The sequence below is a fragment of the Odocoileus virginianus genome, chromosome 4, assembly GCF_023699985.2.
Source record: "Odocoileus virginianus isolate 20LAN1187 ecotype Illinois chromosome 4, Ovbor_1.2, whole genome shotgun sequence".
NCBI classification, from domain to species: domain Eukaryota; kingdom Metazoa; phylum Chordata; class Mammalia; order Artiodactyla; family Cervidae; genus Odocoileus; species Odocoileus virginianus.
The window spans coordinates 23,142,080-23,253,668 of record NC_069677.1 but is presented as its reverse complement, the minus strand read 5'-3'; the positions used below and the strand labels follow the sequence as shown (position 1 = coordinate 23,253,668).

Genomic DNA, 111,589 nt, shown 5'->3' with positions numbered 1-111,589 from the left:
CCCATCCTCACAGGTTCTGCTGGGCTCCGGCCACAAGATTAAAAGTGGGAAAGGCACTTTGGACAGTCCTAGGCAGATAGTCAGTGCTCAACAATTATTATTGAGAAAGATCCCTGCCCTCACCCGCTTTGGGCTTCCCTGGTGGCTCAGATGATAAAGCGTCTGCCTGCAATGTGGGAGATCCAGGTTCGAGCCCTGGGTCTGGAAGATCCCTTGGAGAAGGGAATGGCAACCTACTCCAGCATTCTTATCTGGAGAATTCCATGGACAGAGGAGGCTGGCGGGCTGCAGTCCATGGGGCTGCAGAGTTGGACATGACTGAGTGACTAACACTCACCTTCTTCATATAGCACTCTGAGTTCTGAGGTACCTATGGGGTACTCTGAGTCACGCCCTAACCTGCTATGCACTGCCATGCCTCCTGGAGTGCAGACTCATCTGGCTCTCCCCACCGTCTGCCCGAAGTCTGGTTCCTGCTGCCATCTCCCTTTCTCCACCACTAGATGGCAGGACGAGCCTAGCATCTAGCATGGGAAAGGGTCCCTGCAATCTCATCCAAGCTGGCTTCTTCACCAGCGTCCATTCTCCAGCCCAGGGGACACTTCCAACGCTGATGTCCCACCAAACTGCACAAGGGACAGAGATGATTCCCCGAAAGGAATTCGGGGCACTGTAAACTGAAGTGTCGATTGGGCCAAACACTGTGCACTCTCCAAAGCAGCTGTTCCCTGGCAAGAGTCAGCTCCTGGAGTCCTCGCAGAAGTCAGCAGGAAGGCAAGAGCATAGACTTTAAAACACCCCAGAGTATAAGCTGTTAGACTATTTCTGAAGGGCTGTTCAGTTAATGATTGCAAGAGGACTAAAAATGTGCACACCCTTTGACTTTGCAATGCTTCTAGGAAACTATTTTAGGTAAATAAACACAAATACAGATAACAATTAAATTTCCAGGATTTTATATGAAACTGTTGCTCATGAGTGGAAAAATGGAAATAAGCTAAATGTTCAGGATTAAAGGAATGGATAATTTAATTATTGAATAGTTTTACAGTTCCCTTAAATTTTAAATTCTTAAAAGCTAGAACTTGTAAATAATTTTACTGGAAAAAAATTATGTTTCAAGTGAAAAACGTTGGACTTCCCTGGTGGCCCAGTGGTTAAGACTCTGCTTCTAATGCAGGGAGTCCCGGGTTTGATCCCTTTTTGGCAAATTAAGATCCCATATCTGCACAGTGTGGCAAAAAAAGAAAATATTGTATGTAAAATAATGTTATACCTAGCTTAATTCCAGTTGTGTAAAGTATGCAAGTATATAGTAAAATATCAAGAGGAAAATCACCAGCACATTAAAAGTGGTTTTCATTGAACAGTGAGATTTTGGTTGGTTTCTACTTTCTCCTTTTAAGTTTTCCCTTTTTTCCAGGTTTCTGTAATTAAAATATGTTAATTAGACATTAAAATTTTATGTAAAAAAGTTCCTTTTAAAGTTTAACAAATATCATAGATGATCTTAATTCTTCCTTATGTTATGACAACTATAATAATTGTTATTTACTATATACTAGCCACTATGATAGGAGCTGTATGAACATTCTTGCACTAAATCTTTACACAAACCCTATAAACAAGATTATCTTCTCATTTCACAGATAAAGAAACATATTTTGAAGAGATTAGGTAATTTTTCCAAAGTCACACATTACTAGGTGGTAGAGCCAGGATTTAAATTCAGGTTTGTATGTATGCAAAGTCTGTGAGCTGTCCTGCATATCAGGACTTTGATCAATGCAATTCTCAACTTAAGAAAGAACTGGGTCATCGAATTCATTCAGAATTTAGTTGTTTGGAATTTGGGGCGTATTTTTCTCTTAGAAATACTGTCAATGCTAACTCGCAACACTATATAAAGACCAACCTCCAAAACTAGTGAAACCACATTTACTCATTTACTGTGAAACCACAACTTTTGATAAGGTGTTTCTTGCTAACCCTTTCTCCCAGATGTACAAGCAAGTGAGTATTGAAACTAATATTGGGGTGAGGACGAGGCAGTACTTGGGGATGTCATGAAAAGGCTATCTCAAACTGTATGTGTGAAATAAGAGAAAGCAGACTCAAGTGTTGACCCAGGGTACAGCAAAAGCCATGAGGTCTGAATGGCTGACTGTGTGAAGGCATCCAGGATAGGAGGGGTGGGCCTAAGGGACAAAGCCCAGCCTAGAAACCTGGGAACCCTCAGGAGGGCTGGCTGCGTCAAATCCAAACGTTTCCTGGAGCCAGGCAGGTAAATTTATGAAGCAGCCAGATGTAACACAATAAAGGACACTGGAAAGCACAGCAGTGAGAGCCTGGGTGACCCAACTACAGGGGTTTAGAATAGAATTTAGGGGAAACACAATGCCACCAAGCATCATCGCTTCAACTGTCCCTAACATGATGGTTTTCTGACTTTAGGGTTTAATAGCTGAATCTTCCTATTTTGTAGAAGGAGCAAGGTACCTGGTGAGGTTGTAAGGACAGGGCATGAGAGGAAGGAGCAAGAACAAGACTCTGGCGTCCCCGCTTTGTCAATGGGGAAAATGTCAAAGGCAAGGGCTGTGGGGGTCGGGGAGGAGCTTGTTGGCAGCTACTGCTCCTGTTTGCATGTCATTACAAATGAAGCTTTCTCTCATTGCTTCCAGCAAAATTTGGCCATGTGGGAAGAGAAAGAAGAAAGGAATTAACGTTTGTTGAGAACCACACAGTTTCATAATCATCATCTCATTTTAGTCTTTTTATCTCCTTGAAAAGTTGGTGTATGTGGCAAAGTCTAGCTAGATGTTTACCAAACTTGTTTCCTCATCTTCCTGGGCACGCAGCTGGACCTCATTTCTAAGTGTTCTTTGCAATTCATTGCAGTGATAGATAGATGCTAGCCTGCAAGTGGATGGGATGTGGTGTGTTTCCAGGCCCAGCAGAAAACCTTCCACTGGCCTTAGTCCTACATTGTCTCCCACCTACCTTTGGATGGACATCTACAAGGCTGGTGACCTTGAAAGCCATGCTTAGAAAACAGTGAAGACAGATAAAGAAAGGATGCAGGCACCTATCTCCTCTCTTGGAGGAGAGCAGCCCAGAGACCAGGAAAACCTGTTGTGGACTTTATGAGCATCAGAAATCAGTTTAAAGTTAGAGACAATGAACTCTGTGTGTGTGTGTGTTTTTATCACAGCCACTAGTGTTGCTTTAACCAATACAGCATTTTAAACACCCATTTTACAGAGAAGTAAAATAAAGGTCAGAAAAGTCAACTAATTTGCCTAAGGTCACAAACTGAAAATGAAAGAAGTTGAACCCAGGTTTATCCTGTTCCTGAGCCCAGGCTCTTTCTATAAAAACATATTGCTTCCAAGGGAACCGATAAATGCCGCAGTCATAATTTGTGATTTCATATCTTATTTTAACCAGCACACCCACCCCCCAAATCTGATGGGTGCCTCCAAAATGCAAGCGAGTGGGAAGAAATCATGTATGACTCACCAAGATCTCATTCTACCATCAAGTTGCAGAGGGGGCAAGGCACAGGCAGCTCCCAGGTCTTTCTCCTGAGAGCCAGGCCAGCGGCTGGCAGAGCAGCGTGGGGCCTGACAATCCCCGGGAGGTTTTTCCATTCTCAGTAGCGTTCTTGCTTGGTCCTCTTGTTCATTAACATCTGTGTCCCCTCCAATTTGGGCTCTGGCTTGAACTCTGTGAACTGCTCAAAGAGGCTCTTGCTACCTCTTTGTTCAGACGGACAATGGTTGCAGTAACAAAGAGGAAAATCAGATGCAGGTGAAAGTTTATTTTTAACGTTTCCGAGGCCAAATGGGGATTTCACATGAAAATCAGAGCCCTCACTTCCGCCTGCTTTCTCTGAAAGTGGCTGGGGTGCTTTGGACTGGCCAGGACTCCAACATGCTTGGATCTTTTCCAAGCAAGTGCACCATGGATGAGGTAGATGGTTCAGTTTTTCTGGGGCCTTCATTTGGCCAGAAATAGACATTTTGTTTGAAGATGGTGTTCAGCTTTGGCTGGCAGAATGTGATAAGCCTAGGAAAGCAGGCATGCTGCTCTGGCCACCCAAATACGTGAGGTTTCTTTACATATTAGTCAAGTCAGACTGAAGCCTGAAAAAAATGTGTAGTAAAGTGAAAATTCTTGGAAATCACTTGATGAAAAGCTCCCTTGGGAGTGGGCCTCTAACTCATCCCTCCTCTGTGGCTCCTCTAGAGGTCTGCAGGGAGCAGAGGCTGGGAGGCTCCTAGGGGGAAACGCAGAAGGCCATCAGAAGTAGGTCTTCAGGCACACCTGCATTGTGCGAAGAACTTGACGTTGCTGCCTCCTCCTGTCATCTCGGGTGGTAACAGTCATTGTCAGCTGTGCTTGAGCAATGAGGAGACTGGCTCTGAGAGGTGATGATGAGGCAGCCCGTAGCTGCAGAGCACACCTAGGATTACATGACTCCAAACTCACACGCCTTTGGTCAATTGTCTACAGCAAAGGAGGCATCAACATAGAATGACTGAAAAACAGTCTCTTCAGCAAGTGATGTTGGGAAAGCTGGATAGTTGTGTGTTAATCAATGAAACTAGGACACACCCTCACACCATCTACAAAAATAAACTCAAAATGGTTTAAAGACCAAAATATAAGACGTGACAGCATAGAAGAGAATGTAGGCAAAACATTCCCTGACATAAATCTTAGCAATATTTTCTTAGATGGGTCTTCCAAGGCAAAAAAAAAAAAATAAAAGCAAAAATAAACAAATAGGACCTACTCAAAAGCTTTTGCACAGCAAAGAAATCATCAAGTTGAAAAGATGACCTACAGATTGGGAGAAAAACTTTGCAGACAATGCAGACAATAAAGGGTTAATATTAAAAATATACGAATAGCTTATGCAACTCAATTAAAAAAAACAACAACACAAAAACAAAAACAAATCCAAACAACCCAATCAAAAAATGTGCTGAAGAGTTAAATAGACTTTTTCCAAAGAAGACATACAGGTGGCCAACAGGCACATGAAAAGATGTTCAGCATGGCTAATTATTAGAGAAATATAAATTAAAACCACAATGAGGTGTCAGCTCACACCAGTCAGAATGGCCATCATCAAAAAGTCTACAAATAATAAATGCTGGAAAGGGTGTGGAGAAAAGGGAACCCTTCTACATTATTGGAGGGAATGTAAATTGGTGCAGCCACTATGGAGAACAGTATGCAGTTTCCTTAAAAAACTAAAAATAGAGTTACCATATGATCCTGGGTATATATCCAAAAAACCCAAAAAGATACAGGCACACCCATGTTGACAGCAGCACTACTTACAATAGCCCAAACATGGAAGCAACCCAACTGCTTATCAACAGATGATTGGCTTAAGAAGTATGCTGTGCATATGTGTGTATATATGTGTATGTATGCATACATGTGTGTGCATGCTCAGTTGTGTCTGACTCTTTGTGACCCTATGGACTGTAGCCTGCCAGGGTCCCCTGTCCATGGGATTTTCCAGGCAAAAATACTGGAGTGGGTTGCCATTTCCTTCTCCAGGGGATCGTCCCAACTACCCAGGGATTGAACCTACTTCTCTTGCATCTCCTGCATTGGCAGGTGGATTCATTACAAACTGTGCCACACATTGTGTGTGTGTGTGTGTGTGTGTGTGTGTGTGTGTGTATATATATATATATACACACACACACACACAATGGCATATTAGTCATTAAAAAAAGAATGAAATATTATCACTTGCAGCAACATGTATGGACCTAGAGATTATCATACTAAGTGAAATCAAAGAAAGACAAGTACCAAATGACATCACTCGTTATGTGGAATCCAAAAAATAATACCAGTGAATCTATACACAAAACAGAAAAAGACTCACAGACATAGAAAAGAAATTTATGATTACCAAAGGGAAAAGGGAGGGAGTGGAGGGATAAATTAGTAGTATGGGATTAGTAGATACAAACTACTATATATACAATAGATAAGCAATGAGGATCTACTGTATAGCACAAGGAACTATAATGTATACTTTATAATAGACTATGATGGAAAATAATCTGAAAAAATATATAGCTGAATCACTTTGCTGTATACTTGAAACTAACACAATATTGTAAATCAACTATACTTCAATTAAAAAAAGATTATTTGAATCCAGATTAAATTTTCCCCATTTGTCCCATAGTGAGGACAAGCATTAGCTTTTTTTTTTTTTTCTTTAAAAGTCTTTATTCAATTTGTTACAATATAACTTCTGTTGTTTTTTATGTTTTGGTGTCTGGACTGTGAGGCATGTGGGATTTTAGTTCCTCAACCGGAGATCAAACCCGAGTCTCCAGCATGTGAAGGCAAAGTCTTAACCACTGGATTACCAGGTAAGTCCCACTTTATTTTCCTTTCCCTGATTTTCTATCTACCAGGGGGAGGCAGAAAAACATGTAGAAATGGCTCTGTGCTTGCACTCTCTGGAGCCCCAGTGGTTATAGTTTTCTTGCAGAAATGAGGTAACCAGAAGTTGTGGGTTCATAGTAGCCATGATTGTAATAGGATGTTTCAAGAAAACAAAACAAACATGAAATGGTTTGGTCTTCTTTTTCACTAAATTCACTTTACATTAAATTGGCTTTCTGATATAAAATGGTTTTCGTTTCGGATGTCGTTCTTTCACTGGCAGGTCTCGGGTGGAGCGTGGATTGAGGAAGAAAGGAAGAGGAGAGCAAGCAGTCCCAAGAGCTAAGAGTTGCCTTCTTTTAGGACACTTGATGAATGTGCCTTCTTCTTGCTTGTATTATTTATTTTTCTTTGTGAAGCAGGGGAAAGGTGGGGTGACAACCCAAGGAAAGGGAAGAGCAAGGATGGGCATCATGAGGCTGTAGGGTGAAGGTCCAAGTTTGTGGAGCGCCAGGTGCGTGTGTGTACTTAGTCTCTTCAGTCATATCTGGCTCTGTGTGACCCTAAGGACTGTAGCCCACCAGGCTCCTCTGTCTGTGGGGTTCTCCAGGCAAGAATACTGGGTTGCCATGTCCTCCTCCAGGGGATCTTCCCGACCCAGGGATCGAACCCGTGTCTCCTGCAGATCCTGCATTGCAGGCAGATTCTTTGCTGCTGAGCCACCAGGGAAGGCCGGGTAGGGGCAAGGGTGGCCTGTAAAGCCAGCTCCATGAAGTGGATGGGGTTGCCTGAGGCAGAGCTGGGAACACTGTTACATTCAAGGGGGTTATTTCCATCTACCTGCTTCCTCTCTGTTCTAAGCACTCCCGACTGTTAGTCCCACCTGCCTCCTGGTGCTCACTCCTTTCTCAGGGAAAAGAGACACTCACTGAAGGTCACCAAACTGGTTCTTCCCAAATCCCCAACTCCAGCCAGTACTTTTCACCCCATAGTGCCCCTTATTACTTCATTTTCCTCACCTGCAACTTCTATGAAGTTCAGCAAGGGCAAAGTCACTGCTAAATCTTCTCTTACAAGCTAATCTCTCCCTTTCTTCCCATTTTAAAAGGGCCATTGCCAGTGACCAGGAACCCTGGAATGGAGTCAACATTGACCCTTCCTTTCCCCAGAACTCCCATAGTCTCATTCACAAAATCCTATCAGTCCTTTCTCCCCCATGCCTCTTGCATTTCTTACTTCTTTTTACTCTCTCTGCCTCCATCCCAAGTCAGCATCTTGCATCTGACTCTTGCATCTGCTCCTTGGCTGGTCTCTCTATAGACGCTTCCCTCTTCAGGCTATCATCCCATATCCATTTATTATTCATTCAACAAAAGAATATTTATTGAGCACCCACTAAGTGCCAGGTAATGTATCGGACATAAGATATACCAGTGAGTAAGACAAACATGGTCCAGTTGCAACTGTCAGGCAACTACAGTGACTGAGGGTGAGTGTGGTGATGGAGGAGGTACAAGCTGCTAGGGTATGCCCTCGGGGAGTCCAAGTCCCGGTGGGAAGAAGTGTTAGGGAGGTCTGCACACTCCTGCCAGACTCATTTTCATAAAATAACAATTTCACCCTGTTTTTACCACAATGGGCCTCCAACTGCTTTTGCTCCTTCAGGTCTGCAAAGGGATGACTGTTTCCTAAACCTCAAATCCATGTGTGGAAACTCTAGCCCCCAATGTGATATTATTAGGGGGTAGGGCCTTTGGGAAGTGATTGGGTCATGAGGGCGGAGCACTCAGGAAAGGGATTAGTGCCTTTATAAAAGAGACCCCAGAAAACTCTCTTGCTCTATTTCTGTCGTGTGAAGACACAGCAAGAGGTCAGCAGTCTACAACTCAGAAGAGGGCTCTCAGCTGAAGCTGACCCCACGGGCATGCCAATCTCAGACTTCCAGCTTCCGGAATGGGGAGAAATAAATTTCTGTTGTTCATAAGCCACTCAGTCCTTGGTCCTTTATTGTAGCAGCATGAAAAAACAAGGTTCAGGCTTTGCACACTGAGCTCCTAAGCCCCCCTCTTCAGCCCAGCCTTATCCCCAGGACTCTGATGGCAGAAGTAGCAGTAGCAGCAATCATAACCAGAGCAGAAGAGCAAAACGTCCTTGTGATTATGTATGCCTCAGGTCCTCTTCTCAGTGCTTCTCCCACGTTCCCTTTCACAGCATTCTCTTTGAGGGTGACACAGTTCCTATCACTAGTGTCACCTCACTTACAGGGGAGGAAATGGAGACACGGAGAGGGGGCTAAATGGCAGAATCTGGGTTCAAATCCTGGCGATGTGGCTCCAGGTTTGACACATGACCACAATGCCCCTGACTGTGTAACTCGGCCCCATGGATTTTAGACTTTCCATCAGTTCAGTTCAGTCGCTCAGTCATGTCTGATTCTTTGTGACCTCGTGGACTATAGCACACCAGGTTTCCCTGTCCATCACCAACTCCCAGAGTTTGCTCAAACTCACATCCATTGAGTCAGTGATACCATCCAACCATCTCGTCCTCTGTCGTCCCCTTCTCCTGCTTTCAATCTTGCCCAGCATCAGGGTCTTTTCCAATGAGTCAGTTCTTTGCATCAAGTGGCCAAAGTATTGGAGCCTCAACTTCAGCATGAGTCTTTCCAAAGAATATTGAGGACTAGTTTCCTTTAGGATTTACTGGTTTGATCTCTTTGCAGTCCAAGGGACTCTCAAGAGTCTTCTCTAACACCACAGTTCAAAACCATCAGTTCTTCAGCACTCAGCTTTCTTTATAGTCCAGCTCTCACATCCATACAAGACTAATGGAAAAACCATAGCTTTGACTAGATGGACTTTTGTTGGCAAAGTAATGTCTCTGCTTTTTAATATGCTGTCTAGGTTGGTCGTAGCTTCTCTTCCAAGGAGCAAGGGTCTTTTAATTTCATGGCTGCAGTCACCATCTGCAGTGATTTTGGAGCCCAAGAAAATAAAGTCTCTCACTGTTTCCATTGCTTTCCCATCTATTTGCCATGAAGTGATGGGACTAGATGCCATGATCTTCTTAGTTTTTTGAATGTTGAGTTTTAAGTCAGTTTTTTCACTTTCCACTTTCACTTTCATTAAGAGGCTCTTTAGTTCTTTTTTGCTTTTTGCCATAAGGGTGGTGTCATCTGCATATCTGAGGTTATTGATATTTCTCCCAGCAATCTTGATTCCAGCTTGTGCTTCTACGATACAACCTAAATTCTCCTTGGGGGCTTTTCCCCTGGTCCTTTCTCTCCCAGGAAAGCCCTTCTCTGTCTTAGCAAACCCCCTGTCTTTTTCAGAACCATCCTCTACAGAAAAAGAGCCAAGTCTGAACTCAGTTCTGTGTTCAAGTCCCAGTTTCCAGCTATCAAACCTCCTTCTTCTCCCCGACTCTTAGTTTCTCCTTCTCTACAATGGGAATATTACTGTCCTCCTCCTAACGCCTTTCTGAGTATGATGTGGGAATAACATATGTGAGTGTGCTTTGCAAACTCTGAGCCCTATGCAAATTTAAGGGAATTGACACCATTTTTACCTCATGTTTCCCATGGTAAGAATGTTTCTGTACAGCCTGTACTTCATTATAATGACATTTGATTATATATTCTCTTGGGCACATGACTTTATCGTTCTAAACCTCAGCTGCCTCATCTGTGAAATGGGCATGATATCTTCAGCCATATTGGATGATTGTGGGAATTAAATGCAACAGGGTTTTCAAAGGATTAGACACACAAGAATGTGCAAAGTTTGGCTCCCAAACCTTGACTTTTCTCCAGCTGTTGGGGCAAAATTGTTTTTGTTTCTAACTAGAAGAAAGGCCGTCCAAAATCATGCCTTCTCTTTCTCTCCAGAATTTTTTTTTTTTTAAATAAAGGAAAGGCACCTGTCTCCTTGGAGCTTTTGGTTTAATTCAGCATCAACATTGGAATATTTATTTACCAAAGAAAAATACTTTCCACGCTCCTTTTGACCATGTCGCCCAGATGCACAGCCACTGGCTGCCCAAAGCCCATTCTGAAGCAAGAGCATTTTGTGAGCACAGCAGTACTCTGTGACCCTCCAAGTGCTTGTTCAGCTGAAATCACTCGTGTCTGGCACAGACCTTCTCTTTTCATTTTGGCAGAACTTCAGGGAGTGAAAAGCTGGGTTAGTGTTAGGGCTGGGATTAGAAATTGAGACTCAACAGATCATACTGTTAACACTTCTCCTCTTTGCTAACTTTATGAAGTTCGAGAAAAGCTTTCTGGGGAACGCGACACCAGCTTATTTGCCAAAAGCTGACATGGGCCAAGGAAGATGTAGTCAGCATTTGGAATCTCCTTGCCTTAGAATGTAACAGCCAAGGAGGGAAGAAGGATGCTGGGGAGCTGGGAGCCGGGGGCTGAGGGGGTAGGTGTGTGGAAAGGAATTGGAAGGATTCAGGATGCTGAGCGGGCTTGGCTCCTTGTGATTCCACCCCCACAACACAACATCTCTTAAGCCATTCCTTCCTCTCCTTCTCTAGCACAGCCCTGTCCTGGTCCTCATCACCCTTACCAGCAACAGCAATACTTTCTAATCCACCTCCTCATCCCTCTTGTTCACCCTAAACACGGCTGCCAGTTTTTATTCCTCTGCTTAAAAACATTCAAGGCTCCCCAGTGCTTATTAAACAAAAGCCTCACTTTTAGGTGAGTGCTCAAGCTCCCCCCTACCCCCACCTTCAGGCAGGCCCCAAACTATGCCCTGACCTCATATCATCCCTCATCCTCCACAGAGCCTCGAACACCAGCTAGGTAGGCAGGTGGTTATCCACTGACTTGCCAGTACAATACCTTCCAACCTTCCAACCTTTGAGCTCTTTCCCAGGCTGGTCCTTCTGCCTGGATGGCTCAATCCTGGTTCCCACCTGCACCTGGATTCCTCTGCAGGCTCCGAGACTCAGTTCAGGGATGGCTCCTTCTACAAAGCCTGTCTCAGCTTCTCCACCAGAGCTGACACCACCTCCTCTCTGCTCCCTGGGACAGTTTTCTGCACTTGTTCATGGGTGCCACTGGGGGACTTTGGAACTGGACTAGACCTCATGTCTCCCCCACCTCACCTGGTGCCTTGTTCAGCTTATACTCTGTTACTTGCATTTATGAAAGCTGATGAGACAAACTCCCACCATGCCAAGGAGAAGCCAGAGAAGCACCCTGAGTTTTTGGCTGTGTCAGGCTCATGGGTTCGGCCTGTCCTAATTTCCAGAGCAGTGCAGTATGCTGGGGAAATGCCTTCCTCTTTACTCTGGGTTACTGCTCCCTGAGAATGTGTCTCCGAGACAGTGTCCCAACTGGCAACTACTCAAGCCCAGTTAAGCTCCTGGAAGTTTCCCGAGTATGTGGCAGACTCTGTGTTTGACTCTGGGGACACACAAGTGAGTGTGATTCTGTGCCTGCCATGGGGGTCCTCACAGATAGACACACACGTGATTTCAAGACAAGACAGAAGCTTGATGGGATGCTTAGTCCAGTCTGGGAGCATCAGGGTAGGCTTCTTAAAGGAGGTGATACTGGACTGAACATTAAAGAATGTACTGGAGTTCGACAGGCAAAGACAGCGAGTCTAAACCACACAGCCTCAAGCTACCATGAGCATTCAGGACTGAAGGTTTATTGGTGGGGTGGGGAAGAGGGTGAAGGCAGAGAGAGAGAGTGATAGAGAACATGATGGCATTTGAGCTGGACTTAGAAAGATGAGAGTTTTGGATGTATAGAGATCTGAATAGGATAGAAGCTGAAGGACAGTCTGGGCAGAGGAACAGCTTGAGCCGAAGATGGAGCACTGATGTAACTTGCTTTAAGTGGTCAACTCCAAGAAAGTTATCACTGGGAAAGACAAAAGCTCGAATTTGAAAACATACATGCACCCCAATGTTCACAGCAGCATTATTTACAGTAGCCAAGACATGCTGAACAGTTGAATGGAAAAAGAAAATGTGGGGTGTGTGTGTGTGTGTGTGTGTGTATACAGTGGAATATTACTCATCCATAAAAAGAAAGAAAGAATGACATTTGCAGCAACATGGATGGACCTAGAGATTATTATACTAAGTGAAGTAAGTCAGACAAAGAAAGACAGATATTATATGATATCATTTATGTGGAATCTAAAAAATAGCACAAATGAACTTACTGGGTGGAGAGCAGATATGGGCTTCCCCAGTGACTCAGCGGTAAAGAATCCGTCTGCAATGCCAGAGATGCAGGAGATGCGGCTTCAATCCCTGAGTTGGGAAGATCCCCTGGAGGAAGGCATGGCAATCCACTCCACTATTCTTGCCTGGAGAATTCCATGGACAGAGGAGCCTGGCAGGCTACAGTCCATCAGGTCACAAAGAGTCAGACATGACTGAAGTGACTCAGCACAATAGCAGATATATTATACATATATATACTTTACATTATATTCATCTTCATTATGTACAAGAGGCCAAAGAAATCTGTCATAACTTATTTAACTAATCTCCTCTTATTAGACACTTTGGTTGTTTTCAGTTTCTTCTATGATAAACATCTCTGGGTATGAAGTACTTTCGCCCACATTTTGAGTTATTTCCTTAGAATAAATTTCCAGAAGTGGAATTACAGGGTCACAGGATACAAACTCTTTTATGGTTCTTAATAAATTTTGCCAAATTTCTTTTAAAAGATTTGTACTGATTTACACTGCCACCAGCAAAGTGTGAGGGTGCCAGTTTACCCACATCCTTGGCAGCTTTGGGCATTTTAATTAAAAAATTTTTTTTTGCCAGTTTAATAGGGGAAGAACTTTACGTTGTTTTAATTTGCATTTTTATTACTTTATCTGACATTACTTAATAAATGTTTCCCATGTTGCTTCAATGGTCTTAATAAGCTCTTTTATGATCCCAAAACCTTTTGATGGTTGGGATTTGATGACAGAATATAAGAGTAGGGCATTCCAGTTTAGTGACCACCAGGAGCCAGAGCAGAAGGTCAGGAAAGCTCCCACACAGGGGGTCAGGAGCTAAACTCATTGTTTTCAACACTCTCTTCCTTCTGGGCTCTTCATCTTGGTGAATAGCACCAACAGCCATCAGGTCATTCAAGCCAAAGCCTGAGTGTCATTGTTGACCTCTCCCTGTGTTTACTGAACCAAACTTGGGTCCACTCTCCTGTGTGCAGTCAAGCCAATCTACTGACCCCATGATGTAGTGAAGGAAAGTGCAGTGTTTATTGCAGGGCACCAAGAAGAAAGTCCAGGGCAGCTAGTGCTCAAAATACTCGAAACTCTCCAACTGGTTTTAGCAAAGCATTTTTAAAGGCAAGATGAGAGAGGGCTCTATGATCAGCTTGTGCATAAGTATCTGATCGGCTGATGGTGGGGTAATAGGGTGGTGTCACAGGGCTTAACATTATCAATCCTCAGGTCCCTGTAGGCTTGAGGGTTTGTGCTCATGGTCATCAAATAGTTACTGTCTTTCTTTTGGTGGGGGTTTTTGAAGCTGTAAAACAACTCAGGAAGCATATATCAGATACTGTTATTTAGGTACCTCAGAGAGGAGCTAAAGCAGAGGATATGGTGGAGGGATTCTTCCCCCAGCCCCCCGCCCCACCAAGGCCCCATGGGATACTGCTCAGTTTTACTTGCCTGTCACCACCTACATTTAATCAATAACCAAGTCCTCTAAAGCGCTCTTGAAGCACTACTGCTATAGATACTGAGCTCAGGTCATATCATCTCTATCTGAAACAATTGCAGAAGCCTCCTAATTGATCTTGCTTCCCTCTAAACTATGTTCCACATTGCAGGCAAAACTCTCTTTCTTACACCCAGATATGACTCATATGTGTTAACAGTTCTTGTTACTTTTGATGAAGTCCCCAAATTATGATACTTAAAACTATTCTGCAGGATTCCCAAGTGGTGCTAGTGGTAAAGAACCTGCCTGCCAATGCAGGAGACATCAGAGACACTGGTTCGATCCCTGGGTCGGGGATATCTCCTGGAGGAGAGCATGGCAACCCACTCTAGTATTCTTGCCTGGAAAATCCCATGGACAGAGGAGCCTGGTGGGCTACAGTCCATAGCGTTGGACACGACTGAAGCGACTTACTAGCACAACACAACACAGTCCATTTTGCAAGCCTGCCATGATCTGAATCCTGCCCGTTCTCAGGTGGGGCAATCAGAAGCTTGTGTGAGGACCACAACCACATCCTCAAAATGGCTGACGGGCTGGGGTTAAAAGATGGGAAGCAGGACCTGGTTCAGATGAGCAGCGTTACTGACATGCCCTATGTCCAGACTGACCACCAGGGTGGTGCTTTACCTGGATCTTCTTAAAATAGCTCCAAAATTGGTCCATGAAATATTTGTTATTGGTTCATGATGGGGTGAGTATAGGAAAGAAAGCAGGCATCTAGAAACTGTTATGGAAATTTGAGAGTCATTTTATGTTTGTCTTCCCTTGATTTGGCATCTAATCATAAAAAGTTGTGTTTTGTTAATCTTTTAAAAATTTCACTTGTTTATTAATTGAATTTACTGTGTTTTGAAAGTACTGGCCTACAATATGGCACCTGTCTATTAATTGAATTTATTGCATTTTCAAATTACTGGCCTACAAAGTGGTGAATTGGAAATTTAAAAATAAAAGCCCTTTGACTACAGACCGTGGACTTGAATTCTCTTGGAAAAGTTCAGTCTGAAACAATCTTCCCATAAGTTTGTAAATGAACTTTCTGGAGTAAAGAGAGATTTGCATGCCCAGCTGGGAGAGTACGTTTCAAAGATGGAAGAAAAATCACAAAGAGAAAGGAATCACAACTTTAACTTATATCTTAACTTCATGATTTTCACAGAGAAACTGTTTAAAAATAGAAAGTTCTGGCTTTTACTAAGTCAAGTTGTAACAGTCCTGGATATGTTGAACAGGATGGTAACTTGGAACACTTAAGAACGGGAATTGGTTTCAAGCAATTCCTCATTTTCCTGGTCTATAAGATGAGGGGGTGGAATGAAAAAACACCTTTAGTGTTTCATTGTGCTTTCATGATTCTATGCTTGACTATTTAGTTTAAAACTTTGCTAATAAAGGTAAGCACTGGTGTGTGACATGAGTAATAAGAGGGCTTGATAAAAGAAGCAGATAGGAAGTAGTTATTTAATCTTCGTTGACTGTCTACAAATTCAACACCTTTTTAACAGAAGAAACTGCCAAATACGGAGGCATTTAACAGAGACCTGGGTTCTCAACCACTAACTAACTGTGTGACTGAGGACCAGGCGGCTTCACTTATTTGTACCCTCTGCTTTGCAATGAGGAGACTGGACTGTAGTCAGCATTCCTAAAGTGTCAAGAGTTCTCCCAGGGGTACAGAGGAGAAGGAGCCAAGCACGTTGGGTACTTCTTGGGGTTTTCCCCACTCTCAGCCAGAAGAGCTCCTGTTTAGAAATCAGGTCTTTGTGTAAGACTTTGTTAAAAGAAATACTTCACTGCTCTAAAGAGTTTGGAAAAACAATCAGGTGATACAGTTGCTACTGTCTCTTTCAGTTTTCTGTCTGCCTATAGGCATTGTACCATTTAGTGGCTAATGCCTGACTTGCTGTCATAATGTCTAGATGGAGGGACTGAAAACTGAAATGCATAGCAGGCAAGCTATGGAAATGAAAGAAGGCTTGATGTCAGCTCAGTAGGGAGCCATGGGGAGTATGGTGAGCTGGAAAGTGCATGCCTTGTCTAAATGAAACCTCAGAAATTCAGCTCCTTCCCACTGTTGCCTTGTGGGGATGTGGGCACCTCTCTAAGCATCCAATACATATTCTGGGAGCTAAATGTGACTCATGTGCCTCCACATTGTGGCTAACCTGAATTTCCTAGAATTTTTTTAATACTTATTTTTATTTATTTATTTGGCTGTGCCAGGTCTTCATTGCAGCATTCGGGAATCTTTCAGTTGCATCATGCAAACCCCTAATTGCAATACGTGAGATCTGGTTCCCTGACCAGGTACTGAATCCATGCTCTGTGCATTGGGAGTGTGGAGTCTTAGTCACTGGACCACCAGGGAAGTTCCTCCTAGAATTTTTTTTTATGCTAAATATTGGCACATATGAACAATCGGTCTGGTAGGCCTAATTATCTTCCCAATTGTTTGGCACTGTATTTGGCACTTGGTCACCAGACTATGGATGTTAGCTATCATTATTATCAACATCATCATTATTGCCTAATAATGATGTAGCAGACTTGGATCTGTTAATAATTGCAATTGAATTTTAACATAATTATATAATTTTGTGCTATTCAAGTTTAATTCCTTTAAAAGCCGTATCATGAAACTGCAGTGTTTTGGAGAATTACTGACAAGAAGAAAAAGGAAATAAATGATGCTTCTCTGTGAACTTGAGTCCTGTCCAAGGTGGGTTCTATGCTACCCTGCCAAGTGTGGGCCCTTCAACGTCATCAAGGCTCACAGTGAAGTGTATGGGTGTCCAGCACTGCTGCACACTTGGACATATGTGCTCTGTGTGTGTCTGAAAGTCAGACCTATTCCAGTGAAGATACAACCACAGTCACACCAAGAGAGCCCAGATTGTTGACTTCTTTATCAGCTCCATAATTACTGTAGCTTTAAAGGAAGTTATCATCGCTACAGAAATAGGTCCATTCCTTAATTTTTTTTTCCAAAAATGTCTTGGGTTGTTTATCAATTTATTTTTCCGGATAAGCTTGCCTGCTCATGTGGGACATAAATGTCTGATTTCTGATAGAAATGGCTGATTTCTGATACCACAGTGAAACCTTGCCCAGGTAATTGGGGTTCTATCTCAACAATAAAATTGTAAAACAAAACACAAAAGAAAGAAATTTTTAAATGCTCAGTTCTACCAGCCTAACAAAATGATTGTCATTTCTCTGCATTCTCCCTCATACATATTTGTACATTGTTAAGTAAATTAGACAATCATGACTTTATTGAATTTGTTGGCGGCTGGTGAAGGGTAGGTGGTTACAAAAATATAGGATGTATAGGATATAGTTTTTACCCTCAAAGGGAGGGAGATGGAGAGGTAAAAAGAATCTTAAAATGGAATAAATCAAGCAGGGGATGACAAGAGTGGGAGGTGGCTAAGAAGAAAGAAACATAAAAGAGAAGGGCGCATTAACTCTGACTATGAAATTATCTGTCTGAATGTTCCCTAAACCATTTTGAAATCTGTTTTAGCTGAGGGTTTTTCCATTGTGATTTCTTTATTTATTTTTTTAATTTTCAAAAATTTGTATTGGGTGTAATTGTTTTACAATATTGCATTAGTTTCTGCTGTACAATGAAGTGAGCTGTGTGTATTCATCTGTCCCTTCCCTCTTGGACCTCCCTCCCAGTTGAGGGTTTTTAATGCTGGAGTCCTAGCTGGGTCTGGAGGCTAGAGTTATATTTATTATTATATACAATGTTGTGTTTTTCTTTTATTAAATTTTATATTAAGAAGTGAACCATTTCTCATGTTGTAGCAGAGCCTTTATAATTATTTTTTGTACTCTACGAAAACATTCCTCTTGTATTAGGTATGTATGTTATATCCAGTTTATCCCTAATGTAAATAACAGTGACGGTAATATGTAATAACAATAGAAGTAACAGTGGCAAACATCTTTATATATAACAGCTTTTTTCCTTCATTACAATTATTTTCTTAGGATAAATTCTGCGGCATTGAGAATCTTGGCTTTAAAAATATGATATTTGGGGGCAGGGCACACCACACAGCATGTGGAATCTTAGTTCCCTCATCAGGGATCGAACCCAAACCCCCTTTACTGGAAGCATAAATTCTTAACCACTGGACCACCAGAAAAGTGAAGTCGCTCAGTCCTCTCTGACTCTTTGCGACCCCGTGGAGGCTCCTCCATCCATGGGATTCTTCAGCCAAGAATACTGGAGTGGATTGCCATTTCCTTCTCCAGGGGATCTTCTCGACCCAGGGATTGAACCCAGGTCTCCTGCATTGCGGGCAGACGCTTTAACCTCTGAGCCACCGGGGAAGCTCACCAAGAGAAGTCCCTTAAAATATAATTATTATTTTGACTTGTGTCATATTGCTGACTGTGTTCCTAGAGGTTTGCATACATTTATGTTGCTACTGGATTAAGTGAAATTTCAATTTTTCTGTAGACTTCTGTGAATTGGATTTTATTCATTTTTGTTTTTATTGTTTTGATTTTTTTGTCTTTGAAGACCATTAAAGGATCTTTTAAAACTCCTGTTTATTACTTTTGTTGTTATTGTGTTAATTACTTATTTTGGTCTGTTCTCATTTTCTAGTGGGGTTGAGGTGATGTTCTTATATATATTTTACCCATTTTTTATACAGTGTAAATGCTAGCTCTTGGAGAATTATTTTTACAAATGGTTATACTGGCCAGCTGTTTTCCTTTTTAATCTTAGTTTAACTGAGTTTGTGCCAAATTTATCCTGGGCTTCCATGTACTTTGTTTCCATTTCATTCTGGTACATACCAAGCTATACTGCAATTACTGGTTTATATGTCACTTTTCTGTCGATCCATCAGTTTCTTTCTATACCCCGAACACCTTACATAGGATTTATTATATGATATTTGCTCAAAATTGCTTGTTGAGGTTTGGAAGAAAAAGAATGCTTGAGTGAAGGAATTAAGTGAGGGAATGCTCTGTAGTGATACTGTCCTTTTGAATTTCTAGAACTACAGGGAGTCCTGAGTTTTTCTCCTTCAATCCGGAAGGCAGCAGGAGACCTCTGGCTGACCCAGTGTGGAGGCCTATAAGCTGGAGTTCAGGTTTTCCTCTTTTCCTTGGGGCCTTACCCAAGACTCAGGTCCTACGCGGTGAGTCCCTGGGGGTCTGGTTGTGGAGCTGCTTTCCTTTGGCATCACTTTCTGGGCAAAAAGTTCCAGTGTTTGGATTTTATTAGCCAATAAAATTAAGGAAAAAATGCTGGAAAAAAATCACAGCACACTGTTGTTACTCTTGTGAATGAATCACATAACTTGCAGCTAGACTATTAATGTCTAAATGGATTTTCTGTGCTCTAAGCCAAAACATATTTCATAAAGTTACACAGAGGTGGACAGAATCCCAGTTAATAAAAACAGTTGTGGGTGAAAGATGCATGGTCTGATGGAAGGGGAGGTGATGAATGCTAGGTTGCTGGGATTGTTATATTTAACTATGATTTTATTTATTTTTAAAGAAAAATGAAAGATTTTATTAATTAGTTGAACTTCAGCATTATTACCAAACCCTAAAGGGAATTTATTGAGTGTTTGGAGATACAAATATGCTGATGGAATTTTATGAGGCGTTTTGAATAATTTTCAATATTGTATTATCAACCAGTTTAATTCAATCCTAGTTTGTCTCTAGTCATAGTAGCAAAGTTTCTTTTCTATCCACATTTATTTGTTGATATAATATCCCTCCCAGAATTAATGCAAAGTCCTAGAAGTTTGGTCAATATTTGAAAACAAAATAAATAACTCTGCAGATTCTGACAGCTGTGGATACCTTAGCTCAAAGAATTATTTCTGTGATCCCTTCCCTCCACAATATTTTGTGATGATATATTTCAGAGTTTAATTTCTTCAGAGCTTCCATCATAGCCAGAGGAGAAAAGAAAAAATGCAAGTCATTGTACTGAAAGCTTAAAAAACCCAGGACTTTGATCTGAAAAAGGTAACTTTTCATTCTATTTTTAGAAATCTTCCTTGCTCCAACAAATCTCGTTATTGGCGATCCTTGGCTGCTGGCTGGTGGCTGGATTTCAGCTGAAATTGCAACCACCTCTTCCAAAAAGGCTATTTGGAACAATGGCTAGGAAATTTGTGGCATGGACACAGACTGCTTGGCCAAAGTAGTTACAGCCTATGTATAACATATATCATTTTCCTTTTCTCATATGTATAGTGCAGATATAATGTATAAAAGTGAAAAATATGTAAAACAAATTTGATGTATATGCAGAAATGTACCAGATGTGAACAGTGGGTTACTTCTGGGTTATAAAATTGAGAGCGACTTATTTACTGTTTGCTTGCTTGTATTTTTTTCCCTGCAATAAGCCTGCACTTTTTAATAGTAGGGAGAAAAGAAGTTATTTTTCCTTTTACTTTATTTTTTAATTTTGGAAAATTTTAAACAAATATAAAAATAGCAAAACTAGATTAGTAAACCTAGACCATTATTTATACTTGTGCACTGGGTTTCAGACTTGCTTTGCACCCATGAGCCACTTTTCCCCTTCTTCTTTCTCCTTTTTGGACTGGAACTATCCATACCAGGCCTGTCCTGGCCCACCGTTGTGTTTTGGAAGGACATACTTGTTTTCTGGTTTCATGGGTTCACAGATAGAGAGGAATTTTGCTCCAGGAGGTACAATATCCATAAGTCATAAATGATTTAGATGATGAAATTTTTGAATTGATGATTTTTAGATGAGATTTTGGATTTAGAGTTGATGCTGGAATGACTTTGAGGGGTGCTAGGATCAGGTGAATATATTTTTTACATGGGACAGATATGAATTTTAGGGGGCCAGAGGGCAGATTATACTGGATTGGCTAGTGTCCCCCAAAATTCATGTCTTTCCTGGAATTTCAGAATTTGAACTTATTTGGAAATAAGGATGTTGCATATACAGTTAAAATATAAGTTAAGATAAGCTCATGTTGGAGTAGGGTGGGCCCATAATCTAATATAACTGGTGTCCTTATAAGAAAAGATGAACACAGAGACACACAGGGAAAAGACCATGTGACAAAGGAAGCAGAGATTGGAGAGATGTGTTTAGAAGCCAAAGAATGCCAAAGACTAGACACCAGAAGACACCAAAGTCACAAAATGGGTTCTCCCCTAGAGCCTTTAAAGGGCTTCCCTGGTGACTCAGAGGGTAAAGAACCCACCTGCAGTTTTTAATTATTTTTTGGTTACATTGCACAGCATTGCAGGAACTTGGTTCCTCAAGGAATCAAACCTATACCCCCTGCCATGGAAACCCAGAGTATTAACCACTGGACCACCAAGGAAGTCCCCAGTTTGTTTGTTTTTTTTAACTACACCATGTACCATGAGGAATAGTTCTCCTACCAGGAATCGAACCCGTGCCCACCATGGGTAGAAGCTCAGAGTCTTTACCACTGGGCTGCACGGGAAGATCCCCCCTTCTCCCCCAGCTCCAATATTCTTGCTTGGAGAATCCCAGACAGAGGAGCATGGTAGGTTACAGTCCGCAGGGCTGCAAAGAGCTGGATGCAACTGAGCAACTAAGCACGCATGCATTAGAGACGTTAGAGAGAGCATGCCTCTGCCCACACCTTGACTTCACACTTCTAGCATTCAGAACAGACAATAAATTTCTGCTGTTTTAGGCTATGTAGTTTGTGGTGCTTTATTACAGCAACTCCAATAAACTAATACAACTCAGATATGTGTTACTGTATTGGGATATTATGCACATTATAAAATATATATAGAAATAGGTACTTAAAATGTGTAAAAATAAAAAAATATTTAAAATATAATTTTATCTTGTTTATTGCATGCAAAGAGTTTGAGAGCAACAATATTGAGTATTTTCTGTTTGAAAATTAATTTATTTTGGAATGATTTTACAGAAAAATTGCAAAGATGGTATACACAGAGTTCTCCAGAATCTTGCCTGGTGTGGGCCAGGTAGGAAGCACAGTGCCTCCCAGATCAACAGGCAGCTTGACACCTCAGAGCACTGACCTTGGAGTAGGAGACCAATGTGAATGGTTAACGCTGCTGTCCACCATCTTCCTTCCTCAGTTTCCTCATCTGAAAACAGAGATGATAATACTTTCCTCATAAAGTTATGCAGAGAAGTAAATCCTAGCTTGTCCTTGCTAAACGACCCTGGAGAAGACATCTGACTCTTTAACGCACAGCTTCCTCTTCTATAAAGTGGGGCGAGTCACACCCTCCCTATAAAGTTACAATGGGGTGTGAAATTGGTCAATTCTAGGCCACCAGGTCTTTGTTCTTCCCTTTCTTTACCTCTCAGACATGTTTTCTCAGCGTTTGCTTTAACAGAGTACCTGGTTACAGCTGCAAACATGCCAGAAGGAAGATCAAATAACTACATGGTCTGTTAGGACGTGCCACGAAAACTCGCTCTGAAACTTAATAGCCTGTGGCACTATCAGTATTGAGGTCCGTGCTTGTCGGGGCAGGGGTGGGGTGGGGGGAGAATAGCACCCCTTTAAGGACCTTCCAGTCTTGAGATTCTTTGTACCAAGATAAGCCAAAAATCTAGGCTTGATGCTTTTATGCTCGGAGTAGTCCTCAGCTCTGTCTGGAAAATTCCAGGAGGAGGCTTCTTCAGTACATATGTCTGAGAAGAGCTGATTTGTTCTAAAAGGAGCAAGTGCGTAGGCTGCTACGGAGGGCTGCTTCTCGGCGCCTCCCCTCGCCCCCACTTCTGTCAGCGCCAGCCTTGCTTTCAGCGGAGGAATCTCTGCCATCCCTGCCTCTTTACCCCTGAGACTCCCTCAGGGGGAGGGCACACTCCCCAATGTCTGGACTTCAACCCTTTTCTCCTTTCCCGTAATGACTAAGATCACAGAATACTCCTTTTAGAGCAGGTTGTTCTTAGATCATTTAGCAAACGTTTCTCAATCCTGATTATACTTTAGAATCTCTTGGTGGAGCTTTTGAAGCATAGACACTCCTAGGTCACACCATCAGAGAGGCTGGAGAGAGCCAAGGCATTGATATTAAAAAAAAAAAAAAAGTCTCCCCAGGTGAGTCTAAAGTCCAGCCAGGATTGAGAACCAGGCAAGTGTTTCGGACCATTGCTTACTGAAGGCAGAGGTCTTGTTTCTCTTGTTTACCACTGTATCCCCTAGCAACACAACAAATATTTGTTGAAAGAATAATTAGACTTACTCCTTGGAGTCCTGGGCAGTCTGTTGGATGCCACTGATGGTTGGGGAGATGAGGGCCAATTTACTGGGCACCAGGTCCTCATTTTTATCTGTTAATTTTTAAATATATACTTCCAGGTAGGATATGGAAGCTTGTCATACACTGATCAAGTCTGGTTGTTTTAGACAAATGTGTGCTGTGGTCAGTTGTGCCTTCTCTTTGTGACCCCATGGACTATAACCCCCCAGGTTCTTCTGTCCATAGAATTTTCCAGGCAAGAATATTGGAGCGGGTTGCCACACGAAAGAACAGGGAAAATTTCTCCAGATGCAGCAAGATGGCCTAAGAACAAGTATCCTCATGATAAAATTCCAACCCATATTCATTAAGAGGAATCATTTAATTATACATTTATGGAGTTCAGTACAACACTAGAGCCATTTTTCCTCCTAGACTTTATTTTTTGGAACAGTTTTATATTTATAGAAAAGTTGTTAAGACAGTACAGAGTTTTCCACGTACCCTATACCCAGCTTTCTCCTATTAATTTCTTACATAAGTATATTTGCTATAATTAGTGAGCCAGTATTGCTACATTATCATTAACTAAAGTTCATACTTTATTCAGATTTCCTTAGTTCTGACCTAATGTCTTTTTCTGTTTCTGGATCCCAACCAGGACACCACATTACATTAGTTGTCATGTATCCTTAACACTGTCTGTTGTTGTGACAGTTTCTCAAATTTTCGTTCTTTTGAAGACTTTGACCAGTACTTTGAGGAGTACTGGTCTTCCAGAATGCCCCTGTATTGGAATTAGTTGTTTCTCTCACAGTTAAATTGGGGTTATGAGTTTGGGGGACAAAAACCACAGAGGAAAAGTGCTGTTCTCCTCATGTCATATCTAGGGTATGTACTGTCAACATTGCTTATCACTGTTGATGCTAATGATCATCTGGCTGTAGTAGTTAGTCACCTTTCTCCACTGTACTCTTCCCAACACTTCCCTTTCCTACTGTATTCTTTAGAAAGGAATTACTATCAGGAGCCCACCCTTAAGGGATGGGGAGTTAGGTAACCTTGCTTGAGGGAGTGGTAACTACATAAATTATTTGGAATTCTTCGACTTAGAAGATTTTTCTCTCCTTCCTGTCTTCCTTTCTTCCTCCCACCTCCTTTTCTTCCTTCCCTCCCCCATCCCTTCCTTACTACTTGTTCAATCATTTATTTATACCAGTATGGACTCTGGATATTTATATTTTGGGTTATAACCCAATATTTTTAGTTTTTTTTTTTTTTTTTTACTTTTTGGCCATGCCACAAGACACATGGGATCTTACTTAGTTCCCCAACCAGAGATTAAACCCATACCCCCTGCATTGGAAACACAGAGTCTTAACCACTGTACTGACAGGGAAGTCCCATATAATCCAATACTTATTTATTTTTTTTGTTCAAATTGTTCCAGCTTTGGCCATTGGTAGCTTTTCTGGTCAGCTCCTGTGTCCCTCTGACAGATGAACATCCTTTTTTTTTTTTTTAAATATGTCTTTACTCTCTGGCATAACAACATGCTACAGGCTGATCGTGCATATTTCCTGCTCCAGGCTGTAGCCATTTAAAATGTATTTGAATTGTTCTTGTGTATTCAGTTTCATATTAATGTATGTTTTTCTCAAAATAACTTAAAATTTTTTTATAAATTAGAGAAATGTGTCAGATAGGTATGGGTTTTGTGATGTTGGTTAGCTCTTAAGATTTGTAACTTGTGATTTCATTCCATGGTCAAAATAAACATAATTTTTATACCTATTTCATATTCATGATTCTGTATATTTTTCTTTTAAAAAGTTCCCCTAATTATTAAAGTTTTAGATCCTGGTGGGCCCATGGTATTCCTTGACTGCCTAAGTGAGCCAAGACACTTAGGAGCATAGGGCTTCAATAGTCAGGGTCAAGAGAAAGAATGACAAAATATGCACATGGGAAAAGCTGGCCCATCCCGTGGGCCAGGACAGCTGAACCTTCCCTTAAACAGATTGCTGACCAGGGCTTTTGCGAAGATAAGAGCCCTGCTTTCCAATAATGTAACTTTAATTGTTTATTTGTTGTTGTACTAAGCACATGGTACTAGTGATCCATTCAATAAACATTCAGTGATGACCTTCTCCAGGTTAGGCATCTTGTGGGCATAGCTGGAAATAATATGACAAAGTTTTAAACTCCAAGGAATCTACACTGCTGAGAAAGTGATAAGATAGAAAAGTATATGGATGATTACAAATGTAATGGGACAGGTGCTCTGGGCCATAAAAAAGGCTTATTCTTTCTTGAGGGGTCGGAGAAGTCTCCAAAGAGCAAGGGATATTTGGATTGGGTCTTGATCTATGAGTAGAAACCTATATATAGCATCATATTTAATAATACAAATCTCAAAAGAACCTAAACTTCCAATCATAGTGGATTGTTTAGACAAAGTGTGGTATTTTCATTAATACAATAGAACTCTATATAATGATTAATAATAATAAAATTACATTTGTGAATATGAAACAGTACTCATAGTATATTACTGAGTAGGGATAGGAGATTACAAAAGCAAACTAAACAATATGAACCCAATTTTGTAGATTGTGTTTGTGTGTGTACACATACATTCATGTATGTCTATATATGAAAAATTTGGAAGACTTTTTATAAATTTTAGATTATTTCAACTTTCTCCTTTTCCTCCCTAATTTCTCTATATTGCATATACATTAAATGTATAAAGAGAAAAATGTTTTTAGAAGGCTCACATTTTGCAAAAAATGTTTTTGAAAAACCATAAAGTAGCATTGAAGAGTTCCCTATTAAAATGCTGATACTTATGCATGCATGGGTGTATATATGTGTGTATGTGTGTGTATGGTGTCAACATTTTAACATTTTGTTGTCTCATATTGAATGGTCTTTTCCTAACCATTGTCTCATTTAATCTTTACTACAGTCCTGGGTTAGAGGCTAGACTGGCATTATTGTGGGTGAAAGGTGTAAATATTGGTAATTGATGCTCATAGCCCCAGTGTTACCTGTGTACACACAGCTGGTAACTGGTTGAGCCAGAACTCACCCATAAGCCTCTTGACTACAGGAGCCAGAACATTCTTCCCTATTATTCCAGAGATTATCCTGTGCTTGCCTGCTAAGTCGCTTCAGTTGTGTCCGACTCTTTGCAACCCCATGGACAGGAGCCCACCAGGCTCCTCTGTTCCTGGGATTCTCCAGACAAGACTACTGGAATAGGTTGTCAGGCCCTTCTCCAGGGGATTTTCCCAACCCAGGGATGGAACCTGGGTCTCTTTTGTTTCCTGCACTGGCAGGTGAGTTCCTTATCCCTAGCACCACCTAGGACGGGAGGCAAAAAACCGCCACATTAGTATCCCAGAGCTTTTTCCTGATGTCATAGCCCTTAAAAATCATGCTGTAGAATACATTTATGTAAAAAATTCCTAAATGAAAAAAGCAAGTTACAAAAGTATGAGCCTATTTTAGTAAAAAACTAGAATGTTTGCATAAACACATGGAAAAAACATGAACTAGGATATATTGTCAAGTGCAAAACACTAGATGCAGTATGTGCAATATGCTGCTTTTTATAGGAAGGAAGGTGTAAGATAAGAATTTATGTTTGTACTTGTATCTGCATTAAGAAGCATGGGAAGGATACACAAATGATCAAAGAGTTCACCTAAGGGGTGGGAGTCAGCTTCCCTCCTAGCTCAGACAGTAAAGAGTCTGCCTGAAATCAGGAGATGCAGGTTCAATCCCTGGGTCAGGAAGATCCCCTGCAGAAGGTAATGGCCACCCACTCCAATATTCTTGCCTGGAAAATTCCATGGACAGCGTGAGCCTGGTGGGCTATAGTCCGTAAGACTAATGACTAACACTTCAAGAGGGTGGGAGTGCACAAGAAACATGATAGATGGAGGTAGGTTAGGGACAACACTTCTTAAGGAATATCTTTTTAATACCACTTTGATTTTGAACTATTCAAAAAACTAAAAAAAAGATTCTAACAAACCAACCAAAATGCTTATTTTTTTGAGTGGTGGAGAAACAGGTATTTCCTTTTCTTGGTACATCTGTATTTTATGTCTGTAAGAAAAGGGGTTACTTTTTAAAGTCTTTTCTAAATTTATTAAAAGTCTTTGTAGACTTGGTTAAAAGAGGAATTGAATTTTTAAAGGATTTTGTGGAAAGGGCATTCTGTAGGATACTGTAAATGAGAATCCTTTTTTCACATGAAATTGTTTATGACTCCAGGCCACCAAGATACATTCTGAGCCTGGTGTCCATTATAAGCAAAGCAGTAGTCCCGGAACTCTGGAAGTGTGTTCAAAACAAGGCTCCAACTGAGAGATGAAATGCACATTTCCCACCAAAGGCCAGTCCTCCCCACCCTCCAGCCCTGCTTGTTGATTCAGGTAATGCTTTAAAAAGAAGCCCACACCACCTACTCTCAGGGAAATGGAAGACGTCTCATCCAAAGATATTCTTTGAGCTGTTAGCATTTTTGATTGATTGTGAAGTTAATATATTTTTAACTCAATTTAAGTGCTTCTCTCTCAAGAGACTGCTCCTCTGTTTCTGGTCTGCGGTGCCTGAGTTGTAGGCAGTGAAGTTTGGCTGGGTGTTCGTGGACACGTTTTCTGGGCAAGGCAATTTGAGAAATACTGACATTTCCCCTAGCTTCCTCCTTAGGCATCAACCCAGTTTGTCTCCCCATCCCTGTTGGGTATCCTGTCTCTTTCTTGGAAGACCAGACTCTGCTTTCGTCTTCACAATCTCTCTCAGATTTTTTTTCTTTCTCTTCTCCAGACTTGTCTCTATTCCACGGCTTGGTCCTCTGCCCAGCCAGCTTCTGAACGGTGCTGTCTTCCCAAGCATAGAGGCCTCTGCTTCAAATTCGGGAAGGACCTCAGAGACCTTTGTAGTTTGCGAATCAGGAATTCACCACATCTTTGCTAGATAGTCCTCCAATGTCTTCTTAAACACCCTTAGTGATAGAGAGCTCACTACCTTTCAAATCAGTTGGCTGTCTATTGTTCATGTCAGAAAGCTGTTTTGTAAGGAAGCTGAGAGCAGGCTTGAGGTCATTTTGTTTGTTCTTAAGTTGATTTCTGATCCAAGTGAAAGGAGTGGTCTGAGAGAAGGAGGATGGGAAAGAGAGGGTGTTGTTACCCAGCCTAACCAAGGAGAGCAGGTTCGAGACTGGCACTTGTTCATAAGGCAGTGGGGGACAGTGTGAGGGGACCTGAAAAAAGCCGTGCACTTGATTTCAGGAGACAGGGCTTCAATCCAACTCCATCTTTCAACTGTGGGTGTATGTTAGTCAGTTGTGTCTGACTCTTCGCAACCCCAATGGACTGTAGCCCACCAGGCTCCTCTGTCCATGGGGATTCTCCAGGCCAGAATACTGAAGTGGGTAGCCTATCCCTTCTCCAGGGAATCTTCCCAACCCAGGGATCAAACACAGGTCTCCCACGCTGCAGGCAGATGCTTTACCATCTGAGCCACCAGGGAAGCCCCATCTTTCAACTACTGACCCATTTACTGGGGCAGGTCATTTGTACTCTGAACCTAGTCTCTTCCATTTATAAAATTGGACTTGTAGTAATAATGATTTCACAAGGTTAATGGAAGGATAGAATGAAATAACGCATATGAAAAGGCCTTGTAACTACAAAGAATTTTACAAACAAGAGAATAGTTACCATCTAAGATGCTAGATGAGGATGAGATGGCTGGATGGCATCACCAACTCGATGGACATGGGTTTGGGTAGACTCCAGGAGTTGGTGATGGACAGGGAGGCCTGGCGTGCTGCGATTCATGGGGTCGCAAAGAGTTGGACGTGACTGAGCGACTGAACTGAACTGAACTGAACTGAAGATGCTAGATGCCTAGCTGAGTGAATCTGTAAACCAGCCTGGCCCGAGGAGGTTACAAAGTGGAGGGTTTGGGGACTTAGTAATATTCTGCCTGCACCTGCATGTCATTGGCAGAATCAGCTCATAGCCACTGTTGTCCTTCTCTGAGGGGCCAACCACGTGTGATGACAAGTCAAACACTGAAGGATGTGAGTTTCCTTCTGCTATAAAGTGCTCATTTTGAAGATGGATGAGAAGGATTGGTGACTTGCCCAGTCACATAGCTCAATACTGGTGGCCTGAACCTTGACTCCAGAAGTCCGATTTCTAGGCACAACTTCTGGAAGGTTTCCTGACAGAGCAGGGGTTGGTGTTCTGGACAGCGCTCTTTTCGTGTGCACACCTTCCTGGCTGCTGTAAGTTTGCCATCTGTTCCCCAGCCACTAAATGGCAGCTGCATCACCTTGCCTTATGACGATCACAAAGGCTCCCACACACTCGCCATGGCATCAAGGGTACCGTACCTCCGTTGCTGACAAAGTCACTGATGTGCTAGTGCTAGATCACTTCAGTCGTGTCTGACTCCTTGTGACACTCTGGACTGTAGCCTGCCAGGCTCCTCTGTCCATGATATTCTCAAGACATTGAATTGGGAGTGAGAAAATGATGTTTGTCATTAACTAGCTTTGTGATCTAAAGAACGTAACTTCACGTCTCCAGCCTTCGTTTCCGCATCTAAGCACCAAGGGAGCAGATCCAGAGGTCCTCTCAGGTCTCCTCCATTCCTCTGTGCCTCCAGCCTCCTGGCTGGCCTGCTCCTGAGACGCCTCCATCAGGGAGCCTTGGTGCTTAGCTCTTTAGTTCATGGCTTGTATTCTTCTATAGAAGCCCTTTTGCAGTCTACATGTATTCCACATGTGTTGTTTTTCACGGTCACAGCCATTGCCTTATCTTTCATTCATTCTTTCCCTTTCTTGCTCTCATGCTCTCCCGCCCCCACCCCCACCCCGCACCAACATCTTCCTGTTGGTATTTAAGTATGCTCAAGTTTCTCTCCTTCAAAACCCCCCCCCCAAAAAAAAAACTAAACAAACTCCAAACTTGACCAACTTATCTCTCCTCTTATCACAATCAAATCTGTTTAAGAATCACACAAATAGTACAGAGAATTCCCACATACTCTACCCAGATTTCCCAAATGCTTGCATTTTATAATATTTGCTTTCTCTAATATAAATACATAAACATGTTTATATGTATATATTTTTCCCTTTATTTCCTTCATTATATCTTTGACTTCTTATTTCTACTATGTTCCCCTTGTGTTTTCTAACACATGAATTTATTCATATATATTTTTTCTTGAGCTGTTGCATGTAGGGTGCTCCTTTACCCTTAAATATTAATACTTCATTTTCTGTAAATGTAAGTATAATTATCAACATAAGAAAATTAATATTAACATAATATTATTTAATCTGCAGACCTTATTCGGATTGACCCACTGTCCCAATAATGTACTTTATAGCAAAGGAAAATTCTGTATCATGCATGCTTTGCATTCGTTTGTCATGTTCCTTTAGAAATTATTTTGGTTTTTGTTTGTTTTTTTTAAATCTGAAACAGTCTTCAGCTTTTTTCTTTGTGTTTCAAGACACTGACATTTTAAAACTAGAGGGACTCCCCTGGTGGTCCAGTGGCTAAGACTCTGCACTCCCAGTGCAGGCGATCTGGGTTGGATCTCTGGTTAGGGAACTAGATGCCACATAATGCAACTAAGAGTTTGCTGAAGATTCGGCATGCCTCAACAAAGATCAAAGATCCCTCGAGCTGTAGCTAAGACCCAGTACAGCCAAATAAATAAATGTTTAAAGAAAAAAACCAAAAAAACCAGCAGAGGCTAGGTTTTTGTTGTTTTTGGTGGTTTTTATTTTTTCTTCTGTGTAGGAAATCCCTCAATTTAAGTTTATCTGATGTTTTCTCATGATTAGAATAAGGTTATACTTCTTTGGCAGGAATACCACAGAAGTGGTGCTGTGTTTTCGCAGTGCGTCATACCAAGGGGCACATGATGTTGATTTGTCTTATTATCAGTGATATTAAAGTTCATTACTTTGTGGTATTGACCACATCTTTCCACGTTTTTCCATTGCAGTTATCTTTGGGGAGATACACTGAGACTTTGCAAGTATCCTATTAGTCCTCAAACATTTCATGTACTAATTTTAGCACTCTTCTTGAGTCTTAGCTTGAATTAATTATATTACCCTAATGATTCCCAAATGATGATTTTCGAATTTCTTCATTCCTTTTACATTTATTATGATTTAAATGCATGCTCTTTTACTTTTGTCAAATACCTTTTCAGTGTCTGTGAAAATTATATTATTTTTCCTCTTTGGTCTATTAATATAAATTATACTGCTAGGTCTGCTAGTATTGAGCCATCTGTGTGTTCACAGAGTAAAACTCACATAGGCTTTATTATTATTATTTTTTAAATGATGCTGGGCCTATTTGTTAATATTTATTTATGATTTTTGCATTCATATTTATAAATTAGATTTCTCTCTCTTGTGCATTCCGTCTTGGTGTATTGATATTATATTTTTATTATGAAAAACATTTACAAGTTTTCTTTTTTTCCCCTAAGCTATGGAGTAGTTTGAATAACACTGGCAGAATCAACTTGAATGGCTGGTAAAAAGTCCCTGTGAAATTCTCTGAGTGTTCTGCTTTTTGAGGGAGTAGCTCACTGATAAATTTCTCACCTCTTTTTTTGTGGAAACTGGTCTATTTTTATTTTCTACCTGTTTTGGAGTTGATTTTAGAGAATTATATTCTCCTAGAAATGTATTCATTTCATTCAGATTTTCAAAGTTATCTGCATAGAATTAACAATTCAGTTTCATGATTTTTTAAATTTTCTCTAATGCCAGGTTTACTTCTCCCTTGTCATTTCTTATTTTGTGACGTTTTACTTTCTCATTGTATTAGTTTTACTGTTGTTGTGGCTTTTCTGCTGTAACAAATTACCACAAGCATAGTAGCTCATCATCTTAAATTTCAGTAGGTCAGAAGTCCAACTTGATCATCACCAGCCTAAAAATCAGGATGTCCACAGGGCTGTGTCCCTTTCTGGAGGCTCTAGAAGAAAAGCCGATTATTTGCCTTTTCCAGTTTCTAGCGACCACCTGGGTTCCCTGGCTTCTGGTCTCCTCTTTCCATCTTCAAAAACCAGTAATGGCAGGACAGTCTTACATGTCTCTGATCCGTCACCTACCTCTGTCTCTCTGGTCACAACCAGGAAAATTCCTCTGATTTTAAGGACTCATAGATTAGGTTGAATCCACCTGGATAATACAGGAAACTCTCTCCATCTCCAGGTCCTTCATTCTAATCACATCTGCAAAGTCCCTTTTGCCACATAAGGTAACATAGTCACAGGTTCTAGGGGTTAGAGTGTGGGCATCTTTGGGAGGTCATTATTCTGTCTGCTGTATTCTTTTGTTTCTTAATAAGATTGGTTAAATTTTAAGCTATTTTTTCTTTTTTCTTTTATTCATTTCATCTTGATTTATTCTTATTTTAACTATTTTCAGTTTCCTAACACATTGATTTGGGCTTCCCAGGTGGTGCTAGTGGTAAAGAACCCACCTAGCCAATGCAGAAGACATAAGAGATGCAGGTTTGATCCCTGAGTTGTGAAGATCCCCCGAAGGAGGGCGTGGCAACCCACTCCGGTATTCTTGCCTGGAGAATTCTATGGAGAGAGGAGTCTGGTGGGCTACAGTCCATAGGGTCGCAGAGTTGAATACGACTGAGGCTACTTAGTACACATACAACACATTGATTTATTTTTCTTCTTTCTACTTTTCTATTCTTTATCTTGTTCTTTTTATAATTTTGGAGTCATATACTTAAATTCGTTTCTCTCCTATCTTCTTTATTAGTACAAATAAAGATATGGAATTTCCTCTGCACATTGCTTAATTCTAGGTTCTGATACATTGTTTTCATTATTATCATTTCTATACAGAGTGCACTTTTAGTTGTTATTCTCCCTTAAGCCCAGGAAATGTTAAAGATGGAGTTTTAACATTCTTTTTTTCTGAAGGTGGAAGGATTTTTAGTTTCTGATTTTCTTATTGTTGCTGTAGTCTTATTTTTTTATTGTACATTGATCTGAGTATGCTTTCTTACAGCCTAACACTTCATAGAATTTTGTGAATGTTTCATGGGCTCTTAGGGGAGGGAGAAAGTATTCTTTTTTTTCAGGGTGCAGAGTTGAAATTTTGTCTATCAGACTTCCTTACTAATACTTATATATATAAAGGATCTTATCCATCATTGTTTAGCCTCTTGACCTGTCATGGACTGAGAGAGGTAAATTAAAATTTCCTACTAATATGTTCGTGTTTACTTCTTCTTACATCTTTTATAATTTATGGTATATAATGGCTGTTGTTACATTACATTGTATATAGATTTTCATAACTATTATACCTTCACTGAGAATCATCTCATTCAGTGTACTTTTGATGTACAAAAGCTTTTAAGGTTTTTTGTGGTCAACTTTTATCAGTATCATCCTCTATAGTTTCTGTGTTTTGTGTCATGCTTTAATAGACTGTCTTTACTCTCAGCTTTTAAAATTATTTAGTCATATACTTCTGTAATTTTGCTTTTTACATAAAAATTTTAAAATCATCTGGAATTTATTTTGATGTAGAGTAAGTAGGTGCCTCTCTTCACTCCCCACTCCCCAACCTTGGTCTTTTCAGATGGCTTATCAGATGTCTAAACATCTTTATTGAATAATCAGTTTATGGGAAACATCTGTTGTTTTTGCCTCCTGCCCAGAATCCTTTGCCTCTTTTTTTAATAGCAGCCCCTTGAGTTTCCTTGGGGAATCTCCTCTTAGTCCATATGGCTTGTTTGGAACTGACACTAGCTTCTGCTCCAGGGTTGGGTATGTAAATCAACCTTAGTATCATCTCCCTGGCCCACGGATATTGGTTCAGGGCTGGGGCATGACCCAAGCTAAGATGATCAGAGTCAAGATGACTCAGCGTTAAGACTTTCATTGGTATTATTTCAGAAGAGAGAGTTTTTTTTTCTGTTGGACTTGAAGCTGTACAAGTGTAAGCCTGGGTTTTCAGGGACTTCCACCATGTGTAGCCCAAGGATGAAACTAATACAATGAAAACGCAGAGTCTTTGTGATGGAAAGAGACTGGATACTGATGAAAATCTCCTAGCCTGTGGATTCAACTGTGTCTTACCCCTGGACTTTTCAGTGACCTGAGCCAATTCATACATACACAGTTACAGTTTTCACTTGCCAGCAAAAGACCCCTAACTGAAAAAATCCACTGACTTGAAATAATGTTTTTATCATATATAAAATTATGATATAAGTATATCTCTCTAATCTTTTTCATTGACCTATTTATCTGTTCCAAATTTCATAAATTAGAAGAAATTGATTTTCAGGTAACTTATGCTTAGTTGGCTCGATGTTTTAAACATTTTGAATTTGAATGTGCTGTGAGTGTTCACTGGTAACAATTTTTAGCTGCTGCCTTCTTTAGAGAATTGGTCTTGGTCAAACAGGAGAGCCCTTCTACCAGGGAGACTATGCCCCCTGGGCCCCTCAGACTCTGCTAGGGACTGACTGTCGTGTAATTGAAAAAGGGCAATTTTCTTTCCTCAAAGTAAGACTATGTTCTAGAGCAGCAGTCTCCAACCTTTCTTTACAGTAGGGATGGTTTCGTGGAAGATAATTTTTCCATTGACCGGGATGGGGGTTGGGGGGGTGGATGATTTTGGGACGATGCAAGCACATCGTTAGTGCTCAGTGGTAAAGAATCTGACTGCAATGCAGGAGACATGGGTTTGATCCTGGGCCGGGAATATCCCTTGGAGGAGGAAACGGCAACCCATTCCAGATTCTTGCTGGGAAAATTCCATGGAGAGAGGAGCCTGCTGATTCCATAGGGTTGCAATGAGTCGGACACAACTGAGCAACTGAGCATGCACGCAAGCACATTGCATTTATGGTGCACTTCATTTTTATTATTATTACATCAGTTCCACCTCAGATTATCAAGCATTAGATCCCAGAGGTTGGGGACCGCTGTTCTAGAGCATTCTTGCCTAGCCTGCCCCCTTGCCCTTTTTGACTGCCTTTACTTCTCTCCTGAGAATACTTCCCAATAAATCCCTTGCACAGAATCCCAGTCTCAGGCTCTGCTTCTGGAGGACCTGACCTAAGAGAGAGGGAATTCTTTTCAGATGTCCTCAACTCTTATTCCTAGGATCAATCACTATCTGGAAAGAGTTGCCTCTCTAACAACTGAAGCAATGTAGATTAAGGATGTTAATTTTTAAAATATATCTGCCAAGTTTTCTGGATATACTCACCTTTCAAGACACACCAGAAAATCAACATTAGGCAAAAACCAATGTGTATATTTATTTATTCAGCCAGGTTATCAGAGGATAATAAAACCATTAGGTGAAATTTAGTTGAGGAACAGGCTGCTTATTAATTATGAGTAGGGAACCAAGTACTTTTATAGTACTTTTTGTTTTGGCATCTGTGCATTAACCAAGTGACAGAACTCGGCATCAGTTATATCAGGGTAAATTGACGTCATGTGTCTGTTGAAGTGATGTAGTAGGAAACACACAATAACACGTAAATAGCAGTCCTGCCAAAAATGTTTAATCTGAATGCAACCATGAGAAAACACCAAATTCAGCTTGTGAGACAATCTACTAGACAACAGGCTCAGAAAATGTCCGTTCACTTAAAGAGCTTGCACTTCATACACTTTTCACTGAAAAGTATGTAAGTAGGTAGAAGGAGAGATAAATTTAAGTGAAGTATTTACTTGTCTTAATTATATTTTTACAACTTTTCATAGACTTGAAATAAGACAAATTTGCAAAGAAAATATCTCATGTAAGCCCACAAAATATATTCTTACAAAAAATCTCACGTGTTTGCAAATTTGGTGTGCATCATTCAATTAAATATAGTTAAAACCTATTTTGTCAAATCATATTGTGAAATGTGCATTACGATTATAGTCAATACTCATCTTACTTATAATAATAAGTAAGCTTATAATAAGATTTTCCAGCTGCTACTAACTAAAAATAAAATTATATGCTAGCTGCCAGGCCAATTAGTTTTAGCATTATATATACCTTTCTTTTTAATTAAATACTTGGGAAATTTAATCATAATGCCTAATGAAGTAAATGGAGCTATTTTGGCTTTTTAATGCATTATTTTATTGCATTATCCCCAAAAACTGTCCACTAGAATTCAACATTCACATGAACACATATTTACTGAAAGAGCGTGTTGCTGTCAGTAACACTCATCCCATATAATAACTGATAACTTTAGCCACATATTACACTAGATAATTAGAAGATAATGAATACTACCATTATCATCCTGCTTTGATAACTCTGATATGATTAATTATATTAGCTCTGTATCAATTTTATCTTGACTTGCATTCAGTAATCTTTCTTACATTATGTGCTACAAAACATATTCCAAGGTTTTTATATTGTTTCTTAAAATTTTTACTGACACATTGATTTGAAAAATGACATCATACTGTTTCTATTAGAAAGTAGTACATAATCATGTTTGGCTGATAAGTTTGATCATGAGTTCCAGCTCTGCCAAAAGATGTTCTAGTAAACGTTTTTCAAAATGTCTAGTATTGAATGATCTAAATCGAGAGTCTCCAACCTCCAGGATCTAATGCTGGATGATCAGAAGTGGAGCTAAGTAATAATAATAGAAACAAAGTATATAATAGATGTAATGCTCTTGAATCATCCCCCAAACCACCCCTGGCCTGTGGAAAAATTTGTCAATTAAATTAAATTTGTCAATTAAATTAAAAGAAATAAAAGCTGCCAACAACCACATGAATTTAGTAGTTGATCCTCTCCCCAATGTGTCCCAGAGGAGACTGCTGTCCCAGCTGACACCTTGACTGCAGCAGTGTGAGACCCTGAAGTACATGACCTGGTTCAGTTGTTCTGGGACTCCTGATTCACAGGAATTAGAAAATAAATGTGTGCTGTTTGAAGCAACTGTGTTTGTGGTAATACTGTTGTGTGCTAATGGATACCTGATACATATGGTAAAGATACACTGAAGTTCATATTTCAATATGTGAACCCTGTTGGAAACTGTCAGATTAAATACAAGTCCAGGTGAAAGAATTACAGACATAAGGGGCAGCTTGCATCAGAAACACCTAGAGGGCTTGTTGGTAAGACACAGATTGCTGGTCCTGCCTCCAGAGTTTGATTCAGCAAGCCTGGGGTGGGGCCTGAAACTGCATTTCTAATAAATTGCCAGATGATGCTAATGTAGCTCATCTGAAATCCACATTTTTGAGAACCACTGATGCGGAAGCATTTGATAAAACCTTTTTGGTATACTTATAAAAAATTTTAAAAATGATTAGACTCTAATAACTGGTAACTTTTACTTTTGTCAAGTTAAATTGTTTTCAATCTTTTATTTTCAACAATTGAAGGAGAGCCTAATAGAGCTGTTAGTTGATAGATAATTTCTGATAAAACATCAGTGTGCGAATTTTGGCATAGAATTTGGAAAGACTTCCAAGAATGGAATGGCATTTCTATTAAAACAACAACAACACATACACATACACACAATCCCTTTCATTCCTTAGTACTTGTTTAAGTGACCAAGCTGTATTAGCTAGGGTAAGTTAAACTGCTATTACAAATAGACTCATACATGGTTCAAACATCATCACTGCTATTTCTTAGTTGGCAGGAGTTCTGCAGGTGGTGAATCAGAGACCCTGGCTTCTCCCACCTTGTGCCTCCATCATCCTATACTATCTTGTCATCATCTACATCCAACTGGAATAGTGTATGGAGGAAGTACACATGCTTTCTTAATAGCCCTAGTCCAGAAATTCTTGTTGTTTAGTTGCTTAGTCAAGTCTGACTCTTTGAGACCCCCATGGACTGTAGCCCGCCAGGCTCCTCTATCCATGGATTTCCCAGACATAGAACACTGAAGTGGGCTGCCATTTCCTCCTCCAGGGGATCTTCCCGACCTAGGGATCAAACCTGCATCTCCTGCATTGCCAATGGATTCTTTACTGCTGAGCCACCAGGGAAGCCCTGTCCAGAAATAGCACACATTATTTCCCCTGAGAAAGAACTAAGTAACATGACCACTATATCTATCTGGATCCACTCAAGAGAGAAGCCACGAAGTGATTTGAATAGGAAGAGTTTATTAACTGACAGTAGATTGAAATAACAAGAGATTGGTCATTCAGAAGAAACAAATAATAGATAAAGAGCAGATACTATTCATAGAGCTGAGATGGAGTGCCCAAGGAAGGGACCCTCCTTCTCCACCCCCGGGGCTGAGTCACACTTGTTGGAGAGGTGTATTTGAAATCACACTCAGGTTCAATGATTGGTGAGAAGGCCTCAAAGAACTCAGAAAGGCTATTGTACTCTGGATTATGGCTTATGAGAGTAAAAGGATATAGATTGAAATCAGCAAGGAAAAAGGCACTAGGCAGAGACCAAGGGAGACCCTGTTGTAAGCTTCCACTTGTCCTGTTCCAGGGGAGTCATATGGACAGCATTTAATTCTCCCAGCAATGATGTGTGAATAGATTTATGAAGTACTGCCAATGACAGAAGCTCCCCAGAGCCTTGCTGTCTAAGGCTTACTGCCCACACGGGCGACCTTGGTTACTCAGTCTCCAGAGGCCAGTTGATACTGTGTGGGCCAAGGCTTCCCCCTACCGCCCCACCATAAGTCACATAAGCACAGAACACCAGTAAGGCCCAAGGTCCTAGGTAAACGCAGTTACCCATCTCAAGCAGAATATTCCAAGGGCTTAGATGTTATCTTCCAGAAGCCAGGCAAAGGTGAAACTTTTTTTTGGAATGTGCAGGGTTCAGACAATGTAAAACTGCAATAGAGGTCATGGCTATGGCTCACCAAAAGGCAGAGAAATGCCTGACTGGTGGAAATCTACTTTTGCACTATGCTATCTAACTGCCTGGGAGAGAAAGATGCCAAAGGAGCTGCTGGTTCCTGGGTACTGCTGACTACTGTGTATTGCAGGAACCCTCACAGGCACTGGGGAAGCTCTGAGCATGGCAGGAGTCAGAGGCACTCTGCTGCAAAATCACCCAAGATAAGTGGCGCCATAGAAAGCTGCTGGAAGCTGGCTACTGAGCCCTGCAGCAGCTGGACCCTGGGGAAGCTTGATCACGTCAGGAGGCTGCACGCAGTAACTAGGAATTAAACCCTCTTCTCCTTTAATGTCACACTAGTGCCCTCTGTCGACAGAGATTCAGGGCCAGCTAACAAAGGAAAGATGTTTAAAGGGCCCAGATCTGTTTCACAGAGCAAACAAAAAGGATAAATTTGAGCTGAGAGGTAATACATTGATAACTGGCCCAGGCCACTACAAGGGCTGCTGGGAAATGTAGTCCAGCCACTTATCTGCTTGCAATCTTATTACCATGGAAGAAGAAAACTTGTTTTGCTGGACAGCTAGCACTTTCTGTCATATGATATTTCTTAGCACTTACTTAAAATTGAAAATTAGGAACAGAACTTATGCTAAACCCTGTCTCATTCTTGAAGAAATGGAAAAAACAGTAACACTTCTATCCCAGTGAGATCACTGAGAGTTTTTCTTTTCTGACACATTTTTACTTTTTATGTTTCATAATTACATATCAGATTTGGCTATATATTTATGCTATTTTGATCAATTATGAACTAATAATTGTAGCAATCACTCTATATAGCATAATTTTTTAACCTGTAAAGCCTTATCACCAAAGGGAATTATTTAAAATAATGTGTCGTATACAAGGTATATGTGTGCTCAGTCGCTCAGTTTTGTCCAACTTTTTGTGATCCCCTGGACTGTAGCCTATCAGGCTCCTTTGTCCACAGAATGTCCCAGGAAAGAATACTGGAGTGGGTTCCCATTTCCTTCTCCAAGGGATTGGATCTTCCTGACCCAGGGACTGAACCTGTGTTCAGTTAAGTTCAGTTCAGTGGCTCAGTTGTGTCTGACTCTTTGCGACCCATGGACTGCAGCATGCCAGGCCTCCCTGTCTATCACCAACTCCCAGAGTTTACTCAAACCCATGTCCATTGTGTCGGTGATGCCATCCACCCATCTCACCCTCTGTTGTCCCCTTCTCCTCCTGCCTTCAATCTTTCCCAGCATCAGGGTCTTTCCAAATGAGTCAGCTCTTTGCATCAGGTGGCCAAAGTATTGGAGTTTCAGCTTCAACATCAGTCCTTCTAATGAACATTCAGGACTGATTTCCTTTAGGAAGGACTGGTTGGATCTCCTTGCAGTCCAAGGGACTCTCAAGAGTCTTCTCCAACACCACAGTTCAAAAGCATCAATTTTTGGCGCTCAGTTTTCTTTATAGTCCAACTCTCACATACATACATGACTACTGGAAAAACCATAGCCTTGACTAGATAGACCTTTGTTGGCAAAGTAATGCCTCTACTTTTTAATATGTTGTCTAGGTTGGTCATAACTTTCCTTCCAAGGAGTATGCGTCTTTTAATTTCATGGCTGCAGTCACCATATGCAATGAATTTGGAGCCCCAAAAAATAAAGTCTGCCACTGTTTCCCCATCTATTTGCCATGAAGTGATGGGACTGGATGCCATGATCTTTGTTTTCTGAATGTTGAGCTTTAAGCCAACTTTTTCACTCTCCTCTTTTCACTTTCATCAAGAGGCTCTTTAGTTCTTCTTCACTTTCTGCCATAAGCGTGGTGTCATCTGCTTATTTGAGGTTATTGATATTTCTCCTGCCAATCTTGATTCCAATCTGTGCTTCATCCAGCCCAGCATTTCTCATGATGTACTCTGCATATAATTTAAATAAGCAGGGTGACAATATACAGCCTTGATGTACTCATTTTCCTATTTGGAACAAGGCTGTTGGTTCTATGTCCAGTTCTAACTGTTGCTTCCTGACCTGCATACAGATTTCTCAAGAGGCAGGTCAGGTGGTCTGGTATTCCCATCTCTTTCAGAATTTTTCACAGTTTATTGTGATCCACACAGTCAAAGGCTTTGGAATAGTCAATAAAGCAAAAATAGATGTTTTTCTGGAACTCTATTGCTTTTTCGATGATCCAGTGGATGTTGGCAATTTGATCTCTGGTTCCTCTGCCTTTTCTAAAACCAGCTTCAACATCTGGAAGTTCATGGTTCACATACTGTTGAAGCCTGGCTTGGAGGATTTTGAGCGTTACTTTGCTAGCGTGTGAGATGAGTGCAATTGTGTGGTAGTTTTAGCATTCTTTGGCATTGCCTTTCTTAGGGATTGGAATGAAAACTGACCTTTTCCAGTCCTGTGGCCACTGCTGAGTTCTCCAAATTTGTTGGCTTACAGAGTGCAGCACTTTCACAGCATTATCTTTTAGGATTTGAAATAGCTCAACTGGAATTCCATCACCTCCACTAGCTTTGTTCATAGTGATGCTTTCTAAGGCCCATTTGACTTCACATTCCAGGATGTCTGGCTCTAGGTGAGTGATTGCACCATCATGATTATCTTGGTCGTGAAGATCTTTTTTGTACAGTTCTTCTGTGTATTCTTGCCACCTCTTCTTAATATCTTCTGCTTCTGTTAGGTCCATACCATTTCTGTCCTTTATTGTGCTCATCTTTCCATGAAATGTTCCCTTGGTATCTCTAATTTTCTTGAAGAGATCTCTAGTCTTTCCCATTCTATTGTTTTCCTCTATTTCTTTGCACTGATCACTGAGGAAGGCTTTCTTATCTCTCCTGGCTATTCTTTGGAACTCTGCATTCAAATGGATGTATCTTTCCTTTTCTCCTTTGCTTTTCACTTCTCTTCTTTTCACAGCTATTTGTAAGGCCTCCTCAGACAGCCATTTTGCTTTTTTGCATTTATTTTTCTAGGGGATGGTCTTGCTCCCTGTCTCCTGTACAATGTCATGAACTTCCGTCCGTAGTTCATCAGGCACTCTATCAGATCTAGTCCCTTAAATCTATTTCTCACTTCCACTGTATAATCGTTAGGGATTTGATTTAGGTCATACCTGAATGGTCCTATTGGTTTTCTCTACTTTCTTCAATTTAAGTCTGAATTTGGCAATAAGGAGTTCATGATCTGAGCCACAGTCAGCTCCTGGTCTTGTTTTTGCTGACTGTATAGAACTTCTCCATCTTTGGCAGCAAAGAATATAATCGATCTGATTTTGGTATTGACCATCTGGTGATGTCCATGTGTAGAGTCTTCTCGTGTTGTTGGAAGAGGGTGTTTGCTATGACCAGTGCATTCTCTTGGCAAAACTCTATTAGCCTTCGCCCTGCTTCATTCTGTACTCCAAGGCCAAATTTCCCTGTTACTCCAGGTGTTTCTTGACTTCCTATTTTTGCCTTCCAGTCCCCTATAATGTAAAGGACATCTTTTTTGGGTGTTAATTCTAGAAGGTTTTGTAGGTCTTCATAGAACCATTCAACATCAGCTTCTTCAGCATTACTGGTCGGGACATAGACTCGGATTACCGTGATATTGAAACATTTGCCTTGAAAACAAACAGAGATCATTCTGTCGTTTTTGAGACTGTATCCAAGTACTGCATTTCAGACTCTTTTTTTGACTATGATGGCTACTCCATTTCTTGTAAGGGATTCTTGTCCACACTAGCAGATATAGTGGTCATCTGAGTTAAATTCACCCATTCCAGTCCATTTTAGTTCACTGATTCCTAAAATGTCAACGTTAACTCTTGCAATCTCCTGTTTGATCACTTCTAATCTGCCATGATTCATGGACCTAATATTCCAGTTTCCTATGTAATATTGCTCTTTACAGCATTGGACCTTGCTTCCATCACCAGTCACATCCACAACTGGGTGTTGGTTTTGTTTTGGTTCCATCCCTTCATTCTTTCTGGTGTTATTTCTCCAGTGATCTCCAGTAGCATATTGGGCACCTACCGACCTGGGGAGTTTATCTTTCAGTGTCCTATCTTTTTGCCTTTTCATACTGTTCATGGGGTTCTCAAGGCAGGAATACTGAAGTGGTTTGCCATTCCCTTCTCCAGTGGACCACATTTTGTCAGAACTCTCCACCATGACCCATCCGTCTTGGGTGGCCCTACACGGCATGGTTCATAGTTTCATTGAGTTAGACAAGGCTGTGGTTAAATGCAAATAATTATACTTCAAAATGTCAGAATTTACAATATACTGGAAATTACGTATTTTCAACTTTTAATAACATGATGGAAATTTTAAATGTTAACTTAATGCTAAAGGCTACCTTGCTTTTCAAAATTCTTTTATAGGATGTATAAACAAAAAATATAAAAACTACTAATCTAATTCACTCGGCTTGGTACCTGATATATAATAGGTACTCAATAAGTAACATTTGAATAAATAACGAATAGATAGGAATGGCAAATAGATGTGTAAATGTAAATAATGCCCAGTGTAGACAAAGGTTGTGAGAACCAAGTAGTCTTCTACTGATACAGATACAAATTAACTCTTTTTTTTTTTTTTTTTTGGTGAGCCTTTTGCAGTACATATGAAAATCCTTAAACTGTCTCTACCCTTTGCCCAAACAATCCACCTAAGAAATTATCCTGAAAGTCATAAATGAATAAAGATATACCTTACAGTGTTAACTTGTTCAACAGATGTTTTTAAATCACCTATGTTGGAGAGAAAGCAGCAAAACTGTATGGTCCTGCCTTCATGAAATTTATAGCCTATTGGGGAAGACAATTATCTAATCTTTCATATACGTGAATAATTAAAAATTGTGAGATGTGCTGTGAAAAAAAGATAATGAGTGCTGGAAAGCATATAATGGGAGAAAAGAACACATCTAGGAAGGCACGGAAATTAAACTTATTCAGTTGTTTTCAGGATTAGCTGATTGTCTGCCTCTGGGGAGACCTCAGAATTGAGATTAAAGTATGTGTGGAGATTGAGCTAGGTGGAGGTTAGGGATGGATGCAGAGGCAGTGTGACTTCCCAGGTGTCTCAGTGGTAAAGAATCTGCCTGCTAATGCAGGAAACGTGGGTTTGATCCCCAGGTCAGGAAAATCCCCTTGAGGAGGAAATGTAGCTTGGCAGGCTGCAGTCCATGGGGTCGCAGAGGACTGAGCATGCAGAGATAGTGTAACATTTCAGGTCCAGGGAACAGTTTGTATCAAGGCTGGAGCAAGAAGGAGCAAGGTACAGAAGAAGGCTGGGGCTCTGGAGCATAGAACCTAAGGGAGTGAATTGTGTAGGGTGAAGCTGAAGAGGTAGGCAAGGACTTGTCTTGTAAGGCCAAGTTAAGGATTTTGGTTTTATCCCAAGAAATGACTACAGATATTTTTTTTGGGGGGGGAAATTAGCATAAAATAAAATGCCCACCCATCCCTTGCTACCTTGCTACAACTAAGAATATCACGGTTCATTCTTTCTTTTTAATTGTTGAGTAGTGCTTTGTGGTATGGATACCACTCCTGTTGGTGGACATTTGGGTTATTTTGGTAGCTAATGGGAATAAAGCTTACACAAACGTTCTTGCAGAGGTCTTTTTGTGAACACATGTTTCTCTCTCTTGCATAAATACTTTAGATTGAAATTGCTGGATCATAGAGCAGATGCATGTTCACTTTGATAAGAAATTGCCAAACATTGAAGTGCTGCCATGCCACACGGCTTTCGAGGAGGCACTAAATCTTTCAGTACCTAGACCTTCCCATCTGTAGAATGGGGTCAATACTACTTACCTCACAGGGGTGTGTTGTGAAGACGTAGAACAGTGTCAAATGTTTTTAATACTTAGGTAAGAGAGGTGGCATAGATGAAACCAATGCTGCATGAGTTACACAAAAATGGATATTTGGTTCTCTGTCCCAGATACCAGAAACGTGTGTTCAAAAAAGCATTTTACCAACTCATTACTTGTTTCTAGAAAAAAAGGAATTATCAAACAGATATTCAGAGTGGTTGTACCATTTTACAGTCCTACCAGCATTGCATACTTGCCAACATTTCTTGTGATTAGTCTTTTTAAATTTTAGGCATTCCAGTGGGTGTCATTAAAGTCTCAAGAAATGGAATGAGTTGGGCTAAAAAAATCACTCAGACTACAATAAGGAGAATGGTGGGAATGGGGTAAGAGTAGATGTGGTAAGACCTGTTAAGGGGTGACAGCAAAAGTGCAGGTGAGAGATGATGGTGAATTGATTATGATAGTGATGATGGAGATAGACCTGAGAGATATTTATTAATAGAAGATAAAATTAATAGGAGTTGGCTGCTAATCGGGAACACTAGAAAAAGCTCAAATTATTATTTTTTGTTAATTTGATTTTGAGGGATGGACATCACTTGGCTTGATTTTGGATGTATATTTGTGGTGCTTTAATCTCCATAAAGGGGATTGCTTAAATATGTCATATGACTTGTGAACTTAGGGATAGTATGTGGCCAGGAATTACAGGAGAATATTTCATGATGTGGAAGGATGTTTAAAATATATGGTTAAAAATAAATTTCAAACTATGTATAATATATGGTATAGCCACATTTTCCATTTGAATAGCATTACAGAGAAAAGCCTTCTGAAAAGATGTAAAGTGTTAGCTATGGTCTCCATGTTGAGTTTTCAGAGTAGTTTTAAATTTGGGCTATGGTTTTTTTTTTTTTTTTTTCTGTTTTTCTACAAGGAACATATGCTAATTGTGTAATATGAAAAAAAGTTATTTAAAAAAAACACTTAACATTTCAGAAAAAGAAATTTAAGAGCACAAAACAAGAATAGCGTCCCATTGGGGTGGGAAAGGTGTTGGTAACAGCATCTTCATCTCTTCTCTCTTATCCTCAAATGGCTCACCCTATACCTTCTGGGCAGGATACTGGCCAGGATTCCTAAGCTTCTCAGATTCTGAGAGTTTGAGAATGGAAGGGCTTAGTGAGAGGGACTGGGCTGAACTCAAACCCAGGATTCTGGAATCCACGGAGCTTTTTTTGATCTCTGCCCCCAACGGAGACTAAATGCAAACCTCCTTTGGCTCTCTGGTAGCATCAATCAGCTCTCTATTATCTCTCTTACTCCATAGAAATGGCCTGTGCAAGTAACCCATGACCTCCGTGTTGTCAACTCAGTCCCCATCCTCACCCTGCCTGACACATCAGAAGCACCTGCTGTAGTTGATCTCCTGCCCCCTGGAAATACCCTCCTGGTTATCCCTACTTCACCAGCCACTCTTCTGCAGTCTCTTCTGATGGTTCTTCGTTTCCCCGACCTCTTAGTCTTGGAGTGTCTCTGGGCTTTCTTTTTCCTATCTAGACTTATTGCCTTAGTGATCTCATCCAGTCTCAGTTTTAAACACTCTCTCACATAATGATGGCACTTAATTTCTCTTTCCAGTCTGGATCTCTCCCCCTGGACTCCAGACTTGTATATTCAAAGTTGACATTCCCATTTGGATTTCTAATAGGCGTCTCAAAGTTATTATGTCCAAAACAAAGTGCCTCTTCTTCCCCTGTTCCCACCCTCCATTTGTCCTCCTCAGGCTTTTCTATCTCAGTGAACAGCACCTCATACTTCCTTGTCCTCAGGTCCTAAGCTTTGGAGTTCATAACTGACTCCGTTCTTCCTCTCACTCTACGTATTTGAAAACTATTGGTTCTATCTTAAAAATAAATCCAGATTATGACCTCCATGTGCTGTCCAGAACATCATCTCGTCCCACCTGGGTTATTGCAACAGCCTACTCCTTGGTCTTGCTTACTTCTTCACTCTCCTGCAATTTATTTCAACTCAGCAGCCAGTGATCCTTTAATATATAAATCAGATCATGTCACTTCTCTGCTCAAAATCTCTCAACAGCTAAACATTAATAGAGTAAATGCCAGAGTCCTTAAAAAACCTACAGGACCCCAGATGATACCCACACCCCCAGTTACTTTTTCGACAGTGTGCTGTCTCACTCCCTCTGACCCTGTTTCACAGGCCTTACTATTCCATAAATAGTCCAAGCATGTTTAAAGTTTCGGGGTTTTGCTCTTCCCTCTGTCTACATGCTTTTCCTTCAGATAACCATCTGGCTCTTTATTTATTGTCAAGTCTTTGCTCAACTGTGAGGTCTTCCAAGATCTTCCTATTTAAAATTGCAACCCCCCATCCCTGCCACTCATCACATCCTTTCTCTGCTTAATTTCTCTCCATAAGTTACTCAACATTATCTTAAAAATGCTATCAGTTATTTGTTTTGTTTTTTTGCTCCCTTCCCCAGATGTAAGATACTGGAGAGCACAGATTTCTATCCCCCGCCCCCCTCCAGTAATCCTAGAGCAGTACCTGGCATAGAATAGACAGTATGTATTGGATGGTGGTGGTTTAGTCGCTAAGCTGTGTATTCTTGCAACCCCATGGACTATAGCCTGTCAGGCGCCTCTGTCCATGGGATTCTCCAGGCAAGAATATTGGAGTGGGTTGCCATTTCCTTCTCCAAAGTATTCTACTTTCAGGTGGACAAATGTTTCCCCACTAGCCTGTGAGCTATTTGGCGGGGGGGGGGGTTCACTGGGTAGTCCCTACCCACTGGGTGGTCCCTGCACAATAGACACTTGATATATGTTTATTAATGGAATAATGGAAGCAAAGGATCACCCACCCACCTTAAGTATGACGAAATGAGGGCATGCAAGTGTTCAGTGTCACAGACCTCGATGCCTGCTCCAGGCCTCCTGAGTCCACCGGAGTTACTTCACCCTCATCGCTGCCCACCACACTGAATACTTTTGCTCTTCTTCCCTTCCTGTAGGAAGTATATTGAAGGGTTGGCCTCCATGGGGAGGACCCTTAACCAGTAAGGGCAGGAGTTGGTGGGTACATGTCCCAGCCTCCTCAGCCTCTGGTGTGTGGTCTGAATAAGATGATGCCGGTAGTGCTGCAATAGGAGCTAGTGAGTAGAGCACTTAAACATTTACAAGGTCAAGAACAGGGATTTATTTGAACATGTCATCCTAAACCTTTATTTTCCATATCCACAAGTGCCTGGCATCTAGTAGGTGTTCAGGAGATGCTTAAGGAATGAACAAACATATGCGTTTGATGGTGGGGCTGAGCAACCTTCAGGGTTTGTTCAAAGACAAGGTATCTGTTAAATGTGCCAACACACAAACACCCATCCCCCCAACCCCCGCTTTGAGTTCTCAAGGAACTCGTTTCTCCTTTCCCTCCTAAGGGATCTGGGAAGTAACAATTCATCAGGGGCCTCACTGATGTAGGAGGTTAGGCCAGGATGGCCCTCTGAGATCATCTCGTCAAACCCAATCAATCTCTGAGCTGGAACCAGAGCCCCCATGTTCCGCCTCCCAGTGTCTAGCTGTCTCTCCATAGTAGCCACTGAGAACATTCTAAGAACATAATTTTGGAGGCTAACAGCCATGGATATTTTCAGATTTAATTTCAGCAAAGTGTTACCATTTAAGAAAGACTGCCAGAAAGATAATGCAGATGGAAGTGTACTGTGTAAACTGTGAAGTGCTATCCAAAGGTTAGTTATCTGAGGTCCACTGCCAAGGTCAACAAGACCTGGATGTAGGGCCAGTTCTCAAATCAGAGGAGCAAAGCAAAAGTTGGTCATTCAAGGGGCCCCTTCCAAATGGGACACTGGTGTCTTTGCTGGAACCAGGACACAGGGGCTTGTCTCTCACCCCCACCCCCCATGCATAATACTTTTGCTGAGTAAGATGGATGCTTACGTATGTGTTAAAACAGATGATTTTAACAGATGATGATGGCTTTCTGATCTTTCCCCTTTTTCTTGTGCTTTAGAAGCCACACACTAAGCTCCAGCCACCTGTACCACTGGGCAATGGACCGGCTCTCCAAGATTTCCGACTGTCTGTGTGCGTGAGTGTTTTTCTCCCACATTAGTTTACATTGGTTCCAGCTGCACTAGAATTTAGATGCTGTGCATACCCTGGCTCTCAAAACCACATTCTTTTGCCCTCACACTACTTCTCTGTCATCTAACCACTGAAAAAGCATTGTTTTATTGGCTTGGCTCAAGAAAGGAGACCTCGATGAAGAGTAAACTTTCATTTTCTAGGCTTTCTTATCCTAGCGCTCTACAGAAGGGCAGCCCAGTGTTTGGTGACCTCCTGCATTAGGTTAACAATCTGGATTTGGGCCCAGGGGGATCATGATCCCATGAAGAATGGGGAGCTGATTGTTAACGTCTAATCGTGGTGAAGCTGAGTGGCAGGGCTTACTTTGTCCTGGCTCCCCAGCCTTCTCCCCAAGCATCTCTTAAGCTGCCAAAGCCAATGGGTTTATGTGGCAGGCATTCATTCCTCACGAGCTCCGATTCAAGCGGCTGTGCACTGGTTCAGGCTCAGATGTTTCTACACTTAGGGCTTGTAAAACAGTGAAAGAAAGATACAGATAACTCACAGAAAGCCTTCTGTTATAGACTAGAAAAAAGGATCTACTTGTTTCTCTACTGTAATAGGAGCCTTGAAAAGCCCAAATTAAGTGCAGAAAAAGGGTGAAATAAGAGCACTAAAAGCTTAATACTGCATGGAGTCCTGCAAACTTTTCCCAAGTGATATATTTGCACCTAAAATGGTGGGTTAAATTCATTTCACCTGCCTTCCCAAATCAAGGTTGTTTAAAGACCTGCATGTCCCCCGAGCAGCACATGGCTTAAACATGTTTGCTCTCCCACTGGGCATGCACAAGTGGGTGACCTTTTGACTTCAGAGGCTGCAAACTCCACCCTCACAATGTGCCTGTATCCTGGTTACACCTGTGCAGAATTTCCACCCTGCACCTTTTCCCAATCACCTTTCCCCAGGCTCCCCACGTCTCACTCCACCCTGATGTTTTATTCCTAAGCCTTCCGGGAGGCAGTTTTCAGGCTTCTTTTCCTGTCTCTCTTTGCTGCAAACCTCAGCATTTCAGCATTTTGATTTGCTGAGCGTCAGGCAAAATGGACCTGGCTCGGTAACAGGGTTCAAACTCAGAAGAAAGGTTTTTGCTTCTCTATGGCTGGAAAAAACAAAAGAGCCACGACTTTCCTAAGCTGTCATTTTTGAGGGAACTACTAGTAAAATTTTTACTTAAGGTCAAAATCTGGGGAGAAACTAGGAAAAGAGGTGGTCGTCTTCTGTCCGGTTTTCCAAGAATTCATCTAAGTGGCTGAGCCAGACATATCTTGGGACTCAAAGTCGTAGCCTAGTTAGTGATCTCACAATGAACCCAGGGCCTAAGGAAAGCGAGCTATGCTTTAAAAAAAAAATTGAGTTGGCGAGTAGGTAGGTTCGACGGGAGGGATGGGATGGTGTCAGCTCCCCACTGACTGGGAAAACCTCTCTGCTTTCTACTTTCCTTCTACTCTTTTGGATCAAATGTTTAGCCAGAGTTTGAGAGATGAGATGAGAAGAGAGAAGCTAAGCACAAGGTGACTCTCAACTCTACAGTCATAAGGCTAGACAGCTAAGAGGGGTAGAGAAGAAGAGGGAGAGAAAGGTGCCAGGTGACTTCCGCTTACTTTAAGATGGGGGCAAGAAAGATGCGGGTTTCAGGCACTTGGTAAACTGAAAGCAAACTTCTTTATTGTACACAGTACAGAATATAACGCAGCTTGGCAGGATGCAAACAGCCCTGCGCAGGGGAAAAGTATTTCAAATCAACTGGCAGGTTAAAGCCTTTCTGCACTGTAGATTTTCCACACTCTGGAAAAGAAGCAAAAACAAAAAACCGAAAAACCCCAAATCATCAGGGAGGTGCATGAGTCCAATGGGAATGCAACGGTGATGCGCCAGCCTGTGTCCCGAGACCGCACGGGCCACGTGGCCATAGCGGGGGAGGGGCGCTCAGGCTACAGACGGTTCTTTTCATACTTGCTAAGACAGCATAAATCCATCAAAAAAAAAAAAAAAAAAAAAACAAACCCAACAAAACCCAAACCCAGATAAGAAAGGAAAAAAAAAAATCCTATACAGCATTTACAACAAATTAACCTCTAGCCAGCTTGGGGTAAAATATGCATCTATGTATAGACTATGTGTAGGTTAGAAAGCTATAAATACCATTTGGAAAGAGTCCTTTGATTAGAATACAATGCTAATTAAGGCCCAAGCTACAGGTGCAATACCTTTGTGGGCTAATTAGCTTCCAAGAGGGAAACCTCGTATTTCCACAGCTATGAAATACACCCCTTATCTGTGACCCTCTTCACAAATGTGCTCCTGGTCACCTGGGGGACTGTTTGAGACTACAGAGCGTTCCATCAATAGAAAAACAAAGCCCTGTCCTTTGTGTATGAAGAGTAGCATAATCGTTCCTGTGCTGTGTCAAGGGAAGCACAGAACTCTCAAGAGCAGGCAGCAAGGTGCTACCACTTTCTAATGCCTTTTCCTCTATTTTGAGCTTTCATGTAGCTTTAGCTGGGTTGTTTAAAACATTTCCAATGAAATTCAGCGATCAGAGAACTCTTTTGTAAAGTGGCAGGAAACTAAGGCGCTAGTACAGTTTTACCTGTTGGTGTCGCGCATACGTCTCAAACCCTATTGAATCATATGCAGGGTTTAAAGTCCAAGGATTTAAAGAAAAAGGAAAAACAAAACTGGATGAAATGGAAATTGTCATCAGTCATGCCCAGGGAAGACTCCCTAGGGTTTCCATCAGGTGACCAGGTTTCAAATGGACATGACATGTATTATGTACATATGCTTTCCAGAGAGGGCATGGGAGGGAACATTGGGGACTATACACATAGAATCTAAACGGTGTGTCCAGGCTGCCCTGCACACCTCAAAAATGTACAACTCAGGTGCAAATGTTCCGTCAGGCTGTCTGGTGCAGAAAGCACAAAGCAGGCAATAAAGAGGGCTTGTACTCAGCCAAGGGGACGCCCCCAGCAAAGCCCCTTTCAAGCTGCAGTGTCTTCAGAAGTCGGCACTGCCCTGTTTAAAGGGCACAGTGCACAGTTACCAAAAGGTTTGTTTTTTTTTGCTTTAAATACCAAAACTACAAAAATCAGTTTATAAACTGGTTTTCCAAAACAAAACAATCCCCCGAATCAAAGCAAAACAAAATACTGTCAAAAGTGTTAATCACTTTCTCCTAAAATTAAAGCCATCCACACACAGCCATGTGACTGGGAAGAGAGAGGGGGCTTGCTCTACTTGGTGACCACATGGCCAGAAGGTTCCCAAGAGTAGCAATGGTTTATTTGAGAACCGTGGAGTGGGTAACAGCTATTCATCCTTTTCCCCTTCTTTCGAGACCAAGGGGAAACATTTCAGTGAGCTGCAAGAGCTGTCCAAGTCTTAAGGTAATACTTGGCAACCCTTCATGGTTTGAGCCTCCCAAACTTAGCCTACCTCCTGTTCTATGGGTTTTGTGACTCACTTTTTCAATAAATTGTGCAAATCAGAGCCCTTCTATGTAAAGGCATTTAGTAGTCCTTGATCAATGCAGATTGTCACATACTCTGTCCTGGTTTGCGGGTACCAACCTGAACAAGGTATTGCTTTGCATATATATTGTCCATGGGAAGGAGGCTCCATTTCAAACGCTTCCCAGAAACCTTGTCAGGATCAAGAGCTGAGGCACCAGCCTTTGGGTGGTTTTCTGCCCCTCCCTGTTCCCACTCCCCCACCAAAGTTTCTGTCCTTAAGGGTGCCAATCCGGAGACAGATTGGATTCTCTATCTCCGGAGACAGATAATACTCAAAGGGCAAGCTCTAGGAACAGCCAGAAACACAAACAAAACCACTGTTCTCATTTGCCTGAATGGGAACTGCTAGCTCTAGGGTTTGGCCGCTCAGCTGCTCAGAAACTTAGTAAGCAAAGCCTTCGGCATAGGGGAGGCTGCCGCAGCGGTCCACATCCAGGAGGTAAGCAGGGTTGTCCTCAAAGTGGGTCAGTGGTAGGGTGTCCTCCTCGCTGAGGTGGCACTCAGACTCTGCTTTCAGGAACGGACGCTGGTTGTCGGGGAAGGCCATGGAGAAAAGGGCATCGGGGTCGCAGACAAACTTGTAGACGTATCGTTCCCCGGCCACCTAGAGAGAAAATGCACCTGATGAGGCCCAGTTGAAACAGGGCATGGGGTGTGGGCGCCAAGGGAAGAATGAGATATCTGTTAAGTCACCAAGCTCTTGGGCAGGCTGGGACCAAGAGGCTCAATGGTAGTTGATTATCCAAATCCTTCAATTTATTTTGATAAACCATGGGGACTGTTACCTGCTAAGTGTTTTGACACCACAGCTTAGCAGCTGAAAAGAATATATGAATATCAAACTCAGGTTCTTCTTAAAAGAACATCCTTGCTGTTAAAATCAGTCTAGAAACAATGGTTATGCTGAGGTTGGTGTTATGAGATATAAGGATTGAAAGATGCAGGAGTCAGCCCATGTGTTCAGTTTCCTCAAGTTTACAGTCTTCACAGGACAGCTTTGTTGTCCCACAGGGCTAGGAATTCAGAAGCTATGTGGGAATGTATAAGCTTGTTCCAAAACCAAATAGAACTGCTTTTTGGCTCACCTGCAGTTAAAAACGACTAATGCCATGGTTTTGCTACATTGAAGGAACTGCAAACTACCTTTATATGAATTCTATGCATTATAACATTACTTGAACCAGCTAATCTTGATTAAGGATGGCAGGTGTATACAATCACTCATTCCTATTTGGGTTTTTTAAAAGCCAGTTTACTGTTCAATCTCTGGTTCCCCAGCCAGAGTCAGTTCACATGTGGAAGAGCTAGGCAGGAGGATAAAGTGATGATAATACTAGCTCCGAAAGTCGAGTTGAATGGCTTCTGGCTCTGGCTTGGTCACTAACAAGTCTCAATCTCTATGAATCTGTTTTCCCTTTCAAAACCTGAGGGTATGGAGGGTATGAGGGTATGGAGGGTATGAGGGTATGGAGGGTATGGAACTAATGCTTTTCTGAGGCCCTCTGCAGATCAGTATGCTACCACTCCTCTTTCATTTAGTTCTCATTTACTCATAGGTCACATGATAAAGCAATGATCTCTTACACTGGACAGCAAGTTACTATTTTTAGGACATTTTCACATATATATTACCCCTTTGAGATCAGATCAAGAATTATTAGCTACACTTTCATTGGAAACAGGCTTTGGGAGGTTGACTTTCCTTAAAGCATAAATAAACAGGAGTGTTGGGATCTGAGCCCACCCAAGTCTCATTCCCGTGCCTTCCTCTGTACTATTTTATCCTTAATTCTCAAAGTTCTCTTCTTCTTAGAAAACCTAGGGACAAGTTCATAGGTGCAATTCATTGCCGTTAGTTCAAGTTAACTGTCTTGGTTACATTCCCTTGGATTGGATCTGTAGTTGGGAATCACAAAGCCAGTGGTTTCTTTTCTAATGGCCCTCCTTCCTAAGTTTAGAATTCTACCTGATAGTGTTAACACTGAATGGGGAGAGTGTGTGAACTTGCAGTGGGGAATAGGGCTAGTGACTGCTAATGGGTTCAGGGTTTCTTTTTAGGGTGATAAATTGTTCTAATGGGCTTCCCTGGGGGCTTAGTGGTCAGGAATCTGCCTGCCAGTGCAGGAGACATGGGTTCAATCCCTGATCTGGGAAGATCCCCTGAAGAAGGAAATGGCAACCCACTCCAGTATTCTTGCATGGAAAACCATATGGACAGAGGAGCCTGGTGGGCTACAGTCCATGGGGTTGCAGAGTTAGACACGACTTAGCAACTGAACAACAAAATGTTCTAAAACTGATTGTGAGTGACAGTTGTACTACTCTGCATACGTATTAAAACCCCACTGAATTGTACCTTTAAAAAAGGGGGGGGGGGAATAGGTAGGGTGGGGTGGTAACCCATTTTAGAGTATCTATTAACTATGCCAAGCACTGAAGTCGAACCCTCAGTTTTTCCCCAAAGGAGCTGACATTCCCGTGGCAGATACTGACAAGCCAGGGAGTGATTTGCAATACAGAGAGTAGGAAAGTGATGGAGATGAACGCAGGTGCTCTCAGAAGCAGATGGGACCATGTAACTCAGCTTGAGAACTTCAGGTTCTTGGAGTAAAGAGGTGATTGAGAAAACAAGCAGGGGCTGGCCAGGTAATGAAGGTGTTAGGAATGTTCTTAAGTAGGATGGTAGTTTAATAGGTGTTTTTTCACTTTATAATATGTTTGATAACTTACATGACTGATAGTGTTTGTTTACCAAACAATACATATTAAGAGAAAGATGGCTGTGGTGGCGGAAGCAGACAAATGCAAGTGAGGAAATGAGGGTTAGATGGTGCCTTAGAGCCTGTATGAAGCATTAAAGTCTGAGTTTTACCCAGAAGACCATCCATGAAGTTTTAATAATTCAAGGAGATAAGAGGAATACGGGGTCACATTACCACCTGCCTATAAGAAGATAAGCCTGGTTTTAGCACAAGTTCTCAGCAACAATGACCATATAATTCTGAGTGGATCTACCATGTAAAGACTGCCTAAATGTATAAATGCTAGAATCTGGGTAACAGTACAGTATAAAATCTGGTTAAGAAAAACCAAAGATTTGTCATCTTCATCTTTTGCTTATACATGGCTTTTAAGATTTTGGTCTTTCACCACCTAGCACAATAAGGATTTTGTTCTAGCTTCCTCAAAATATGCTTCATCCTTTATTCTGCAACTTGTTCTCAGGCGATTCTGCTGCCATTTTGCAAATCTTGGGTTTTTAACTTGTAGTTTCTAGTTTTTGAAAAAGATTTTCTTACTCCTAACACTTAAAGAGTATTAAACCAACATATTTGGAGGTCTTGGTGTCTTAACAACTAAAGACTTCAACTAAGCTCTTGTGGGAGCAGAGACCTTTAAGTTGATTCTCTCCCTGGCTCCTTTATGGATATAATAGTTGGCCTAAGTATCCGGACAATTAAAAAATTTTTTTCTTTCGCTGCGCTGGGTCTCTGTTGCTATATACAGGCTTTTACTAGTTGCAGCAGGGTGGGGGGCAGGGGCTACTCATTGTGGTGGCTTCTCATTCCTGCAAAGCATGGGCTCTATAGATGGAAGGGCTTAGTTGCTCCACAGCATATGGAATCTTCCTGAATCAGGGATCGAGCCCTTGTCCCCTGCACTGGCAGGTGGATTCTTAACAACTGGACCACCAGGGAAGCCCTATCTGGACATTTCCGTGAGTAGAGACAGTTTAAATAAAGCAGAGGAGGCTAATTTTCCTACAGAGTCTTCCACAACCTCCGGTTTTCAGATACCCGAGAGTATTAAAGGTGCTCTTTGTATCTCATTTTAACTCATTTTCCCCAGATTTTTCCTACCACAGAATCATGAAGCTACCATTTCCTCGAAGCCATTAGTCTTATTATAGAAGCCCTGGACATTTTCTCTGAGAGTGCTCTTAATTGTCTCATAATTGTTCACCTTCTGCATGATGCCCTTTTCATAGTAATAGCGTAGAGATCGGCTGAGCTTGTCATAGTTCATGGCTGGCCGGTTCTTCTGAATGCCCCAACGCCGAGCGACCTGAAGAGACAGGAAAGCAATGGAAACTCATTCCCTGGGTCTAGTGGGTTTCCTCCCAATCCCAGGGGAGTGGTCTGGAACCCAACTGCTCTGGTCAGTGATCCATTTCTCTGACTTGAATGGAAAAGCACTTAATTCCCTTAAGACCAACATTCAACAAAGGTGATGATTCAGTCGTGGATGCCAAGAAGTGAGACCTGGAGGTGGAAGAATCCTAGCATTTTAAGATTGCAGAGGGCTTGGCTAGCATCCCAGAGGAAGCAGGCTCTCTACTGTTTCTCCACATATGAATTATTGACCAATACCCATAGACCATTAACATGTTGCCATTAAGTGCTATGGTTTCTGTAGCAGTCAATAAGGAATAATTAGAATGGTCATTCCTGAAACATTAGAAACACACTAGTGAGCTGCTAATGGGCCAGCAGAGCAGAAGTTCAATTCTAATAAGATTGGAGAGGGGCTGGGAGATGTTTACGTATTGCAGTTCATGGAGAAAAAGGGAATCAGATCATTTCAGCCTGCTGCCATCCAATCCCCTGCTCCCAGTGGACTTGCAGAATGGACATTAAAACATGTAGCACCATTATCCATTTAATGAAAAATTAACATGGTTTCCCAAACTGTTGTGAAGTGCATTATATCTAACCCAATCCACCTGAGGTGCAGTGATGGGGGGATGTAATTGGAACTCTGGGCAAAGAAGCCTTAAAGCAAGAAAATTTACTAGTGGAGTTCAGCAAGACAGTCAAGCAATTCTGCTCAAGTATCTCAACATCCCAAACCCTACGTATAAGGATGACTGTCCAGGTAAAATAACCTTGGAAATATGAGGCCTTTAAATGCATGCAAACCAGCGATCATATTTGGAACATTCTGGGTCAGTTTTGGAAACTTAACCAAAATAACTACATTCCTTTAAAAAAAAAAAAGGTAAACATAGAATAAGTAGGGAGACTGCAAATGGAAAAGTGGATCATAAAGCCACATTTCACTTAAAGTATTATTCAAAAGTATCTGGGGCAGACTGAAAGCAACATCTCAACTTAGGATTCAAGATGATTTTAATAAATATCAGAAATGATCTGATAAGGAAGAAATGCATCTGTCCTAATTATATTACAAAAATTCAACAGTCACGATTCCACTTTTCCTTGTAAGAAACTACGTGAAAGTTAAATTTCTATTCATTTGCTTTGTGCCCCATGGTACACGATACCCTGCTTCTCTGCCTTTCTCCATATTGCACCCTTTCAACTCTTTGAAATGACCAAAAAGGCAAAATTAAGCAAAAACACATCCCCTGTTTAGAGAAAAACAGTTTAAACCAATAGAAATAGTGGTAAGAAAGAAAACCTGGTAAATCAATACATCAATACATGTCCTTTTTTCTTTTTTTCCTCAAAAGAAATAACACCATGAAGGTATTATTGAACTGCTGTTGGCCACAAGTGATGCAGGAACCCTTAAGAGGCCCAGCCTCATCATTTGACTGTATTGCAGTGGTGGAAAATTGCTGCTGCTAAGTCACTTCAGTCGTGTCTGACTCTGTGTGACCCCATGGACAGCAGCCCACCATGCTCCTCTGTCCACGGGATTCCCTAGGCAAGAATACTGGAGTGGGTTGCCATTTCCTTCTCCCAAGGTGGAAAACAATTCTTGACTATTTAACTTCAGCTGTGACCTTTCTTTGATGTCACTTGCATATGCAGTAGCTTACTGGAGAGAGGTTTTACATATGCGTAGACTTCAAAGCAGCTCTGGTAGCCATAGTTACTGACTCATCCTCTTGGGCCAGGGCCCTGTGATTCAGTAGCCCTCACCGGGGCTGCTCCTAATGCAGTAATCATGATGCGGCACAACTGCAGAGCAGCTGGGAATAACGGCTGCCCCATTTTTGGGGGGGCGGAGGGAGCAGGCAATAGCTCGCTGCCAACTCCTTCTTTCCTTCATCTTTCACATTTGTTACTTTGACAGCATCTTGAGGATGGAGGCCGAAGGAGTTAAAAACAAAACAAAAACCAAAACTCAACATCTTTTTTCCTCTCTTTGTAAGAGCGCAGCCACAGCAGCAAAGGGAGCGGCTCTTTCTAAGCAGCACGTCCTTTTAAACCTCCCCATGGCATCAGTTATCTGCCACATGTTCAACAAACAACCCTACCCCCCAAAATATTCATTAATGCAGATTCACAGTTAAAATGGCTCCAGATTAAAGCCGAGTCAGTCGTAATTGAGAGGGTGCTAAGCTGGATGACTATCAAAAGACATTTGATTAGGGGGCCTGCCAAAACGCAGTTCTAAAACCACAATTTCCATGCACAGTGTAATGGATATTATGGATAATTACCCAGAGTGCACTACTCAGCCACACAGCTGCCTACAATTACGTCCCAAACAGCTTCCTCCTCCGCTTCACCCTTCAAGCTCCCTCCATGACAACTTCTTACAGCTTTTTTTGAGGAGTTGGTATCTTCCTGACACTACCAAGAGGAAGGCCCACCAAGTTACACAAGGATTAGAGAGTGGGGGGAAAAATGCTGCATGTCCCGGGGCCAAAGCTCACACTGGAACAGAGCTGATCCTGGGGTTAAGGGAAAGGGACATTCAGAATTCATGGAATGCTCGGGGATTTCAAGCTGCGGTAGCAAGAAGTACTTTCTGAAGAAACAGAGCTGTTTAATCAGCTGACAGAGGTGCAAGGCCACAGGAGAATCCCCTGTGACTGGGCAGCTTGGCATTTATGTGAGCATTCTGGATTAGCATTAATTTCTTTAAGAAAGCTGGGGCCCTTTGCCATCTGTTCATCATTTTCTTTACCATTGGTCGGAGAGCAACAGATTCAATAACGGCTTTACAAACGGTCATAACCAGGCTTACCTGCAGCTGTACAGCCTCTGCTGAGGCCCAAGGCAGTGGCAATAAAGTCGTAAGAGCTCCTTTTTGTGAAATGAGATAAATCAAAAAGGGCTGCTCACATGACAGACTTGACTTTCAAAAAGCCTCAATGAGTCTGGGCGACATGCTTTCCTCAAGCCTCATACAAACCAGGCCACATTATGAGGAAAAGAATGTGGGGTGGATGCCTTTCAGTGTGGCCGGAAACACGGCTCCATTTCTACACGACTTAGCCAAAAGACACCCCCAGGAGAACACAGCAGTACCAAACTTTGGCTCTGAAGACAGAACAAGTCTTAACAGAAATTGTGTATGTATATACACATGTATATCTTCTCTAACAGCCTTTAATGAAACCTGCCTTCCTCTACTAGTCAGGATTCTCTGTAAGCCTCCAATTCACACATTCTCCTTTGCTCATCTTAACTTTCAGGCCATTTTCTTCCTCCAAATTTCCTGCTATCAGCCCCCATGCCCACCTGTCCCCTTGGGTGTACTAAAGTGAGCCCTGGAACTGACTGAACAACATCTACAACTGCAGTTCCTGTTCAGAAGCCTTCGAGAGCATTGTTCTCATTCCAGTCACACCAACCCAAAGATATCTTTTGGTTCTTCTGGCTTAATGTGTAACGCTCAAGTCTATGCCACCAAAAGAAGCATATGTCAGACTTTCAGGGAAGTTACTTCTTTTCCATTTCTAATCTCTAGATTCTAAATCAAACAAAAATCAACCCTTTTGAAATAATGGCAAGCCCAGAGCCTAATTTAATTTGCTTTGTGATAATTTAGGAAAGGGGAGATTCTATGATGTATCCTCTCCTTTGAAGAAATGGCATTGGTTCTGTCCACTGGCCTTTCTGTCAATCTGGGCAAAAAGATGGTAATAATGGTTTTTTCTATTAACAAAATAAGGGAGGTTTTTTTCTATTAACAAAATAAGGAAGGTTTGTTATCTCATTGTGATACTTTAACTTTTGTGTTTTTGCTGTGCTGGGTCTTCACTGCTCTGCCAGTTTTTCTCCAGCTGAGGTGAGCAGGGGCTCCTCTAGTTACGGTGCTTGGGCTTCTCACTGCGGGGGCTTCTCTTTTGCGGAGCACAGGCTCTAGAGTTTTCGGGCTTCAGTAGTTTTGGCCTGTGGGCTCAGTAGTTATGGCTGACTCTCGAGCACAGGCTCAGTACTTGTGATGCAGAGCTTAGTTGCTCTGTGGCATGTGGGGATTTCCCAGACCAGGTATTGAACCTGTGTCTCCTGCACTGGCAGGTGGATTCTTTACCACTGAGCCACCAGGGAAGCTCCTGTGATATTACAATAAAAAAAAAAAAAACCAAAAAAAAAAAAAAAAACCACTAGGTTCCTGAGATCAAGATTGACTCACCTCTGATAATGTTATTTCTCTAGAACCATTTTTTTTCATTTATTTTTATTAGTTGGAGGCTAATTACTTTATAATATTGTAGTGGTTTTAGCCATACATTGACATGAATCAGCCATGGATTTACATGTGTTCCCCATCCTAAACCCCCTTCCCACCTCCCTCCCCATCCCACATTTTAAATATACCATAGGACAGTTGCAACCTATATTACCAAAAATGTCTTACAATCTGTTCACATAATCTCTGACACAGCCTATGACATAGGAGGGCTTATACCAAAAAAGAGTTGGTATCACTGAAAGAACAATTGAAAGACTTTCCAAGAGAGAAAGCAGACCCTTACATGAAGAATGTAAGTCTTCATGGCCTCCCTCCCCAGAGTTTGCAGAAGGGTTACTAATACTTTTTACATATTTTGCAGTGGAGAACTTTGCCTGTCCCAATAATAGAAAAAGCACTGTCAAGCCCATTGGCCAGGCCAGAATCTGAATGAGAAGAGCACATCTGACACAGTAAAAAAGCTAGATGGAGAACTAAATAGGAACAAACATCAACAAACCAAAAATCAGCACCCAGTGCTTACCTCCTCAGGTTCTATCAGCTTGAATTCCATGCCTCGGCCTGTCCAGGCAATGAAGTGGGCGTTGGCTGGGTCGTCAAGAAGGGTAACCAGGAACTGCCAGAGCTGAAGGGAACCTCGCCTCTGGTAAGGGGGCCCCTCCCGAAACATGGTGGGCTCTTGTTTCACTTTGCCTGTTCGGGATAAAGATACATATGCAGTACTTTAGTTTCAAGTTTCTCACCTGATTTGGGCAAATGTTGTCAACCTGGCATCAAGATGACTGACGAAGGTGCTTTGACATGGCAAGAATTCCAGCTTTGCACCAAACTAGATGGGGCTACTTACCTTCCAGTCTCTCGGGAACAACACATGTGTCATCAAAGTACAACCGGGGATCCTTCTCATATGAAAAACCTGAAGGAGAATTTAGAACAGGTTGCTTTACATGGATCGCTTCTATGAAAACTCTGAAGGACTAAAACAGAATTTTCTACCATTTAAGGTCCTCAGTCCAATAAACTACTGTATCTATGCCAGACTGAATTTGGGAGAGAACTTCACAAGAGCCTAGGTGTTCGTGTTCTGATGCAATTGCCCACTCTGCAGTCAGAACAGCATTGATTCTTGCTACTAGAGCCAAGACTGCAGGGAGGCACTGAATCACCAGAACGTTCCTGCACATCTTACTCCTGAGGTCTGCATGGATCAGTGACTAAGCCTTTATACCTGAAACGACATCTCATCTATTTCAGCTGGCCTCATTGGGGGGTGGGGGGGTGGGGAATCTAATTGATCTATACAGGATCTTGCCATTTCCCTTTTAGCAAATATTAATTTCAATCTTTCATACAGCTTGTCCATGCTGCCCACAGACTTCATTCAATTATGAAAGAGCTTGGAAGGTAGAAAATGATGCCAAATGAGTAAAGACTGTGACAAACAATAATTTGAAAGGTAAGTTGGAGGTATCATCAACTCCAGATACTGTGGAAGGAATATGAAATGATATTCCAGCAATAACACTTATTGCACTGTTAAGAAAACAGGGGAACTGACTGGCCCAACAACATGTGTAAGTGGAAATGAAAGGAAGGCAGGGCAAAAAGTGGAAGGTGTTCAGGAGAAGGAAGGATGCTGGCTTGGCATTCTAAAACCACTAACCTGGGACTTTCCTGGTGGTCCTGTGATTAGGACTCCAGGCTCCCAATGCAGGGGGCACTGGTTCAAGCTCATTGGGAAACTATGCCACATGATAGGGCCAAAAAAGTAAACCCACTAACCCCTAATACGGGTTCAGTGCTGACTACCATGTCAGCAGGCACCCTGATGAGGCCAGTGGCTCAAAGCAAAGCCAGCTGATAGACAGGCATGGTGGGACCACACCCTTGCTCGGGGTCCAGCTTATTTCAGGGGTGAGCATCCCTGTGTACTCTGTTCTAACCACATGCTTCTCAAGAGGAAGCACCAGGAGCTCCTGTTTGCATAGCGGTGCTCTCATGCTCAGTTCTCTGGTCAACTCATCTGGCATGTGGACCAGGCTTATGAGTGTCAAGTATGTGGTCCAGGCAGGCAGGGGAGGCCATTTGCAGTGAAGAATGAGCACTAGATTTTTAAGAAGGATTTTCTATGACTTAAACTCCCTGGGTAAAGGCTCCAAGAAATAATCTGTTCATCACAATCAGCTTGGATCAAGTTCTTCTTGGCAGGATCAGCACAGTTTTAAAGAGGCCTGGGGTTGGGAAAACACTGCCCAACTTGGAAACAGATTGTTTTCAGGTTTCATATTATTCATTTTTGTTTCCTCAGCCCCAAGCATTTTTTTTCTCTGCTTGACTACAAAGAAGTACATTTTTATGTAATCCAATAGATATTTATGCTGGGCACATATTTGTGCTAGAGAAAGAGGGTAGACTGAGTAATACAGACTCGGTGCTTGCTCTAATGGAGCTTGCATTTCAACTGGTGGAGACAGATGACAAAGTAGGCAAAATAAAACAAAACAAAAAACATGGTGTAATGTGAAGAGCATGGGCTCTGAAGCCAGACTGATTGGACCTAGGTTAACTGTGTGGCCTGGAACAAATTAATCTCTCAGTGCTCCATTTTTCCTCATCTAAGGATTGCGGAAGATAATTCCTACCTTACAGGCTTGTTAGTGAGAATTTAATGAGTTGATACATATTCTGTTCATTGACTGATTTATCCTTACAACAGAGAGCTTAAGAATAGCTCCCAGTATATAGGTGCGCAATGTAGGATAGTTAAAAGAAATCAAGACAGTAAGGACTTGCACATTGTGATAAATCTCTCCAGTTAATCTATTAATAGCACTTACCTTATTCCGTCAAGGAATTCTAAGTTTCTAAAGGGTAAGGACCATATTCTGAATATCTTAGCATCCTTATAGCACCTAGTATGTAAGTGCTTAATAACTATTGGAATAAATATGAAGGAATCTACAGTTTTCCATTAAAAGATTTAAGAATGCAATGTTAACTTCTCAGGGACTCCTATAATTTTTCAGTTTGGTACTAGGAAACTGACTGACAACAAACTGTCATAATTTATATTAAGAATTGCATAATCCATCATGCTTCATATTTTCTGCCTTGGCTGCTGGGAAGCTTTGTATTTCCTGATTTTCTACATGAATTTTGCTACTCTGATGTTTTAACAGCCTTAATATAAAGTCAAAAGTAAACTACAAAGTTTACACACCTGCCAAAATTGCTATATTTAGAGCTTTTCTTTGAGCATAATACACTCACAGTATATAGGGGAAAAATGTAAACCTAGATTAAATTCTAGGTTTGGTTTTCGAACTAATCAGATGAAGCCCTGCCCATGAGTATCATTCTGGTGTATTTTGTGGTTTCTAGTCATTGCCACATGTGCTTCTCTAAAAAATCTGGAAGATGCTGTTGGTTTAAGTGAATTTGTCAGTTGAATTTGCACAGCAGTTGCACCAGTTGTGGTCACAACCATCTAATCACTCAAAGGTAGCAGGAAGGAAGAACCTGTTTGAGGGGCAAAGTGGAAATGAAAGATTCAAAACAGTATGTAAAGATTCCAGGTGAATGCTAAGGCAGGATGGCTATCTTAGTAATCAAATGCCAATCAGAAGCACTTGTCTCACTAACTTTCATGGGCATCTGTGGTCAAGCCTGTATACAGAGAGAAAAACTGTGTCAGGGTAATCTAGAGCAATTAAGAATGCAGATATCTTTGAAACTAACTTCTTCGATGTGTGTGGGGTCAGGGAAGAAGTGGGGGAAAACAAGCTTGCCAGATATTCTGTGTGTAGTAAGCAGCCCCAATGCCTTACTAAAAGTGATTTCCTTTAAGAGCATGCGTCTCTTTAAATGTTGTAATTATGCAAAGTGTTTTCCTCTTTCCTAGTTCGCCTGCTGCAGACATCAACTGCTGCAGAAACATTTGGGAACCTGAAAGAGAGCCCTATAAATGTGTGCCCATCACAGAGGTCTAGTAGACAGCTCTTCCTTCCCAGGGCTGGACTCTCACTCAGAATATCCCTGGGTGCCTGTGGCAGTCACACTTGGTCTCCCTTCCGACCAAGTCACTGGGAGGCAGCCATCTATAGAAATCACTCTTGTGAACCAATCACTCATGATAACCAGCCAATGCGTCCCAGTGCTGATTTATCAGCTCTTTCAAACTATCTCTAAAACTCTAGAACAGTGGTTGTCATCCTTGGACACAACACAATTGCCCAGGGAGCTTTACAAACTACTAATGCCCGACCCCATCCTAGAATTTCTGCTTGAGTTGCTCTGGGTGAAGCCTGGACACCAGAAGTTTTAACAGCTCCTCAGGTGATTCTAGGGATTCCCAGATAGCACAGTGGTAAAGTACCTGCCTGTCAAAGCAGAGATGCAAGAGACGCGGATTTGATCCCTGGCTGGGGAAGGTCCCCTGGAGGAGGAAATAGCAACCCACTCCAGTATTCTTGCCTGGAGAATTCCTTGGACAGAGGAGTCTGGTGGGCTAGAGCCCATGGGGTTGTAGAGTCGGACGTGACTGATGGACTGAGCATGCATGCACGCAGGTGATTCTAACATGCAGCTGAAGCTGAGCCTTACAACTCTGGCAGTTCTCTAATGTGAGGGTGCATCATGGTTGCCTGGAGGGCCTGTTGGAATACAGAGCTGGGCCCTACCCCTGGAGACTGATTCAGTAGGTCTGGGGTGGGGCCTGAAAATCTGTATGTTTAACAAGTCCCAGGTGAAGCTGATGCTGCAGGTTTGGAGAATCACACTGCTCTAGATGCTTACAGAGATGTCCATGGCAGGAGATAAGACATACTTCTGAGGAACCGTTCAAAGAAAGAAATCCTTCCCTGTTTCAATGTTCAAAAGAAGTCCTGAAGGTCATGAAGTGGTTCCTAAGTTCCAGTTTAGATAGTGTTATCTACAGCTGTATGACCTCCTTGCATGGAAAAGTAGAAACCAGGCAGTTCACTTTCTTTCTTAAAAAGTTAGGGTCATTACTACGGAAAAGGATGGCAGCCCTCACAGGTCAGGAGTGTGCCTCAAACTCTGTGTGCAAGATGACTGGGGATCACAATCAGTGAGCGCATGTGTTCACAAGCTAAGGAAGGTTTGAACTATGATCTCAAATCTTAGCTTGGAAACTGAGCTACTTTGGGCTTCCTTGAATATTATAATTTCTTAAAGAGCTACTTACCTTCATGGCTACCGGAAAAGTAGCCCCCTCTCATGTAGGACTGGCAGTTAGGCACTTCTGAAAGAGAAACACACTCCTGTCAATGGTCTCTGCAGCTGAAACTGGCAGAGGGAAAGCCCTTAAACCTCCAGCCCCGAGGTCATGTCTTTCTGGCCTTGTCTTGGGAAAGGGGTACCACCCCTTTTTTGCGTCACACCGCCCCCCCCACTAAAAAAAAAAAATCTAAAATAAGCGGAAATAAAGAAGAGGAAAGAGTTTCTAAACATGCAAAACTCCCACTCTTTCCATTAATGATCTCATTTGATAAGCTTGGCCTACAAGATGGGAAATCAGTGAAAGTGTGGGTGGGAGTAAAGAGGACCCCCAAAGACAGCTGGAAATTTGTGTTTAACTTTCTAGACAAGAAGCCAAAAAAGCAAACAATAGGTGTTTCAAGATGTTACACCTCTCCCTGAGTACACTGGCAGCTGAAGGACACAGGAATTTTCCCAGATGAAAGTATTGCAGCAGACTAGTGACTCCTATGAAGCAACCAACAGGACAAACTTTTCCATGGCATACCCAGATCCCATACAGCCATGACAAACCAGATACTTTCTCAGAACGCTATTCAACAATAGAGTCCCGTCCTACATGTGGACTCTCCTATACTTACATTGGGAGTTCAATGGGTCATTGTATTCAAAAAAGGTCACAAAACTAGAGGCAGGACTAACATGCAGAAATATCCTTTGTCTAGTGACTTTAAGATAACAGGCCTTAAAGGGCATCACCAAGACTGGGTGCCGGCAATCTTCAGATATGACTCAGGTGTACTCTGCATGACATCTGAATGTCTACTGTGCTTCCTACCATTTGCATGACTTTTCTGTTCTGTATTAAGTTATGCATAAACATGTTTGCTTTACTAGCTTCTAACTTCTTTGAGGGCAAATTTTAGAAAACTATTCCCCAAAGTCCTGTACACAGAAGGCACTCAGTAACACCCAGACAAATGAATGAGATGATGAAGAAAGGAATCGTATGATGTTATGCTCACCTGAATCAACGCAGTAATCTCGGGGCTCCTGCTTGATTCCCATTTGTGACTGGAACCCATGTGCTGGGGGACCAGGCATGCCTGGGACCCCATGTTCATAGAGTGGGTCATGGTATTCTTGTTTGAATCCCTGAGGGGGTGGGGGAGCCGCAGGAACAATAGGTTCTGACATTTGCCGGTGGTAATTAGGGCGATTATCTCCAGGAACTCCTGACTGAGGAGGGAAGGGGTGGCAGGGTTCAGACAGCTGTCTCTGAAATCTGCAAGAAGAAAGTAGTTACACTGTTTAAGTAAGAATAGGATGAATATCTACTATGATTTAAGCACTGAGGATTACAAATTCAAAGTACTCATTAATGCTTATTTCTGGATATTTCATCCTTTTCCCCAAAATTATATCATACATTTTAAATCTCTTGAGTCAGGGACTGGCCCAAAAAAAAAAAAATTACTACATCATGGTTTATTTTCCATGCGTGTTTACTTCATGCACAGTCTATGTGTATAGTTGAGCCAGATTATGTATCTGAATATATAAAACCAACTATTTGCAAATATCACTAACATTAGGTTATGTTTGTTCACTGATTCATTCGCTCATCTGTAGATAGAATTAATTTTTAAAGACCAAAGAGTATTTAACCAGAAATTAACCAGTTAGAAAACGTAGTTCTAAAAAAAAAAAAAAAAGAAAGCCATATGTAATAGCAATCAAAAACAAAACCCCTAAGAAAAATTACAAAATGTGTAAGCTATACAACAAAACTTAAAATTTTTCTGAGCAACAGATCTAATTAAAGATAAAATGTTTAGGACTTGGAAAGTTTTCACTCACAAAGTTTTCACTCACTGATTCTATAAAAGCAATGCCTTCCCAACCAATTCAACAAAATGAGTCTAAATTTTAGTTAAATGATTAATTGTGAAATAATGCTCTACTAGATATTGATAAATATCATTAAGCCACAACAACTGGAATACAAAGAATGAAATGTATGTCAAAGTATCGACTAAGTCACAAACTTAGAATAAGTCAAGAATATTCCAAAATTTTCTATTTGTCAAGGTTAGCATTTCAAATAAGTTGGGGGAAAGATCCCTGTTTTATACCATATGCCAAAATAAATTTTATATAAAGATTTCAATGTGAAACCATGATAGTAAACATATACGAAAAAAATAATCTTGGGGGGGGAACCTTTCTATATATCATACCAATAGCAGAAATCAAGATAAACATGGGTATGTATCCTTGCATAAACTTCTGTAAGCCAAACACCAGAAACAAAACCTGAAGAAAGACAAACTGGGGGAATAATTCTGTAATAGTCAGAAAATACCAGAAATAAGACCCTAAATTAAACTGAAAATCTCTAGCAGCTATAGCAATGTTCATATGGTTTGCTATAAGGACCATGCTTTGTATTCTTAGTAGCCTATAGAATGAAAACCTACCCCCAATTCAAGAATGTTGCAAAGCAAGAGAATAAAAGAATACAGACTGCGGTGAGGGAAATTAATAAAAGATGGACCTGCCAACAGAAAAAAAAATGGGTAAAGAACACAAATAGGGAAATCACTAAAGAAACGCAAATGGTCATAAACAAAGTTCAACTTCATCAATAAGCAAAGTAAGTTAAAAGTCAACAATGTAAGCCTATAAGGTCTTACTCTCTACTTTTAGTTTGAATCCTATCAATGCTACTGCTGCTAAGTCACTTCAGTCGTGTCTGACGCTGTGTGACCCCATCCCTGGGATTCTCCAGGCAAGAACACTGGACTGGGCTGCCATTTCCTTCTTCAGTGCATAAAAGTGAAAAGTGAAAGTGAAGTCGCTCAGTCATGTCCGACTCCTTGCGACCCCATGGACTGCAGCCTACCAGGCTCCTCCGTCCATGGGATTTTCCAGGCAAGAGTACTGGAGTGGGGTGCCATTGCCTTCTCCGAAGAATCCTATCAATAGCTTTAAGCAAATAACTTGATCTGAATCAATTTGTGACATCTAAGGGCCAACAGATTTCTAGAACATCAAGATTTAAAATCTTAGTGAAGAGATTCGTGTGAAGAATAAAACACTTTAAATCAGGAGTTTCACTTTGAGTCTTTACTATCTTACCTAGCAGTACCACAAGATCCTTTATAACAGGAAGATCCCCAAACTATTTTACATACATTTATCCTTTTATACCAAAAGCATCAGGATCTGATTGATGAAATTACTGAAACAAGTTTTATGAACTCTAAGGATCAGGGGGTACTGAATGCTGTGACAGTGGACTGTCAATCAGGAATGCTAATTTTCAAGGTTATTGCTATTGCAGGAAACCCTTGCATGGTCTTTGAAGTATAAATCCTGAAACTTGTGTTTAGGTTTGATATTTGGAATACAGGCATCAGCAACAGGCTGCAAACCTGATTTTGTAAAGAAAATTCTGACGTTGGCAGGAAAGTGAAGATATTCTTTAGGCTTATTTTCATTAAAGTACCCAGAGCTTATGCCAGCAAGAACAGTAACAAGGGCACCCACTGTCCATGTCTTCTCCCCTCCTGCCTCTGCAACCTTCCAAGGTGACCTCCCCAAATCACTTCCTTGATGGCTCTGAGATGGCACGGAACCAACGCCGCTCTGTAACCAGAGCCAGTGCAGCTGGCAGGCCCATCACTTCACTTCCGCTCAGCGCTCATCTTCTCACTTTCCAGAATGAAACTCTAGAGTTGGACTAGTCCGATGCCCTCAGGAAAAGGTGCGTCCATATGGGTACCAGCCAGCAACCTTCATCCCCTCCCTGCAGCATAACTTTAAGGATGTATGAAGCTTACAGGCCTGGGATCTGTGGAAGACGTTCTACAACTGGGATTGGCTTGTCCTGGTTTGTTTTGAGAGAGCGGGAGTGGCAAAGGGCAGCTTAAGGGTAGGTCATAAAACCAACATATTTGGAAGAAAGATTTCTCTCTGAGCTTGCTGCCGATAATAACAGCTTTTATTTGCAGAGATTAGTAAAGTAATTCAGTTCTTGTCCTCAAAATACACTCTGTGCACTTAAACCACTGACCTTCATTTGAACCCCCTTCCCGCAATGCAATCCTTTTGAAGTAGCTGAGAATGTGTTGTATACATAGTACAGCTACAACAGGGATGCCTGTTGTTTACTGAGGCAGGCAATCATTTTCCAAGGAGGGAAGGCTTGGTTCCTAACAGACCTCTTCCTCCCCCCACTAGCCACCCCGCCCTCCCCCCTGCCCCGTTATCCCAGCAGAGCTCAGGCCATCATGAGCTCACAGTTGGTGAGCAAAAGGACACTTCTGACTACTGAGCAAGCCTATATTCAATAGGTTACAGATTAAGGCTTTCTCAGTGCCAGTTTATTTAAAGAACCAGTTATTTATTTATTTGTCAGATTTATATAGCGCCTTTCCTCCCAAGAGCTCACCCACGCTACCAACATTTGGTTTACATTATGAAAACCGTTAGATGCTTTTTCTGCATTTCCTTTTTGGTTTCTGCTGCCAACACAGAGTAAACACAATACTTTGAGAAAAAGAGAAAAGTGTGGATTCAACGAAGGCTATACAGTGGCCCTGGGTGCCAGGTGAAGGAGTGAGCGGTTCAGAGGTCAGCTGAGATGATATGGAAAACTGGCCAAGAAACCACCACCATGTACTTAATATTCCTGTTGGAGCAAAGAAAAAATTGAAAACAGCGAAGCAGCACAGCTTGGTAAAAGAGGCTCTGGCTGCAAAGCTGGCACATCCTGGGCTGAAATCCAATCTTTATAACTTACTGACCCAAGGTCACAGAGCTAGTTACATAACTGCTCTGAGCCTCAGTTTCCTCATCAGGAAAGTAAGAACAATCAGGTTACTTGTCCCAAGGATCTGTTGTAAAGGTTACATAAGACAACCCATGTAAAAGGTCGCAGCACACTGCTAGGTTCTTAGATACACATTACTCCCAGACATCAACTATCCGACCTCCTCCCCACAGCCTGCCACAAGCTAAATTCAGAAATTATGCAAAATGGTAGGGAAGATCTTAAGGAACTGGGAGACTTGCATACACACGAGAGTCCCCTTGCTACCTAGACAGCCTTTAGTCTCCTTTCTCAGAAAGAGAACGCTGATTTTTATTCCAGGTTGCATCGTGCCACCCAATTTCAATTAATATTTATTTTCCTGCCATATACCAAGAGCCAGGCACTGTTGCAAAAGAAAACCCAAACGCTGCCCCTAAAAGCCCACCAAACAGCTCTTAAACAGCTCTCAGAACTTTGTGTGAGGCCTGTCGGCAATTAGACTCAAATTGGCCCATCCAAACTGTGACAGAACATAGAGATGAGGAACCAAGTATGCCTTTTAAAGGCCTAGATATTTGATTTTTCAAGATCAAATATGGAAGGTAATGTAAATACAAGATCTTCCCAGGAGATTAGATGGTAAAAGTATTAGCTTTTTATGTACACAACTTAAACGAGTCTAAAGATGAAAAGATTAGGGGTAGAGAACTTGACATTTTTAAAACTTTAAACAAGAAGCTAAAAGTTTCTAGGTAATAGTATCTATATCATTTTAGGAAGATTCCTTTAGTAGTTTTCTTTATGGAACATAAAAGTGATTTTTAAAACAAGATTGTCATGTCATGTTTGAGTACTTTCCCTATGCCAATGTGATTAAGTCACCCAATGATTCTATGTGTAAGTATCTAGTAGTCTCCCATTTTCAGATAAAGAAACCAAAGCTTGGGAAAATTAAATGCCTCCCTGAGGTCACACAGATAGGAAATAGCAGAGTTGGGATTCAATTCCAGATCTGTTAACCTGTTCAACTCCAGAGCCTATATTATTCATACAATTGTTTCTATAATTTTTTAAAAATACCTTCTTGATGACATTTAAATATCATATAGTCCAGGCAGCTAGAAAACTTAAGTTTGGAAATTCAGAAATATACATTTGAAGAACCCTAGGATTGAAGAAATAATAAACACTTGAAACTTAATTTTTAAAATACCACAGGTCAGAACTTGTGGGGTGTAGCTAAAGCAGAACTTGGGTAGGGAGATCAAATAATCGATTACTTGTAAGCAGGATACTTTGGGGAGTAAAAAGAAAAGCTATCAGGAATTACTTTCACAAGCTATGTGACCCAGGAAAAACTGAAGGTATGGTCACCCCAACCTTAGGAGAAATCTTATTTGGTCATGTAGTTAGAGTATAAAGAAGCTACAAGTTAGCCAACCAAAGAAGCTAAAACAGAATAAACAAAAAATATAGAAAATCTCAGCAGGAGCAGAAACCAATGAAATAGAAAATATCCAATAGAACAAGCAAATCCAGAGTTGATTTACTGAAAAGACAAGTGATATAACCTCCTAAGACTAACACAGTCTAGATAAATAGACCAAAAAATGAAAAATGGATAAACAGATGATGCTATAGAGGCTGTTAAAAGGGCATTGTTGTTCAGTTGCTCAGTCACATCTGATTCATTGTGACCCCATGGACTGCAGCATGCTGACATTAGGAACAGTTTTATGCCAATTAATTTTATTTCTTCTTTATTTTAAATGCACATGGGCTTATCTGTTCCATGGCATGTGGGATTGTCCCAGATCAGGGATCGAACCCATGTCTCTTGCATTGGCAGGCGGATTCTTTATCACTGAGCCACCAGGGAACACCATATGCCAATTTTTAAAACTCGTGAAACAAATTCCTAGAAAAATTTGTTAAATTCACTCAACTAAACAGAAATCCAGAGCAAGACCATAGAAGGTGAGGATACTAAACTAGTAATTAAAAATCTTCCCACAAAGAAAATATCAGGCCCCAATGGCTGTACTGGTAAATTCTTCCAAAATTTCAAGGAGTGAAAAACCTCAATTTCATACAAGCTATTTTGGAATATATAGAAAGGAAAATATCACTACTCATCTGGTGAGAATAACCTCAATGCTAAAACCCAACAGGGATAATATAAGAAAGGGAAATTATATATCATTCTCAATCATAAATACAGATGCAAGAGTCCTAAATACATGTTGGAAAACCTAGCCCAGCAATGTATAAATGATTACACATAACAAAGCTTAGCTTATCACAAGACTATGAGATTGGTTTCATATAAAATCAGTATAATTCACCACATAGGAAAATCAAAGGAGAGCTATTCATTTGATCTCAATAGAGGCAGAAGAAGCATTTGATAAGATTCAACACATATTCATATTAAAAAAAAAAACACAACAAAACTCAGCATACTAGGAATAGAAGGAAATTTTCTTCAGCTTGATAAAAGGTAAAACAAAAACAACCCTATTTTAAACATAAGGAAATGCAGAAAATGAGTCCTCTTAAGATGCAGAACCAAAAAAACTTCCCATACTCGAACCGTTGTTGTTTTTAGTTGCTAAGTCATGTCTGACTAGATGTACACTACCCAGTCTGCTGAAGGTTCCTTTAAGCATCTATGAAACTCAGTTTCGGATGAACACTGTTAATAGGAGTGCATGGAAAGGCATGTGTCTGACAGGCTACAAGTGTGACTCACCACCTAGTTCTTTCCTGTCTAAAAACTACAAAATGTGAAGGACAAAAATGAACAATTAGGCGTAGACTTGAAAGGAAGCAGAAGAGAAAAACCTGAATATATTATGTCTCTTTAGCATCTTTAGGGAATAAGTAGTTTTCTATTAAATGTAAGCTCATCCTCTAAGCTCTAAAGTTTTGATCACAACCACAGACAGAACCTTCTCAAATAGGCCATTCATACAAGAGACCCTTTCTTGATGACTCTGGGGACTGGGTTCTAACTATCCATTTCAGTGTGGTAGGCTATTGCAATAACTGATGCCCTTAGGGAGCATCAAGAAGTAGAGGATTTTTTAAAAGGGAGTTTTTAAAAAAATTGCTGTGTGAGAACCTCCTCCAGCTGTAAGTGAGCAGGGGCCACTCTCTTGCAGGGCATGGGCTTTTCATTTCAGTGGTCTTCCTCGTTGCAGGGCACAGGCCCCTAGGCACGTGGGCTTCGGTAGTTGTGGTGCACGGGGCTGAGCTGCTCCGAGGCATGTGGGACCTCCCCAGGACCAGGGATCGAATCCATGTCCCCTGCACTGGCAGGTGAATTCTTTACCGTTGAGCCACCATGGAAGCCTGAAGCAGACGATTTCCCCATCAGGGGTATCTTCTTAAATTTTGCTTTTTTGCTTCTTGCTGTCACATGAGCGTGCAGTGGATTTCAAAATTCCTGTTGAGTCACTAAGTCGTATCTAACTTTTTGCAATTCCATGGACTGCAGTACACCAGGCTTCCCTGTTCTTCACTATCTCCGAAGTTTGCTCAAACCCATGTCCATTGAGTCGGTGATGCTATCCAACCATCTCATCCTCTGTTTCCCCCTTCTCCTCTTGCCTTCAATCTTTCCCAAAATTCCTAGATGCTGCATTTCTTAGTGGAGTCTCTTCAGTTGAACTGTGGGGACTCAACTTGAGATGGGATGACAGTTTTTCTTTATTCCATATCTGGCCAGTACTATGGGCATAACATAGGAAGATTTTTGTACACATTATAAATAGCACAATAAACTCCTGTGAGAGTGGGAAGTTTGAATGAGAAGCAGTCCTCCTTTTCAAGGAGCAGCTGGTCTTTAAGGATAAATGAAACATGTCTGAACATGCCAAATTACATGGCATTTTTTCCCTCTTTGGGGGGAGGAAATCACGAATATAAATCGTGGCTTTCAAATAGAGTATTTATCTCCTAAAACGAATTTTGAGTCAAAAAGAATTATATACTGATTATATAAAACATTAAGAATATAACTGACTAGATTATATAGTCTTAGCTAACAGTCACTGTCAATAAACAAGATATCTTGAAGACAAGATATTGAGCGAAATATGGTCTAAAGAAAGGGGTATACATCATGGTTTTTAAATCTCAAAAGAGCTTGTTCTACTCAACTGAAGGAATAAGGCACTCAGCAAAACAAAAAATAAAGGTGTGACAACATGGGTTTAGATAAATGATGTAGGAATTAAGTAGGATTTTGTAGTTTTAAGAGAAAGTCCTGCTAGTTTAAAGAAATAGATAAAATTCAAGGTCGAAATGGATTTTTCAAGGTCCCTTACTTAGCTTTTAGTACATTGTTAGCAACCCCTCTCCTCTAAGCATAACCAAAGTGGGGTACTTATGTTTTTGGTTTCTAAAGGTAGGACCTGGTATTTGGCTATGTGACTTTTAGGAAGTCCTTTAGATGCTCTGAGGTCTGATTTTTTTTTTTAAATCTGTAAGATAGGGTTGGTTTTTTTTTTTGTTTTTTGTTTTTATTTAAATTTTGCCTTTGTTACAGAGCTATTTAGAAAATCTCAGATAAGACTAATTTCCTTCTATCCTGCAAAATACCACATTTTTGTTATGGGGCTAATTTTGAAGTAACATTCCCTCTAACTTAAAAGCACAAGAAAAACTCCAGTTACTAACTAATCTACTCCACTTTCAAGCAAGCATAAATTATTAAATATGTAGTTACTAAGCTTATCATACCTGACTGCAATTTCTATTGTGTTGTTAGTGGCTCAGTTGTGCCTGACTCTTTGTGACCCCATAGACTACAGACTGCCAGGCTCCTCTGTCCACAGAATTCCCTAGGTCAGAATACTGGAGTAGGTAGCCATGCCCTCCTCCAGGGGATCCTCCCAACCCAGGGACTCAACCTGGGTCTCCCACACTGCAGGCAGATTCTTTACAGTATGAGCCAGAATCAGACTAGAGATTTTATGTTGTCTCATTCTCTGTGTGTAATCCTATATCTACAAGCAAAATCACTTGCCATGTTTCTGGTGTATTTTGCATCACACAGATATCATTATCTCATTAATAACAGACAAGCACAATAAGAACAAAATTGAGTACGGGGCACTTGATTCTTAGAAAGAAAAAAAAAAGCTGAATAGGTGTTGGGGTAGAAGACAGGGGTGCACCATGATTTCTCAAAGTACGACAGTAATATTTCCAAATCCTGCCCCAGACCCACAACTCCATCTTTGGAGTAGAGCAAGAAGTCTACACTACTAATAATCCCCCACTGAGGACTCCTCTAGTACACCTTCAGATTTGATAATACAGTGCTCTGGTATAGAAGCCCAACAGTCCGTGTTTGTTTGTGTTTTATCTATCCAGGCACCTGCCCTTCACCTCAGTTCTCTCAAGGATCTCAGTATCACTCCATGTGTGGGTGAGGTCTTGATTTCAGACCCACCACTCCTAAAGGTGGAGGGTAAGGGGAGGTGAGTGCAAGATGGAAGGCAGATTTCAGGGAGGAATTGCCCCCTAAAAGAAATATCTACTTTCTGGCTCCTGCCTTTGGATACCTGAGGACAGACACTCAAATAACAGGGTTCAAATGTCCTCCTTTTGGGAGGAGGCCGGGTAGCCTGGAGACAAACCTACCCCATCACTGAGACTAAGGCATCCTATCTTCCAGGGCTGTAGGAAGATGAAAAACTACCAGCAAAATTAGTAATAGGAGATTCTCCCCCAGTTCAGTGAGCCATTGACACAACCTGTTTACACAGGCTCCCTGGACATGAAACAAATTAAGGGAAAATATGAATAAGAGATTTAACACAAAGTGATTTTCCTTTACATATGGTATAACAAGTTAAAGTTGGCTAATTATTTCAAATACAAAATATATACCCCACCCCAACCCGCCTCTTCAATTAATAATCTCTGCATAAAATCAGAAAAAACAGTTTAAAAACACAAAACCGAAATTATTGAAATAAAAATGGTATCCAGGCCTGAGCTCACAAACTGGCAGGCCTTGGGGGATTATTCTGCCCACAGAGATTTTGTTTAGTCTGCAAAGTATTACTGCTGTTTTAAATCTGAATTAGTTGCCAGCTTTAAAAACAAAAACAAAAACCCTGGGATTTCTACACTAAAATTCCAAATTTCCATATTCTCTTAAAGAAATACAACTGTTGATACAAGCTAGTGACTAGCAAAAACTTTGAGGTACCTGCCTCCTTCAGATGAAGCGGCTCCCTGTGGAAACTGAGGCCCACCACTGAGCCAGCCCCCAGTCAACACTCTCTCCCCTCAGGCCCCGTATACCATTTGTGGCCCCTGGATCAGCACAGGGATAAACACTAACCAGACAAATGATGTGGTTCTTTACGGTGACTTTCACCGCAAAGGGGGAAGGGAACTGGAACCAGAAAGGAGTTCTTGCTTTTTTCTGCATTTCATTCATCTAGAAATAGCGACCTCCAATTAGATACCAGCAAGTATCTGGGTTGGACCAGGCCAGAGGAAGATAACTTATATATTCTTTCTCTCTTGCCTCCCTCCCCCAAGCAGAGCAAGAAAGGCAGAAAGGACAAACAACAGTCGCCACCTTGCAGCCATTGGTAACCACAGGTAACTACGTTATCAATTCATTCCAGAGGGACTGAAATAAAAAAGGCCCCCAGAATATCCTGTGTTATGGGAAGGCCACAAGCATGCAAAGTTCTAGAATACCACAGATAATGAACTTCAAAGGCTGGGTCCTAACAGGTTAAGTTTGGTACTTGCAGAGTAGATTCCTTTTACATCTGAAGTTTTTCTGAGAATGAATGACTTTGGACAAGTTATTCTGATGCCTCTATTACCTTATTAAGCATGCAGAAATACCTGGAGCGAAATCAAGATCTCTATCTCAAAAGTAGAAAATTAAAAATACAGTCCTCAGGTAATCCCCTACTGTGAAAATGTATTATAATCAAATGAGTAATAACACCTCTGATAACTCAGCAATCTTACCTAATACGTAAGTAAAATGGTAATAAAGTATTTATGGGTAGCATAAACCAAGGTGTGATTCTAGCAGGCAGTATCCAATGAGGAGTCAGGGAAGCTGCCCTCAGCCAGGGTCAACAGACCTGAGCAGGTCCATCCTTCCTCTGCTTCTACAATGGGGGAGAGTACGAGCTACCTCTCCTTTACCTACTTCATAAGGGTGTGGCAAGGCCTATCTATGTCCCCTCTGCAGTACCTTAGGAGAAGGGTGATATGTTGTTTAGTTGCTCAGTCATGTCTGACTTTCTGCGACCCCACTAGGCTCCTCTGTCCATGGACTTCTCCAGGCAAGAATACTGGAGTGAGTTGCCATGCCCTCCTCTGGGGGATCTTCCTAACCCAGGGATTGAATCTAGTCTCCTGCATTGCAGGGGGATTCTTTACCAGTGAGCCACCAGGGAAGCCCCAGGGTGATAATATAAACAGGTCATATTCATATTATTAGTAGTCCTACCTCACAAGATGCCTCAGTGGAATGAGAACTTTATAGGTACCTGGTAAATATGACTACTACTTCCCCTCTCCCTGGGAGATAGAGGGGTGGGAGGAGGTGGTAAAGGAAGCCCAGATCAGCACCCACCTCTGTTCTGATGGATACTGGTTTTCAGGCATCATCTTTGGCATCTGCAAGGGCTGATGTGGCGGCCGGGGGACCGCAAAGGTTTGCTGCTGTGGTCCAGGTTCCGGAAGCGAATGAGTGGGGGCGGGGCCCACACCTGGGACTGGGCCAGCTGCAGGGCCATGTGCCGCCGAGGTGGGCAGAGTTGCCTGAGGTGGGGGAAATAGGGAATTCTGATGGGTGGGAGACAGGGGGGTGGTTGGAGGGGTTAATGGCTTGAACCCAGAGGGAGGCTTCCTATCATAGGCACTGTAAACAGAAAAAGAGAAGGAACCATTTAGCCGCAATGAAGCCATTAGCGTGGTCACCAGGTCCAGCAGAACTCGAGGTTGCAGCCTACGGTTGCCAGGAAATGACAGCATTAACATAGTTAAATTGCTGGCAGCCCCGAGGGAATATTTGTACCTCTGAAAAGTGACAAACATACTGCGTCACAGGGACTTGTTTAACACTTCTAGTGATTCTTCTCAAAGATAATTTTAGCCTCAGTTTCCGGTTTCCTTTTTCCCCTTTTCTAAAAGAATTCTCCATGTATGCGCGTGCAGGGGTGGATGGATGAGGGGAGAAATGAGGTCCTGGGGGAGTTTTCTGGCGCCCTCTCCCAAGAATTCCAGGGTTCCCAGGAACTAGAACCTTTGGAAGACAAATTTCTGCTGTAACATCACTTTACAAAGCTTCTCCTCCCCTTTTCAGGCAGATCTATGTTTATCTTCTAGAGCAAAGAATGATTTAAAATTAAAGCTTCATTCCTGGGGCTTGGATATTCTTAAGTAAAGGGCACAGGCATGGGGATTTTCTTCATATATTCTGATGTGAAGATTACTTCTTTGGTGCTTAAAGTTCACATTAACATATGATAGACACGAAGGAGCATATAGTCCCTCCCTTGAAGCCACAGATCAAATAGCCCAGCATTCAGGGTTCTTTCCCTTGGGAGGGCTCAGGGCCCCATGAAATCAGTCCCCTGCAGGGCTGATTTAACAGTTCTGCACGTTACATGCAGACAAAGCCCATTTGGACTGACTACAGCCAGAGGATCATTATACTGCCACCAGAGACGGGTGCGCTATGCTGAGCGTCTGCTGAATAATACTGGAAACAATCAACGTGCCGGCCACTTCCTGGCCAGCCTTTCTCTGGCTCCACTTACCAATAGTTGTAGAGGCACTTTTCTCCATAATTAGCACCAAGAGCCTGCTCGTGGCTACAGGACGACAGCTCAGAGGAGGGGCTGTGCAGCTCCCGTTTGATCTTGGTTGGAGGTGGGGCATGAAGCACCACTGAAATCAGAAGAGGGATGAGGGGAGGGACAGAGAGGACAGTGATTAACAGGGAGCACAATGCTTCCTTCTGCAAACCCTATTTTAGCTGATTGTTCTTGGAACTCATGTCCAGTCACACGCCAGAGGAAGCCAAACACTTAACACAGAGCCTTCCATCTAAAACCAACGAAAAGTTCTTTAAAGTCAGAAATCATCATCTGACACTTTAAATTAGCCAAGGCTGTTTTTTTTTTTTTTTTTTAACCCCCCCCACCACCCAAACTTTTTCTGTGTTGGGTCCACTGCCTGGAGGCTCTGAAGCCCTTAAAGATCCTGTAGGTGATGGTGCTTCAAGAAAAACACAGGTGCGATAAGAATACCAAGGATTGCAGACAAGAACAACTCGGTTTCTGAGAAGGACAAAACAGCCAAAAATATACTGGTAGACATTACATGTTAGCTTATCTAAGGCTTAAAATTGCCATGGCGGAAAAAAAAAAAATAGAGGTGTATATATAAATTAAATATGACTTAAAAAATATGATTTTAAAGTCCTTCCTCAAGCAACTCTAAATATTAGTTCTGAGTAAGAAATACCCAATCTTTAGGGGCACTTCAAAAACTTTTAAACATTATATTGGAGTACAGCAGATTCACAATGTTGTGATCATTTCAAGTGCCCAGCAAAGGGACTCAGCCATACATATACATGCATCCATTCTCCCCCCAAACTTCCCTCCCAACCAGACTGCCACACAACATTGAGCAGACTTCCCTGTGCTACACAGTAGGTCCTTGTTGGTTATCCACTTTAAGCACAGCAGTGTGTACATGTCGAACTCAAATTTTCAAAAGCAAAGGAATACAACAATGGACCCCAAACCACAAATGAGGAGAGGTTAGCTGCATACGGGAGGCCTGGAAAACCTCCATGCTCGTGTCTGCTTCATGCCTTTCCAGTGCCCTACCAGGAAGGGCAGGCGCTCATAACCAATCCTTTCACAGATGGTGCCAATTACTCTTCCTAAATTGACAGTATACAGAGCTGCTGCTTTGTTTGGAAGTCGATCGAACATTCCGTATGTGATGCTGAGACGGCAGAGGAGTTAAGAGTTTTTCAAATGTATCTCGGGGCTAACTCATTTTAAAGAGGGTTATTTACCCAAAGTAGAAGGGCAAACTCTTAGAAGACACTGTACTGTAAGGATTGTCTTCTGGCTATGGGCAAGAAATGCTACTTTCTGCCGGGTGTCTGGGAGGGAGAGGGAAAGGAACGAGTTAAGCTTCCCTACTAGCTGTTATCCACTGGATCAAAGTTCTCATTAAATGGCTAACAGTGCTTAGTGCTCTGGTGACCCACCGAATTTTTCTGTTGCACTCAATGTTTACTCCTGAGCCATCTTCCAGAAGTTTGGTTTTCTTAGTGATTTATATTAGGCATAATTAGTGAAATGACAATTCTTTTCTATGACTGAACAATCTTCCTGCCAACTGGTCTCTCAGGTGCTTCCTCCAACCCTGAATTCTGGACTCAGAAGTTAACAAATGAGACTGAAGACTTGATCACAGATGACAAATTTATAAAGCAAAGTCCTCCAGTGACTGACTGGCAAGGGCAGGTTTTCATAATTCCTTTCCTACAAAACGCCAACTGCTTTTCCCGAACACACAAAATAAGTTCGGAACTGGCAGATTATATTTAGAAGTCATTAGAGTCTCTCTCGTGATTTTTTTGATGGTGACATCATGGCAGCCAACCCTCAATTGCTATCAAATGTTTTCAGACATTCAGACACAGAAAATGGCTAAACTTGTTCTTGTTAGAATGTTGTTGGTAAACGAGAAGGGAGAGTCGGGTGTGCAGGGGATGTTCCTGGTTCTCAGCACTGCTCCTGGGTCATTGCTTCTCCTCTTACCAGTTTTCTGTCATAAAAGTTTTGGCAAGATAATGAGGACTGGTGATGATGCCCCAATGTAAGCAGCAGTTACATGTACTAGAAAGTACTTTTCTGATTTTTTTTAAAGAAAATCATTTACAATCACTTCTCCTAAGTTTGGAGAGTAAATAGTAATGGCATTGTTCAATTTTCTCATTTCAGGCTTCAGAAACTTTTTGACATTTTCACAGTATATATCTGTGGGTGCTTGTTGTGTCTGACTCTGAGGATCCATGGACTATATAGCCCACAAGGTGCCTCGGCCAATGGAATTCTCCAGGCAAGAGTATTGGAGCGGATTGTCATTCTCTTCTCCAGAGGATCTTCCCAACCCAGGGAAGAAACCCATGTTTCTTGCATCTCCTGCATTGGCAGGTGGATTCTTTACCACTAGTGCCACCTGGGAAGCCCAATTCTGATGTCTTAATTTTCTCAAATCTACATGGCATTCCTAGTGTGTACCACACCATTTTGGCTCTACATTATATGGTACCTTCTATCATACCATAACTGTCCTATACCTGGAATCTTATGTTCTCTATCCAAAGGAGGAGTTCAAGAAGTAACTGAGTGCTGTGGTTTGGATTGTTCTAACCTCCCAAATTAATACGGTGAAATTCTAATGTCCTATGTGATATTAGGGAGCGGGGACTTTGGGAGAAGATTAGATCACAAGGGCAGAGGTATCTGAGGACACAAGTCTATGAAAGGGAGCCCTCACCCAGCCATGCTGACACCATGATCTCAAACTTCTTCCTCTTCCAGCTTCCAGAACAGTGAGAAATAAATTTCTGTTGTCTATTAGCTCCCCAGTCTGTAGTATGGTTGTTTAATCGCTAAGTTGCATCTGACTCTCTGCGACCCCATGGACTGTAGCACGTCAGGTTTCCCTGACCTTCATTATCTCCTGGATTTGCTCAGACTCATGTCTGTTGAGCCAGTGATGCTATCCAACCATCTCATCTTCTGCTGTCCTCTTCTCCTTTTGCCTTCAGTCTTTCCCTTCAATCTCTATTAAGATTCAGGGGTTATACTTCCAATTAATTGTTAACTTTGAAGGCAGGGTCCACATTTGCCTTTCAAGGCTAGACATGATGTTAGTCATTATTTTTTTTCCCCCTTGGGAGTCAACCATTCGAAGGAGGGAGAAGAGAGTGGAATATGGCAGGAATGAGATTTGGAAGTTTCACAGGTAACGGACAGGAAAGCCAGGAGGGGCCGTGTGAGGGGTAAGGAAGGAGGCTTGGCCTCCACAGAGAGGTTGCTGGGTCAGAGGATGTATGAAAGAGCTTGACAGTCATATGTGTGTGTTTTAAGTAGGAAAGTAGAAGCCCAAGGAATGCTCGTAACTTTTAACCTGTTCCCTCTTTGTAAAATGAGATATATGATGCTGCCTTGAGAAATAAAGAAAACAGCACGGCACCTTGCAGATGGTGCTATGATGCTGTATAATCATACACTATGGTTTCAAAAGTAGAGTGCTTACCTTCTCACAGGTGACTTACTAAACCATGACAGAGACTGAGGACTATAAACCATGGCAATGAATCGCAATTAGAAGAGGAGCATGAACTCCTGAAGAAGTTTAAGGAAAAAAAAAAAAGCTGTTTGACTATTTGAATTGATAGACATTTTCTACAATAGAAAACTTGAGTTTAATTAAGTTCAGTTACAGAAGATGGACCCATAAAGCCAATGATGTCCTATGAACAATTTCTGGCAAATATGGGCCACCTTCTTTATCGCAAAGATTTCTTTCATTCATTCATCCATTGATTCATTTTTTGAGCATCTTCCATGGGTCAGGTTCCTGAAGGTGCTAGGGATATGCTGATAAACAAAATCGACATGGTGGTCCTTTTCCTCATGGCATGCATAATTTAGTGAGGGATCTGACTTTTAGCATCTTCCGATAAATGTAATTAGAGTTGGACTAGAGTCTCATAGTCCACTTAATTTAGGCCTTTACATTTATGGAGAAGAACCCTGAAGCCCAAAGGAGTTAAAGGAATGGCTTGAGGTCTTGAAGCTGTTGATACTGGAGAGGAAAGGAAGGAAGAGTGCCCCCAACTGTCATCTCGGTCATCTACCACATTGACAGAAATGGGCGATATTGCACTCACCCACTATGTTCATCAAAAAGAGGACATAAACCCTGTTTTCAATGAAAACAACAAAAATACCACACTACACCTGATTAAGAGAAAGTGTTCTAGAACAAAAGAACAATGGATAACTAATACCTCTGGAAAAGAACCAGGTAGACCAAGAAAGACGCAACCAGACGGATCCCTTCATTGGCTGTGGCCAGTTTACTTAACATTATTTTATCCAATCTTCCAAACCCAGTGAGAAAGCTACTTTCACTGTCTCCATTTAAGAGATAAGAAAAATCAAGGCTCAAAAGGTAAACTGCCAAAGTCTCATAGCTCTAAGTGGTTAGTATACCAATCAGTTGTCAGTCATTCCATTATATTGCCTCCCAAATGGAATCTGAGAAAAAAGAACTAAATCAAAAAGGGATTAAAAGAAATAGGGAAAGAGATGGAGAAAGAAGACAACACCAGAGAAGCAGAAGAACATTATTTGACAGTTCTCGGGGTCTATATCCTCGTGTTTACTCTGCACTCTCCAGCTGCTGACATGCCTGACACATCTGAAGCCACTCAAGGACTTACACTTTCTCCTGTCTCTAGGTTCCCCAAATGCCCAGGTTCCCTCCCTCACTCTTACTTGCAACTAACATCTCTTGATTCTAGTGGTTTCTACTTCTTAGTCCTTGCCTCCCATCCTAGTATTCCATCTGTAAGATCTCATTCCCCCTTCTATTGTCCAGCTAATCAAAATCTTTTCAGATAACTGCAGGCACTGTGGAAGACCTGGCATCTACAGCCAGTCACTGACCAGCCAGATGCCACACAGTTGCTGTGGATACCATCATGCACCCCCAAATGCCCCACCCCTCCTGAAGCTGCTGCTTGACAATTTCCTCCTAAATGCCACCTCTGAGACAAGAACATTGTGCGTGAGCTCTCTGGACTTCTATTTGACTATCAGAACTGTTAAGGATCCATACACAAATGAGAGTCTCCGTTTGTCAGGGGTAGGAAAGATGGGTTGCCTGGCTGATAAGATATGTCTACATCCGTGGGCAGGCACTACAAAGTACAATGTATTTCTCTGTAGACCACCACAGCACCATTTAAAATTTAGACAGGATGTTCACAAATCAACTAACTTAATTTCATAGTTTCTTTTCTTACTAGGAAACTCTTTGGAAGATTTTTCTATCTGACACCATGATAAAACATCAAGCCTGTGATCCTAGCCAGTGCAGTAAGTTATGAAAAATGAATAAAAGGAAAAATGAGAAGGAAAAATAACTCATTCATTTATTCCAAGGTGGGTACATAGAAAATATGAAAGTATCCACCAAGTATGAGAATCAGTAAGCTAACTTACCAAGATCATTTGCTACAAGGCAAGTACATAAAAAGAATGACTTACATACACAGTAACCTAAACAATGTAAAATTAAAAAAATACATTTACTATAGCAACAGATAGCATCAAATACCCAGGAACACATCTAATACCTAGGAACACATCTAATAAAAGACATGCAAGGTAGCTAAACTGAATTATAAAACCCCGAGGAAAATCAAAGAATTCTAAATAAATAGAAGAATACATCAGTTCACAGGCTGGAAGGCTTGATACTACAAAGACATTAATTCTTCTCAAATTTATCTATAGGCTCAATATAATCCCAAACAAAATCTCAGTACTCAGAAATGAGAATGAAGAAATTACAATCAAGTTTTAACAGGGACTCTCACAAAAACCCTAAAAGCCAGATACTACATGACCCCATTTATAATAACATTCAAAAGGAAACAGAATTATTCTATGGTGTTCCAAGTCAGGATGGAGGTTACTCCTGTCTCTAGGGGTAGTGCCTCTTTAGGGAGCACGTAGAGCCTCCTCACTCTCATAAATTCTAGGTCTTGATCTAAATGCCTGTACCATTTGTGAAAATTTATCAAGCTACTCTTGTTATGCATTATTTCAGTTGCTTCTATTTAAACAAACAGCCTTGGGACTTCCCTGGTGGTCCAGTGGTCAGGACTCCACGCTACCAATGCAGGGGGTGAGGGTTTGATCCCTAGTTGTGGAACTAGGATCCTACTTGCCTTGGGGCCCGGCCCCCAAAAAAGGCAGCTCCTGTCCTGGTCAAACAGCACCACTGAGTTAACACTAAGATTTCTTCGTTTTAGAAAATCTTTCTTCTGTGATGGTGCAGAAGCAGTCTTTCAAGAAATGACCCAATTGTTTCAAATTAGAAAAAAGTAGATAAACTAACCCATTCAAGAGAAATAATAATTCCCTCTGACAAAATCTGTTTCCTGCCCACAAGTACAGGCCTGTGGATTCTGTCCAAGGCAGCTATGATGCCAGTGCTGGCAGTGAACTTCACAACTGCAGCGCAGAGGAGCAAAACAAAGGAAAACACTTTTGTTGAATGTTACAATAAATGACAGCTTGAGTCAAAAGGAATTTTTTTAGAAAGACAAAAACCACCTTGTCTAATAAGCCTTTCCTTTGGTGCCTCATGATTGTCAAAGTTTCAATTTGCCACAGCCTTTATTTTGAATACGTACAGCATTTATGTAATAGATACTGAGTGTTAAAGAAACTGCCGATCAGTTATACTGTGGTCTGACCGGGGCGAGACTAAGCCAGTCCTACTTCTTTGGCTTCACACAGAGGCTCCGCCTGCTTCTCTTAGGTGTTGCTATTAGGTTTTGTTTTGGGGTTTTCCTCTCCACCTTCTTCAGTTTCATTTTCATTACCTTCATCTAGAGCAGACTCATCTGTCCCAAATCAGCGTGCAGGCCTGACCTCAGGGCAGACCTTATTTGGTTATGCCTGACAGCCATGATCTTACTGTACACGGAAGGTTGTGTCTCATGATGGAAGTTGACCAGGACACTAATACCTGCCTCCACATGGCACGTCCTTGCGGTTATGTCCCAGTGCCAGCCATGTCTCCAGAGCCTCTCACAGCACTTGTAAACAAATGTGGTGCAGATGTACACGGCCATGGTTGAGAGACTTCTGAGGATTCCCAGAGCCATAATCCTACAAAGAAGCTTCATCCCTCAGCTTACTGCTCTCTCTGCCACCAGCGTTGGGTCACCGTTCCTTTCTTAGACCACTACCACCTCACCTCCTTTTCCTCCGGAGTAAGGAATACGTACTGTGTAGTTCCAAGAATGGTGGCAGGGGGAGCCCGAGACACCTGCCTGTACTGCTCTCTGGTTGTGGCAGTGAGTAGAATACCAGGCAAGAAGGCAGAGGGACATGTCAATTTAAAAATGACGTTGGCAAAATAGAGCACGTGTGGTCTCTACTCCCCTGATTGTTCCTAACTTGTCAGGGTGCCCACTGCCAAAGACCAGAGGGGGCTTTAGGTCACTAGATGTGGTATCCCTTGAGTTCTGCATACAAAGAAACCCCAAAAGACCTACTTTCCAACATACTGCTGACTTTCCTTAGTGCTGGCCTTCCTTGGACAAACTCTGAGACAAACCATAGACAGCCAGTTAGTAAGAAAAGGATAGACAGGCTGAAGTTTATTTAAGTTCTACCATATTACTGGAAGTTGGAAGTAAGTCTTTATTGTAGTTTACTAATACTTTGATTAGAAACCATTTCAAACATAAAACATATTCCTAATCTTGGTATTTCTTATAACTGCTATAGCAAATGACAAGGACAGGAGATAATTCCCTGTTCTTGGAACCAAAAGAGGTTCAAGGGAGATTAAGTGGACAGGTTCTGGCACTTAAAGAATATCTGGAAAAATATCTGGATGCCTTTTGGATTTCTAAACCAAATAAGAGACATGCTCAAACCCGTCTGAATGGATGGTTAGCACTGTTTCTGCCTGGCAACAGTTTCCAAAAATAAAAATTTGAAATGTTATCAAATTTAGGGGCACAAGTTCTAAAAGTAGAATTGGTGGAGATACGTGGGACTGCCATTTTCTCTAATATCTGACAGTGCTAACCTTTGTAAGCATAAATTAAAAAATTGAATGTAGCAAAAACAACCCATAAATAGTAAAAAAAAATCAACTATTTAGTAAGCTGTGCTAAAAACTGTAAGTCCCTCAAAAGCCTTCTCTTCAAACATGCACAAACCTCTCCATTTGACTCACTCTGTTCTTTCACCAGTGTTTTAAGGTCAACAAAATAACATGGATATGAGGTGAGAAAACCCACAACATAGGGAATTTCCAGGCCTAAATTCAGCATTTCTGTGTGTTTGTGTTTCTATATATCCATTAAATATGTATCCAAAAAAGTCAACTACAAAACAGCTGGCCAGGACTTTTCAAAAAAAAGAAAAAGAAAAACAGTCAGTGTTACTGGGGGGGAGAGGGCAAGGTGGGCACATTCTTGTCCGAGATAAAAGATGTAACAATAAGCTTGATGTACAATTCTTAAATCCTAGATCAAAAACAATATTGATATCAGTTGTAAAAGACAGCTGGGGAATTCTGAGTGTTACTGAATAAAAGTTAATTTTCTTAGACTATGTAGAATGTCCTCAATCTTTTGAGATGCACACTGAAGTATCTGGGGGTAAAATGTGATAAAGCTTGCAACTTTCCAATAACCTGGAAAGAAAATATAGAGAAATGAAGTAAATGTAGCAGTATGTCTTGAAAAAAAAAATCAATAAAATGGCTATTATATCATCTCCTCTGAGATACTTGGAGGAAAAAAAACCCTATCTTATGGTTGACTAAACAGGTCAGCAGACGTGCTAACAACTTCAAAACCATGCCCTTACACATGAAGGAAGTCACCCCTGGCCTATTACCAAACCTGAAGAAGACTGTCCTGTTTATCTGTACCTTTTACCATGTTTGGATAATACAGCCCCAGGAATCTAAAATTACACAAGGACAAATGTTGTCATACTCTAACATCTAAGCCAGTGGTTCTCAAATATTGTTTTGGCCCTGGCCCACTTAGAAAGGAGAAGGGAACACCCGAGAGAGGGAAAAATAAACTGCCACTGTTATCACCATGACGACTGTCCATGCCACCTCTACAGCTGCTGGGTAAAAAGACCGCAATTACATAAGGACAAAATAGTAACAAAAGTAAAATCGACCAGCAGTTCCGTATACACATTAATAACACATTTAACAGGAACTAAAACAGAAGCTCAACTCAAGATCACAAAGCATTTTTGGCAAAAAAAAAAAAAAAAAGGAGAATGTCCACTCCTTGTGAATGTATGTGCATAACAGGTTTAGAACACAACCAGAAGACACAGGACAACTCAGATTTCATCCCCTGAGTCCTCAGGAGGGCACTCTGTACCAACCTGTGCAGGTGACAGAAGGAATGAAAGTTCTCTTCCCCAATGTTCTCCTTCATGCTTCCCTCTAAGCAGCTGGTTTGCCTCCTTCTGCCCAAAGAGGTTAAGCACGGCCAGTGCCCAGAGAAGAGGTTGAAAATGGGTGACCTGGTCTTTTGGTGCTGTGAGCACCTGGGGGCAGGGAGAAAGGCACAAGAGTTTCTGGGGGCTCCAATTGGCCCAACCTAGCTTATTAGGATAAGGGATCAGAAAAGAGTGGAGCTTAAGACCTAAATTGTGTTAAGTCTGTTGGCTTGGGGAATCCGTGCATTTGTCTTGGGAATCAAGAATGGCAGCAGGACTCTGGGCTGGAAAAGCTCTCCATATAACTCATGGGAAATATGACAAATGTCTGGTACAGCCAACACCTGGGTGAGCAGACCACATCTAGGGGCTGAGATTTCCGGGTAGGTTCATTCTGAATCCCAAACAGCAAGAACAGCTATATTTGTCCTGGGCAAAGTTCTACATGGAGAAAGCAAGGTTTCTGTTCTGGGACAGAATTTAGTATCAGTAGGTACAGGAAAAGCTCTCTTCATGATTGTCACAGCAATAGTATTCAAGATTTTAAGTAATCTGTTTCCCATCATACTAATAAATTTACATAGTTTAAGAAATCAAATAAAACTACAAGGTTTATGGTGAGTAACAATAATAATCAGGGTTTTAGACTAGAGATTAATCATGGCGGTAGGGAATTATAGTGTTGATTATTCCAATTTATTACTTCCTTGTTTCTCAGTGAGGACCAAAGGACTGAATATTAATTACCCTGGTGGTATATCTCACAGCCCTAGGGTAAAGAATCAACCCTGAAGTAGAAGAATTCATCAATTAACAACTATGGAAGTCCTCCTTATATGGCCAATGCCATCTTCTGTACAATAACACAAGAGCCAAATTAAAAACTGATAAAGCTAGTTCCTAGAACATCTGGTGCCAGGAATCAGATTTCTTCCATGCTGAGGGAAAAACCTACAGTCAGCAGAAGACAGGCTTCGGGAATTGGGGTGTGGACAAAAAAACCCCACTCTACTTTTCATGATTTAGAGCTAGAAATTTGGGGTGATATGGTCGGCTTGAGAAAAACATCTTTGAACTTATTATCGTGACATGGACTATGGGAAAAGGCTATCAGATCCAACAAATAGGGTTAGAATTACACAGTACTGGAACAGGAACAACCTAAGAGCAAGATTTGAATCTTGACGACTCTGCATGAAGATGGCTGTGGAATACCAGAGTGAAATAACAACCTGTAGAAGTAGAGCTAGGTCTTGCTACAGTGGAAAAAGAGGTGAGGGAAGAAGACACTTCTCTTACTCATAAGAGTAAATGAGGTTATATCAAGTATCAATACTTGGAAATTCTAGGGCAGGAACCTTTGGGGGAATGTAAGTCCAGGAACACTGTTGGTGAGTTTATATAAAAAATGATAGGCACTTAATTGAAAGATGGTATGCATTGGGAATTTGGGATTAATGCACGTGTGTGTGCATGCATGAGTAGTCACTTCAGTCGTGTCCGACTCTTTGTGACCCCACAGGACTGGAGCTGCCAGGCTCCTCTGTCTGTGGGATTCTCCAGGCAAGAATACTGAAGTAGCTTGCCATTTCTGCCTCCAGGGGAATCTTCCCAACCCAGGGAACAAACCCGAGTCTCCTGCGTCTCCTGCATTGCAGGTGGATTCTTTACCTGCTAAACCACTGAGGAAACTGAGAATTGGATGTGTATATACTGCTATATTTAATATAGATAACCAACAAGAACCTACCGTATAGCACAAGGAACTCTGCTCAGTATTCTGTAATAAACTAAATGGGAAAAAAATTTTAAACAGAATAGATGTATATTTATAACTGAATCCCTCCACTGTACACCTGAAACTCACACTACATTGTTAGTCAATTATGCTCCAATATAAAATAAAAAATTTTAACAAAGGTATGGAGACTGTCTCCAGAGAGACCCCTATCAGTTCACAAATGGGGTGGGCAGAAAAACAGGGTTAGCGGGGACATGAGATTACTTCAGAATTCTGAAAATGGAAACCTAGAGGTCTTGAATACAAGTTTAGAAATGAAAGGAAGGAAAAGGAGCTTAAAAAGAAAAAAATGGCCCAACTTTGAAAAGGTATAAATAGCATCAGTAGAGAGCAGTATCTGAAACTCCTGGGAGGTCACCTGCAAAGGCGGTGGAATTTCTCCCGGGAGACAGGAATTAAGAGTTATTGATAGAATGTCTCCCACCTGGGTTTTAAACTAGACAACAGAATTGATACCATGAAGTTAAAACCATGCTCTGTAAGCCCCTCTTCCATTTTGTTTATCAGGGATGACCCTAAATCTCTGCTATGGACTCAAGCTGACAAGAGTGATACGGGTCTAGGTTGTGTCCTTGACAAGTACTGGGCTTGCCAAATGCTGCTGTCTCTGGGGGAAAGGCTTCACGTGGGGCTGGTATTTCAATGACAAGAAGCTGCAATGCTCATACTGGCTCTGGAGAGTAACATGCTGCTAAATTGTGTTTGGGCGGGACTGCTGCTGCTAAGTCGCTTCAGCCGTGTCTGACTCTGTGCAACCCCACAGACGGCAGTCCACCAGGCTCCCCTGTCGCTGGGATTCTCCAGGCAAGAACACTGGAGTGGGTTGCCATTTTCTTCTCCTAGGCATGAAATTGAAAAGTGAAAAAGTCGCTCAGTCATGTCTGACTCCTAGCGACCCCATGGACTGTAGCCCACCAGGCTCCTCTGTCCATGGATTTTCCAGGCAAGGGTACTGGAGTGGGGTGCCATTGCCTTCTCCTTGGGTGGGACTGGTGTTATGGTATTTTATGCTCTTACTGTTCCCTGGAATGTGAAATACATGACACAAGATATTAATATCTTGGAGATATTAGATATTAATATATTAGAGAACTCCAGCTCTGAAGATACCAGAGCTCCAGCTTCAGGAGCCCCCAGGTTGTAGCTTCTGTTAGACCTCCAAACAAAGCCCTGCTGCTAGGGTAAAAGCAGGAAAAGATAAGTGGCAGTTTTACTTATAAAGGGATTTTAATTTCTCTGTGGAAAAGAGGAACTGACTGGACAAGGGGGTTATACTTTATAGGAAAGGGCTTTATTGGGGCATTTTTATTAGGTTGGGATCTTAGTTGAACTAGAATGTTTATATTTTCTAGAGGCTGCCCAGGTGGTGCTAGTGGTAAAGAACTCGCCTGCCAACGCAGGAGACATAAGAGACCTGAGTTGGGAAAAAAAAGAGAGACATGAGTTGGGTCTGGAAGATTCCCTGGAGGAGAGCATGGCAACCCACTCCAGTATTCTTGCCTGGAGAATCCCATGGACAGAGAAGTCTGGTGGGCTACAGTTTACGGGGTCACAAGAGTCAGACACGACTGAAGCAACTTAGGATGCACGCACGTTTATGTTTTCTGGTAAAGTCATATCGGAGAAGGCAATGGCACCCCACTCCAGTACTCCTGCCTGGAAAATCCCATGGACGGAGGAGCCTGGTAGGCTGCGGTCCATGGGGTTGCTAAGAGTCGGACATGACTGAGCGACTTCACTTTCACTTTTCACTTTCATGCACTGGAGAAGGAAATGGCAACCCACTCCAGTGTTCTTGCCTAGAGAATCCCAGGGACCGGGAAGCCTGATGGGTTGCCATCTATGGGGTTGTACAGAGTCAGACACGACTGAAGTGATTTAGCAGCAGCAGCAGTAAATTCATATAATGGGGAGGAGAGGTGGGTGATTTGGAGGTTTGCCTCTGTTAGGCCCAGCTCAATGACTAATTACATCATCCCACCAAGTTTCCTTCCTCTTCCACTGCCTCTTCCAGCAACAGCAACCACTGGCTGAAATACCATTGGGCAAAGATGAAAAACTAAATTTTGCCCATGGAAATCAGTTTGGCAGGTCACTGTATAATGTACACTTGCAACCCCACACCACCCAGGCTGACCACTCAAAATGTGTGTGGGGTCCTCTAGTCTCCAGGGGTGCTCCAGGTTCCCCTTACCTCGTTATTCCCCACTCCAGAGAGGAAAAATCATGACCCAAGTCAAGGAAGATGCCCAAGTCCTAAAGGGTGGGCAGGGGGCATAGCTTTGGCTAGGAAGGTCCTCAAGGCCATCTAGTTACCTCTTCTGCTGCAAGGGGCTGAAAACGCTGGGAGAGGCTGGGAAGAGGTCAAAGTGATGGGCTAAGCACAGGGAAGCCTGAGTGGCCAAGGAGTCCTCACGGGGGACCTGTGGGCCAGGGGCGAGTCTGCCAGGGTAAGGAGGTTACTGCTCATGCCCTTGGTTATCGACTAGGAGGACCAGTTTCTAATTGGAATTTAGGATATTGGCCTTATCTTTTCTTCACCTCTACTAGTACTAACAGTAATGACAGGTAATTTTTTTTTAAGGGTTTCTATTCTAAATCTGGCTAAAATAGATGAAAAAAGACTCTTTAGTACTTTTTTATCCTCCCAAAAGAAGTGGTCATGTTAGTAAGAGGAACCCACCTTGGACGAATGTACTAAATCAGGGATGTCCTGACTTACAGAAGGGAACTGCAGGTCAGAAAGAGGACCTATTATTGAACAGTTACATGTCCTCAGCACAAAACTGCATCTTTCAAATAGTCATTTCTAAACAGAAAACGGGTGTTCTCAAATAGGGAAGATAATCTAATGCCACTGGTAGTAGATAGGTTGGCTTTTTTTTACCTAGATGAACTAGTTTCAGATTTACTTCCTTCAAGTTCACACTCTTGCCACACTTCAGCATTATTCTTGAAACAGCTTGGATTTGTGTAGTTCCTTTTCTTCCAGCAACTCATTTATCCTAACAATTTAGGGCTGTTATTTTAGAATTCCGAAAATGGAAACCCAGAGGCCTTGAAGAGTTAGAAATGAAAGGGAGAAAAAGGAGCTTAGAAAAGAAGAGGCCCAACTCTGACTGAAGTAGGGCTTGCATATTAGATTCGGGGCTCTGCCATCAGAGAATGTTGCACAGTATGTGTATTCTAATTGCATCAGAGTGTCACATCCCCAAACTCTGGGCTGTGGAGACACCAATATGATAAACAACTTCTTTAACTTTCACCATCAAGAGAGAGGCCTAGAGCGAGCCCTGTTCTCCCAGCTCTGTTAAGGCTGGCCTCCCCTACTGGAGGCTTTCCATCAGCCACAGCAGACTCGACCATGACGGGCTGCTCACAATGGAACACATCCTCAGGAAAGGGGGTAACAGGGAAATCCTCCAGAATAGAGAAAAAAATGCAAAACAAGCCTTCTTTAACAGCCCTTCTATAATTTATTCCCAATTCATTTGATTCTCATCCAAACTGGCATTAAAGCAGCAACAATACTTGACGTGGGATGTAATCACTGTGGAAAATTTTACCTTCAAGTTTAAAATTCATCTTAAAAATGTGACAGGAGGAAACTCAAACCCTAAGGAAAGTGTCTTCCCCTCCGAGAGAACCATTCCCCTCTATCTACAGCTTTGCTGCGCCTAAAGGCAGAAACGTATCAAGTGTGTCCAGAGTGCTTACACTGTGACTTGACCCCTCGCACAGTCTTACTGGGGTACAGTGTTAGCTGCACAAAATCTAGAGGCAGCCTGGGAAGAATTGGCTAGTGTATGCATTTTAAAAGAAGAATCAGAAAACGAAAAATGGCCCTAGCTCATTTTTTTTTTTTACCTATTCATTCCTAAGGTCGCCCCAAGGACTCTTAGAACTAATGTTACAGACTTACTCCCCTGCAGGCTGGAGGCTGGTGTTGGGGGCTGCTGAACAACAGGGTAGGGAGGGAACAGAACAGAGTGGTGGTGTGCAAAACACATTTCTCCAAGGGTTGGCTGTGATCAGAGAAGGATGCTGTGGCTCAGGCAGAGGTGAAGAAACAAAAGACAGGGGTTCTCTGCTTTTGGACACTGAGAGCCTAAGAGATACTGGTTGCTTCTCGCTTCAACAGGAATGGAAATTGAGAAGCAGGGACTATGTTTAATATGTCAAAATACAGACTACATTAAAGCCCTATGCTGCTATCTCCTTTTTCCCCAAGAAATAAAGATTTCAAGACTGGTGGGGAAGGAAAGAAAAGGAAGCTGGGGAGGAGCAGAAATGTTCTGACTCTGAGGGTACCCCCAGCACAGTGACATGATCACCACTGAATTATTCACTACTAAAATTCAGATTATTCCTAATGTGGGGTAGGCCTTCCAGGATCTGGTCTTTACTGTGGGCAGCTGAGTAGAAGAGACATCCCCCCTCTCCTTCTCTTCTACCTTTTCTATGGGAAAAGGATAAAAGACCCTCATTAAGTGCCCTTTCAGGCAATTACAAAGCATTTCCAGGCACTCGGCTGAAAGTGTTTATGTAAGCTAAGTCCTCCTCAGCCCCTCTGGAGAAGCAGCACAAACATCAGCATCCTCTTACACAGCAGATATCTAGGGTTACCTCCTGAGAGGTTTCAAACTCTCACAAAAGGACAATCTGCCCAGGCCTGTTCTTTTTTTTTTTTTTTTATAGGGAAAGGAAGACATCCTTGGAAAACCAATTTATAGCAAGGGAAATGTTTCAGCAAAAAAATCCTTACAGCAAAACAAAAATGCAAATAGCCTCATTAGGTTGTGAGGATGAAGAGCAGGAACTAAGAGATCTAAGTTGAAAACCCTGAGAAAATGACACCGGATCATTACTATCAAGTTTTGTTTTGTTTTTTAATGGACTGTCCTTTATGCTTATCAGACAGCCATGGTCTAGCCCACACAGTCCTTTTGGGGGTGGGGGCTGTCTGTGAGCTGTTAGCCAAGAGCCTGGGAGATGTTTCGGGTGGGCAATACTGAGGCAAGTGTACCTCTAGAAGCTGGCCTAGTTTTGCAGTGAGGAGGCCACTCTGATTTGGGGGTTCATCAGAGGCTGGGTTCATTTTAGCACTTCCTGAGATGTTCATTTGACGAGGCAAGGCATTTGAGTGCCCAGTGGGAGAGTTTACCTGAGAAGCAGTCTGGGAAGGGTCACTTTAAAATGATATGTTTCTGGCCACAGCGGGAAACTAAATGGCAGAGAGACTGCCAAGGAATAGTTACAGCTGGGTCCTCCCATGTTAAAAGGTACATGTGAGTGCTGCGGCAGGCAAACACCCCACTAGTTCTTCAGGACTGGAATAAAGACTGGAGAAGAGGAGGCAGGAATCTTCGGTGGAGAGATAAAGCCACAGCCCCAAGGGAACCAAGAGATAAAAGGGTAATATCCTCAGATCAAGTCTCAACACCTCTCTCTCCAGGGAAGCTAAACCACCCTCTGGTATTATCACTCCCTTTAGACAGCTTCAGTCTAAAATGAGAGACAAAGGGGGTGGGGGTAGATTGGAGGGTCAGTAACAGCCCTTCGGCCTAAGCCCAGGCCACTAGCCTGGTAGTTGGAGGGTTAAAAATCAGCACTTAAAAGAAAACTCAAACCCTATTAAGCCCAGGCTTGGAGAACAGGGAGCAGCAGGGAAGCCAAAGGAAACTAATTTTGGAGGTTCTCCAAGCTGCCAATCACAAGCATATTTCTAACAGTCCCAGTGTTGTTTGAGTTGGTTGTTTTTCCACAGGCTGCACAATGGGGTCTGGTTATTCATTGAAAAGTCTGCAAGGGAGCCCCGCCCTCCATTCACAACCAATTTGGAATGCTCCATTCAGGCAAGGGGGGTGGGGAACTCAGCAGCTCAGCTCGCTGGGGCAGACGGAGCAGAGCCCAGCTGTCGCCGCAGGGATGCTTGCTCGCCCAGCGCGCAGTGTTTATGTAAGAAATTCAGACACTGCAGGCGCCTGCCTGCTCCACACTCTCCCTAAGACTCAGATGACCGAGACCCTGGCTGAAATCTGCAAGGGTGTGCAAGTCAGCTCCAAGTGAGGTCGGCAAGTGCCCTCTGGCAAAAGGAATCTATCTTGCACTGCCCACTTCAGAAACTGTAGCTACCAGCTGAAACAGACTTCAGCGGTATTTCTCCTGCCCCTAGGGTTGAGCTGGTTTGCATTAGAGGACAGCTCTCTTTGGAAGCCAGCCTTTCCAGACTCCTTGCTTTTCCATTCCAATAACAGTATTGGGAACCACCTGGTTTCCTCCCCAAGGGAGTGGGTCTCTGGAGACACACACTACAGGAGTCTGACTGCAAAGTGGGGGAGGGGTCAAGCTACCTATTATGAACAGTTTCACAGTTCCTTTTCCAGGCTTTGCATCCGGCCTGAAAGGTTTATAATACCCCCCCCCACCCCCGCCCCTAATGCTCAGGAGACATCAAAAGAGAAAGAAGATCTATAGTCCGTGGGTGAAACCTACTCCAAGGGCAACATAAAGTACAAGGCTAAAAACTGGTTGGGTTTCTAGTCTCAAACCTTCAATAATCACCCTAAGGAAGATGTTATGAAGCCAGTCTACTGTAGACTTTGTTTCAAGGGAAGAATATGCTATTTCAGGAAACCAGATCCAGGCGATAAATTTTAGCACATGGGTTTTCCCTCTTTTTCATAACATTGGACTATTCAAATGTCTTATGTGGACCCCTTCTCACTGCCTGCTCCCACTGCCACAAGCCAGTAAACTCAGATGTTTGACCACCGGAAGCACTTCTCTGAATCTACCTAACCAGACTCCTCATTCAGTGTCTTGGCTGCTCTGCAGAGCAGTCTGAAACTCCTGGCCTTTTTAATAGCCAGATCATATCCTGCTCCCTGGAATCTTCACCCTCAGCTGCAGCTTTCGTCTAGATGCCTCCTCCAGTTAGGCAGGGGTGCCTCTTTGCTAGGCAGGGCCCCTTTATGAAGGGACTCTTCTCAACTGTAACATCTGAGTTTCTAAGTTGCTAGTCCACTGTCATTTACCTGCCAAACTTAAAGGTGGACTTAACCTTTTGGTTACACACTCGCATACTCATATGCGCACCCACCCGGACACACTAGGGGCCTAGTGTCTTTGTGTCTCCTTTATTTTAAGCTGAGTCTTTTACAGGAATGGGACAATGATAGAAACTGACGACCAAAGCCTCTGTTAAATGAGCTTGATGAGTTCACAAAATGAATTTTTAAAAAAGAAACCTAATCCGGTACTGGCATCAGCATGCCTGGCACTTGTCCAAGAGCTGGGAGCTGCAACATGACAAGACTCCGAGCTCCTTGGATTGCGAGTGGAGATGCGCTATGTGCCAGGGCACAGATGGGGCCCAGGCTGCCTCAAGGGCAGCCATGTGCCCAAGGGGGGGGGGTGTCAGCATCTGAGCCCAGATGCGCTTTATCACAATTAAAACCCCAGAAACATGTGGAGGAACAGTCTCTGGGTAGAGGAAGACACATCCGACCCTACCCCACCCCACCAATGGTAATGTTTTTTCTAGGACTGAAGTTAAAACAGTGATACTAGATGGGTGAAATGGCAGATAATAGAAATTCTCAGCTTTATCAGACTACCTACATCTTAATCTTAAGGCAGAAGAATGCTGAAAAACAGGGGACAGACTGTAATTTCATGATGTTGGGATTTTGTTACCTCTGGAATCTACAAAAGTGATCTGCCCAGCAGACACAGGTGTAATCTTCTACCCCAAGTCTTTTTCACCAAACATGGAAGACTGGAAAGGTTACTGGGTTTTATTAGAGGATTGAGAGCAGAGAGACATAGAAGAGGAAGAGAAAAAGTCTGTTGTTTTTAATAAGCCTAACTGAATTAAAGTTAGATGAAAACAGATTTTGTGTAAACACATGGCTCTGTTCAATAAATGGGAATGCTAGGGCTTTGGTTCTTAGGAGTCCTGCATTATAAGGATTTTGAAGGCTATCAAGGATAGGATTTCAAATCATTTAGCCCTTTCTCAGTGGTAAGGTAGGGAGTGTGCTAGCTAACAAAGACATTGAAAGGTTTGTAAAACTTGGGAGTCAAATAACCTCTAGCTTTCCTGCTCTTGCTTTAGCTCTCTTGTTTCTTCTCTCTACCGTCAGAGCTATAGGCTCTGGAAAAGGATTAAATAAGAGCCTCAACTTCCTCAAGCCTGTTATTTTTAAAGTGCCTACTGCTGTCTTTTCCACCTTGGGTTAAGAAAGACTTTAGGTTGCTCCTTTCATACAGAGATGGCCCAAGAACAGAAAGCAAGTAAATGGAGAGTTTGCTACAGTATGTCTGGGGCCAAATGACCGCCCTCTCCCAAAGGAAGGCACCCCTCACCTCACCATTATCAACCTCCTGAGCAGTTTAAAAAAAAAAAAATCCAGATGAATAATCTCATATTGAAATGGGATTAAGATCAATATACTTTAGGTTCAAGGGCTGCCATAACAGTTAATCCTATTTCCCCAGCCATCTATTGCAAATGTCTTTATGAAAAGTTGATTTTATCAGTTAATTAGCCAGTCTTAGGAAATTACCCTTACTTCCTCCAGTCAGTCCATTCTTTTTGAAGCACAGATCTAAAAAGAACACTTCAAGGGGAAAACACAGCCATTTGGATTTTAAAGCCATTCTTTAATCTATATTTGTTTAGAGATCATGTTTTAAAATAAGATTTTACCGTGCCTTCTCAACGTAAAATATTTTAGTTCTTCAAAATGCTGACAGGTATAACAGTCACAATATCACACTGAAACAAATGAGTGAAATTTTAAAAAATCAAAACTTAAATCTGCATTTAAAAATGCTATGTATATATGCTAGAATCTAGTAATACCCTAGGTTTCCCTGAGGGCTCAGCGGTAAAGAATCCACCTGCAATGCAGGAGACACAGGTTCAATCCCTGGGTCAGGAAGACTCCCTGGAGGAGGAAACGGCAACCCACTTCAGTATTTTTGCCTGGGAAATCCCATGGACAGAGGATTCTGGTGGGCTGCAGTCCATGGGTCCCAAAGAATCAGTCTGAGAAAAAAGAGTAATACCCTAAGATGCCCAAACAATCAGTTCAGAAAACTGAATATTAAGGTGTCCAAACAAACAGTTCAGAAAACTGAATTATCAAGTCCCAGCCCTAACCCAACACTAAGCACTTTGATTTTCCATTGTTATCCTGGGTTTCAATTTGCAGCTAATTCTACATCTGTGAGATGTAGTGCACACCTATTTACTGGCCCAGATTCCATGGCTCGGTAGCTCTGCGTGTCACTGCACACGTAGCTAAACACGTTTATAACATATGATACACACTGTGCACACACACAAATGGCTTTTGGAAAACATGTCAGTTTTCTGATTTTTCTGTTTTATCATTTCTCTTGCTTCCAAATCCTATGCAAAAACTCAAAGCACCAAGGTACTGAATAGGTTTCTTGGGACTGTAGAATGAAGAGAACTATGGGTTAGACTGGGCAGCCCACCCTCAACCAGGCTTTCCTGAGTGCCAGCTCCGGGCATCTGAAATCATGAGGCAGCCTCTGAGTGTGACAGTACCCTTGGCTCTGCACCTTTGTGAGAGCTTCTTTAAGGACAGGATTTTATATACTCTTCCTCCCTCATTTCACTTAACCCCTCCCATTTGCCCCTCATCACCAGTGTGTCTCCAGCTGTCTGGACCTTATATTATCCCCTTAATAAAATGAAAGGGTTAGGCAAGACCATCTCTAAAAGGGACCTGTAGCTCAAACAATCTGGGATCTTCAGGGTTATTTATCAGGATCAAGGGACAGTGGGTGGCAAAGGCAGAACCCCTATGTCTATAGGTGGCACTTTTTATTCCCTTGAACATGACCTTTAAGAGATTCTAGGGGGGATACTTAACTAACTACTGTATTTGTGAAGTAAGGGGAAATCTATACAACTAGAAGTAGGCTGGGCATTTCTATAAGACTTAAGAAATGTCTCACGTCTCTTTTAACTCTTAAGAACAGTGGTTTCATTTATTTAAAAAAATTTAAAAAAACACTTATGAATGGATACCTATGGGTAGGAACCCAAATCTGGAAAATATACAAAAATCTCTTTAGAAGTTGAGCTGATAGCATTTACCAAAAAAAGTAAGCCATCATCTTCAAACCTGAGCTTCTAAAATAAGTTCCCCACATTACTTGGTATTTCTATTTCTCTCACATGCATACAAAAACTCTCACATACAACATGGAAAACTAGTCAAGTCAACAGTAACAGGAAAGGTAGCCTACTACTCATGGCAGGTCACATAAGAGTATTTGTTACAAATATTTCAGCCACTCTAGGGGAGGGATTTGCTTTACAGGGCAAGTGCAAGTTTGGTTTCCAGTTCATTGATCCGGTGATTTAAACCAGTTCGTAAGATTTCATTAAATTTGCATGAGCTTCTCCTGCTTCCCGGGAACAGTCAGGGCTCTTCCAGAAGGGGGCTGGAGTGGAAGCTGATCCTCAATAGAAGATTGTGAGATGCATTCACAGAGAAAGGGTCTGCCCAGCCCTGGGCTCTGCCAGCTCCCGAGAGTCTACACTGCCTGTCTCAACTGCAGTGAAAAGTCACACATATAACAGCAAGGAGAAATAGTTCAAGAATACACCTCCCCACATCTGTGTTCCTGCCTAACCTCTGTTTAAATCTATCCTTCTTTTGGTTCCATCTCTAGAAAGAAGAGTCAGAGTGGGGGGGATAATTCTCAAAGACTCTCTGAGGCTACTCAAACATCTTCTTTATCCTTAAAAGACAGAAAACTCCAACCTTAAGAAGTTAAAGCAAAAAGCAAACAAAGAAACACATCACACTTGGTAAGCAGAAACATCTCCCAAAGCAGCTCCATTTTAGGTATGGCACTTTAAAGAATTTAGCACATTCTATTTGTCGAGCAGGAATTATTTCTAAGGAGCCAGAACACATTTATTGATTCCTTTACTGGAGCCTCTTCCTGCAGATAAATATCCAAATATCCTGTCTGCTGACATCTTTCTCTAAGGAACCTACCTCTGCTTCAGCACATGAAATCTATCTGAATGCAGTCATCTCACCTCCCTTCTAACTCTTTTGGGTTATAGAGAAACAAACAAAAGTGTCATAAAAGCATTTCAAAGAACTTCTGCCAAGAAAAGCCTCCCAAACAGACTGTAGTTTATGCTGCTCTGAGCAAGAACTGGAAAGGCTGGGCCAAACTGTCAACATATAACAAAGTAGGATTACAATCCTGTCTTTTATCTTGCAAACACATGCGCGCACATGCAAGCACACAGACACGCGCGTGTAAACACACACACTCACACACTTTAGGTTATCTTTCTTTAGCCCTTCAGTGGCAAGTTTCTCAATCATTTGAAAGCAATCAGAGGGCAATAATTAACATGCATTTACTTTCCTATAGAAAACATCCACAGCAAGCTGTGACAAAGCTAAGGTAACCCCACATCTGTGAGTTACAGTTTGTTCCCTTTTAAAGTTTTCTAGCGTCTCCCCATGAATATGAGGCCTATCATTAAAGAATGTTTAGCTGGTACCTCTGGCCTTTCATGTATTGATTTAGAACACACAGCTTTTACTTAGATCCAAAGATATCCTCAATCCCAGTGGCATTTTTACATACACATACACAAGATAAGACAAAGCTGGGAAGAATGTGTTGGTGCAAAATGAGAAATCAAATCCTTGCCTGGCTCAGGTGCTTGCTATTATAAACTATGACTAAGACACAAATTTTTCTGTGATGCAACTCTCAAGAGGCAGCATTTTCTCCAGGCCTCTCTTCTAAACCTGCTCATTCGCCAGTGACTAATGCTCTCTAGAGCTGCCCTGTGCTGCTCAAATTTCATCAGCCAGCTTTGTCCTTGATAGCTCTGCCTGGACCATAAAAGCTCCCAGACCTGTTGAGGACAGCCCCCAAAAGACCAGTGCAAAGCTAACTATGCCCTTGCCAGCACCCTAGAGCTGTCTTCTGAGCTTCCACGGCATTTGTTATCTCAGTGATATGAGCACTTAAAGACCATTTTAAGTAAAGGTTTTTACTCTTCTCTGAATGATAGTCTTGACAACTACATGAAAAGTAAGTGTAAATCAGGTCACTCTGTGACCATTTTTTGGTCAACTTTGAGCTAGAAAAGAAATTGACAACATGTTGGGTGAAGCCACAATTAAATGGAATCTTCCATTAACTATTTTCTGCACCTTTAAAAGAAAAAAAATGTCAGGCTCATGATTTCTGTCAAGGATTTAATTTATAAAAACCCAAAAAAACCACTGGAAGAGAATGTCTGATTAACGGATGCTTAGTCCAGTAACATATAATATAACTTTAGTTAACTTAAGAATTAGGATTTTTTGAGCTTGAAGTTTTGCAAAATTCTTTAGGCAAAAATTTTAAGATAAAATCATGTTTGGTAAAGCTTACCCACAATAAAATAAAAGCACTTTAGAAATAACTTCAGTAAGGAATGAAACAAGAGTTTGGGGAGGTGGTTAACTTTGAATTATTAAAAGAAACTAAACACATGGCAAACCCACTCCAGTATTCTTGCCTGGAGAATCCTGTGGATGGAGGAGCCTGGTGGGCTGCTGTCCATGGGGTCGCACAGAGGTGGACACGACTGAAGCGACTTAGCATGCAAACACATACCACTGTCCAAAGAGGCTGGCTACAGCTGAAAAGTATTCTAGACACGGATGATCGAGGACCAAACACTCTCAGAACACATGTACCACCACCAGAAAGGTACTTACAGTTATCAGACTGAAAATCTGGGACAAACTGTTCGTCATCAGGAACTTGTGCTAGAAAAGAGATTTTTATTTTAGATCTTTAAGTTTTATTAAAAAGCACAGTAAAATGTTTTATGTGGAAAACAGAACAGCGAAGAAACTTGCCTTCAGCTAACCAAGCCTCTTGAAGTTGACTGAGATCCTGAAACAACTCTGGAATTGAAAACAGAAGACACCAGAATGAGGAGAATTCTCCTGGGGGGAAGAGGGAAGAAGCTGGCTGTGTGCTGCAGTTTTCACAGGGAGCCACATGAACAAGCCACAACAGAGGGGGAGAGCTGCACTACCTTCAGAATCGTGAGCCAGATCTGTGTCCAAAAACTTCCTCTTTCTGTCAATCACAGGCCGCCCTCTACTCTCCTCTGACCGAGATTTCTGAAAGAGGCCAACAGACAGTTAAGACGTCAGTGTAGTAAACGGGTCTGAAGGGGGCTGTGCCATAAGACTCACGTTCGAAGAAGGAAGACAAAACAAACCAAAAACTACATAAACTTACCCCTGGAACCATAAAAGGGACTTGTTGATCATAAAACCCATCCATGGTGCTTCCAACGTCTCTAATATCACTTTGGAAGGTCTCAGCATTGAGCAATTTCGGGGGAGGGGGAAGGGTCCTCCTGTAACAGGAATTTGGGAGATTTTAGCCCAGGTGAGGGGAAAGAAATGAAGTGGTTTATTGCTTGTTCTTTTAGCAATGTTCTTTTCTGTGGGAAAACACTCACTTTGTCTGAGGTACTTAAAGACCACCACTCAAGGTGTAAGCTTTATAGACTGACCTGGGCTTGATTAAGGGCATCAAAGATTCATGGTATATTCAGTGCCAGATCCATTCACCTAGTCATTCTTTTAATCTTTTTTATTTAATCATTAAGATGATAGGTTTACTACCATCTGTCTCCTACCAAAAAAAAAAAAAAAAAAAGGACCTTATTTTCATTTAAAAAGATGATTTCAAGATTCTCTCTGTAAGAAGATTCCCCAGGGTGTTTGTAGTGTTATACCTTTTTCTTTTTAAAGACAATTTAATTTTTGATAGTACAGTGACAGGAAGAGAAACTGGGTTTAAGCATTCTAAATTATTTGCAATTAAGAATCTGACATACATAATGCTTCTAAAAGTATTTCGTAGGTCAGTGGTAAAAAACTATACATAGTTCCAGGAATACAAGGATCCATAGATATACTTATCTTCAGATACAACTCTTCATTAAAACTTTAATCTTTTGTCCAAACAGGTATAGTGTTTATAATGTCACAGATATCTCCATGGCAACTCACAAAGAAAGCTGTAACATTTCCAACTTTTAAAAGAATAAAATAACTAAGAAAACTAATGCCTAAAGTTAACAAAATTCCACTGCACATATTTTAAATGTATCTCTACCACAGATCTTTAAAAATCATTAAAAGTATCATGGAGAGAATAATCTGTTTATTATAGTGAAATCAATTTTTCTTACATGATTTAGAAAATTAAACTGTTTCAGCACTGTCAAGTATTGGGTTTTGGAAAGAGAGGCTGGGGATCCAAATGGACAGGAGGGAACTGTTTCTAATTTGGGAGGTATAAAGTAACAACGTCAGGAAAGCACCATTCTTCAAATAAAAATGCAGTTAGGTCAATAAAGTGGGAGAAATATTAATTTCACTCATCCCAGCTCTAAGCAATTCAAAATAATTAAGGATAAATCTTTTTAACTAGTATACAAATTTTAAATAGGGAACCTTTTCTCAGTGGGCAATGGCATCTAATTTGTTTTTCACACTGTGTGAAGCATATCAAATTTTTGTATGTTAGTATACAGGGAAACCCCTCACCGCCAGCCTCCCTTCCGCACCTTAGTCCAAGTAATAAGATATTTTCAAAGTCAGAGGGACAGGAGCAAAACTACACACTTCATAACCTCTTAGAAAAACACTCCAGGTAGCTTGCCTGCAAATGCCTTCCAAACAGCGCTAGAAAGTTCAACATAAAAGTTTTCTTCCCAAATGTCACCAACCCGTAAACAAAATCCGAGAGGGCATCAGCAGCGAGTTGAAGGGCAAGAACACGCGTTCTCTGTAGCCCTCAAAAATTTGTCAGTTTAAATAAATCATGGCCTTAGAAATTCTGTAAACGTCTATAGGAGAAGTGGACAACGGGTAGGAGATCGGAGGGGGAGAGATTTTCAGAGATTCACGATGAAATACGACGCAAAAATACTTCACTATGAAGAGCAAAAATAGTTTTTAAAAAATTAAAAGAAGCTGTTATAAGCAAACCCAAAAGAGGAGGTATCGAAGGTTTTTAAAGCAGCTCTCAAAGTTCAAGGGCGAGAAAAATCGCGTTCGAAGTATACATATTTTTTTAAGCTTGAAGGGGAAGCTCGAGTTCATCCAGGAGTTTAGACCACTTCCTTTGTGCCCCCCCCCAACCCCCACCTCCCGGTACCCCCAGGAAAAACTTTAACACAGCTTAGCGGCGCGATCGAGGCCCCTCCCCCGCGGCGCGCAGCGGGCCCGGTTTTATGAATGAGAGAGCGAGCCGCGGCCGCCACATCAGGTAAAGGCTGTAACTGGATCCCTCGCACTGGGCCCCATTCACAAAACAAGACACACTTCCACCCAATTCCCAGCCTTCTCCATTCATGAAAACTCCTTCAGATGAGCCCCCGCCCCCACTCCCAACGCAAGCCCTGCCTCCGACGCAGGCCCCTCACCCCAGCGTTTTAGGAAGAAAGCTCAATGCTTCATTCACAAAAAAAGGAAAAGAAAAAAAAAAAAAAGCCGCAGGGAGCAGCGAGCCAACGAAAGAAACCCGCTTCATTCATAAAGTCACCCACATTCATAAAAACGAGCTGCGGCGCCGGGAGCTACCAACCGCCTCCAATCCTTCCCCCACCCCAAAACCCTTCCAAACATCTCTCCTTGGCACCCCTCCTCAATCAGGAGTTCGGCTCCCCCCTAGAGGTCCCCTCCCCTCTGAAAATTCAGTCAGATCCCCAATCCAGCTCGAAGCTCCAACATCTCTCCATCCCCCTCCGCACCCATCTTTTTCTTTTCCACCATCCCCAGGCCGCGGTTCTGATGTTCCCTGATTTCTCCAGAAACGCCGGCAACCTGACGCCCTCAGTCTGCTGGGGGTGGGATAAGGGGGATTGGGTGTACGCTTTCCACAACCTGAAACTTGCAAGGCCTGCATAAGTTCCTGGCCGACCCCCAACACCACACGCTGCACATGCCTATGTCACTTAACCCCTCCCAGTACTGGGGTGGGGGTGCATCACCTCTCAAACATTCCCCCTAAGCTGCTTTCTGCCCCCTCCTCCCCACTGCAAAGATCTGCGGAGTGCCTCTTCTCGCGAGCCCCCGAGTCCCCTCGAGGTTCTCAGATCTCCAGAGACTGTAAAGACCGCAACTCCGCACCCCTCCATCCCCACCCGGGAGCCCCCGCACCTCGCGCTCCCGCCGGCCTCCCCCGCGACGTGCGGAAACCCGTTCTTCTCGCGCTCCGGAACCGTTAGCCGCCCCCGTCCAACGCCTCCCAGGAGCCGAACCGGACCGGGCCCCGGGAGGATAGGCGGGCGGTCAGCTCCGCGAGGGAGGGGGGCCCAACCTCGATTTAAAAAGTGCACCCCGACTTTGAGGATTCTGAATCAGCCAGTGAACTCTAGCCAGCTGGGCCCTTCCTGGACACCCCCCTCCGAAGCCCCCGTTGTCCACTTGACGCCCCCTCACCTGAGGCGGCGACTCTCCTCCCCTTGCAGCGGCCCCGGGGCGCAGGCGCGCTCACGCACGCGCGCACCGGGCCTGGGAGCCTAGGCTAATGGCTGGGCCGAACCGCTCCGGGGACACTGAACCGCTCCGCGCACCAGCGGCTGGACTCTGCGCCGCAGCTGCCAACCAGGCTGGAGCGCTGGCCCGGCCCCCAGCGGCCTGCCGCTCCGCCCTCTGCTATTGGCCCGCGGCTGTAGGCCAGCCGCGTTCCCATTGGCCCGAGGCCGCCTAGCGGCTGTCCATCGCTTCTTGTTTACCCTGTCTGCGGGCAAATCCAGCCAAGCCGCCCCATCAACTCCGGTTCCCATTGGTCAACAGCGCGTCCCTCCCTACCCCCCAGGGGTCTGTTTTTCATAATTTATGCAGTGGGGGCCATTGACCAATCAGCTTAGGCTTGTTTATATAATGAATGTAAGGACGTTTTTCATTCATAAAAAACGCGACCTGAGGGGGAAGCTTAGCTGAGTCAGTGAAGCACTTAAAGGGGCAGAGAGCCTCGAGGAGCCGCCGTTCCTTCCTCGCAGCTCTCTCAACTTTTTATCGAGGTTTGGCTCTTTCCCCTTTCTCATTCACTCCTACTTCTCTCCCCCCATACACCCCACTCCCAGCAACACCCCCTCCAGGCTAGGGCTACTGGGCGCCAGTCGTTCGCAGCTGCAGAACCAAGAGAAGTTATCGTTTTAGCATTCAGGCGAGAGGAATCCGTCATTCCACCCAGAAAGAAACTCGCTGACCGACCTGGGCGTTTGGCCCACAGAAACACAGAAAACGGAAACCGAGCCCTCTAATCTTAGTTACCTTTAAGAGAGGCCTTAATTTCCTTTAACTAGGTTTCCAGTGGGGGAAAAATAAGCAGTATCTTCCTTTTAAAATCTGAGCTCTCAAACAGATTTTAGTTACTATTTTATACTGGCAGGCCAAGGCCCAAGCAAATCTCGATTTCTCCCCACGTTTAATTGCAGTTTATAACCGCCAGAGTGGGTTTTAGGACCCGAGATGAGAGAGGGTCGGTGCTCAAAGAAATCCTCTCCAGAGACACCACCAATCAGTCAGCCGACCTAGAAACATAAATCCTTCCGAAAGGGGCTTACAGAGTTAGATCGCCTGCCTTCCTCCTGGGGCTGCTGTTTTCCATTTAAGTGTTGAATGCAAGATGGTGTATTTGCGAATTAGATCCCGTGCAGCTGGGAACGATGAGAAGCTACTCTGCTTGCCAAACGACCGGGCACTAACTGCAATTGCTGAGATTCTTAACAGAGTGTTCCAGGAAACAAATAAGCAATCCTCTCCCCTCTCCGCCCCCTCTGTCCCCTCCTGTGAAGGCCGTGGGGCGGCTCTCCACTCTCCCAGGATCCTGGGGCTTGTGAGGGAGTTCTTCTGTTCTCGTTTGTGTGCCCTGCCATTCACCCCGTGTGCCAGGGGTGGAGAGGAAAGAAGCCAAATATCAAGAGAGAGCCCCTAATAAAAGGGGGCCCTAGCCAACTCTGGGGCTGCCTCCTTACCAGCATGGAGACTGGAGTGTGGATTTTAGAGGAAAAAAAACTTTTTTTTTAAGTCAAAATTTGCCCGCTTTCTTTTCTCTTCCACTTAGGGTTCTTGTTAGTCACTCAGTCTTGTCCCACTCTTTGAGGCCCTGTGGACTGTAGCCTGCCAGGCTCTGCTGTCCATGGGATTCTCCACGTAAGAACATTGGAGTGGGTTGCCATGTTTCCCTCCAGGGGATCTTCCTGACCCAGGGACCAAAACCGGGTCTCCTGCATTGCAGGCAGATTCTTTACCATCTGAACCACTAAGGAAGCCTTGGTCTGTTATTTATAGCCAAGAAAGATTGGAATTCACCAAAGGAAACCTGTAATTCCTAGACTCAGTGCTGACAAGGCATGAACCTTTGCAAAAGAATGGGATGGGCATGAGTGGGTGGGTGGGAAAGTGCTCTGAACTTTTGGCAAACAGTTCCATGATACCTAGGGCTTTGAAATAGCTCAGATTGTAAAGAATCCACCTGCAATGCAGGAGACCCCAGTTCGATTTCTGAGTCAGGAAGATCTGCTGGAAGAGTCCTGCGTCGGGAAGGAGAGAGAGGCTACCCACTCTAGTATTCTTGGTCTTCCCTTGTGACTCAGTTGGTAAAGAATCTGCCTGCAATGCGGAAGACCTGAGTTTAATCCCTGGGTTGGAAGATCCCCTGGAGAAGAGAAAGGCTACCCACTCCAGTATTCTGGCCTGGAGAATTCCATGGACTGTATAGTCCATGGGGTTGCAAAGAGTTGTACACCACTGAGCGATTTTCACTTCACTTCACTTCCATGGTATCTAGTGTCCTAGGAGAACAATATGCTCCCCACCCCAGCTGCAGTGAAGTTTTCCCTTGGTGAGCACACCCCTAGACTAGCTGTGCTCCCTATGTGTTGCCGAGTGCTGCCCTCCCTAGACTCAAGGCCCAGGTAGTTCCAGGTTCCAGTCCTTCTCCTCTCCAACTTGTCTGCCCTCCTCCTGCCCCATTTCATCCCATCTTGTGTTGCCCTCTGATCTAGTTTCTCCAGAAGAGCTTCAGAACTCCTCTTCAATCTGTCTTCAGGCCCCAACCTTTGGGTAGGCCGGCAGCCCATGGGGCCGCATGTCCTTAACCATATAAGCCTTGGCACATCAATCACACTGGCTACAGAGAAACTATACAGGACACTTCAGTGAATTCCTCCATGGGGTTGGACTTGAAGCCCAAAGTGTAACTTGGATGACCTTTGCCTCAAGCCAAGGCTCTCCACCCTATCTTGGGAAGAAAAGCTGGGTGTTTAAGTGGTAATGATGCATGGTTGCTTAGTCATGTCCAACTCTTTGTGACCCCCATGGACTGTAGCCCATCCTGGCAGAAATACTGGAGTGGGTTGCCATTTCCTCCTTCAGGGGATCTGAGTCTCCTGCTTTGGCAGGCGGATTCTTTACCACTGTACCATCTGGGAAGCCCAAGTGGTAACAGCAGCTAGATTGGAGGCAGGGAAGGAGTTGGAGGATGGATTTTAAGGAGAAGATTGTCATCAACAGAAAATCATGAAGGGATTTGAACCAGAGCAGAGCTCTTGCCAACTAATTAGTCATTCAGTAAACATTTATTTTGTACCCAATACTCAGCCAAACCCTGTGTGCAGCAAAAGTGTTAGCAATGAGTAAGATCCAGTCCTTGTCTTGGAGGAGCCCACCATCTCTTATACCATTCAACAACTTGAGTTTACCTAATGTAAAACCTGTTCATGCCATGTTCAATTCTCTACAGATTCTCTCATTTAATCCTCATAAGAATAGAATTGAAGTGGTCTCTATAAAGTACATATATTTACAATAGACAACAAACAAAGGCACAGATTAACTCACCTACCAATAGTTGCACAGCTTGTAGGTTTGTGAACCTGAATAGCAAGCAGTAAGGCAAGTAGGCTTCAGACCCCATGTGTGGCAGACATAGCATGTGTCTCTGCTTAGAAAACCACCAGGAAATATAATTTGAACCCCAAATCGTAGTGGGCAGAACTGGTTGAAGTCATAAGGAGTCAGACTGTTAACTCAGTATAGGGTTAGGAAGGACTTTGGAATGTGTGCAGT

The 111,589-nt window shown here is 42.2% G+C and overlaps 1 protein-coding gene across 1 annotated transcript; it reads right to left on the bottom strand.

Moving 5' to 3' along the window:
• Positions 1-50,971: 50,971 nt before the first annotated feature.
• Positions 50,972-108,130, bottom strand: ETV5 (ETS variant transcription factor 5). The gene is made up of 13 exons (XM_020888309.2): positions 107,954-108,130; positions 104,733-104,853; positions 104,524-104,611; positions 104,342-104,389; positions 104,198-104,248; positions 80,096-80,225; positions 78,907-79,194; positions 67,486-67,745; positions 66,447-66,503; positions 62,088-62,156; positions 61,764-61,933; positions 56,807-56,908; positions 50,972-53,447 (listed from the first exon to the last, which is right to left on the bottom strand). Exons 2-13 carry the CDS (start codon positions 104,775-104,777, stop codon positions 53,226-53,228), a joined length of 1,530 nt encoding a protein of 509 aa, XP_020743968.2. The 5' UTR covers positions 104,778-104,853; positions 107,954-108,130; the 3' UTR covers positions 50,972-53,225.
• Between the last annotated feature and the right edge of the window lie 3,459 nt (positions 108,131-111,589).

Bases quoted from the DNA above. Each gene is read 5' to 3' on its own strand.
- ETV5 (XM_020888309.2), bottom strand. From the start codon at position 104,777: ATGGATGGGTTTTATGATCAACAAGTCCCTTTTATGGTTCCAGGG. The intron at 79,195-80,095 runs GTAAGTGGAGCC...TTCTGTTTACAG, and splicing joins AAGTGCCTCTACAACTATTG to TGCCTATGATAGGAAGCCTC. The intron at 53,448-56,806 runs GTGAACAATTAT...TTTTCTCTCTAG, and splicing joins AAAAGGGCATCATGCAGAAG to GTGGCCGGGGAACGATACGT.